The 144,179-nt window shown below is 45.1% G+C and overlaps 2 protein-coding genes and 1 long non-coding RNA gene across 8 annotated transcripts; 2 read left to right on the top strand and 1 right to left on the bottom strand.

Annotated features, from left to right (window-relative positions):
- Positions 1-3,373: 3,373 nt before the first annotated feature.
- On the top strand, positions 3,374-31,877 carry LOC146179460 (uncharacterized). Its single transcript, XM_084580201.1, has 19 exons — positions 3,374-3,456; positions 4,364-4,446; positions 6,136-6,281; positions 6,622-6,692; positions 7,310-7,483; positions 12,271-12,328; positions 17,917-18,073; positions 18,209-18,258; positions 18,591-18,823; positions 19,978-20,162; positions 20,438-20,669; positions 24,909-24,962; positions 26,029-26,165; positions 26,695-26,786; positions 27,341-27,441; positions 28,015-28,166; positions 30,432-30,542; positions 31,424-31,540; positions 31,620-31,877. Exons 1-19 carry the CDS (start codon positions 3,380-3,382, stop codon positions 31,829-31,831), a joined length of 2,442 nt encoding a protein of 813 aa, XP_084436327.1. The 5' UTR covers positions 3,374-3,379; the 3' UTR covers positions 31,832-31,877.
- Positions 31,878-71,495: 39,618 nt separating this feature from the next.
- On the bottom strand, positions 71,496-134,637 carry LOC146179459 (protein FAM135A). 6 transcript variants are annotated; one of them, XM_084579079.1, is made up of 22 exons: positions 134,269-134,637; positions 133,096-133,205; positions 131,370-131,464; positions 130,327-130,466; positions 124,990-125,060; positions 124,421-124,598; positions 122,620-122,648; positions 118,243-118,345; positions 116,715-116,874; positions 115,303-115,352; positions 112,423-112,494; positions 111,395-111,624; positions 107,315-107,487; positions 100,011-101,781; positions 96,329-96,388; positions 95,147-95,256; positions 94,504-94,595; positions 92,879-92,976; positions 91,439-91,590; positions 90,506-90,616; positions 84,453-84,569; positions 71,496-78,438 (listed from the first exon to the last, which is right to left on the bottom strand). In XM_084579079.1, exons 2-22 carry the CDS (start codon positions 133,170-133,172, stop codon positions 78,233-78,235), a joined length of 4,095 nt encoding a protein of 1,364 aa, XP_084435205.1. In that variant the 5' UTR covers positions 133,173-133,205; positions 134,269-134,637; the 3' UTR covers positions 71,496-78,232. The 6 variants fall into 6 exon arrangements, with proteins under 6 accessions (XP_084435205.1, XP_084435210.1, XP_084435206.1 ...); XM_084579084.1 differs by having other exon boundaries at positions 100,011-101,691; XM_084579080.1 differs by lacking the exon at positions 134,269-134,637 and adding an exon at positions 134,019-134,141.
- A 7,997-nt stretch (positions 134,638-142,634) lies between these two features.
- Positions 142,635-143,849, top strand: LOC146179458 (uncharacterized). Its single transcript, XR_014700928.1, has 2 exons — positions 142,635-142,872; positions 143,748-143,849. It is a non-coding gene; the product is annotated as an uncharacterized LOC146179458 (long non-coding RNA).
- The last annotated feature ends 330 nt before the right edge of the window (positions 143,850-144,179 follow it).

Below are 144,179 nucleotides of genomic sequence, written 5' to 3'. Positions count from 1 at the left end.
TCGCTCGGGAGAGGAGACATTTCTCCAATCTTCTGGAACCATCTGCGACGCCATGCGCGCGCTTATTTCACACACCGCTTACTCCACGGAAATGCTCGCCGATTTAGTGACACTGACAGCCGCTCGGATCTTGTTGTGGACCGCTGTAGGAGCCGCGCGAACCGCGGATCATCGATCATAACACTTCGCTCCATTCTGCACTTGGACTGCGCCCATGTATTAAGATACGCATATTGCGTTGACAAGATTGCCTAAAAATGAAGAGGTGCGAAGCTTATGAAAGCGAGTCGTTCGAGGAGAACACTGGGAACGAAATGATGGAAACTGCCGGTGCTCTCTACAATTCTCCGTGAAGCGCTTCAATCGCACTATGTGCTCTTAAGACTGATGATATCACGCGGACAAAGTCATCCTGCACTTTTTTGGATCAGTCTTTATAATAGATAGATTTTGTGTCCGAGCCACGCTAAATTTCAGGTTGATGACTCACAGCGAGATTTGGCCAACTGTAATCCATAACGAAACGCGCTGCATAATTGATCTTGGACTCATATAGCACAGCACAGATTTATTTAAATATGCAACTGTTTATTACGACCACATCATAAGTTCAAGCGCATTCGTGAAAAAGCGTAAAAACAAATTCCTTACATGTGAAGGTGGCCCAGCACTTTTCAACTTTCACAAAACTGGTCCGGTGGTTTTCCTTCTCTGTAGCAAGAACGGCCGGTTTGCTCCCTTCCTAATACCGTCAGTGCTATAAAATAGTTCTTAACGTAGATTGTTCTCGCAAAACCTGAGTAGCTGTTCCCTTCGCCTGTTGTCATTGTTGTTGTTGTTGACCAAATAACAGATGGTGCCTACCCACACAGAGGAAAATATCTATATTCTGTGTTAGATGCTCCACAGAAACTAATCATCAATTTCTTTTTAATAAAGGAGGGCTTGAGACCTGGGCATTCTAATTTATTATGCACGAAATGAAAAAGAAAAAACTACATGTGCAGTCCCTACCCAAGCTATGCTGCCCCATTGTACGTCGGTGGATTTAGTCGCAGTATTTAAGGAACGTTGCTAAGCATATGTTGTTCTTTTTTTGTCATTTGAGGATGAACTCTGATAAACACCCGTGTTGCATTTAAAATTGATTTTTTTTTTACAACATGCAGCGATGTCTGCGCCATGGCTAAATCTGCTCGGCAATAACATTGGTATAGCAAAATTAAAAAGAGGTCTCAGTCAAGTCGAGTACAACATTATGGAGGAAAGAAAATGTGAGGGTAGGGAAGGTGGTCTGCAGGAGCGTCCGAAATCAAGAAGATTCCGGGCTACACAGGCCAGGCCACGGATTGCGCCTGGATATCCGGTAGCTAATAGAGTAGTGTAAATCACACTATCATCGCCTTTAGTTGCTCGTTCACAATATTACAGTTTGAATTTAATAACGGGCACATGAGGTATAATGTCCCGCATAGACTCAGTCTGCGAGGCACACCGTATCCGTAGTGCCACCTGGGGATCTTCGACGTGCAATGACATCGCACAGCACACGGGCGCCTTTCGTGTTGTATATATTTATTTAGGACATCCTATGTAATGTTTTCATTCAGTTCAGCCCGTTCCTTTCCTCATTCGTTCACTCTCTACTTCTAGAGTGCATTAGTTTTGGTTTCGCTTCAAAGGACTGTTTTGTAACTCTAGCGCATATGTGCTTTTGATCTGGATGTGCCTGGGTCATGTGAGTGATGTCTATATGTTGATGAGTTTCTCGGAATAAACTTTTCTGCGTTCACCTTCAACTACGGTCCTCGACTACGTTTCTTCATGACCGTCTCAGGCCCCACACTAGAACTTCCGATAAGCTTTTATAGCGAGAGCCACACTATGCTAGTCAGAGCCGAGTTTCACTTGGTCAGTCGGCGCCAGAACTGCGCTTGCGCCGTTAGCATGACAACCAGCTGCAAAGCTGCGCGGGTGTTCCCCCGCTTTGCAGCGTCGGTCTTCATCGCTACGCTGACGCATGACGCCACACCCCACCTCCCAGAGTGCGCTGTTACCATGGCAACCAGCTATGCTGTTCGGCAAGTGTTTCGCAACTGCGCCTGGCAACGGAGCTTGACGTATGAAAAGGCATGAATCTATGAGCTCTGCTAGTGAGGTGCTACGTAGGTGAAGAACTGGACGGTGAGCTCGTGTACTACGCGTAGCATCTTCGCCAGCTGCGAGAAGCTGATTCGGACGCCCCCGAAATCGTTACTTGGCGTGAAGAAGCCCGTAAGCGTAAGAATGAAACTTGAAGGCCTTAGCGTGCATAGAAGATGCCTGAAGAGCGAGCAGAACGTCTCGCAAAACGATGACGTCAAGACGTGGAGCGACAGATACGTCGAGCCGATGCCGAACCCCTAAGGGAACAAGAATAATGTCGGGAAGGATCAAGAGGTGATGAAGGCGCGCCGGATGATCGATCACACACCGTTCGGCTGGCGGCGAGCCAGCTACCCATCTATCAAGCTGAGCTATCGCTACATATATTCTGGCCAGCTGAGCTAAGCCACCGCCATTTTTTCCCGCACTGCCCCATCTCGTCAAGATGTTAAGTAGTTAGCGCATCCGTATACCTCGTCATGATGAGAACAGTCAATCTGTGAAGAGTTAGACTATTCTGGTTTCTGCAGACACAGGCAACGAGCAACGAGGGCAGCTAGATTTGCCTCCAGTGTTTGTTTTTTTTTTTTTTTTTTTGCCTGCAGTTCCGCGTACCACTTGGATGGATGCCCGTCTCCTATGTGAAACCCGATGCTGATTCTAGCGCCGCCAATCATCTGATGCCAGGAAGAGAAAGGTCTCAGATGAAGATGAAGATGATGTATTGGACAAACTGTCGCCATATTGGGCGCATATTCGAGCAACAGGAAATTCAAAACAAATGATTTATTTTTAAGAATTAGAAACATCTGTCCTTGTGCTTCCGTATAGCGACACGCTTTATGTGTGTGCACATCTAGCCAAGCCAATCCGTAGTCTATGTGCAAGGCTGCAAGCTTTGGTTAGTGTATCGAAGAGGTCGTTTCGATCCCGAAACGGCAGTCTTCATACCGCGATCAACAGGAGAGCTGCTGAGGGTGGGACTAGCCACATAAGGTGAAGAGAAAAATGCCGAGCTAGCTGGTAAGTGAGGCGAAAGAGCATTCTGAGTTCCGTATGATACACATCTGCAGCATATCAGTTAGAGTGCATGAAGGCGTTATATTTTAGTAACCTCGAGAATTGTCTGCGTATGGTTTCCTTTCTACTACTACCTTTTTTTCTGCAGATTCTGGCGCGCGTCCGCCCTCTAAGGGGCTAAAGAAACGGCCTCCAGAGTTATACCGGCCCAAAAATGAGCAAAATCGAATCTGTTATCGAAATTGTGCTCGAAATAAGTCACTTCACTTTCACTACTGACCGCATTGACGGGTGAGTGCAAAATCTATTCTTTTTCAGTAAAGCTTCACATAGCTTTAGTCATCATAATCAAAATGAAACGCACGTTCCGAGCCACACGATGAATCGGCATAAATGGAAATCTACCTCAGTTGGAAAGGCATAGTTCTCTTTTTCAAAAATGTGATTTAGTCATCAGAATTGCGTTGCCTTTCGCTGTCCAAAGGAGACGCCAGTAGCAAACGAAGAGCACATAGTTATGATTTCGCCACACTATTCCATATCACACCTGTGGAAGTTATGAGTGAAACTTGGGATTCTTTACGTGCGCAAGGGAAATCAGGCTATCATTGGTACACGTTCTACTTAGGCATTATTGTTACCTGCAAGTCCAGCACCACTAGATATACCACGTATACATTAGAATGCAGCACTTTCGTAATGCTACACTGAGTAAAAAATAATGGCACAAGTGACTGACGACCGTGAAGGTTGAATCGCTTCAAGCGGAGGTAAGGTTCACAAACTCACCGACCTGGTCATATCCATCTTTTCAGCTATTCTGATATGAGGAAGGGGTTACGTACGCCTACAGCGTTGGTTGTATCCACGTACGTTACCGGGCATGAACTTTCTTTCCAGCTCCATTTATAAAACGATTGAGAAAGAAATAAAAACTATCTGAAAGGAGGCAACAATATACGCTGGCTTCCCCATAAGCTGAAAAGTAAGAATGGCCTGCCGCTCTCGTTATCGGCCTGTTCGTAGTGCTGCGTGTTGTAATACCGCCACTCGGAATATCCTTCACTTGTGCAAATATTTTTCAATTGCTCCATTATCGCCACTGTACTGAGTAGCACCTACCACCCAATAGACTGATATAGCTTGTTCGTTTTTGTTTTTTGAGTGAATAGACTGGCAACTTGAAAATTTTTTCTAGGTATTACAACATTCATCTATCACCACTGATAAGAAAGAAAGACCGGCGTTGCCTTCTGTGCGATGTCAACCTCATAGGAACGGGTATGTGCATTTTCTTCGCTGTGATCTGCAAGAAACTTCCTTGAGCATTTTTCACAAGGGACCACCCGTTTAGTTTTTCTTAATCTCAAGTAATCACGAGAAAAACTTGGTATCTTCGAGATCAGGAAGCCCCCCCCCCCCCCCCCCCCCCCCCCCCCATAATGGGAACCAAGGAAACTTCTCACATCTCGTGACGAAATTTACCTCTTTCTTAAACTGACCATGAAAGACTATTTGGTAAAACTATCAATTGCGCATGCGCAACAGGTACTCCGTAGTCCGCTCCGCAAAGGAAGACATTTAGTACAGCTTCATTAACACCGGACATTTCGGCCATCGAAAATGGCATTCATTCTTTCCTCCCTCAACTCAGCGCAGGCCGATGCGCAAAAAAAAAAAAAATGGCTGAGCTTCAACCCTGCTAAACCTAGCTAGTGGAAGGGAAAGCATCATTTTGCTTTGTTTTGCTTTGGTTAGGCTTAGGTTTAGAAACGGGCAGATATGGTTTTGCAGCGACAAAATTGGCAAGACAACGGAGTCGACGACACCGTCAGCTACAAGAGGAAACGCGTGATGATGTATCTGCCGTCACATGTCAAAGGCCAAGCGGTGGTACACCACCTGGTACCATGGTTAAGCTATATAGCCGCAATCTGACCTCTGGCTTTTTCAAGGTCAGGAGGCTTATTAGGTTGACCTTGGCCGATACATGACGTAGGCTTCAGCAATGAAAACGGGTCGCGACAGTGCCCCGCCATGCCCGTCTAGCCAGAGCCAGAGGGTGAGCGCACCCAGATAAACCAGTTGCCGTCAACTGAAAGGGAGCGCGCAAGGAGGTGTCGCCCTAAACAGCTGCGAGATGTCACCAGGAGCACGCTTGAATTGAAATATTGCCGCAGTTATCGTTTTAGGGACACTTTCTTATACGCAAAGACTTAAACGACGGATTACTTGCAATGGATTGAACCATTTTAATTGAATATAAACCGCCTGCCACGAGGCTGGAGGGTAGGAAAGAGGAAACAAGAAAGTCCTTTTCCCTACTTTTAGGGAGATGGAAGGAAAGGCCCGAATGTGTTCTTCGCGTAGAGCACACAGGGGATGGAGGTTATGGTGGTGGTAACGGTAGTGATGAAACGTTATTACCAGCGGATACAGAGGAGCGACCATATGGCCCCCTCCATCTTAAACGACAGGCATAGCTAATTTGGACGGATAATGTTGAGTGAAGAATCAAGCGTCTGCGAGAAATGTGTTTGACAAAAAAGCCAAACCATACTTTAACAGCTTTCATTGATTAATGAGCTAAGCCGGCCACCTTGGCTGAGTAATTTTTATATTTCTTTCACCGTGAACAAGTCTTCAAAAAGCTGATCAATGGCACAATTGCAAGCCGGACTTGGTTGAATTTTCTGGTCGTATCCTTCTCAGGCACCAGATTTTCCTTCGCTTTGTAAAATTCATAAATGTGAGCGTCGAAAGGGTTATATGGTTCTCGTAATGCACCTTACGACGACGTCATGTGAGCTGGCATGACTGGACTTTCTTCAGTAAATTACAAGTGATCGAAACGAGTTCAATCGTCATGGAGACATGCTTTAAGTCATCTGTACTTCTGTGTTTTTAGAAGCGCCAGCGGCGACTTAAAATGGCGCTGCTTTACTCAACTGCTCCGAATCAACTTTCCAGAGGACCGCGATAGATGCAGCTTTCCGGCCGGGACTCACAACGGCTCAGGAGTGAGCAAAACTTGCTGGCTTCGGCCGCACGATCGCAGAATTCCTTTCGGAGACACCTTCTCCTTCAAACTTCACCTCTTGAAACAACTGCACATGGTTCGTTTTCTCTTTCTTTACTGCTGTTAAATACCCAGTGTGCGTCATTTATTGTGTTGCACAAATCTAGGCCTATTAGAGTGTCTATGTCAATAACTATTTTAAAAAGGAGCATTATAAATCACACCTAGTGAAATGGTCAGCGATCGCGCCATAAGCACCCATACTCTAAAACTCATTCGACAAATCTGATCTGGAAAGGAATAAACGAATCGCTACGTCCACATTAATGAACTTCACTGCATCGCCAGCAATTACCCATTCCAAATTTAAGCCGTTTCACAATGTGATGCTTCCGAGCTTGCATTTGCTTTTAGCATATATTTTTTCTCTTTTTCAGCTGCGAGGAATATTTAAGAAGTTCACCTTTTGCTTCAAAGTGGAAGTGTTCCGATCGACGCAGGAATGCAGGTTGGAAGCTAGTCACTTTTTTTGTGTTCTGCGCTTCAATGAAAATTAGCTAGATGCTGCCAAAATACGCACACGTGCAGATCCTTCCCATATGGATGGCCCCATCCTTGCAGTTATCAGTTTAGACACTCGGATAATTTACAGCAAACACCAAAAGCTCCCAAATAGGCTGAACGTGTGTATATTTTTAATAAAGTGAACAAGAATCACTCAGCCAGTCAATCAAACAACGAAACGGCAAGCGAACCCTACTGAAAAACCAAACGTTATACGTGGCAATAACCTCATAAAATCTCATCTAATCGCATAGACTCTCATACGATGCACATCATTATCATAAAGTATCTTACATAATGTATGATAATATTCAAGAAACTACGAGACCTTATGCAATTATATGCGAACTGTATGTGACTCCTTACGTGAATTGAGTGAGATTGTGTGAGAAAATGTGAGGTTATTGTCTCATGCAATTTTTCAGTAGGGAATGCACAGACTAATCAAAATCAGTCAAAATGAAAGCAATGAAATGGTGAACAGTTCAGTTAGCAGTCATTTTATCGCAGCTACGATTGATGCAAAGGTCGGGTGGCCAATGGCATTCTCATCCATCGCAGGGGCAACTTTTACGACAATTTTCAGTGCGTCAGCACGAGAACGTTGGTGCTGAGCTTCGATCCAACCAGCGGCCTATTCCTTCACGTTCCCCTGGTGACGAGCTTCAGCCCCATGACCCTCCTCAACATCACCGTGTTCGCCGCGCTGGTGTACATCTGCCCGCCAACGGCTAGGTACGTTAAATAACCACGATGAAACTTGAGGGGTGTATGGAGGCGGTCATCCACCTCGATCCGCCAAAGCGTCATCGCTTGCTAACCAAATAGTGGTCCGTGCTTAAGGAAACAAATTGAAAGTAGAATGCGTATACATAGGTACTACTTATCGCTCATGCAGATAACACGACAGCCTTTTTACGACCGTTTTTTTTTTTTTTTCTTCACATCGTTTCTTCACCCTGGGCTGTTCTCTCGTCATTCTGTTTTCTTCCCTCTGGTGTTTCGTCGTCATCCTACTTTTTTTCTCTTTTTTGTGTGGTGCTGTTCTCAAGCGTTCTGTTTTTCTTGCCTCGACGGACGTTCGCACACGTAGAGGTTTGCGGCATTGCGCGACGGTTTGTCCCACGCACACCACGCCATTGGGAACATACATTCACTACGCCATGTACCAGTCAAGGTCAATCTGGTATGCAGCTTGACCTTCAATGACCCAAAGGTCAAAGTGTGGCTATATAAACGAACCATGGTACCACGTATGGTGTACCACAACTTGACCTTCACCTTTGCTTTTGACTTTTGGCGGCCGAGATTATGCTGTATCTGTCGTCCTTGCAGGTTCTTCTTGCAGTTGACGGCGCCCTCTACTCCATAGTCTTGACAGTTTATTCGCTGCAGAGCCACATCTGTCCATGTCTAAGCGTAAGCCTAACCAAAGAAAACTAAGCAAAACAACGCTTTCTCCTAGTCTGACTGCGTTTAGCAGGTTTGTCTTTCAGCCATTCTATTGACCCCTCAGGCCTACTGGTTAAATGGGCGAAGGTCAATGTACACCCTTCAACTGCGCTCACCATGTGCGCAATGCGCAAGTGCTGGGAAACGAGCGAACGTTCCTTAGTGATCCAGCGCTGTTTATATGCAGCCTTCAGGGAGAGCCCACCTTATTAGTGCAGCTAGGTCTAAGCGCTCCTTGTTAACAGAGGAACACCCGTGCATTTAGAACCGTAGATGACGGCTTAGAAAAATACGTCACCTGCGGGAGTTCCCTTAAGAAACACGCGATTAAGAGATAATTACCGCATAAATAAGTGCCGTAATCCATTTTTTACAGCAAGCCCTCCAGGTGCAGCACTGCTAGGACAACTTGTCCGTGCACCCTTACGAGAATGAACTTGATTAAATGCAAGAGACAAATGTCGGGGAAATAAATTTCATGTCGTCATAAGCACACATAGTTTTACGGTGATGGGGAATTTTATTAGGAGATTGGGAAGGGGAATGCGCGGGTGAGGTCAGTCCAGGCCTCCAGCGATTGCCGCTGCTGTCAGTACACCCCGCATCCTACGATTCCAAATGCAAACTTTGTGGGAAGGATCCTCTCATGCCCCACGTAGTGATGGGATATGCCGAAGCAGTTCACCTGACGACCCAAACGTAGTATCAACTATAGAAGGATGGAAGGTTGACCTGTCCAGCTCTGGACTCGAAGCCCAAAGGACCCTCGTAACACAAAGTGCATGTACCGTCTTTGCCAAAAGTAACCAGGCAGCATGTTTTGCTTCTCACTTGTATTATAAAGCCAATGAGAATTCCCACTTTGTCACAACTGGTTAAGAAGTGAGGACAGGTACTCACCTTTACATTTCAGAGATGTAGAGCTTCAGAAGTAGTATGAATCAACTACCACATGGCTGAAAAGTAGATCCTGCTGCCTGGTTACTTTTGGCAAAGACGGTACTATGGAGGACAAAAGATTTGGACCACATAAACTGAAACTAAAGCGCGTAACGTTCGTATGGGCGAGTAGTCTCGGATCAACTTGTCGATGCTAAAGTTGGACCTAAGTTTGTTGATGTGTGCTAGAGAAATAAGGTGATAGTTCGTTTACATTGTGATTCTAGCCCAAAATCACAGATGAGTGGTCCACAGACCTTTGTCCACTACTGTACATGTCATGTACTTCGTTTGCTGTCTGTAAGTGGCAAGATGAGCAAGCAAAAGATATCCTAGGTTGAGGATGTGAGATTTCTTGTCTATTTTGTCTCCCTTCATATATTTAAAAGAAACCTGTGTTTGCTACCCGATCATGACTGGTACCCCTTGTGGGTACGCGCTTTTCTCTTCTTAGGAAAATATCAGACTCCATGCGAGTCCATCTCACCCGCCAGTCATAAGGATCAAGCCCACGCAGATGAAAGGGGAGCCTTCGTAATTTTCAAGCGTCAGCTATATTCACGGCTGTACATAGCATACACTGCTACATATCCGCGCAGGTAGGGTTCTAGACTAACTGTGTTATTGACATCAGCCTAGAAGAAGAAGAGGGCGACGAAGAAGACGGCAGATTTGCGGTCAGCAGAGGCGCGTTCCGATGACACCGTGTCACTGAAGGTGAAGCGAAGTCACCGTGTCGTGAAGGCATCGTGTCTGCTGTCTCTCTGAACCAGTGAGTGGGAATCGGTCACTATTTAACTAGAGTAGCTCATTAGGCTAGGTCCTTTTCTTCCGGTATCTTCGCCCGGACAGCGTTCTTCACCCTGGTCGGCTAATCGTCCGGTGGAGTGGGCACCTTGGGATTGTTTCCTCAGAAACAGGGTTACTACTGTCCTGGTTACTTTTGTTCCGGTTGATGGTGGCGCTATTCGATTAAATAAGACTGAAGGTATCCAGGAGGAACTTCGCTCTATTACTCTATATTTCTTAGACATTTCGGAGGTGAAGTGATTTTGTAAGAGAGGCATCCTATGCATATCACCAAAGGTTGAGTGCCTGAGTCACCTTCTGTCGTGTGCAAGGTTTGGAAACTCAGCCGTGAGAATTCCCCCCCCCCCCTCCCCCGCACCTAGCTTGCGTAAAAGGCGTTGCCCATGGTGTTCCCATAAACTTCTCAAAGAAATCAATATTCAATATTTTCCTTTCACTATTTCAATAATCAATAGTTTGCTGTGACCATGTGATGTGACATGTGTGTGATGTGACGGTACTGACTTCACCCATCCCTCTCTTACCCACAACTTTTATATCCACTCACCCCTTTCCCCCAGTGCAGGGTAGCAAACCGGTTTCTTTTACCGGCTAACCTCCCTGCCTTTCCTCCTCATCTTCCTCCTCCTCCTTCCTTCCAATATTCAATATTTATTCAATATTTTCCTTTCTTCAATATTTTTGCGAGACGATGTTCACCTGTACATCTATGCGGACGATATTGCCTTCTTTTCTTCATCCACAGATATACCTTATATCAAACCTTACATAATTTCCTAATTGCTCTTGAATCCTGGCTAGATACCTTTTCCTTTAATCTAAATGTCAATAAATGCTTCATTCTAGTTCTTCCAGTCAATAAATCTGTTTCTATTTCCCTTTCATACCATCAAGAGCTTTTAGTTCAGGTTGCTACTCTTTAGTACTTGGGCGTTTTCTATGATTCTTCAATGAGTTAGAGATCTCATATTGAACACATTAAATGCAAAGGGGAGCGTGCCTTGGGTATACTGCGTCGCATCAGCCACAGGAGATATGGAGTGAGAAGAGCTGCCCTTCTTATGATCTATAAACTTTATGTGCACCCTATTCTGGAATTCGGGTGCGTCTTGTCTACAGACAGCACTGCTTACAAACTTCAACCACAATTCTCTTGACTGAACGGCAGGAATTGCGGCTTTGCCTGGGCCTTTCTAGTTTTGTGGCATTAAATGAATTGTACTCTGCGGCTTGGTTACTGGGTACATCACTTGGATTCCCGTTTCCAGCCACTTACTGTAGAGTCCATTCAAAAATTATGATTCTTTTCTACCGTGCTCACAAACAATTTTCATTACTTCTCATAATTTATTTTTTCGTACTCACTGGTCTCCCATCAAAGGTCGCAGGTTGTACATATGCAGTTGCTATTAACTCCGCTGTCAGTAGATCTGTGCTCTTTTTCAAAAGCCAGTTATCGTCTATCTAAGGTTAATATGGCTTATGATTGAATTTATCCCAACCATGCCAATTATTTGCCGGTGTTGACCTTGCTTTCCATTTTGAATGACCGCTTGCAATATTTTCATTCATATGTGTCAATTGCCACTGATGCTGCACAACGCGAGGAAAAAGCGGGGATTGGAATTTTTTCTGCTCAACTTGGTCAGACTTTTTCCCTCCGCCATCCCGATTATACCAGTGTATTTATTGCGGAAATTTTAGCTATTGTTTTAGTCATATAGAGAGGTTGTTTACATCAATGCATCATTGTTGTGGTGAAGGGCGCTCTCTAAGTTTTTACTTCTCTGACTTCTTCGACTTCATCTTTGCCGTCGTCTCATATCTGTCAAATTAGACTTGCATGAGTTTCTGACATCGCTTATAAGTGGAACTTTTAAAAATGTTCCACTATAAGTGGAACATTTTTAAAAGTTATTCTTATAACTGGAACCTATGTGAAACCAGATTAAGAGTGTATAAAACCCCTACATCATTTCATGCAGTTCCGGTAATGTAGCGCGCCCCAGCATGCGAGAATTTCGACTCCCTATTTCGTCAGAATCGTGCAGCGCCTATGGCAGACATGTGCGAAAATCGCTTGAATCATTTGTTCATATTAAATGAGTTGTTGAAGTGAATAACTTGCAGCATCTTAGACGACAGCCGAAAGCAAACAGTGAGAAGGCCAAGTTAGCTAGTGACAGTCGACAGTATGCCACAATGCCGGTTGATTCAGGAAGCAAGTTATGAGGACTTGGGAACGTCTTTGTGTTATCACGAACCCACTTTTGCGCCGTCATAATAATCTCTAATACTTCTCTCGTTCTTCCTTCACGAAGGTTCTCAACGCTGTGCAAGACACCGTGCAGGTTCGAGGACTCGCTGTCTGTGTACCAGGTAATTATGTTTACTTGCTCATGATAGACATTGTCGGGTAATGACGGTGCGCTGCGCAGCAGTTCATACGTCATAGTGGCGTTAACATGTTTCAGGGCGGGCGCGAACAAGTTCTCCTTCTAAAATACCCCACAGCTATTACTTTCGGCGCGACCGAATCCCGTATAATGTAGGCATCACAGATTGCGTATAACGCGGGGTTGCAGCATGTCTTGTTCTCAGAAAGCCCTTCTGCATCTTCTTCAAGTTTCAATGATAAGCCACTAAACTAATAAACTCCCGTATATGTCTATAAAGAGATCATTAAAATCCGCGTTGTTCTGGAGAGGAAGCGCTGTAAGCGATCACAGTAGCATTCAAGTCTAACCGAAGGTCGAGTGGAGAAAAAAGTTGCCCCGACATTAGCACTTTAAAATCCGTGATTGAACCGAAGGGGCTCGAGATTGATCCGCAAAAATTCAAAAATACGTCCCTCATAGCCATGTGCTGTTTCCAGATTCGGAATCAGAATTTATTCAGTGCAATGACTGAATAAACAGATTTTAGTAAATGCAGGAGGAGGTCCCAAAGCCAATGGCTGCACAGGGGACCTCCTTTTACAAGCATGCAAAACAAAAATGATTAAGTACAAACAACAGCGGGTGAAAACTGCAACTGCTATGTAATATAAATGTAGAACACAAAGAAATACAAGATGTCGTAACTATAAACAGAACATAAATTGGGAACATGTTATATGAATGTAAAACAGAGGAAAACAATTGAATGTGGAATAAGTAATTCTTATCAATGGAAATATATATATATATATATATATATATATATATATATATATATATATATATATATATATATATATATATATATATATATATATATATATATTGCGCGATAGCAGAAAAGTACGAAAACTACGCTGAAAAGCACGAGTGTTCGATGATTGCTTTATTCTGAATGGTAATGAATTCCACTCTGAGGCAGGCATAGCTAATTTGGACGGATAATGTTGAGTGAAGAATCAAGTGTCTGCGAGAAATGTGTTTGACAAAGTAGCCAAACCATACTTTAACAGCCTTCATTGATTAATGAGCTAAGCCGGCCACCTTGGCTGAGTAATTTTTATATTTCTTTCACCGTGAACAAGTCTTCAAAAAGCTGATCAATGGCACAATTGCAAGCCGGACTTGGTTGAATTTTCTGGTCGTGTCCTTCTCAGGCACCAGATTTTCCTTCGCTTTGTAAAATTCATAAATGTGAGCGTCGAAAGAGTTATATGAATTCCAAAATGAGGCAGAGAAATTAACTGTGAATTTGTCGTAATTGGTGCTGAGTTTTGGGAGTAAAAAATTATTTTGGCTTGAGAACCGAGTGAAACTACGTCGCGGGAACTGGGTAAATTATTGAAATGGGAAGTGATTCATTTATGAATTTGAATATGAGGATGCCAATAGAATAATAAAACATGGATGAGACTCCAAGGATGTTATGAGCTTGCGATAAGGGCGCAGCATTGCACAAATGGCTATTAGAAGTAATGATGCGAATGGCTTGATTTTTTATGTGTTGTAGCGGTGCTATACGTGTTCTGTATGTATTACCCCAAGAAGAAATACAATAGTTAATGTGACTATGGATGAAAGCATAGTAAAGTGAAATGCGCGTGTGTAAATTGAAGTAATTTCGCACCTTGATGAGAACCCTTATGCCGTATGCTGTTTTTTTTTTTTTTTTAAGGGAGGGTATAGGCCTGTTAAATTTTGAGTGACAATCAAGATCTATGCCAGGAAACGTCCCATGATCAGTGGCAAAGAGTATGTGAGAGTTAAGGGAAATATATAGAGATGCCAGGTTGCTAGGTTTGCTGCATCTGTACTCAATTTACGTGTTAATGAATCTATGCACGTGTCAGATGCTAGTATAGTAGTATCATCAGCGTATAATATACATTCAGAAGATTTACACGATGGCAGATCATTAATGTATATTAGAAAAAAGATGTGGTCCAAGGATGGAACCCTGGGGAACGCCAACATTAGTAGTCTTCTGTGTAGTGCGGGACCAGATACTCCAAGGGAATTTATTTATCAAAAAGTATGCTGTGATTAATTGAATCAAATGCCTTCGATAGATCAATGAATAATGCGCCAGCTAATTGACCATGCACAATCAATGGTATTTTTAATCTTATCTGCTAAAGAAATTAAGGCTAATTCAGTTAAAAATCCAGACCTGAAGCCGAACTGATTAGAAGATATGATGTTAAATTTGCTGAGGTAATTTGCCAGACGGACGACGAACAGGCTTTTGCTAAAAAAGGAAAGAATAGCGTTGGGACGAGAGTTACTTGTTAGGCGCCTGTCACCTTTTTTGAAGACGGGAATTTGTTTGGCTTTATTTTAGCGCGCTAGAGAAGATACACGTCTTGATGATTAAGTTGACGATGTAAGAAAACACATTGCAAATCAGATAAGATATTAGCTTGATATGAAGAGAATGGAAGTTGTCAAAGCCTGGGCTTGCATCTTTCTGAACCGGGAAACGAAAAAAAACTATGAGGTAGATGGGGGTACACGTGAATGGGGTAAGATGAGGCTGATCGATGACAAAAGAATCAATGAAAGCATTCGCAATGTCACGAGTATCACGACAAATATGCCTGCCTGCTTGGACTTCTTTTATTGAAGCCGTAGTAGGAGTTCTATTTAGGAATGAATTGATAACTTTCCATAGTTTTTTTAGAATCACTACCAGCTTGGCCTATTTCATATTCATAATATTTTTTTCTTGGAAGTTTTGAGTAGCCTGCCAAGTCCATTGCTGTAAGTTTTATATCGTGTCCGTAAATTAATATTAAATGGCTGCTCCTTAGTCTTATATACAGGTTATCCTTTTTTCGTAGACATTTCAAGAGACTGCCAGTTACACATGGGTTGTAAAGGTTGTCAGCAATATGTCACTGTTGTAGATGATGTATCAAGAACTTTAGCAAGTGTAGCAGTGAATGCTTCATAAGCAATGTCGGGGTCATCTATTAAAGTAATTGGTAGCCAATCTGTGTTAGCAATTGTTTCGTGAAATAGCGAGGAATTCAAGCGTTTCTTAGTAACCTGCACGAGACCATCAACGGGGATAGATGTTATTCGCACAAAAATAGGGTGGTGATCAGTTATTTCAACTTCGGCTACACCAGCAGCGGTGGAAGTAATTACGTTAGACAGCACATGATCAATAAGGGAACTGTTTCCGTTATTAGGGCATCTTGTAGGTACGTTTAAAAGGCATTCGAAGCCTTGACCATTATTACAGTTATTGTATTCATGATATGAAGGCATTGAAGCATCTAGAAGGTTTATGTTAATGTTACCCATAATAATGACATTTTTTTGTTCCAGAGATAGCTTATTTAAAATTTCTTCGAATGCCAAGCCGAACTCAGTAACGGACGAGGAAGGAGATCGATATAAGCAACCGATGATAATGTTTCTTGAATCTTGTGACACAAACGACTTATCAAGCTCAACCATACAGACTCGTAATTAGACGTGTTAATTGACAAGTCCGAGCGTCTGAGATAATGGAACTTAGATGATATGAAAATAGCAGCGCCACCATGGTTACTATCCCCTCGATGACAGTATTCGGCTGAGTAAGACCGAAAAGAATGCAAGTTTTGGTCGCTGGAGCTTAGCCATGTTTCATTGATACAGATAATCGAAAAATTGTGATGAATCGATGATAGGAAACTAGAAATGTCATCGGAATGTTTGCGAAGGCTACGCGCAGTAAAATGAATAAATGAACGGCACGGGATAGAAAGAAAAGCTTCAAGCTTAGAAAGTGAAAATTAAGTCGTCGTTGCAAAAAACAAAGACGATTACTTAGTATGAATGGGCAAGTTTATGAAAAATTTGAAAGATCAGATTCGCTAGAGATACGGAACACGTCACTGTCGTTGGTTTAGCGCGCTTTGATACGGCAATTGTCGGTCCACAGAAAATTCCTCCGCTTTTCTTTCTTGAGCTCTGGGCTTTTGCAAACAGCTTTTTATTATCTGGCGAGAGATGATCATTAACGAAAACTGGGTTCTTGTCTTCTTCTCGAAATCCAAGACTGCTAGTGTTCAGTCTGGCCTTTCGTGCCTTTCTCAAAACCTCGCTTTTGTATGATCGAGAGTAGAAACTAGCTACGATGTTTTGTTCGTTCAGTTTTGTTGGAACACGATGAACGGTCTCTAGATCAGTGGCCAACACAGGACATACAATTTAAAATCCGTACACACTACCATTCGTTTAAATACCAGAACGCTGGAGCTGAATGAAGGTTATCTTAGCTACAAGGAGCAGGTAGTTCACTCAAGTACCGCGAAATTAAAAGTTTTAGGTAAAAAAGAATAAATTTGGGAAATTTTGGCAGCGTACAAAGCAATGGAGTGTGAACTGCATTTTGTGCAGAAAGCAGGAGACGTTTGAACATGGGTATAGATTGTTAGGGTGGGATTTTCTTTTGGGATGTCCTGCAACGAACTTTTCACAAATATTTCGTTTAAATCACATGGAATTGGGTTCTTAGCTGTATAAAATGATGAAGGTTTCCGTACGATATAGCAATGCTATTTAGTTTTCATAGCGTGTGGAAACGCCGAATGGCTGTTCGCCATGTTGATCTCCTTATCAGACCTAACCGAGAGTATATTGGGAATTTTGCCCAACAGATAGCTGATATGTTTTTGATCGTATTGAAAATGTGATGAATTTGACCGTTTCATACTTAGGTGTATTGAATGTAACCGGCTCACGTTTGAAACATCGACTTAGTCTGTAATGTCTGTCAAATAAAGGCAACAAAGACAAAAAAGACATCGTGGCTTATGGGTAGCGCGTGTGATTCGGGATCTGAGATCCCCTGGTTCGGGTCCCCTCTCACAGGAATGATAAACTCAACCTTGTCATCATGAGATCTAAGAACGTCGCACAAATTAGCAACCGATAAAAGCCCGGTCATGTCACCTACCATATACCATCTGTCAGAGCCATACTAAATTGTTTTGCTCTCAACGCCGACGCCATGCCTTCAGCAGAACAAGGTCTTCATCGCGGCCGCGTAAACAAAATTCCCAATGGCCCACAATTGTTCACGTGCAAATCAACGCCACGGACCATGCCAAAGTGTAGTGCTGTAGATTAATGTATTCTACGTGAGGCGTACTGGTTATACACGGATGTTTCTATGCCTTTAGGCGTACATGATGGAGTTTGAATGTGCAGGTAGGATTCTCAAAAAAAAAAAAAAATTATTGCATTCGGATACAACTCCAAAAGCAAATTCTCTTCAAAGGAGATCCTCTGTCCAAAGGCGTTAGCCCGTCGCCGTCTAATCGTAGACAACCGCCTTGCACCCGTCACTGCTGTCGCCAGATTATGAACTAGCACGTGCAACGCAGCTGACCATGACACGGTGAGAGAGGGTGAGCGTCTTCTTGAGTGTTACCACACTACTGCAGTGCTCAGGAACCTCCAGTTTCACACCGCGCTACCGGTGGTACTTTTGTTCTAAGTTTTAGCTCCTTCACATGTCGTGCTTTTTTCTAGGAGCGTGGTAAAACCGACGAAGAGAATCGAGTCTTCTCGGCGAGGCTGGTGCACCGGGAGATGTGCTACCTCATGCTCACCACTCTGGGCAGCGTTCACCACATGACGCTCCAGACTTTTCGAGCACAGTTCCCGCGGGTCGACGCCACTTTCCTCAGTGAGTATACCGTCCTTCTTGCTGCAAGCCCTTGCCATCTTCACGATTGCTTAAATCTGAGAATCATGCGGCAGCCATGATGCAACCATCCAGTGGGTGACGTAAATTATATGACGCGCTGCTTTCTTCTTGCAGGCAAGATATGCCCTGAAGCTACTTTCGCGAAGATACAGTGTGTATCTCAAGTAAGCTTCTTTATGAAATATTCAACACAAAACCGTTTTGAGAAAGTCCGTCAGCAACGCAACACAGTCACGGATTCACGTTCTTTGTCTGTACAACAAGGGCATGTGTATTTCCTTAAGGAGTAGCAATATTGGAACAGCATATGAATTATGTGGCGCTGAGGCCGAATTCAGGGTGCTGTTCGCAAGTGTCTGAAACCTGAGCCTTATACCACCATAAAACGCAGCCTTGCGTGTGAAGTGGTGCGTGACCAGCTTTGTGCATCTAGCCCGAGGCTTTAACGAAAGCAGTGCCACACTGTCCTCGACTCTTCCTCGGCATCTGTCCACAGGCTGTGATGGGCGAGCAGGCGTTCGTGGACTTCGCGAGGGAGACTGCAGCCACTTTGTGCTGCCTGAACGCCCTCCTATGGGAGTCGCTGCTACGTCTGGTTGTCGGCAGGTCTAGGGTGAAGCAGTCCCTCTGCGCTGACTACTACCGCAGGAAGGCGGAGCGCTTTCAAGAGCTCTACTTCAGCTGTGCCAGGGACCGCTGCGCCAGTGTCCTATCCTCCCAAGGATGCCTGTGAGTGGAGACGTCCTACGTGGCTCGATCGTTGTTTTTTGTTTTTCTTTTTTTGCTCTTCAGCAGCCTTGCATTGCCATTTTTTCAGCAAGGGTGATAACGCACTGAAGATGAGGGCTAAGTTTGACTCATAATGAGGGTAAAGACAAAACAAGTCCTGCCAGATGGGACGGGAGGGAAAGAAACGATACTTGCAAGTGACGTAGACTTGGGAACCTATAGCATCATTCTCTATCCATAGTCGGCGCTCGCTTTGGATTTTCTGCTCGGGCTCGGATCCCTCGGTTAAGACTGGGGCACTCACTAAGGGCACTGACTGGTAGTCGCATCCCACGTGCGGAATTCGAAAAGGAATACAAAAACGGCAAACCTGAGTGACAAAGCGCTTTTCATGATGTACTCGCATGTGGATTTGTTGAACTTCTTGAGAGTGGCTTCGTTTCTATTACTTTTTTTGTTATAAAGATTCCTAAAATCGTAATTTACAAGAGGGTCATTGTTATTCCTGTCGCTGGTCATTACCCTTGTGATCTTTGGCGTGGTCAGGAGGTAGCCTATCATGGCAGGAGGATGCAATTCGAAGCGAAGGTATCCGGCAGTCTCATATGGAAATAGTATATTCCAATTAAACCACAAATTTCGCCGGGTGTGAAGTGAGCGGTTGAGAGAAGTTTTCACGGGAACGAGAAGACTGCAGCTAGTTCAGGAAATATCAGTTTAAGTTCACTGGGAAATGTTTTTGACCTGTAGCAGATACATCGGTCTATAAACAGGCATACCCCCGCGGTGGTGCAGTGATTAGGGCGCTCGACTACTACGCCCAAGAATGCGGGATCAAATCCCGACCGTAGCGGCCGCTTTTTGACGAAGGCGAAAAGCAAGGCGCCCGTGTGCTGTGCGATGTCAGTGCGCGTTAAAGATTTTAAAAGTCATGTGGTCAAAATTCCGGAGCCCTCCACTACGGCGTCTCTCATAGCTTTAATCGCTTTGGGACGCTAAACCCCATAAACCATCCAACCAACGAATAGGCAAGCTTGAATATTATTGTCGACGTCAGAAGACGGAGGAGTTAGGTTTGTGATGCTTGTGATGATTATAACTATATAATAAAGTGGGGCTTCTTACTGTGCTTCTCTTCTTCGGCCCGCGGAAAGGACTGGAGCGTACGGCGATCTGGCAAAGGCTATCCGAAAGTTCCACTTCTCGTCCGTGGTGCCTCCACTGGAGGTCTTCTGCCCCGAGATGGACGAGTGCCCATGCCGGCCCGTCGTCGTCTTTGAGGAGAACTACAACCGTTTCGGCGAGCTCTGCCCGCTTTGCGGACTCGTCCCACAGTACGGTGAGGAAGACTCATCAGGCGCCGGATCTTGGACACATGAGTACTACACGAGAGGTTTAATCTACTGCCTACTTACTGTCCAGTCAGGGATATAGAAAATCACACCCCGTGCTCGAGCACTTGTTTATCAAGACAGCTATCCAAGCCATACCTTCCAGCATGCTCAGTAAGGAACTGTTTTAACGCACAGCCCTTTCGGAACGTCTATTTATTTTATTTCTGGGAGAGAGTGCGTCAGTTTTATTGTGCAGCATTCCTTGTGCATTCACCCGCAGCAGGGTGCGTCTCGGAGGTGCACCTGGGCGCCCAGTCTAGTGTCATCGATTCTCCTGGAATCAGTCCAGCCGCGGCTATGGTGGCCCACCATCCACGAAGTGTGTCCACATCCGAGTCCCCTACGCGCTTCTATACGCCTATGCTTTTCTCCGACTCTCCAGTGATCGACCCCGCGTCGTCGCCTCCGGTCAGAACGATGCCAGTGGAGGATGACAAACTAGCCTACAAAAGGTTAGCAAGATGCCCGACGGCAGACAGTGTCTTCCGGTACGGCCTTCAGGGCCCCCTAACCTTCGCACAGCTGTTCCTCGCTTCGATTACATGCTCAGCGTGTTCGCAGCACAGTTTTCCGTAACACGTTAGAGTTAAGTAACTTATTACTGGTAATCAATTTCAATATTCTCTCATGTTGTAATTAGTAGATCACTTTTTCAGGCGGTAAGGCTGCGCATAATTCGGTTACTTTTTTCTGTGACTGATCACTCATAATTGGCTACTTTAAAAGAAGTTACCTATAAACAACGCCACCATTTAAGGAACCTTGGCTGTGTGGCAAACACTGATGCTACTGGGAAGTTTCCTTCACTATATAGCGCTGGAGAGGTAGCCATTGCACTTGCCGCCTCAGACCACACTTCTAAATATATCATCACCGACTCACGAGGGGCTTGCCGGAACGTCGCCCAAGGGTGGACCAGCCCCTTAGCCTATAGATTATTTCAAAATTGTTGTCGGGACACGGAGCCCCGCGCGCCGATATCTCGTCTGGGCTCCTAGCCACCAGGGTCTTGCAGGGAACGAGGCCGCTGACGCAGCCGCCCGCGCGCTTTCTCTCCGGGCGGTTTCCTCGGGACTGGAATCGGCTGAGGACATCGATTCCAATCCGGCCTACACATTCAAGGATATTGTAATTTTTTATCAAAACTCGCATCGTAAATACCCTAACACCTGCAAAGGGTTAGGAAAAGCGAACGAGAGGCTGCTCCTGCGCCTCTTCACTAGCACAATGCTGTGCCCGGCAGTACTTAAAGATTTTGACTCATAATTCACTGGACAGTGCCAGTACTGTGGGGAGGTGGCTGACACCTACCACATGGTATGGGCCTGCCAACAAAACCCATCCCTTCCCCCCATCCCTAACCCTTCCCGGGAGGACTGGGAGGCGACCCTGCTCGGCTGCTGCGACCTACAGGCCCAAAGGGCCTTAACGCGGCGTGCGCGGTCAACCGCCAATGGGGTCCCTGACTGGGGTCTCCACCCAGTATTATAAGGCCGAAGCCCTTAAGGCTCCGCGTCAAACCTCCCAATATGAAATAAACGTTTTCACCACCACCACTATATAGCGACAATGGACCGACGCTGGAAAAGCATCACACGAGATCATGTCTGGGCTCCGACCTGTTCACCGCTATCTCCTACTGCAGTTCGCGTCCCGGGAGACGTCATGAGATGTCATGTGCACGCGCTATAGGGGACACCGCGCTGTCAGATGGCGCCTAACTAAGGAGCAGATTTAGGTCAAGACGCGCCAAGCAAGGATTCTGCTTGAAAACAACTTTGGCACTATTGCTACTGTGTTTTCTATATGCCTGGCATACACGGCGTTAATACTTTTTAATATCTGTCTTCCTTGCAGCGCTTAAATATCAATAAATAATTGGTTCATAGGAAGGGAAAGGGGCAGTATCTGTCACACTTGTTTCTGTGGACACCTGAACCGCGCCGTACGAGAAGGTGGGAGTGAAAGAGGAAAGAAAGAAGAGCCGTAGTGGAGGGCTGCGGAGTAATTTGACCCCCTGGGGATCTTTAACGTGCGTTGACATCGCACATCACACGGACGCCTCTTCGTTTCGCCTCCGTCAAAACGCAGCCGCCGAGGTCGGGACCGAACCCGGGTGCTCCGGCTCAGTAGTCGGGCGTCTTACCACTGCACCACCCCGGCGGGGCGCAGCGCTTACATTGAAAGTGTGTTTAGTGTAGCAGCTCACTTTACTACCCAACGTGGGGAGACTGCGGCAAACAGTTTTCTTTCTCAGTAACAGTGTTTTACAGAAGCTCAAGCATTCCGCATAGTTCATTGTAATCTGAATAAATTTATTCTATGGCAATAGAAAGAAAAGTAAAGCAGTAGTCATCAATTACCCAGTAAAAAAAAAATACAGGAAACTTTCTGTTGGCACAAGTCAACCTGTGTGCGGTTTTTGACCGTGAACTTGTTGTAACAACAGGAATTCTGTAGTAAATCACAATTTTGTGTAGTTACAACAGAGAAGTACTAGAGAAAAAACTTGCGACCCGTCGCGATGATGTAGCGGTTACGGCGCTGCACTGCTGTACCCAAGGATACAGTATTGAATTCCGGCCGCGGCGACCGCTCTTTTGACGGAGGCGAAAAGCAAGGCGCCCGTGTGGTCTGTAATGCCGGTGCGCGTTAAAGATCCCGAGATGGTCGAAATTTCCGGAGCCCCCTCAAAGTACGTAATTGATCAATTACTTAATTTGTATAATTGAAAAATTAGAAAGATTGGTTCAAATTTTTCAAAATGCTCAGAATGAAAAGCCAGCGCTTGATTATGCTTCTTAGGAAAATTTATTGATTAATTGGCCAGTTAATGAACTGAAGTATTTAAAAAGATGAATATGCGTTCAAAGGTGTTAAAATGCTTCGGAATGGAAGGCCTGTGTTTGCCGATGGTAACTATCGGTGGTAACTAACTATCGGTGGTAACTATCGGTGGTGGTAACTAACTAAAAAAATTTAAGGGAAAGAAACATCATCTTGGTGCAATACCCTTAACGGCGGAGCATAAATGTCCCCATCATTTTTTTCTGCATTGTGTGCAACAGTGGTTTGCAAACGACCACTTTGTGGGTTTTCACGCTTTCACAAATTCAGCTGAGTAACACGCTCTCATCGAATTATTCCTCATTTTGCGCTCTCATTGCAGTCATAATACTATGCTTAAATGTACCCCGTTATCTCCTGCAAGATGGAAACGGTACCGGCAATTTCTACTTCGGCGTGTTAGTGGCAACGGCACTGTGCTTGACATATCTCCTCCCTTGCGATATGTTTTACGATTACTCAGAATATGAGGACCGAACACGATAGAACCGAAAATCTCATATAACTGTCCTCTTTATCCTAAGCTTGGTATCTGGCTGCTCTATTTTAAGCACATTCTAAATTATAGGTATGGATATGGTACCAGCCACTGGTGGTTCTCTTCAAAATGACACCGCATGCATTCGGCACGCTGCTGGCCTGGCTAATATAGTATGTTGGCATACCGTTAAATACCGCTTATTAACGCGAAAGCGTTACTTCGCTGTGTTCACAGATTTCTGTCCGCAGACCGCGCCCGCAAAATGGTGTCCGCAGCAGTTGTGAGTAATTGAGAAGTGGTTGAGATTAATGAGTGGTGTCCATCGATAGAGGCTGACATAATGTTGCTGCAGAAAACAATAATTAGGTCAATAAGTTAATTAGGTAATTAATTAGTTCACAGGAAAGGAAAGGCGCAGTATCTGCCAAGCTTGTTCTGTGGACACCTTAACTGCGCCGTTAGGGAAGGCAGGAAGGTGGGAGTGAAAGCTGAAAGATAAAAACGGGTGCCGTAGTGGATATGACGTCAAGGATGTGACATCACGCAACCGGAAGTAGAGTAGAGCCGAAAAAGGGCATAGAAAGGGATTGGCGCGCAATTTGAAAGCACCAAAGACTAAAATTGGCAAACAAGAAGTTAATTAAGTTACTAGCAGCAACCAGAAGCAACCAACAGCAGCATCCGTGCTTTCTCATTACTCCAATGTAGATTCTGCAGTGCTCTTTAATTTTTAGTGACTTGACTGTGCCTTGGGGTCGCCTTACATCGAAAGTGCCACTAAAAACTTCTCCAAGGAATTCAAAGGGGGGACCATGAACATCAGGCTTCATTTTATCACGTGACCAGGGCCGTCCACGTGTTAATGCGCCCGTTTTGTGCATGGTGGCCTAGGCTTTCGTAAACACTGCGTTTCTTAGGCATCAACAAAAGACAAAGAAGCACGGCGAAATTATAATCTTATTCGTTTGCCATGCCACCCCCAGTTGTAACCTGTGATCGAAGCCGATTGGTAATCCTATCAAAGGCTGTGCTAAGATATAGAAAATATGCAGAGGAATAAATGTAAAAAGATCCCGCAAGTGTCTTACCCCCTCTAGAAATCTAAGTGTTGCAACAAAGGGCATTATCAGTGGACAAACGCTTCCCACTTAGAAGTAAAAAAAAAAAAAAGATCTGCTTCTGAAACCTCGTCATGGTCATCGAGAAATGTGGAAGGGCAGAACATGTTTGCTTGGGGTTATTGTCACATAAAACTATAGCCGTGAGGATAATCGCGGTTTTGAAGAGAAAGGAGGAAACAAAATAAATTCCGTCTTCATCAGCCCATGCTTCATTCATGTTGCTGGGTGGCGTATTCTTTCAGGTATCGCCAGCTCAAGCTCCACCTCAACCTCTTTGGAAACACGAACTGGATCATGTAAGTCGAACTAGGAATTCGTGCAATACGATAAAATTATGCCACACTGGGACAACGCTCAGCATTCCATTGTATGCTTTATTTTGTGCTGATAGTTCGTGGAACAATACCTGATGAGACTGTCGCACTTCGAACTTTCATTACATGTAACTATATCTCAGCTTGAGGGGCGTCCTTTACATGCGGCCTTAGCAAAAGTGTCGAGCTCACACAGTTAGCTGCGGAGACGCGTAGCAAGAAATCTAAATCGTTTTGACGCTCAGAAGCTCTGCAGAGATCGATGAGGTGCTTGCTTTCCATTCAAAAGAACGGAGCCTCGGTATTCTGCCCCATGAATCCACAGTAATCTTTCAGGGCCAGGCACTTTTGGCCAAATGTTGTAATGCCCGCCAGTATTTTGCATGCATCACGGGCATTTTGCGTGTGACCACGATGCCTATACACTTTCATTCAAAATTATACTGCGTGCGCAGTTGAATATAGGACTTTCATGAACTAATCATTCGGAATCTCATTTGACAGGGTGGTTCGCCGACAAAAAGCGGCTTACAAATGTAGCCGTTTGCATATATCTATAAAGTCCGTAGAGTTCCCAACTCTCGTCGAATTTTTTTTTTTTTTTTTTGTCTTCCAGAGGAGACCATTTTGTGAGCTGTAAACCCTCTATAAATAACGCAGATATCACTACGTGAGAGAGTAGTCACGAATAACAGCAATTTTCTTCGTCACTATGAAAGATACCTGGAGCGCATATCTGCGTTGTGGTACTCTCTGGATTACTTCGTCATTCAAGCGCTAGTTAAGTGCCATTAAGTGCGGCACTGAGTCAGAGGAAGTAGTAAGTCGTGGAAATTCGCCGACACAAGTTAGGACGCGGACGACTGAAAACAGGAGTAATCGGAGACCACTGGAAGTCTTTCTATCTGTATCGCAGCAAACACAGCTTGACTGTTGTAGTCTTCGTGAAGATCACGTCCTGCAGGCAGTGTTAAAGCACGACTCCCAAAGCTGCAGCAGTACACGTGTAGACAAGCAATGAATGACCCATCAAAATCTGATGACCCAGGTCGGATCCAGAGTTCATCAGCCTGGCCGCGCGGTCACTGGTATTCCGCCAGCTTCAAGGCAGTTGTGAAGCTATTGGGGCAATCTACCGGAGCACGGAGCCCATCCACTTCATCGTGTTCGTCAACGGCCTGGGTGGTGCGTGGCTTGGCAGTTTATTTCTTGTGACGACGCACTCACTTCGCGAACTGTAGCTAATTGAAAGATCTCCTGCTCCCTTTCATGCTAGCACATCCATTATGGATAATACAGTTTCGAGTTGACGTATAACCTCTTTGAACTAGATTGTCACATTTTGTTTAAATATTATTTGAGAAAGGGTTGGATGGGGGGTCGAGACAGACCATAGTTGTCATAGAAGAAGCAGGGCAAACACCAGGCCGCCTCTGACTGAGTTTAATCCCCAGCTGTCCCCACGGCTATCAATATAGCAACATAGCGCCCAATCTCTCCCTCGCGCCCCAGACATCGCCTTCCTTCTCCTCGTTCTTTTTGCAGATTCCTGCGTGAATCTGCAACGGTTGTCTCTTTTCCAACATAAGTTATCATTACTAGAAGAAACACGCATAGGTTGTACTGAGGGCTGACGTCACGAGAAATAACGGGCAATCATCTGGTTACCTGTGCTTTCATATAGTACCTTTGTTTCATGTTTTTCTTTTGGCAGGTAAAAGCAGCGATTTTTTCTGGGCGAAGCGGTGGATGAAGCTGCTGATAGCCTCCCCCAAGCATATCCTCATATGGTCTGAGGCCAACGAGGTACGTAGGCCACTTCAGTACAATCGAAAGCTTGCGTGTCTTATATGGATGCACTAAATTACTGGATTTCAAACTGATGCCTTTATTTTTGAACATTCAACGACTCAGTTCTTGAAATCCTCCTGAATTATAATTGGGACCCTGGGGGCCCAGTTTGGTAGAGAAAGGTACATCGTGTTGAGTTTAGCCAGACCAAGGTGCTTCAGGCAGTTGCTTAGGCAAGAGAATTATTTTTATTGCCCCGTTCATTCTACATGATCAATATGAATATTAAGGCAAAAAGATCAGCGAAATGGATGGAAGCGTGCATCCAAATCTGATTTGACTGCAGGCATATAATGAATATAATTCTCATTCTATAAATGAAATGCGTTTCTTACCAGGCGGCTAGTGTTACTCAAAGAACGACTCTTTCATATTTAATTCGCTGGTATAATTAGCATAGAAGCAAAAGTGCCGACAACCTTACAAACAATGTTGAGCATTAGCGCGCAAAAAAGAATTTCGCTTTGATAAACATTTAACTAGTGCGTCTGTCTTTGCTATTCCCACAGCAAGAACAGACATTTGACGAGATTTCCGTCTGTGGCGCCAGGTTGGCCGTCGAGGTCGCCTCATATCTGGACAATATAGGCACTACCAACTTCAAACTGAGGTAGTGTCTCATTCATTCATTAATTCCATTCCTTCATTCATTTATTCAATATTTCCTTAGATACAGTGACATATAGTGAGGCGAAGAATGCAGGCGTTTTATTTAAGGGCATTATTTCAGGTCATTTTAATACATTTTCATGCAGTTGGCAAAACGTTTTCTTGTTGCCATTGGAATATTTTACAGACATTACGTGTAATATAGATCTAGTGATATTACATCATTTAGCTTGTTGTTCCCTATTGCCCTCTGTCAGCTGATCTCGTCCCTCTTCACAATATCTTGTGCGAAATCATTTCATGTGCTATTTGTTTTCTTTTGTTGATCACCCTATCCCTTCCATTACCGCCGAGCTATGTTCAGGTGTTGGACAAAAACATCACAGTTTCTGCTATAGGCACCCGTGTTTTCTTTATCCCCTTGTTATTATACGATAAAATTATTATCATTACCATCATTGATTCATTCTCTTTATCCTTCCCATATAGGAGGAATAACCAGTCGGAAGCATGTTCCTTACGCCCACGTCTGCAGCCATTGTCCCATTTTTCTCAGTGTGCATTTCCTTTTCAGCTTCGTAGGCTTCTCCCTTGGTTGTGTCTTGGTTCGAGCTGCGCTCACTTGCGCTCAGCTGAGACCATACATCAAGAACCTACATACTTTCTTCTCCCTCAACGGTCCTCACCTGGGCATCGTCTACGTCAAGAACAGGTTCCTCAGGTTCCGTGAGTGACGTATCCGAAAGAATTTTGTTAACTCTACACTTTAAAATCCGCAGGCAAACTAAAGCATTCGAGCAAAGCAGAGGACGTAAAAGGGACAAGTCGTAAACACCTCAGGTGACTTCTTAAGGGCTTGTCACACTTGCGCGACACGACAACGACACCGACGGTCGGCCAACTCGTCGGCCGACCAAGTTGTCACACTAGACCGACGACGACACCAACACGACCGAAAACCAAATGTCTTCCCAGTGTGACAGGCTTTGAGGCCGGGGACACCGAGAAAACCAGTCTGACCACTGTCGGTGGCCGAGTCTTCCCGAGATCGGCCGCCGAGCAAAAACTTTCTCGAAACGCAAAGCCGACTCAGTACACCACGTCGACGGCGAATACCTTTTAGCACTAATATACGTAAAAAAGTTGAATCAATGCATAATCCCTGACCAAAACGCGAGCGTGAGCCGCCGAAATACTCGGGGCCACCGAATGCGTGTGGAATATCAGCGGCAGCGTTTTCTTTTCGGGGCGAGTGAAGAAAGATTTGATGTTGGGAAAGGTTGAGGGTCGCCGGAGAAGGGGTAGGCAGCGAACGCGATGGTTAGATGGCATCCTCGAGGCACTGCAGATGAAGTTATGTGATGTTAGGAAGATAATGAGAGACCGGAAAGCGTGCCGTGACATGGTCCATAGGGTCACGAAGAGTCGGACACGACTGAACGACTAAACTGAGATTTGCGGCGCGCGTCGCGACCGTGAGCAATCTTTCCACGTTTCCGAACAGCACAGAATAGTGCAAAATGAACATAGTACGTCACTAAGAAATGATGAAAAGAAGCGATTATTTTCCTGAAGCAAGATGAGCTGCCAATCTCCTGCGCACTTCGATCGTTGCGTTTACAGTCATAACGTCTAGTCGCTGCGTCGCTACTTCGCAAGCCAATTTCAACGCTACGTTACGCATCACGCAATAAATGTTTGTTGCATAATTCAATGTGTTTCAAGAATTGTGTGCGCAAAAAAGCGCAGAACTTGCGCTTAAGCTTCACAACAAAACCAACAGCAGCTGCGGTCCCGCGGCCGGCCCTCTGAAATGCGCCTAAGGTTTTACGCACTAGACGGCATGATTTAAACTATCTGCAGTTTACTCTCAGCAAGCTGGACAGTCAGTTAAACGGTAAACGCTTTACTACTGCCTTCGCGACTTTCACACTGCAAAACAGCATATCAGCTAAAGCCATATCTCAACCTCTGAAAGCACCGATTAGGCCAAACTTTTGTGGTGCAGTGGTTAACGCGCAGCCAGCTATCGTACAGGAGGTCGTAAGTTAAGTCCCACGGGTAAAGATATTTTAATTTTTTTTTTCTGCTTTAAATATACTGTATCTTATTCGCCGTGGACAGCTTTTATTTTTCCAACACTGCCATTCTGATCCGGCAACCACAACCGTAAAATACTGTGCAGTATTCAGTCTCAGCCCATAATCATGACTGGTGAGGCGCTTGTTTTGGTATGGTCGAATTTATGAAATAGAATTAAAAATAAAGCGTCCCTAATTTTATGAGAATCAACCAAGTAAAATAAAAACGGGAGTAGTGTAGAAAGGAGAATCTCGCATGGCAGAAAACAAAATAAAAGAATTAAGAAAACGAATTGTATAATGGCACGAGAAGAGACATAGAACGGGAGGGCCTAGTCGGTGGGAAGGTTTTGCACGTTGTCTCGCTAGTGTGACATAGGAGTTGTGCGACCGTCGGCCGACAGCCGTCTTGCGAGCGACGCGGCGTCGACACCAACTGTCGGCCGACTGTTTCCGTCGGCGCAATGTGACATAGACGCAGACATCAGGAAGACGCTCTGTTGGCAGACCAAATCGGCGCTGTGTCACGCTAGTGTGACAGGCCCTTTGCAGCACTGCTGTCCCGGTACACCATCTCTCAAGTATGCTTGCTAACCTGTGTCCTCCAGTGGACAGCAACCGCAGCAACTGTTTGTATGCATGACGCGGCCGTCGAATATAGACTTTTAGTGCAAAATGAGTCTTGCACATGTTAAGAAGTTGCCTCACCACGTGGCCCTGCCAACGTGTTTAAACATTCGTTGTGCAGCAAGCCACGAGACTTCTAGTTTAGCAAACATATTTTAAGAATCTGTGCGTATCAGGATGGGAACCACTAAACTCCGACAGGAACGGTAAGAAGCATATTTTAACAGATATGTCTCTGCGGCGTATATGTTTATAGAAGATCCTTTTTTTTTTACAATTTCAGAGATTTCTGTCCTGTCCAAAATGAGCATGAAAGGATCCATGAAGGAGCTTACATTTCAAGACTCTACGGATATCAGGAGATGCTACCTGTACATCCTCAGTCAGGCTCCAGGTGACGTAAGCACGCGATTCGTAGTGGAGAGAAAATAGAACACTCGGTATGCTAATTTGAAACAACAGACAACGTAAGCGATGGTACAGTGCTACGAATACAAGTGGTATAGTTGTTGATGTTGTTGTAGCTGTAGGAACAAGAAAAAGAAAGTGCACAGGCCTGCTACAGGCACTGTAGCTGAGCCACCTCCGCTACCTCGTGCGGACAGAGAGAAAGTAGAGAAGAAAGAAAAAAAGGAGGGAGAGAAAGAGCGTTCCGCAACAGCTATCGTCCACCACCTAAGCGGTGGCGGGTGCAATGACGGCCTACAACAGATAAACTTCGGTGGCTGGCTAGCCCCCGCCGCAAGCGGCGTTGACCTACCCTCCCAGCCCCGTAGGGCCAGGATCTGCCACCCTTCACCACCTCTCCTCCTACAAGTGGTATTGCGAAGACATTTGAGAATTTTACTAACGCTATACTGTGCGGTGCCTTGAAGAAGCCTCCGACTTCTTGCTCGACAATAAGGCGCAAAAACTGGCCATTTATTTTCTACTGAGGATTTCTGTGCAGTTGGCTATCGCGATTGTGGAACTCATCGGCAGAAGAACAAACACAGACCATTCTTTTAAGCACGCATATCTGCCAATCGAGCACTTCATCGCACTCTTAAGTGGTAAACTACAAAATCCAGCGCCAATGCTTTAGTGTGACGGCGAAACTATATTTTCTTATTATCTTTGCTCTTTATTCGACCTGAAATTTTTAGTGTTTTAAGTATGACAATTACTGTCAGCAACTAATGCATTATGGGATACTTAAAACATTTTTCGCCCTTTTGCAATGCGCCGTCCGCAGCTCTACTTCATCTTTTTATTTTTCCTTGTCACTATCAACAGGTCTCGAGTATTTCAAGAACGTGCTGCTCGTAGGTTCTTCAGAGGACAAGCTCGTGCCGGTGCATTCTTCAAACATACAACATTGCCCCGAATCACTAGTCGACAATAGCGTCGTCGGTATGTCACCCGTTTCTGCGAACTTATTCGTATATCACACTTCTTGGATTTTTGTCTTAATCGTGATTCTCCCGCACAGGCAAGACGTACGACGAGATGATCAAGAACCTGCTGGGCCCGCTTCTGAAGCGCGAGGATGTGACGCTGAAGCGCTTAGACGTCTTCTACGACACTGGCCGACTGCGCTACCTGGAGCCGGTGTTCCTCAGTCTCTCGCACGTGTGCGCACTCATGTCGCGTAACCTCTTCGAGAAGTTTATGCTGCTCTCGGCCTCCGAGTGCTTCAAATGAACTACTCACACTACCCTGGTGGCGAAAAAAAGAATTTTTTTCTTGAGAAGCAGCAAACGACAGTAAAGAGAGTCCCTGTTCTCGGCCACTAAACCAGCTGACTCCTTTCAAGTCGCTGATGCGCAGCGTCCTGCATGGAAGAAACAGACAGCCCAAATCTATTTCCTCACTTCTCGCGTTCTACCTGAATAACAAAAAATATATCATTGATGATTCAGTCTTCCCTGCAGGGTTAATCGCGCAAACATCTCGCTGAGGAGTACGTGAAGGTTACATAAAATGAAGGGGTGAGCGAAAGGCAGCTACAAGTGTGAAACAGCATTAAAAATTAGTAGCGCTGAGCTTGCAGGATTAGCGCATTACTGAAAGCTAAGCTGATTGGCATTAGCGGCCAAGAGACTATCCTATTGGGGGTCTCGCAGATCCATTTAAGTTTGACGCACGTATACGCTCACGTGCATACTATTTCACTCGCTCTGCCTCTTCAGAGTATGTACGTGAGCGCATACGTCCGTCAAATTTAAATGGATCCGCGAGACGCCCAATTGGACAATCACCATCAAAACGCGAAGATGTCTGTCGTCTGCATTGGATGCTCGGCGCTTGCTGTGTTTTCGAGCATAATTCCGGATATTCCTGCAAGCTGGGATGCCTCTGGCTGCGTCACGAGGCGCAAAAAGTAAAGATCACTGCAGAATCTGCACTGCAGTAATGCGAAAGCACGCATGCTTTTTTTGTATGTTTTTCCCCTATTTGCTCTTTTTGAATTTGGGTTTTTTTTTGTAACTGTTTTGTTGCACGCCAATTACTTCCTATGCCCTTTTTGTTTCTACTTTCGGTTGCGTGACGTCACATCCTTTACGTCACTCTAATGGACTATATTAGTCTGATATATTCAAATTGAGCGTCAGTCCCTTACTATGCCCTTTTTGTCTCTACTTCCGGTTGCCCGACGTCACATCCTTGGCGTCACATTAATTCACTTCTTGTTTACCCATTTTAGTGTTTGGTACTTTCAAATTGCGTGCCAATACGTTAATATGTCCTTTTTTGGCTCTACGTCTGGTTGCGTGACGTCGCATTCTCTACGTCACATTAATTCATTTCTTGTTTACCCATTTTAGTCTCTGGTACTTTCAAATCGCGCGCCAATCCCTTCTTATGCCCTTTTTGGCTCGACTTCAGGTTGCATAACGTCATATCTTTGACGTCACCTTAATTGACTGATTTAATTAACTATTTAGTATTTGATACATCTTGGAGTCACCTTAATTGACTGACTTAACTATTTTAGTATTTGATAGATTCAAATGTGGCGCCAAGCCATTGGCTAATGAGACCATTTTCACCTTTACCTTTACATTTTTGCCTCTAATATATTACCTAACTAACTTATTGGTCGAATTTTTTTCGGACAGATTACGCCACCGTCTATCGATTGACCCCAGTCATTAACCTCTATCACTTCTCAATTACAAGTGCTGCGGACAGAAAACTGAGATAGCGAAGTAATGCTTTCGCGTTAAAAAATAAAACGGCACCTGTTTTCACATGTTTCTTGCGGTCGGATAAAGATGTGAGCGAAGGGCAGCGTGAGCGCGACAATTGCAGACCCTTCGGTGACGGATTGTCTTCGCGGCTAACGTGCGTTGCACTTCTGCACTGAAACTTGATCATCATCGTCATCATCATCAGCCTCCTGACTATACCCACTGCAGGGCGAAGGCCTCTCCCATATTTCTCCAATTAACCCGGTTCTGTGCTAGCTGCATCCACTTGACCTCTGCGAACTTCTAAACCTCATCCGCCCACCTAACTTTCTGCCGCCCCCCGCTACGCTTTCCTTCCCTTGGAATCCAGTTTGTTACCCTAAAGGTCCGTTCACACTTGCGACTGGCAGCGGTCGCGCGACCGTTTTGGTCGAAAAGCGACAGTCGCAACTGGTCGCATCGGTCGAAAAGCGACTGCCGCGGGCCGATCGGGCACTGCTCGAATTTCTAGTCGCGCGACTACTAGTCGCAAACCATTTCACCAATCAGCGAGGTCCCGGAGTACTCGATTGAGCACCTTCTCAATGCAATTAAAGAATACCCCTACCTTTTCAACAAATGGCACCAGGAATTCAAAGGCAGGGAGAAGGATATGGCCTGGGAGGAGATTGGAAAGATATTCGGACTATCCGGTAAGTACCATAAACTTTGGAAAAATGGGTTTTTTACGCAGGCGCAACATTTTATATTCACACCACGGTGATTGACACCGTCTATTCGTCGTCGGCGTTCTCAAACACGAGAGCGCGGCATGCGCACGGGCCAAACACGGGCTCGCCTGAAAAAACTGAAGTGTCTGGCAAGCGACTGCTACCGACGTTCGCTGTCATCGCCCTGCAGCTCTCATACTCCCAACTCGTTTTTCGAGAAGGCGACAGCCGCACGTGTGAACATCGGTAGCGGCGAGCTCCTCTCCTCTGGTCGCACGACTGGTAGTCGCGCGACCTCATCTAGTCGCAAATGTGAATAGACCTTTAGCGACCATCGATTATCCTCTCCGCACTACATGTCCTGCCCATGCCCATTTCTTCTTAATTCCCACGAGAATGTCGGCACCTAGAGTTAATTCTCTGACCCACTCTACACGCTTCCTACCTCTTAATGTTACCCCTACCATTTTTCGTTCCATAGCCCTCTGGGTTGTCCTCAATTTAAGTAGAGCCTCCTTGGTTAGCCTCTACGCTTCAGCCCCATAGGTGAATACAGGTAAGATGCAACTGTTGTAAACTTTCCTCTTGAGTGATACCGGTAAGCTGCTAGTCATAATCTGCGAGTGCTTGCCAAATGCGCTCCATCCCAGTCTTATTCTTCTTGCTATTTCCTTTTCATGGTCCGGATCTGCGGATACTACCTGTCCTAAGTAGACATATTCGCCTACTACTTCCAGTACATCGCTACTTAATGTAAACTGCTGTTCCTTCCCGAGGCTGCTGAACATTACCTTAGTCCTCTGCATATTGATTTTCAAGCCTACCTTTCTACTTTTCCTGTCTAGGTCATCAATCATTATTTGCAGTTCACACCCCGAGTTACTCAGCAAGGCAATGTCATCAGCAAATCGCAGATTACTGAGGTATTCTCTAAGCAAGCTGTTCTGAGCAATCTGTGAATAGTGCTGGGGAGATCGTATCTCCTTGCCTAACACCTTTCTTTATGGGAATTTTGCTAGTTTCTTTATGCAGAACTATGGTTACTGTGCAGCCACTATATATATATATATATACATATATATATATATATATATATATATATATATATATATATATATATATATATATATATATATATATATAGCACTTTCACGTAGGGCTCATCTACCCCCTTATTTCGCAATGCTTTCATCACCGCCGCAGTTTCAACTGAGTCAAATGCTTTTTCGTAATCAACGAATGCTATGCATAAGGGCTAGTTATATTCCGAGCATTTTTCTATCACCTGTTTGATGGTATGGATATGATGGATAGTAGAGTGCCGTTTCCGAGAACCTGCTTGATCCTTTGCTTGACTGCAGTCTAAGGTTGTCCTGATTCTATTAGCAAGTACCTTAGTAAATACCTTATACGTAACAGACAGTAGGCTGATTGGTCTGTAATTGTTAAGGTCCCTAGAGTCCCCTTTCTTATGAATGAGGATAATGCTTGCATTCTTCCATGGTTCCGGTACCGTTGATGACACCAGGCACTGCGTATACAGGGTAGCCAGTTTTTGTAGCACAGTATCCCCCCCCCCCCCCCCCCGTCCTTTAAAAAATCTGTAGTTATTTGGTCTTCTCCAGCTTATTTCCCCCTTTTCATAGTTTCTAATGCTTTCTTGACCTCGTCCTTCGTCACTGGTGGAACGTCTGACTGTTTTTCCCTACCGCCAATCTCATTACGGGCCTGACTACTTTGGCTGCTGTAGAGATCTATATAGAACGCCTCGGCTACTTTGTCTATCTTGTCCATATTTATGATGACGTTGCCCGCCTTGTCCCTTATCGCATACATCTGGTTTTTGCTTATGCCCAATTTCTTCTTTACCGCTTTAAGGCTTCCCCTGTTCTTTACAGCAGGCTCAATTTTCTCCATGTTATACTTCCTTATATCGGCCACCTTGCGCTTATTGATTAGCTTTGATATCTCGGCCAATTCGATCTGGTCTGTTGGATTGGAAGCTTTCATACTCTGCCGTTTCTTAATCAAATCTTTCGTCTCCTTAGACAGCTTACCGGTATCCTCTCTAACTATCCTACCGCCTACTTCTACCGTGCACTCCGTAATGATATCTCTGAAATTATTGTTCCTTACCTCTAGGGTAATGTCGCCATCCTCAATTAGAGCTGAATACCTATTCTGTAGCGAGATCCTGAACTCTTCTGCCCTCCCCCTCACCGCTAATTCGTTGATGGGTTTCTTTCTTAATAATCTGTTGCGTTCCTTCTTCAGATTTAGGCTAATTCAGTACAGTGCAGCGGTGGCGTAGCGGTAGAACATCCGCCTTGCATGCAAGAGGACCGGGGCTCAAATCCCGGTGCCGCGCAATTCTCCACCGGATAAAAAAAAAAAAAAAAATCCGCGTGTCGATGGAATTGCATATACAGGTTTGGGGTGCGACCTGATGCCGGTCGCACCCCAACCGGTGCGGTGAGGGGCGACGCACTCCCTCACCAGAACAGGAATTGACCACCCTGGTGCAGTAATTGGCCGCATCCTCCTATGATAAGCTCCATAAAACCCCGGCCCTCAGTCACCAGCGGCTGCAGAACAACTGACCACGGCGGCGGTCAGACCTATGACGCAGCAGGGGGTGCTAAGAAAGCCTGGCTCCGCTGGACAGGCCGCCATTGGAAACTGACCTTGGCAACGTTTAATGCTAGAACCCTAGCTAGTGAAGCTAGTTTAGCAGTGCCGTTAGAGTAACTAGAGGGCATGAAATGGGATGTCATAGGGCTTAGTGAGGTTAGGAGGCCGAATGAGGCATATACTGTACTGAAGGATGGGCATGTACTGTGTTATCGAGGTTTACCAGAGAGGCGACAACTAGGAGTAGGTTTCCTTGTCAATAAGTATATAGCGGGTAATATAGATGAACTCTATAGTATTAATGAGAGGGTTGCAGGCATCGTAATTAGGCTTAATAAGCGGTGTAAACTGAAAGTTGTACAGGCCTATGCACCTACATGTAGTTATGATGACCAGGCAGTTGAAAGCTTCTATGAAGATGAATATCTATTCTGTAGCGAAATCCTGAACTCATCTGCCCTCCCCCTCACCGCTAATTCCCTGATGGGTTTCTTTCTTACTAATCTGTTGCGTTCCTTCTTCAGATTTAGGCTAATTCGGGACCTTACCATCCTGTGGTCACTGCATCGCACTTTCTCGATTACCTCTACATCTTGCATAATGGCGGGGGTTGAACACAGTATGAAGTCAATTTCATTTTTAGCTTCCCCGTTAGGACTTTTCCATATCCATTTCCGGTTCTTTCGTTTGCTGAAGAAGGTACTCATGATTCTTAAGTTATTGCGCTCTGCGAACTCAACTAGTAACCCCCCCCCCCCCCCTGCAATTCCTAGAACCAATGCCATGGTCATCGACTGCCTGGTGTCCTGCCTGCTTTTTCAGTACCTTGGCATTGAAGCCGCCCATTAGTACAGTATATATATATAAACTTGAAGTAGGTGACCCACGGTGAACAAACAACACTTTAATCCGACGTTTCGGCCGGGGTCCGTCCTTTGTCAAGGAATGTTCCTTGACAAAGGCCGGACCCCGGCCGAAACGTCGGATTAAAGTGTTGTTTTTTTCACCGTGTGTCACCTACTTCAAGTTTATGACCTACCATATATATATATATATATATATATATATATATATATATATATATATATATATATATATATATATATATATATATAAATGCGAAGATGCAATGGAATATTACAAATGAGCAGATATAGCTTGATAAGGGCAAAAAACCTCTACTGGAAGCAAACTTCACTACGCGTATGCACGAAACCTGACAACTAGATATTTAAATATGCATATAAGTCTCCAATAAATCTATACAACTAAGCAACGTCACTGTATATAATGCGCCAAACAAGGAAAATAAATATGCTGCGCAATCACAGATAATAAACTTTACGCACGGAAAGACAGATGATTCGAGAAGCGTTGGTAAGAAAGTGAGGGATAACATTTTCGGACCGCGAGAACTGAACATACATACAAGATTCAGCAACAAGAACAAAGTTTAAAAAAATGACAACTATCAGAAAACAAATTTAAAGCAATACTAAGCAGATAAGTTATGATGAAGTATATAAATTTTTGTAGGAAAAATGTATTTCTGGAGCTTATCACTAAGTTACAAAATATTTATGTACTCTATCACAACGTTCGCACGCCTAGTTATTTTGAAAACACCGTTTATTCGAAAGCAAAAACAGCAAATTATCAGTCAGTCGTGAGTGGCATTTCGGGTTGTGAAGCTGTCAGTCTTTTTTTATATGATAAACAAAACAAGCAGTAATCAAAATTATTTTTCTATTAATAGGCCTCAGCGCCCTCTTCGGCGGGAATTTCATAACACGGGAGGCAGGCGGCGGAGACGCCTCATTTCGCAGTGTACCGGCTAGATGCGATTTAAAAAAAAAAAAAAATACGCCCCCTTGAAGGAGATTTTTAGTGTGGAAATCTTAGAAAAGGGGAAAAGACTGCTTCTAATGTATACAGCGTGGAACATGTCATACAAGATTTCTGTGGAAGCGAAGTGACTATCGATCACAGGTGAGCTACATCTCGAGATTAGTACACGATTTCTCGGCGATTACATTATAAACAGACTCGCATTGCTAGTGGGAAACTGTTTCTCCGTGCGATGCTGCCTAACGTTTTTTTACATGCTCGGTACGGGATTACCGCCTAACCATTACATGCTTTATTACATTTGGCTCGTGAGTAAAAAGGCGCGGTTCAGCCAGTTGCGATAGCTCGCGCTTGAGCACGCGCTGCAACATCGCCGATATCGTCCCCCAGAGCGGATTCCTAATAAATATTACGCACGAACACGCCGCGCAGGTGTTAAGACTGCTCTATTTTTGTCTGCATGTTTACATTTGTGCGCTTGTCTAAACGTACGTTTAGTGAAATTTATTTTTCAAGTGTGAAATATAGAATAACTGCTCTTAACGGCTAATTTCAATCCTCCGTAGCTCCGAATCCTCGTAGCTGCAAGCACTGCAATAATTTGTGTAAGAAAGCTCGTTTTGTCTGTGAACTTATCAGGCAAAGCCAGCAATCCAGTGATGATTCGCCGTCAGCTGCAGCCGAAAACACTCGGAAAAGCACAACGAAAAACACGAGAAGCGATAAACACCAGCGCCGGAGGCGCGCCTCTTGTCAATTTGTTTCTTGTTCTCGTGCTGTTAATTCGCAATGGGTCAAAACAAATCAGCTAAAATTTCATCCTGCTAATAGTCTGCTGCACTGTCAAATGCATTTTACAATGCTGGCAAAGCGCGCTGATTTCTAACGCGTGAAAAGCAGCGAGCAAGTCGTTTTTAGGTAGGGCATGCAACTTTTCGCTTGAGGAATCCAGCCTTCAAATAACTCTGAGACGCGACTGTGATTAAGTACTGCTAAGCGATACGAATTGAACTGACAACACAGCAATGGAGACACTTCATACTGTGGACCGCAGCTACCAACGCTTCGCGCCTCTGCTTCTCGTGCCACTTGCCCGGGAAGCGGTAAAATCTCACCGGCGGATCCCACGGTTCTTTGAGTTGCGCACACTATTGTGACAATGCACAACAAGACAGTAATAGTTTCCTGCTTTTCGCGAAGACGAGCGGACAGATATCATTGAGAACAGTTGAATAAAGACCTTTAGTTTAGCGCTACCGCTTACCGCGTGAGCGTACGCCGCACCTCCAATCAAAATGTTACGTGCTGACAAGCAAAGAGATGGCTCAACGTGGCGACAGGATGAACGATGATTTAATGTCTGGCCTAGCGCGAGGGCTCCTCTAGCGCCACTGCCGACCTTCGCAACAATATGGTCAATTGTTTCTGTGAAGTTAGCACATACTGCACATATGCGTCATCTTCATTGTTAAAACTCTTTTTGTAGCTGCGTGTTTGTTTATTTATTTATTTATTTATTTATACATACTGCAGCCCCTAGGAGTGGGGTTAAGAAGAATACATACTAAAATGCAAGGTACAAAACAAACTGACTACTGTACCATAACACACGCAGTGGATAAGTTATGGTACAGACAACGTAAAAGGCAAAAAAAAATAAACACTGTCCTCCGTGAGTGTGCAAATAAAAGTGAATGTATAAAAATGCTCGATATAGCTCACTTTTTTTTGCTTACAACAACTTGTGACTTCGCCAACTCGTGACACTGCTGTTTTAGACCTGTTTTTCACGACCCACCCTGCGCATTCGACAACAATGGTTACTGATAAAATAAGTGATCATTTTGCCATTCATGTTAATCTCTCCCTCGAAGTCGAGAAATGAGACCGTGCAAAGAAAAAAATATATGATTACAGACGGGCAGACGTTGAAAATATGACGACAATGCTGGTCGATTTCTCGTGTTTTTATCTCGATGGATTCGAGAATCGGTCGTTCAACGACAACTGGGTATTGCTTCGTGATAAACTTCTTGAATGTCAGAACGCATGTGTACCTGTGTTAGAAATAGCCCCTTGTCATCGTAACCCATGGTTCACGATAACAATTAGGCGCAGTATACGCAAAAAGAAACGCCTATACAGGCATGCAGCTGTCTCGGACTCGGAGCAGCGTTGGGAGGCTTATCATGCGCAGTCTCTTCTCGTGAAAAAACAGATAAAAGAAGCTAAAGATGCTTTTTTTAATACTGAAATTTCTAACATGATGCGGAAAGATCCGAAGAAATTTTGGAAGGTTGTAAAACCCAATTCGTCTAACGCTCTCCCGAGTTTAGATATAGATGGCATGCCAATCGACGAAACTCTTTTGGCGAATCAATTCAATGTGTATTTTAGTACTGTTTTTACTGACGAAGAGTCTTTTTCCGACACGGGCATTCTGGAATCTGTTGGTCACTCCATGAATGATATCACTGTTTCCTGTCATGGGGTAGAGTGTGCCATTGACCGTTTGCCTTCGAACTCTAGTCCCTGACCCGATGGAATTTCCTCAAAACTGTTAAAACTAACCAAACATATCTCCGGACCACTGCTGTGCAGGCTGTTCCAGTACTCCCTTGACACAGGCAAATTGCCTAAGGATTGGAAAATTGCTCATGTTATTCCTGTCTTTAAGTCTGGAAACAAAAATTCACTTCACAATTACAGGCCTATTTCGCTCACTTGCGTTTCATGTAAACTCCTTGAGCACATTATAGCATCTCAAATCATGCAGTACCTTGTAAATTCTAAGCTCATCTTCTCTAATCAGCACGGGTTTCAACGTGGACGTTCCTGCGAATCGCAGCTGTTTGAGTTGGTCACTGATCTTCACCATTCTGTTCATTCGACTCATCCCATTGATGCCATCTTTATTGATTTCGCTAAAGCCTTCGATCGCGTTCCTCACTTCCGCCTAATCCATAAACTTAATGCAATTAATTTATCCCCTGGGGTCATTGACTGGATCAAGGATTTTTTAACTGATCGCTCTCAATCTGTCATCATTAACAAAAATGCCTCTGCTCCTGTCTCCGTGAAATCGGGTGTACCTCAGGGTTCTGTCTTAGGACCGATTCTTTTTCTCATGTACATAAATGACCTACATTATAACATTGCCTCTAGTATTCGTTTGTTTGCAGACGATTGTGTCATTTACCGTCCCATTAAAAGCCCTCGTGACCACATTATCTTACAGGATGACTTAAACGTTATTTCTGACTGGTGTACAACGTGGCTAATGCAAGTAAATACTAAAAAAACTAAAGCTCAAACGTTTACTAAAAGGCGACGCGTTGTCCCTCATACCTACTTCATTGGTAACGATGCCATTGAACATGTATCATCCATTAAATACCTAGGAGTACATTTATCTTCTGACCTTACTTGGCATACTCACATTGAACACATCATCAACAAGGCCGCTAGAACATTAGGCTTTCTAAAACGCACTCTCTATCAAGCTAATGGAAAAACGAAACTCCGAGCCTATACAACACTTGTCAGGTCTCAGCTTGAATATGCATCCATCATTTGGCACCCTCATCAAGCTTACTTAGCAAACTCCATTGAATCTCTACAGAGTAAAGCAGCCAGGTTTATTGCCCACGATTATTCCTACCCAACTAACGTAAACAGTATCAAGCAACGATTTAATTTATTGCCCCTTGAGACTAGACGACGAAATGCCCGCCTATCTTTCATGCACAAACTATATCATGGTTCATCAGACTTTCGAAAAACGTTCCTTCGCCCTGCCCCCCACATATCTGCTCGAGTAGACCATCCATTCAAAATCAACCCCATACATGCGCGCACAAATCTGTTTAAATATTCACCACTGCTACTTGCTATTTCACAATGGAACAGTTTGCCAGCAGATGTCGCTACCCTACCTGACCATAGTTCATTCCTCAAGGCTTTGGAGGGAATTGAATATTAAACTGACTTAATAATATTTTGCACTGCTCATTACTTTTTTTCCTTGATGTGTAGTGCTGTGTTATTTCTTGTTCGTTTCAGCCTACTGCTTGGTATTAAGCGCGCGCATTCCTCGTTTCTTCAGAGCATGTAAAATTGCTTAGGTCATATAACTACTGCATAAAAAAAAGGAAAAATAGCGGCCTGAATGACTTGTTTTTTTTTTTCCTCATCTCTGATCCTTAAGCGCAATCGTTACTTATGTGCCTGTTATAACCAACTTTGTTCATGTGACTCCTCCCCCCCCCCCCCCCCTATGTAATGCCTGAAAGGGCCTTTAGGGTATATAAATAAATGCTGTTAGTGAAAGACATCACTGCAGTTTTAGTGAAATTTATTTTCATTTTCCAGGTACTACACCAGGCACAGAAACTAGTAAATGAGGCAATTAGTTGCAAATGATCATCTTGTGTATTAATTACCTGATATAAAACAGAGTCGTCCTCATATAGGCGTATTCGTGACATGGTATGGCGAGGTACATCATTAATGTGTATAAGGAATAATAAAGGGCCGAGCACCGGGCCTAGAGGAACGCCGGATAATACATCTACAGAACAGGAATTAGTCGAATTGTAAGAAACGAAGCCACCCTGATCTAGCTTCAAAAAGTAGGGCACTGCCTCGAGTTATCAAAGAAAGCTTCCTTCCTGATCTGCCTTCTGCACTTTCGGTATAGTTCCACACTCTCTTTCTTTTGCTTTGAATGTATCCAATTTTTACCTTCTGTGCTGTTGCTTAACGCTCTTTATTTCTTCGTCCTTTTGACCAGCATACTTACTGGTTAGTTTCCTAGTTCTTTTCCTCCATTGTGAGTTAATGCTTTTTAGGTATAGGTATTTAAATACTTTAGCTGTCCATACTTTAGCTCAAGATAGCGAAAATAATTCCAGTGTTCAAAAAAGGCGATCCTGCTATGCCAAATAATTATCGAGCAATTGCCATTCTTCCTTTTTTTTGACAAAATTTTAGACAAATTATTTGAAATAAGGCTGCCAGGATATATTGAAAAATATAACATATTGACTGATACTCAACACGGTTTTCGACGCGGACTATCTACAGATACTGTTATAGCTTCTCTCATATATTATATCAGGCTTGCTATCGATAAAGGAAAGTTTTCAGGTACAGTTTTCATTGATTTTAGCAAAGCCTTTGATTCCATCGATCACTCCATCTTGTTTCAGAAACTTCAGTTGTACGGCATATCAGGACCTCCACTAATGCTTTTGAAGAGCTTTCTTCGTGACCGAGAACACATAGTCTGTATCAATAACCATGTATCTAATAAATCTCTCACTAACATTGGGGTTCCACAAGGTTCTATTCTAGGCCCTGTATTGTTATTACTCTACGTTAACGATTTACCATCCTGTTTTAGGCATTGTAATAGTATATTATACTCAGATGACTCTACTATGATAACATCGCACCATGACATTTACCAGCTCATATCTAACCTTCAAAATGACATTAATTCTCTTGAGCATTGGTGCCATATTAACCGCCTTACTGTGAATGTTACTAAGACTTGCTTTCAGATTTTTCATCCCCCTCAGAAGCTATTGCCCGTCTCACCACTACTATACTTCAATTCCACTGCCATCGCGTCGCAAGACCGAATTTTGGTTCTTGGTGTTGATATTGACGCTCACCTAAAGTTCTATTATCATATAGCGGAAACTTGCAAGAAAATTTCATTTGGATTACGCCCACTAATCAAAAGCCCGATCCTTCTTCCCAATCCACACGTTACTATCACTTTAATACGCTTTCATCCATAGTCACTTAAACTACGGCATTTTATCCTGGGTTAACGTCTATCATGTTCATCTTTGGCCATTAATAAACTGCACAAGCAAGCCATACGCATCATAACCTCCTCCCCTCGAATGTCACCGTCGCACATTTTATTCCTGAATTTAAATGTTCTACCCCTCTCGGCTCTTTATATTTATAATATCGGTATTCTATTATTTAAGATTCTTCACCATCGGTTCCCATTTAGCATTTTTCCTCCCGGCATGATCAAAAGCAACAGCGTTACACGGTTCACTCTACATAATAATTTTCTACTACCAAAGGTCAGTACTAGCTACGGGAATCAAGGCCTTCAATTTTCGTCCATATCATTCTGAAATTCTTTGAATTTCGAAACTAAGAAAACTAATACAGTTTCTTCGTTCAACTTGAAATTTAAAAACTTTCTTTTTAATTTGTGATTTCTTTATTTACCTTTTGTGTCGCGGAATTCATAAGTGTTTTTTTACTTTTTTCTGTATTCTGTTTTTGTATCTAAATCTGTTGGCAGTGCACCCTTTACTATGCATTTCGTTATTTATTTTCAGTGTTCTTTCATAAATTTTCTTATATAATATTATTCTTATGTCGCTTATCAAAATCTATTACCATGGGAGGTCCCACCTGCGGTCTTGTACCATGGGACCTCTCGCTGTGTATTCTTGTGCCTTGTTTTTTGATGCAAAAATAAACTTTCAACTTCAACTTCAATCTGTTACTGTCCAATTTCCTCGGGCGTTCCTCATATAATATTTTGCTCTGAGCTTCCCGTACTTCGAAAGACGCCCAGCCCATATACCTCTGTACCGCCTTATTTGTGGTTTTCCCGTGGGCACCCAGTGCTAATCGTCCGACGGCTCTCTGATTTATTTCTAATGTCGACTGTACCTCTGAATTTAGGCACAAAACCGCATTTCCGAAAGTCAGTCCGGGCGCCAAAATTCCTTTCCAAATACCCCTGAAAACCTCATACCTGTTGTATCCCACAATGTCCTATGCTTCATTATCCCGGCATTTCAACGCCCTTTTACCTAAAGTGATTGCTTATGATTTTCAATGTATGCCAACACTTCGTTTACCCATACCCCCAGATATTTATATTCTGCTACTCTGGGTATTTCATGACCTTGTATTTTTAGACCCTGATCAGTTGAGCCGTTGAAAATCATCAGACCCGATTTAACTGCGCTAAAACTGAAGCGTAGAGCGCCTCCTTCATCTCCGCAATACTTAACTAGAGTTTGCAATTCTTCCTGACTCTCTGCTAGCAGCACAGTATCGTTTGCATACATTAAAGCGGGGAGGCGCTACTCTACCGCCATTCCGCCTAATCTATATGACAGGTTAAAACCTAAGTTACTTTCTTGTATCCTTCATTCCAGATTTATCATATAAAGCATGAACAGCAGCGGTAATAGAGGACAACCTTGCTTTAATCCTTTGCATTCCTTGACAGCTTCCGTACTTCTTATTCCTTCCCACGTAATTTGTACTTTGTTATCCCGGTATATTTCCTGCAGGAACTCTGTTATCTCATAAACGGTACCTTCTTTTAATATGTTCCACAGGATTTCCCTGTTTACGTTGTCGTACGCCCCGTTTACGTCCAGGAAGGCCAAATACAAAGGTCTATTTTCCACTCTAGATATTTCGATGCATTGGGTAAGCACGAACAGGCTATCATCTAAGAGCCTAACATTTCTAAAGCCGTTCTAAAGTTCTCCGAGTATCTTGTTACTTTCAACCCATGCTTGCACCTTTAATTTCACCGCCTGCATGGCTAACCTGTATGTTATGGTAATCGGTCGGTAGGAATTTATGTGCACCCTTTCTCCTTTTCCTTTGTAAATCAAATTCATTTTACCCTGCCACCAGCTGTCCGGAATTCGCTTATTCGTTATGACTGTTTCCGAGATAGATAGATGTATTTATTGAAAAGAAAAGGCAGAGACGTTGGCCGGAATAATTCAAATCTGGCCTGCTACTCTGCACTGGGGAAGGGGGAGGAGAGATGAAAGAAGGTCATGATGGGTGACGATGTGGGAGAATGCATATGAAATACATATACAGACACAGTAGCTTGTTTTACAAGCGCGAATCAAGTCTGCTGGCGCACAAAAAACGGCAAAGAGCACGCACTGCCTGGACACACTTCCCCTTCTCCTGCCAAGCGCCCAGCATCAGTTCTTCCGACAGAGGCCTCTTGTCTAAACGCTTCAAGGAAGCCGCTAGCACACTTCTTTCGCGCGAATACGCTGGGCACACCGATAATATATGGTCCACAGTCTCTGGGATGCCACAAGTTGAACATTCCGGCGAGTCCATCTGTCCAATTAAATGTAAGTACTTGTGCGTGAAAGCCACGTTTAAACGAAGTCTATGTAGTAAGCATGCCTGATGACGCGGAATATCACGCGGAACATAAAAGTTTAATGTTTGATCGAGCCTTCTTAAACGAATGTGTCGGGCGTCTGGCTGGGCCCAGTAAGCTGCTGTAGCATTATTCATACAACTCGTAAGAAGGCACGTCGTGTCACGTCTTGAAAAAGGCACAGCTGTTTGGACGCCATTGATGAGTGCGCTGTTTCCAAAGCACTCCTTGGACCAAGTTCATTAATCAGCTTGATCGGAATTCCATCTATACCTGTAGATGTGTTTTCGGAATTTTTTTTCTGCCTTTTCCCAGATTAGATTGGTCAGTTCTAAGCTGCTTTGTATTCTGCTATCTTGAGTTGCTTCGTGATTTTGCGGAGATTACACTATCGTCGCTCTTAAATGGCTCGGCTATAACTTATGTAATGTATTTCACTGCGTTGTCTCCCTTTAAAAACATTTCCCTCGTTATCTTGAATCCGGTCCTGCTTTCTTTGATTCTTTTTACCTATAGCCAGCTTATATGGTTCCAGAATTTTCTTGGTCCGCTTCTAGTGGCATCGTGTATATCAGCCATCCAGCGATCCGTGGACTGCTTTATTTTACTTTGAACGAGGGCCTGTACATCAAGTTTCTTTTGTCGATATGATTACCATTTTTGGTCTATTTCTTCCTGAGATAGATGTGCTTTCTTCGCCTCTCAGTTTTCCCCTGAAGCTGCCCGTCGTTGTTCAATGGCCTCCCTGATTTCCTTATTCCACCAGCTTCATGGCTTCCTCTTTCCATTCCAATGGTTTGCTACTTTAACCTCCTTAATTTTTCTCCTTATGAGTAGTTCTACCTGGTCACAATCCCAGTCTTCCATGCGGCTTTTCTCTATTGCTTTCTCTATGTCTGCTGCTATCTGCGCTATTTGATCTAGGGATGGGTCGCTCCGGAGTGAGCCGGATCTTCGGAGCCGCTCCTTTCAAAAGAGCAGGTGGACCATTTTGCTCCGCAGTCGGAGCCGTCGGATCCGGAGCGGTCGGATCTTTCGAAGAGCTGGTTGCTGGTTCTCTCGTTCAGTGAACCTTTCCGCCACAGGCGAGTGCGACTTCTGCACCATCTATTAGCGAGGCGAGAAAGCAACCTCCTGTCCTTTCTTGCAAGATTCACATGATGTCCTCGCCCTCGGCTGTCTTTTGAGCGGAGTGCGCCGTTTTTTTGGAGAGCGAGTGAGGTGGTTCTTTTGCTTTTGTGCTAGGGATGGAGATCTGCTAGATGGCTTGAACGGCGGTTCTTTTGAAAAGCCGGTCCTCCCTCGTTCAGTGAGCCTTGTCTGTAGGAGCCGGGTGAGATTTTTCAAAACGCAAAGCGAAAAATCACCTATACCGCCCCTCTTGTCATGTCACAACCAACAAATTGCCTTCGGATCTTCCCGCAAGTACTGCGGGCGCACTGCTGCTAGTGGCCGCACTTTTTTTTTTTTTTGTCTTGCAGTTCTGTGGTTTCGTTCCATGCCGACGAGTGTGGACCGGTACTCGTACTCATCCGCTGTATAAAGTGGTCCGCGGCAATCCATTTGGATTTGTATGTGTAAAATAGTGTGATACCCGATGCCACTGAAGGGGGGAGTAAAGAAGCCTTAATAGGCAAAGAATGGCGCCGTTCATTGCCATGCTGCTGTGCGAACGATGTCTCACAACACTCATCGGTCGTGCATTGTTCGCTGGTGCAACACCATTTGAAGACGAAGTCTTTCGTGTCTCATAAGACAATCGAACGTGCAGTTTACACTTCGGATGAAATAGCGCGTAGGACGAGGACGAAGATAGAAGGGGATACAGAGAGCACTGACTACAACTATTATACATCTCATCGGAAGAGAAGTCAAAGAAGCCAGTGGGAGGTAAGAAGAGGGAAGTAATGACCATATGCCCGTCGTACAACTGCCGTTCGCGTCAAACACAAAGGAGCATCGCGCCTGAAGAAACACGACTGTTGCCGTTCTGCCATCCAATGCCTCCTTACTGACGACGCGCGAACAAGGCGAGGCGCCGAGAAGCCAGCGTGCCGAAGCACACTGAGAAAAAAAAGAAAAAGAAAATGCGAGCTAGCGTTTGTCCTCTAGGGATTTTTGTCGGGACAAATATAACAGACAGTTATTATTTTCGGAGAAATAATAATACTATAAAACGCATCAAAAGAAAATGGGGCCCACGTGTGGTATCCGAATGTTCCGCGTTCTTTCGTAGCACCTTCCTCGGATGTCTCAACAGGCAGAAGCCGCAACTGCAATCACAACCGCAGGCAGAAACTGATACTAAATGCCACCGCTTGCTGTGTCACGTGAGGGCCAAAATTTATTTTACTTTGTATTACAATATATATATATATATATATATATATATATATATATATATATATATATATATATATATATATATATATATATATATATATATATATATACTATATTACTATATTACTATACTATATTACTAAAGTAAACAAGCCAACAGTCGGCGAGGCCAAGGAAAGCGTTGGGGATGGTACTTTTATGTCTTTTTTTTAATGTTTGCTTAGATAATCACAGAAATTAGTAATGTAATCTGTTTAGGGGAAAGCTAATTAAACACAAAGTAGAAGAAAAAACAACGTGCCGATGGTGGGAACCGAACCCACGACCTCCGAATAACGCGTCCGGTGCTCTTCCAACTGAGCTACATCGGTCGCTGTCCCCCCTGCTACTTTCTCAGGTATTAATGTTGTCTGTATGCTAACCTTGAGAGTGTTCACCAGCGCCACCCTCAACCATAGCAGCGGACGTGGAACGTCCTTTGTTACCGCCAGCGTCACGTAGAACGTGATCAAGACCGAGGGCGAAAGCTGTGCTAGAACCCTCTTACGCTACCTAAGGCTTCAAGACTGCCAGAACCGAGACCCCCGTAAGCTACAAGCAGATCAATTAAGGGGAAATGAGGGTGCTCGTTATAATACATGAAGGAAAGAAGCCAAGAGTCGGCGAGGCCAAGGAAAGCGTTGGGGATGGTACTTTTATGTCTTTTTTTTAATGTTACTATATATATATATATATATATATATATATATATATATATATATATATATATATATATATATATATATATATATATATATATATATATAAGATGAGGTAGGGGCGCCCAAACGAGAACAACGGTTTATTTCCGACGTTTCGGCCTTGACGAAGGCCGGGCCCCGGCCGAAACGTCGGAAATAAACCGTTGTTTTTGTTTGTGCGCCCCTACCTAATCTTATACATATTTCTGGATCATGGAAGACTTTTACGAAACATTATATATATATATATATATATATATATATATATATATATATATATATATATATATATATATATATATATATATATATATATATATATATATATATATATATATATATATATATAAAGATCCGGCCCCTCCTGAGTGACCCATTAAGTTAGCCAGTGAGGCGGCTCACTTTAGTGAACGGAGCCGCTCCGATCTGCTCACTAAAGTGAGCCGTCTTGCCTATCTCTAATTTCATCGTCGTTTAATTTTGCGTTTACTTTTTGTCTAAGTTCCATTTCTCTTTTCATTAAGGGCCCCATCTGCAGACAAATACGTTTATGATCACTTCCCACACTACACTCCCCTTCTTCGTCTGTTTCCATTTTTGTGACCTTGCTATAAATTCCCTGCGACATTAGACAGTAGTCAATGGTCGTCTGCCTATTGCGGAATTCCCACGTGATTTGACCCTCGCATTTTGTTCCTCTATGTACAATAACTAGGTCGTGTCGCTCACAGAAATCTAGCATTAGCTTCCCGTAACAATCCGCGTATTCATCCAGATCGTCGATGTGGCCTCATGTCCCCCAGTAGAATAATATCGACCCCGTCTTCAAATGGCTTATATCGTCACTGAGACATTCAACGAGACCCTTGTTTTCGTGCCTGCATTGGTGTCCTGTTCCTAAATAAACTACCCCTAGCCATGCCCTTAAGCCGGCAATTTTTCCTGATACCCAGATATGTGATTTGCAAGATTATTTTATTCTTTGCCAATTTGTTCCTTGGTGTATCAACATACCTACTCTCCCTCCTTTTTTTTTTTTCGTTCTCGTTCTGCTGCACCCTTTCCAGACGTAGCCTCGGATCTTCTAGATCCCTATGATGGGTCTCGCATAGAGCTTACACACCTATTTTGTCATCCTTCAACTGCAGTTCTATCTCTAGCCATTTCGCTATTTTTCTACCTCCTTGCATGTTTATGTAGCTGATCCTAGTGTTAAATCTCTTTTTTGTACTTTTCTTTCTCGACCTCCATCTTGCCACTTTTTTGGGCTCAGTCTCCGTTATTACGCTTTCTTCTTCACTTCCAGTGCCCCTGTGCACGGCGCCCTCGCGGACCCCCTAAAAAAGCTACAGCCTTGCCTGCCAGGCGCCAGCCGATCTCTCCTCCCACCCTTCTGTTAAAATGGATGCCATCTCGCTGAAAAGCACTGCCAAAACCTGCTTCATGCACCTCCCTGTTTACCTCAACCACTTCGAAACGCTTCTTCAGGCTTAACTTTCTTATGTCCTGATTAACTGTCACCACGTCCTTTTCAAGCTTTCCGTTCGTTCCTAGCACCTCCGGTACTGTGCATACAACTATCTGTGCTTGCTGTGTTATCGCCTTGATATCGTAAACTCATCGCCTTGATATCGCAAACTCACTTAGCTAAACTTTCCACCACTCCTGCAGCGTCACCATTTAGGACATCGTTCAGCCCCGCCCATATTGCACTCCTCGAAAATTTTCAACAGCCTATTTTTACTCTCTTTTAGCACTGCGTTCATTGTCATTCCTGGGAAGGTTCCACCTAACACTCGCTTATCACCCTTTACACGTTCCATATCTTGCCTGCACCTGCGCATGTTGGAATCCCCGACGATAAGCCCCTGGCCATTCTCTCTCTCCCAACTGTTGGCTCCTGCTTTCGGTTATTTGTGTCCTTCTCTCTTGAATTTTCATTCTTCCTGACTTCATTTTTTTCCTGGCTTATTAGTAGCTACTTCTAAATAACTCTGTTGGTTCGACTCCGCTTGACCTACTTTGCTTATGCCTTCCATGCCAGTGCTAGTCCCAGCCAATGCATGGCCCGCACTGGAATGTTGATCCGTCCTGGTTTCTTCCAAGGAGAATATCGCGATTTTTTCTTTTTTTTTTTTTTTCATTTGAGGAAGCTGTCCCAGCAGTTTCTGATTTTCTGCCCTTAAAAAACCAAATGCATTTTCAAAGGCTTCCGCACGAGACATTCACCGCACTTTTCTAGTTCAAATCGATCTAGGCGCGCTCAGCACGCAACACCGGCACTAAAAGTCACTGCCTTCCGCTTCCTCTACCGAGTCCAAACGCGTTTCCTTGAGATCTCACACTGAGTACACTTTACATCCTTTTGATTGCACATCTTAAGCATATATCAACCGAACTCTTTCTACTACGAATTCTCAAAATATACAGACTGCGAAGGAAAGACACGAGAACGACTATCAAACACGCGTTAAAATATATTCTGCGAATGCCAATAGCCTAGAAAAAAGAATAATTATCTAACAAAATACTTAAAGAATGAACGTCGAAAGAAACCTAGCTGCCGGCACGAAAACCAGGACAAAGAGCTAAAATCTATTCTTTAGGCTGCACCTAACATAACTAGCTGAAAACGAAATAAAGTTAATGAAAGAAAGAACTCATCTATTTGGTGCTTTCGGATGCTCCCGCTGTCGCCAGTCCGTCCGTTCCCGGTAGCCACGTGCAATCGGAGAAGCGATGGAACACACACATCCGCACCACACGGCTGTCAACGCACACTGCTGGCTCCCGGCAATTTCGCCTCGCGCCGCTCTGGCGCTGCTGTCGCGCCTCGAATAGAGTGGCACGATGTAGTGCGCCGCTAAAAATTACAGGTGGTAAGCGTTTACTCTTTCACCGTCTCGGATGTTCAAATGCGGTTATTTTGACGACTGGCTGTTTTATAAAGTAATGCATTTTGCACTGCCGGACTTGAATAAGTTTATGAGGTGCATAACATTCAGTTGCGTCTATTGCTATAGATCAACAACCATGTCTACGTTTCAGTCAGCCGTATATCGAAAATTATTTGTATCGCAATGGCCCATCGCAAATCGTAGAAAAGACACTGCAAAAAAACGATGCGTAAATCAAACTTTGAACGTGTCGAACGCTGGTGCACACGACATTTTATTCCAAAACGATCTTCATCAAGACTTTAAAGCTGATTTTGGATGCACGCCTAGGAGGCACCTTTTAATCAAGGTTGGCGCCAGCTACAGTTATGCTGCCGTACCAATCATTCGATTTTTCTGGCTGACTTAGCCAACGCAAATAAATTCGCAAGCGCATCATCCCAAACTGCTCTAACAGTCTGTTCATCAGCTTTGGGTGTTCCGCGCAATCAACCACTGGAATCGGAACGGTTTGTTCGATAAAGCATTTAACGGATTTTACTGGACTCTTCAAATGGCAGATGTCGTTTTGTTCCGATAAATTTTTACACGCAGTCAAACAATATCGGGACAGCCGCTGACTTGAGAGTGTTTGCCCTCGAACTGGCGCTGGAATCAGATAGGCGACGTAACAGTCATTCTGCGTCTTTTATAGTGTGCACGCAAATGAATTAAATAATAAAAACATTATGGAAGCAGTGCGATATTTACATGTACGATCGCACAATTTTTCTATTGATGCCAAACAAGCGACAACAAGTGTCAGGCGGTCAAATTTAGCTTCACCTAAATTTGGCTTAACCTCAGACGAGTACTTACGGGGACAATAGGGTGTGCACATCGCCTCGCGATGCGTAATTAGTTATACAGGGAAGGAAAAGCTACATTCGGGATGAACTTTTGTATTGCGCAAGCACCTTGCTTCCTCACGACCGCTTTCACAAGACGATGCCGCTACACCTTCCAGCTCACGAGAGCAGTTTCTTTGCGACTTGTCCAGCTGCCAATCATATACTTAAAACGGCTTAATTTTCATGAGAACCCAAATTTTTATATTATTACGAATCTCAAAAACCTCGCGAAAAACTGTTCCTGTGTATAATTATTAAAAAAAAAACAGCTTCAGAGGACCTGTTATCTCTGTTCGCGAAATGTACTATCGATAAGCCCACTTGCCAAATTCCAGCGCGGCCGACTCACGGGGAGTTTTTTTTTTTTTTTTTTTTTTGCGACCAAAATGATTGTTACAAACTGCATTTCACTTCGTATACTCTGTCGCGAGATGACATGCCATCCGTCGCTCTCCATTGTATTATTTCCCGAGAAGGAGAGAGGGAATGTAATCTGTGTGAATCAAGCCTCGGCGGTTACCACCAGCTTTCAAGATCGAGTGTAAAGTGGAGTGATCGAAACGGTGCAATGGTGCATTCCTTTGACAAATACCAGGCTCGACCTTCTCCGCATGTTCTTGGTGCGACTATGAACACAGAAAGGCAGATCCTCAACAACAGATATTATTGTGTGACACTACGCGAATGATACTAAAGTCGAGTGTCACTCACTGAAAGTTGCACCAAATTTTCCCGAGTGACTACAACATAGCAAGCGCAGTTGTACATATATTTAGCTTATAAGCCCTCACGTACGCTGAAAAGTCAAAATTTACATTAAAAAAACACAGCGCGCTACTCCCGATGCCAGGCAATGCGATGCTTCGACCTGATTCAACGTTGAAGAAGGCAAACCAAACTCTGTTGCGCAAAATGCTAAATTGGGAAGGTGGGTGAAGCGGCGTGAGATAGTCATTCCATACAGAAGTGGGTAACTGCGTTAGACGAATACAAAAATATTTTGTAAAATACAGAGGAGGGGCGCGGTTCTCTTTTCACACGCTACGCAGTTGGTGCGATATTTGATAAAGAGGCTACTTATTCCAAGTGCTTAAACTAATGCCTGCCATTCCATTACGTTAATCTGGAGACGCCGTGCTCGCTTGTTGTTTTGGCTGTAGGAGGAAGGAAAAGAAAATGCGCGGGCCTGCTACTGGCTCTGTAGCTGAGCCACCTCCGTTGCCTCGTGCAGACAGAAGAGATTGATTGATTGATTGATTGACTGATTTATAGAAGGGAAAGGCGCGGTAACAGTTTCACTTGTTTTCCGTGGACACCTGAACCGCGCCGTAAGGGAAGGGAGGAAGGTGGGATGTAAAGTGGAAAGAGAGAAAGAGGAGCCGTAGTGGAGGGCTACGGAGTAATTTCGAACACCTGGGGATCTTTAAAAGTGCGCTGACATCGCACGTTAAAGATCTCCAGGTGGTCGAAATTACTCCGTAGCCCTCCACTACGGCTCTTCTTTCTGAAGAAAGAAAAGGAAGAGGGAGGGAAAGACGCGCGCCGCAGCAACAGCCGTCGTCCACATCCGAAACGGTGGCGGGTGCAATGACGGCCTACAACAGATAAAAATTCTATGGCAGGCTAGCCCCCGCCACAAGCGGCGGTGACCTACCTGTCCCAGCCCCATCTTGGGAGTACCAGGACCCTATTGAGGGACTTGGAGAGTCCTACGGAACAGCGCGCGATGTTTGAATCGCTATTTCAAACTCTTTCAACATTTCTTCCTGCGGACAGCCATAAATCGTCCAGATGAGCTTGTACTTAATGTATTCAACGAAGCGTGGTGCTTTGCATTCGTTCTTCCAGTAAGGGAATAAAGGCTGCTACCGAGGAGCGCTATTAACAAGCGGAGAAAAACAGTACACATGCGAATCAAATCTTGTGCTTCGTAAGGCCTCTTTAGGAACAGCTTATTTTTTACGAACCTTATTTACGAACACCTGCTTACATTTTGCAGCTTGTGCTTATTAATACATAACAACGTTTATCTTAAATCGCCAGTAATCTGTAATATATCTCTTTAATAGGTGTTCTTTATGTGCCCTTATCATCGCTTATAGAAATTACAAATACAGTGTGCGAGCAAAACACATTTATTTATTACCGTACTAATTTAAAGCACTGAGGTATTTGCCGGCAAATAGAGAAAAAAAAAAGAACGTATACGCGACTCAAGCATTTATTCTCTGTTCGTGATTAACAAATACATATATAGCGGACATTTGTTTACGTGCCGCTGACCAAAGGATGAACCAGCTGTTTAGATTTAAAAAAAATGTCAAGTACAGCTAGGGCAATACTTCAGATAAAATATGAAAAATTAAACCTGTCACATACGTATACGAGAGAATACGTTCATAGTGGGCACTTGAGAGTGGACGCTTTACTGGCATGACGGGCACTAAATGCGCATGCAATTAATAGAAGGCCGAATTCAAATGCGGACACTAATGCGTGTTTATTCTTCGAGTGTTTAGTATGAAATGTGAGTAATCGACTGGATATACTCGCCAACTACTGCTTGCCGGACTATAATCGGGCTACTTGCCGCGGGTACACTTTGCAGAACTAATTAGGCTACAATTGTTAACAAGGTTGATATTACGCGTAGAATACTTCCAAGGGAATTAAATTATTTTCCTTTTGAGAACTCTTGTCGTGGTTCGCTTACTTCGCAAAGAGCGAAGCCTCAGAAAAACATGAAAATTCATTACTTCAAGTGTCAGCTTTCTGGTGCTCTAAGAAATAGATAAAACTTTTGAACCTCCACATTTCAGATGAAAGTTGCAAAATCTGAAGTGCAAAGGCGTCCAAAAGGATCTTACACCCGAGCCAAATTTTTGGGTAAATTGCGACTATAGCTTCGACCTATGGCGCAGTTTTTGTTCGTGGCGAAAAACCGTGCCGGCCTCACAACCTCTCTTTCACTGAAGGATCATGTAGCGAAAGCGAATTAGGTGTACGCTATAGCCTCTGCGTCCTCTATTTTCCGTCTTAAGTTATATCGCGCATCTCTGGATATTTAAAGCTACCCGTTACAGCAATGTTCAACTTATGGAAAGAAAAGAAAATGGTTTGTTTTATATTAGTGCACAGTTTTACAAAGTTGTTGACTTAAATTTCGACGCTTATATCTTTATACACGTTTTAATTCAGAATTTTTGTGTACTGCTTTCTTCTTAATTCCCATGCATTCATTTGGTTCCTAAGCTCGATTGTTTTCCCCTTTTTTTTTTATTGCCTTTCATATGTCTCCATTTTTCTTCGTCTTTAGCTGCCTGCTTTCTTCTCCGTCGTACGCTTGCCGTGCCGTACGACAATTCCAAACCTTTGTTCACATTCGCGGTCGCTCTTTTCACGGCGCTGTGTGCTTTCCACCAACCCCTCTCTCCCTCCTTGATAGGCGACACGTTTCTTTTCTTTTGTTCTGTGCATCCTTTACTTCCCACTTCTTCCACCTTTCCTGACCCACTGTGTTCAGTTATTTAGTAGCCGTTTACCTGGTGTAGTGTCGTTCGTTTTTCATGTCTCTACCACTATGCGGGGTAGTCCACATTTAATTCATTCGAACTGAATGCCGACTTTTCTTGTGGCTTCAGGTGACGTACTGTAGTCGGCATAGTTTGCGCGTGAAACAACGGGATATCTTCTTCTGGACTTCATAAAATCAGCCAACCTTTTTCCATTCATTTAATCATTTATTCATCCTTCATCTCATACCCTACTGATGCCCAGAGGCAATAAATATCGATTTCAAAAAAAAAAAAAAAAGAATGAAATATACCATTTTGGACTGTTTTGATAATGGGGTTACTGTGGTAAGCTTTAGTCAGCGCTCGAATGCACATGTTGCATGTTTGACTTCTTCATACATCCTGTCTCTACACTGCCCTCTTTTCAAAACGAGCACATTTCTGGACGTCCATTAGGTGCTTTAGGAATGCTAAAGCAAGCTGTACGGCGAGTGAAGCGTGGTGTGCGAGTCTGAATTTGTACGCCCTCTCCAAGCTGTTTTCTTCGGAGCCCAGCTCCTGTCATGTTGCTTTCGCGAGGTGTTGCCGTTGGCTAAAAGGGAAAATAAATTAGGTTATTGCTAACAGCACTGGTAAAATTAAGGGGTAACATTAAGAGAAAGGAAGCGTGCAGAGTGGGTCAGAGAAATAACTCAAGCTACCGACATTCTAGTGGAAATTAAGAAGAAGAAATGGGCATAGGCAGGACATGTAGTGCGAAGAGAGGATAACCGATGGTCGCTTAGGGTAACAAACTGGATTCCAAGAGAAGGAAAGCGTAGCAGGGAGCGGCAGAAAGTTAGGTGGGTGGATGAGGTTAAGAAGTTCGCGGGGGTCAACTGGATGCAGCGAGCACAGAACCGGGTTAAGTGGAGCAATATGGGAGAGGCCTTCGCCCTGATGACGATGATGATGATAACAGCACTGAACCCCGTTAACCAGCATATTTATAAAATCTTGTCGCGAACAGCTCGAGAACAGCGAACAGCGAACATATGTGGGCACCGGGACGCGTAGGTGCACTGGAGCAGACGACGCTCTCTGCGAGTTATAACGGCGATTGTTGCTGAAAGATGCCTCTTAATGCAACCTAAAGGTAAAATACACTCACTGAGGCAGGAAATGAGGCAGGAAATGATTATGGGGAAGGTAACTGCTTAGTCTAACTGTTGTCACACCGATTGTGACTTAAAGGTGTCTGTGAACGCAACGTAGGAGCACTCGAGCAGACGACGCTTTGGCGCGTGGATGGAAGGATGGATGGACGGACGGACGGACGGACGGACGGACGGACGGACGGGTGGACGGGTGGATGGATAGATGGATGGATGGGTGGATGGGTGGATGGGTGGATGGATGGATGGATGGATGGATGGATGGATGGGTGGGTGGGTGGGTGGATGGATGGATGGATGGATGGATGGATGGATGGATGGATGGATGGATGGATGGATGGATGGATGGATGGATGGATGGATGGAAGGATGGATGGATGGATGGATGGATGGATGGATGGATGGATGGATGGATGGATGGATGGATGGATGGATGGATGGATGGATGGATGGGTGGGTGGGTGGGTGGGTGGGTGGGTGGATGGATGGATGGATGGATGGATGGATGGATGGATGGATGGACGGACGGACGGACGGACGGACGGACGGACGGGTGGGTGGGTGGGTGGATGGATGGATGGATGGATGGATGGATGGATGGATGGATGGATGGATGGATGGATGGATGGATGGATGGATGGATGGATGGATGGATGGATGGATGGATGGATGGATGGATGGACGGACGGACGGGCGGGCGGACGGACGGACGGACGGACGGACGGACGGATGGATGGATGGATGGAATATAAGAGCGTCCCCTTTGAAACGGGGTGGTAGCAGTAGCTATCACGCTCATTTTTCTCCATATATCTTAATTATTGATTTAGAATGGTTAACAAAACCATCATTCTATTCATTAAATTTTGTTCCTACATTACTAACATTATGTCACTTCTCTGCTTTTAAGCCACCAATCTTCAAGCCGTTTTTTGCTAGTTTCCACCGCCGGTTTATTCACCCGGCCACTGTTATCTCTAAACCCCAGAGCTTCAGGAACAGTGATTGCGCCTGCATCAACTTCCGGATGGATACCATTGCATTCGAGTATAATATGGTCAATTGTTTCACTGGAGTTTCCACATACAGCACATGCGTCATCTCCATAGTTAAATTTCTTTTTGTAGCTGCGTGTTCTAAGGCACCCTGATCTAGCTTCAAAAAGTAGGGCACTGCCTCTTGAGTTATCATAGAAATCTTCCTTCCTGATCTGCATTTTCCACTTTCGGTATAATTCCACACTCTGTTTCTTTTCCATCGAATTTATCCAATTTTTACCTTCTGTGTTTTTCACCTGTTGCTTAATGCTCTTTATTTCTCCGTCCTTGTTACTAGCATACTTACTAGTTAGTTTCCTAGTTCTTTTCCTCCATTGTGAGTCAATGCTTTTTAGGTACAGGTATCAGATGACTTTGGTCATCTGAGGAAAAGAGAGGAGTCGCTGGAGAAAGGTTTGATGTTTGGAAAGGTTGAGGGTCGCCGGAGAAGGGGTAGGCAGCGAACGCGATGGTTAGATGGCATCCTCGAGGCACTGCAGATGAAGTTATGCGATGTTAGGAAGATAGTGAGAGACCGGAAAGCGTGGCGTAACATGGTCCATAGGGTCACGAAGAGTCGGACCCGACTGAACGACTGAACTGATTTAAATACTTTAGCTGCCCATCTGTTACTGTCAAATTTCCCCAGGCGTTCCTCATATAATATTTTACTCTGAGCTTCCCGTACTTCGAAAGATGCCCAGCCCATATTTCCCTGTACCGCCTCATTTGTAGTTTTGCCGTGGGCACCTAGTGCTAATCGTCCAACGAATCTCTGATTTGTTTCTAATGTCGACTGTACCTCTGATTTTAGGCACAAAACCGCATTTCCGAAAGTAAGTCCGGGCACCATAATTCCTTTCCAAATACCCCTCAAAACCTCATACCTATTGTATCCCCACAATGCCTTATGCTTCATTATCCCGGCATTCCTTCGCCCTTTTGCCTTAAGTGATTGCTCATGCTTTCCAATGTATGCCAATCCTTCGTTTACCCATACCCCCAAATATTTATATTCTGCTACCCTAGGTATTTCAAGGCCTTGTATTTTAAGACCCTGATCAGTTGAGCCTTTGAAAATCATCAGACCCGACTTAACTGCGCTGAAACTGAAGCCTAGAGCGTCCCCTTCGTCTCCGCAATACTTAACTAGAGTTTGCAATTCTTCCAGACTCTCAGCTAGCAGCACAATATCGTCTGCATACATCAAACCGCAATCAAGCAAAGGATCAAGCAGGGTTTCGGAAACGGTACTCTACTATCGATCATATCCATACCATCAATCAGGTGATAGAAAAATGCTCGGAATATAACCAGCCCTTATACATAGCATTCATTGATTACGAAAAAGCATTTGACTCAGTTGAAACCTCGGCGGTGATGCAGGCATTGCGAAATCAGGGGGTAGACGAGCCATACGTGAAAGTGCTGGAAGATATATATAGCGGCTGCACAGCTACCATAGTTCTGCATAAAGAAAGTAACAAAATTCCCATAAAGAGAGGTGTTAGGCAAGGAGACACAATCTCCCCAGTACTATTCACAGCTTGTTTAGAGGAAGTATTCAGAGACTTGGAATGGGAGCAGTTAGGGATAAGGGTAGATGGAGAATACCTCAGTAATCTGCGATTTGCTGATGACATTGCCTTGCTAAGCAACTCGGGGGATGAACTGCAAATAATGATTGATGACCTAGACAGGAAAAGTAGAAAGGTAGGCTTGAAAATCAATATGCAGAAGACTAAGGTAATGTTCAACAGCCTCGGGAAGGAACAGCAGTTTACATTAGGTAGAGAAATACTGGAAGTAGTAGGCGAATATGTCTACTTAGGACAGGTAGTAACCGCAGACCCGGATCACGAAAAGGAAATAACAAGAAGAATACGATTGGGATGGAGCGCATTTGGCAAGCACTCGCAGATTATGACTAGCAGCTTACCGGTATCGCTCAAGAGGAAAGTATACAACAGTTGCATCTTGCCTGTACCCACCTATGGGGCTGAAACGTGGAGGCTAACCAAGAGAGTTCTACTTAAATTGAGGACAACCCAGAGGGCTATGGAACGAAAAATGGTAGGGGTAACATTAAGAGATAGAAAGCGTGCAGAGTGGGTCAGAGAAATAACTCAAGTTACCGACATTCTAGTAGAAATTAAGAAGAAGAAATGGACATGGGCAGGACATGTAGTGCGAAGAGAGGATAACCGATGGTCGCTGAGGGTAACAAACTGGATTCCAAGGGAAGGAAAGCGTAGCAGGGGGCGGCAGAAAGTTAGGTGGGCGGATGAGATTAAGAAGTTCGCAGGGGTCAAGTGGATGCAGCTAGCACAGAACCGGGTTAAGTGGAGAAATATGGGAGTGGCCTTCGCCCTGCAGTGGGTATAATCAGGCTGCTGATGATGATGATGATGATGATGATGATGACATCAAACCGGGGAGGCGCTGCTCTACCGCCTTTCCACCTAATCTATATGACAGGTTAAAACCTAGGTTACTGTCTTGTATCCTCCGTTCCAGGTTTATCATATAAAGCATGAACAGCACCGGTGATAGAGGACAGCCTTGTCTTAATCCTTCGCATGCCCGTTGACAGCTTCCGTACTTCTTATCCCTTCCCATGTAATTTCTACTTTTTTATCCCGGTATATTTCCTGTAGGAACTCTGTTATCTCATAACCGATACCTTCTTCTTTTAATATGTTCCACAGGAGTTCCCTGCTTACGTTGTCGTACGCCCCGTTTATGTCCAGGAAGGCCAAATACAAAGGTCTATTTTCCACTCTAGATATTTCGATGCATTGGGTAAGCACGAACAGGCTATCATCTAAGCGCCTACCATTTCTAAAGCCGTTCTGAAGTTCTCCGAGTATCTTGTTACTTTCTACCCATGCTTGCACCTTTAATTTCACCGCCTGCATGGCTAAACTGTACATAACAGATGTTATGGTAATCGGCCTGTAGGATTTTATGTGCATCCTGTCTCCTTTCCCTTTATAAATCAAATTTATTTTACTCTGCCGCCAGCTGTCCGGAATTTGCTTATTCCTTATGACTGTTTCCAGAGCTTTTAACAACGTTTCCTTACTTTTTGGACCGACTTCATTAATCAGCTTGATCGAAATTCCATCTATTCCTCTAGATGTGTTTTTAGGAATATTTTTTTCTGCCTTTTTCCAGTTTAGATTGGTCAGTTCTAAGCTGCTTTGTATTCTGCTACCTTCTGTTGCTTCCTGATTTGCGGAGATTACCCTATCGTCGCTCTTAAATGACTCGGCTATAACTGATGTAATGTAGTTCACTGCGTTATCTCCCTTTAAACAATTTCCCTCGTTATCTTGAATCCGATCCTGCTTTCTTTGATTCGCGATTCGTGATTTTCGTGGATGGATGGATGGATGGAATGGAATATAGGAGCGTCCCCTTTGAAACGGGGTGGTAGCAGTAGCTATCATGCTCATTTTTCTCCATATATCTTAATTATTGATTTAAAATGGTTAACTAAACCATCATTCTATTTATTAAATTTTGCTCCTACATTACTAACATTATGTCACTTCTCTGCTTTTAAGCCACCAATCTTCCAGCCGTTTTTTGCTAGTTTCCACCGCCGGTTTATTCACCCGGCCACTGTTATCTCTAAAACCCAGAGCTTCAGTTCTAGGCACTATAGCTTCAGGAACAGTGATTGCGCCTGCATCAACTTCCTCTGAGCAGGCGCCACCTGGCGACAAATAGTGTGTATATTGTCTAAAACTATAGTGAACTAGAATACTTTCTAGTGGCGCGAACGGAAGGAAAATGGGCGCCTCTTGCCACGGCCGGTCTCGAGGGAGAGAGCGCTTCTCTTCTCTTACGGCCTCTCCAATGGGGTCTGTTTCCACCGCCCGCCGCGCCTCGGTGGGGTCGCCACCGCCCCACTGCTGCTCCTCCGCTACAGCCGTTCACGCGCAAGGGAAACGCGCGCTCGCTTTTAGCTTCGTCCGCGTCAGTTGCAACCGGCAGGTCCTGACATTTCACCCCTTATGGTTTATACAAAGTCCGTCATCATCAACGAACATTCATCGTGCACGAGGAATAAAATACAGTCAACAATCCGCTCACGCGCGCGCTCCTTCGTCAGTGCGGCCGTGCACGGTCGAATGAAGCTTCGGGTACACTTCAACATTTTTTACCCCTAAGTTTTGTACAAAAATAAATTTACCAGTCTATGCAATCTGCCTTTGAATGTTTTAAGCAGGTGTAGCGCGACCTGACGTGAGTGCAGACGCGGAGCGAACAGTGAGCAGGTCGCGCCCCTTGCGGTGGCGGAGAGCGTAACTTAAGGAGAAAAGTTCCCATTGTTCCCGCGGCGATTGAGAAGGCCGTAAGAAAGAGCGCGTGCTCTCTCCCTCGAGACCGGCCGTGCACTGACCGCCGCTGGTGGCGCTGCAGTTACGTTTACTAGGACCTCGTACCCCTCCGCAAAGGGAAGAAGGCTTGGCGCGCCGTGCAGTCTGCACATTCTTGCGATTTTGCCCTCGAACTTTCAGTTCTGCCTTCCATCACAGCAACTAAGACATCTCAGCTCTTCAAAAGCACCATGCGATGTTCGAAATGGCCAGGAAAAAGACCAACTCGCACTGTTTTGCTATAGTGAACTAGTTTTGCTCCGAGATGCCGAAGCGCGGCTATCCGGATGCTCCAGTCACCTTTGTTTGCTGTGGAAACGAAGCTTGTGAAAGCAGGAAAAGCCTCTCACAGAAACATTGGCAGTGTGTGAGCATCATTTCAAGCCGCATCTCATCCTGCTGCGTGACTACGCACATATATGATCAATGGCAGAAGTGAGGATATACCGCGTGAAATCCATCACTGGCACCTGATGCGGTGCCTATACACTCTTGCCGGGTTATCCGGCATATATTACCGTCAAACCCGTGTAGCCAAGGCTGGATGTGGGCAATATTGATGTTGCAGAGAGTTGTGCTTAGTGCAGATTCTTGCTATTAAGCCTGGGGCACCAAACGATAGCCGACATATTTTGTACCGCGTGTCCAAGCTAACTTCAGCCAAGTGTTAAAAATAAACCATTTGAGATAGGCCAGAGAAACCACTTGCTGACAGCCACCTGGCGCACCAGGTCTGAACAAAAAAGGAAGACTTCGGGGAAGAAAGCTTCGACTGTTTGCGTGTTCTCGAATACTACCACTGGCTCAATAAAGCAGACAGCTGAGATTAAATTAAATTCAATTCCGCGTAGTCATGGTATGTCCTTGGATCTCTAGCTGGCAGATTTATTTAATCATTTATTCATTCTTCATATCATACCCTACTGATGTCCCAAGACAATAAATATCGATAAAAAAAAACGGTGCAGGCAATTTTTCATTTTGCAATTCTAATTTACTAAGTATTGCTTTCAAATAAATGTGATTTGCAAAGTTGGGGAGGACCTTCTGAAACCCCCCTTTCATTTATTCCCGATAAAGAAAACCTCACGTGCATAGTTTTTCCCACCTCTATAGAAAGCCCGGGAAATAAAAAAAAAAATCACGTGACTGACACATTCATGCGCTACGATATTGTGGTGCTCCCAACCGTACATGGTTTGAGTGACAGAAATTAGCTGCGGCCGTGACTCAACAGCCCAGTCTCAGCGCTATACAGGCTGATAATTTCTGTATTTCGCGGGCTTTCTTTAGAGCTTGGAAAAACGATGAGGCTTTCTTTATCGGAAATAAATGGAATGGAGGTTTTAGAAGGCGCTCTCAAATTCTGCAAACCCAGTTATTGTCTAGAGGCGATATTTAGTCAATTAGAAAAAATAATTACTAATTACTTAACTTCGAAATTAAAAATTTGCCTGGGGTGAGCCAGTTGGCTGGCAGCTGTATACAATCGTGGTCTCTCTATCCTACCTCAAATCCTACCTCAAACTAACTGTGATAAAAGCTTTAATCTTTTTTTTTTTTTTTGAAAAGAAAAAGATAAGTCATACGTAATAAACTTGGCTAATTTTACTAATTTTAAGGACGCAGTGGCCTTTTGTACCCTTCAAGTGATACCAGTTTGTGGCTGACCTTGAGAATGTGTTTACAACCTAGCTGCTTCAGCCTAAATTCAAGCAGACAGCTTGTACTCAGTATATGCTACTGGTCAAGCAAACCTGCTAACTTGGGTGCTCTGACCACTGTCAAATTGGTGCAGCTGAAATCACTGCTTAACTACCCGCATGCACTTTTTCACAAGATGCATTATTGACCAGCGCAATGTCAAGATTCAAAGCACCTGAAGATGAGCAGATGGATGCTCTTAGGACTGTTTGTGTAGTCAATAATTTAATAATTTCACAAAACAACTCATTGTTGATGGCTTTTGTCCCATGCACTCAAATAAAATAAAATAGCAGTGGAGAAGCCTTGTGAAATACCTAAACAAAACTGCTCTGCCCTCCTCATGTATGTATTTTTGGCATATATGTTATGCATATGAGATGATGAAAAAATTTTAGCACCTGGCTTACAGCGATGATTTATAACAGATATTGTTGCTGTGAACAGAGAATAATGGTGACGCCACAGAATATAGCTGGATGATTCGTTTCAAAGCGTAGGATTTGTTTTTTCATGACCCCTTTGTCAATATATATATATAGAATTCAGGCTGTTATATATATATATATATATAACAGCCTGAATTCTGCTCCTCACTTTGCCAGTTGGAAAATTTCCTAACGCCAAGCAGATATCAAGCTAAAATGAGCATTCCTGGTTATCAGTGGATACCGAATAGCGCAGTATAATATAATCATCACTATTGGCTAAAGGAAAGTTACTGCGGCGTGGTTGGAGAGATGCGAGAACCCATGCCTGCGCACGATGCCTGGCCGCTCTGCTAACAGTCTGCTGCTGACAGTTGAGTTGGCTCTGTAATAAAGTGGGCTCTGCAGGGCTCAGAAAAATTCCCGTCCCGTACAAATGAATGTGCCGTAACGATTTACAGTGCGCGATAACTCGTCCCGCATGAGCTGTAGCAGACACCAGCGAAATAAGATCGCTTTCACCCTAGTACAACGGCGAAAACCCGAATAATGCCGAATGAAACGCTTTCTATCATGAGTGGAGGTCCACATACGTCGGCAGAGGGAAAAAATCACCCCTTTTACTGAATAGGCGCACAAAAGCATCGGTACTATGTCGCACTATTGCAAGAAAGCATTGAAAAGTCGACTAGTAGATGTTGCAGTGGCGCCGTCTGGCGGTGTCAATGAAAATCGGCGTGCCCGAGCGACGGCCGGTCTCGAGGGGGAGAGCGTTTCTCTTCTCTTACGGCCTCTCCAATGGGGTCTGTTTCCACCGCCCGCCGCGCCTCGGTGGGGTCGCCACTGCCCCACTGCTGCTCCTCCGCTACAGCCGTTCACGCGCAAGGGAATTAACGCGCGCTTGCTTTTAGCTTCGCCCGCGTCAGTTGCAACCGGCAGGTCCGGACATTTCGCCCCTAATGGTTTATACAAAGTCCATCATCAACACTGAACGTTTATCGTGTATGAGGAATAAAATGCAGACAAAATCCGCTCACGCGCGCGCTCCTTCGTCAGTGCGGCCGTGCACGGTCGAATGAAGCTTCGGGTACACTTTTACAGGGTACATTTTTTACCCCTAAGTTTCTACAAAAATAAATTTACCAGGCTATGCAATCTGCCTTTGAATGTTTTAAGCAGGTGTAGCGCGACCTGACGTGAGTGCATGGTGAACTGTTTGGTGGAGATTCTGTCAACCGCTACCGTTTTCGTTTAGATCAGAAGAGGCACCGGCAAAAATTCATGGCGCGTCTCAGATTCAGAGTAAATAACAAAAATTTACTCATATAGTACAAATTTTACTTGTCTAGTGGAGTGGGCTGTTCTAGCTTCGTTCAAAACATATCAGTCGGTTGAAAGACCGAAGATGTATATATGTAGTCTCGCGACTACTTTTAATCAAGGAAATGGGCATAAACAGTTAAGCAGAATCGAAAATAGCGGCAAACAATAAAAAGATTGTCCTTCAAAGTTACACATTGCACTATATATTCATCAATTCATCAAAATGCGACTTGCGTCTAGAAAATTCAGGTTCAAAAATCTTCCTGCACGTGCACATAAGGAGTTGGCCTCTCGGTCTTCTCTGTCACTTTCCTAGTATAATTCTTTGAGAAGAAGAATTCTGAGAAATTTTTGAAATCAAATAAGCGGACCTAATAACATAGCTGTCAATTCCTTTCGGGCAACTCAGTGTTGAGTTCTGAAATGCTGACTGAATCAGGATCTTAAGTACTTCGAGAACAGTTGTGTGTAGTAGGTGCACGGCAGCTTTTTCGAAAAAAAAAAAAAAAAGTTTGTCCAATAGGGCAACAAGCTCTGGTTTCGAATAATGCAGTCCACTAGGATATTGTCCTCGTAGAAGAGCGTACTACATGGGGCTGCTTCTTTCGCTAGTTTCAAGAAGAATAGCGAAAGCGTCACACCCGAAGTTGATTAACTAAACGATATATCCAGCGACGTAAGGTGAACCGGAATATGTGACAGTGGGAAATGGGATGGTAGGAGATGCCATCACCTTCAGTGCCTTGATTTTGCTCTCAGATGAAACGTCCGTCTTGACAATGTAGCCACGTAGTCATGTGCCGCTAGCTGTTACGGCCCTCGCATCTAGCATATGTCATTCCCTTCTGCACATTAACCTTACTTTCCCGAAGAGAGCCCCAATGGGTCGCTATATAAGGCTTGAAATGAGTCTTCAGTGAGAGTGTCCTTCTTAACGCCTTAGAAGTTTCTTGCATACTTTCGATATAGCAGGTGAACTCATTTGTAAGCAACTGCATCGAGTATCACCTTCATCATTTATTGGCCTTTTTTTACCACTTCGAGCACAAGTGGTGTCATGAATATAAAACCATTTTTTTTGTTTTCATAATAAGCATAATATCATGTAAAAATTTCATTAAAACAATGTTTATTTGCGAAATTAAAGTAATGTTTATAACACCACACATTGCCTAGTATATGAATTGTAATAACATTTAGAACTCAACCCTACAACGTTTACTTTGACTGTTATACTAATACTTTATATCATGCAAGCATTTTGCAATTTAAATTACATTTTTATGAAATTATTTTCATCTTCGGTGCTACATGAATGGTTTCGCATCTAGCGCTGAAAGACGGTTTTGCTGTTGAAGACGAGTTGCTGTCATGTTAGCCTTGAAGAAGCTTCGATGTGATCACTGCTCATGCTTGTCGAACGTTTGCTGAACGACAGTGTTTTTTATATATGTTCACGTGTGGTACGCGACGACATGCCGCTGCAGCATCTACGTTCTGTGCTCTTTAATTTCGGGGCTGCACTCACCACGAAACTCGCCAGCGACAGCGCGAAACCAGGCAAAAGCCACCCGCCGCCGCTGAAGCAGACGTGGAGCGAACGGTGAGCAGGTCGCGCCCCTTGCGGTGGCGGAGAGCGTAACTCAAGGAGAAAAGTTCCCATTGTTCCCGCGGCGATTGAGAAGGCCGTAAGAAAGAGCGCGCGCTATCTCCCTCGAGATCGGCCGTGCCCGAGCGTCGTCGTTCGCGCCACTAGAAAAAACAAATAAGCATGGAGGGAGCGCACGCAGACTCCGCAAGCCAACCTCCTCTGACACACCGCTTCCTTCTCTCTCTTGCGCGCGATGATTCTTGGGAATTTAGCCAACATAGTTGCCAGACTCAAAAGCAGCAGGGTCCATGGTATTTTTTAGTGACTTTAGATGTTCCCGCGGAAAGCCTACCGGAGTGGTCTGCCGAAAGTTGCGCGTCTCGTCGTAACACATAACTTACTTTGTTTACAATTGTTGCACTGTACTCCGTGTTTATAGGCACACTAGTGAGAACTGCAGGTGGCCTTTTCGTCTTTGGTTTCGTCAGGGAGATTACGAATTCGACATAACATTGCATGCCTGGGGAACTGCAGCTTCAGCGTAACAATGTGTATTTGAGGACTGCATTTCCTAAATGAATCAAAAGATTTTCGTCTCGAACAATACATGCACCTGCCCTGACAAACACCTGAGTGCGCATAACAGGATACTCACCGTTGGAGCGACAGCCACGAGATGTATATCCGTGTAGTTCATGCATCCCGGCCCACAGCATTTCATATGGCAGTACTTTTTGTTGGGCTAGTTGGTTTGATTCCATGCTTGCGGGACTCAGCGCAACAAAGACAGAGCACGAGATCACAGCGGACGACAGGACGAAGCGATGATCAGAGCTTCGTGCCCTCGTCCTTCTTGTTCTCGCGTGCTTCGTCTTTGAGCGCCGAGCTATAGCCGAACCCCGCAAGCATTTCATATGGCGCAGCTGAGGGACCCAGCCATACTTCGCGAATTACACGGGTGCACTGCGCGGCGGCGGCACGCGGCAGTTTCCACGGGATCAGCCCGTCTAAAAGTCCAAAGTTCCATCCACAGCCTGCTCGCAGCGCGCGCCTTAGGTTTCTAGTGCAGGCGACGCGTAGCGAAGGCCACGCGAAGGCATTCCTTCAGAGTGAAGCGTGCGTGCGAAACTGCAACCGAAACCAGATACTGCTTGCCGTATCACGTGGCGGTTAATTTCCCATGATTCTTTCCATTACATTTTTTTATGACTAGGCTTCACTTTTCCGCCGCGGCGCTCCCTCCTAGTTTTTTTCTTCCTCCATGCGAATAAGAATGCATTTAAAGCCCACTGATGTTTCTTTGGTGGCACAATGGATGAACATCACTCATCTATGCACCGATGCCACTTAAACGTCTGTTCGGCTCCTGTGTTGTAATTTTTTTTCTGAATATTTTTTTGCAATTGCTTTCACCACAATTATATACTGCCTTCAGTGAGTGTATTTTACCTTTAGGTTGCGTTCAGAGACACTTTCAGCAACAATCGGCATGACAACAGTTACACTAAGCATTTACATTCCCCATTATCATTTCCTGCGTCATTGAGTGTATGTTACCTTTAGGTTCCGTTCAGAGACATCTTTCAGCAACAATCGCTGTTTACAATGAGTTATGTTACCTTTAATTTGCGTTCCGAGATACATTTCAGCAACAACCGCCGTTTCACTCGCTGAGAGCATCGTCTGCTCCAGCGAGCCTACGGGATATGGTTTGGCAATACGCCTAACATACCAGTTGCTGATGGCGCCCTCTGCGCTGCGGCGCCTCTGTCATCGCAAAAGCGGCACCCCGCTCCCATGCATTTCGCGGCGCGGTCGACGGTCGACACACTGCCCAATCTTCTAGAGCAGAGCTTTATACTTTCGCCTCCCATACATTTTAGTCTCTTATCCCGTGGAAAACGAAAACATCTGGCTCCTTTTCTTCTTCTTCTTCTTTTTTTTTTTTTTTTTGTTGTTGCTGAGCCAGCACACAATGTAACACAACAGCCAGGCATGCTAGTTTTCCGACTGACCACGGTACAATCGCCCAGCACCCAGCGCACGGCACAACCGCTTCGGACACTCCGCAGCAACGGCACGAAGCGCCTTGCCAACATGGCGAGCGCGGAGAAAGCGGCGGCGCGGGGCATACCTAAGGGTGTTACCACCCTGTTCGGCAGCGCTCGTATCGAAGCACCCTAACCTCGAAACTTCGTTGGGAGCCCTATACGTTCGGATACATGTGCGAAGTCTGCGACCACCTGTTGTGCGCTACGGTTTAAACGCGGTGAGCGGTCCCATGAATCCCACACTCCCATGATTCGCGCAAACGCTCGCCACTCGGTACTGCAGCATTGGATGAAACCCTTTAATTTGTGGTCCCGATGAATAGAAAATTGTGATTTTCATTCACAATATAGCCCTCCCTTCGTGGAACCGCACTCGGGTTGCACAACCTTCAGCCTTTGTCATTTTCCAAAGCCTTTGTCATGCTTTCCTGAAAATGTTGGAACCAGACATTCTCAGCAATAACAGCTCCTTTCGCTCCTGGAAAAACATCAGTACTGTAGCGAAAACAAGCCACTCAGTGTAGTTTGGTTAGGAATGATCCATAGAATCTATTTTTGGTAATAACAAAAGTTGGGCAGAGGTAGCCTGGAGGGAACTCGAGGGAAATAAAAAAAAATGGCTTCAGTGGTTAATTGCTTGCAAAGTACAGCTGCTCGACAACATGCTTTCGTCAGGAGATGCCACCGTTTTAGGCAAACGAGAAAAGATAGACAGAGCCCTTGGCACGGCTTTGCAGTAAACATCCATTTAATGAATAGCAACAAGTGCACGCACAGTGATTACACATATAATTCCGCGGAGACAGCCATGCACATAAAACGGCCTGACATCTTTCCAGTGAGCACGCAGTGCAGGCCAGCAGCCCAAAGTTATTACCAGCCACAAAGTGATGCATCTTTGTACGTGAAAAAGACTAGGTGACGCTTTGTTGTGATAATGGGAAGCAAGCCACGACTTCGCAGATTGTTCTCTGAACACCTCGGTAGTACCGGTGGGTGAGGTCAGTAAAAGGAAAACAAAATGAACTGGCACATGAAACTTTGGTTCAAACATGCCCTGCCCATGCATACACACACACACGCACACACATGCGATACATCGGAGTGTTGTTTAACCAGCACGTGGTACACAACCATTCCGGAGCTCGAAACTTTAGTACAAAAGTTGACGTCAAGCTTGGGTCTCCTTGTGGAGAGACTGCTTTGATGGCATGTATTCCCACCACACAAGAATAGAATAATGTAATGGTTTACGAAACAGCAGCATGTCATTAGTGGAATGAAGAATTCACAAAAGTGTCTTTTTTTTTTGCTCTCTACATCCCATTAAACGTTGCGTACATCATTATTGCACCACGCCTTGATAGAACCTTGACAGAGTGTAGAGCGCCATCTGCATGACATGGCTGCAGCTGTTGCGATGCTGACACTGACTTCTATGCAATAGGTGGCGCCGTGGATTTTCTACACTAAAGGTGCCACCACATGCGTTGTCCCTTCTGTGTGTTGTACTGAAGGTGGGCAAAGAAATCTTGGCTGTACAACAATTTTCGGCCGGCACGTGCAAAGCCACTCTACCGCCCCACCCCTCCAAGAAAAAAAAGTCTTCTGAAAGTAGCTGCCACTGTTAATGCTTATAATGTATACAAGCTTGTACTTTCAACTAGCATCGGTAAAGCATTAGTCGGGGAATTCACAACCAGGTTGAATGTTTCGACATTACTTTTTACATGGCAGATAGACAGAAGATGGCTCACAAAAACATGTGATACGGGCATAGCTGGAGGGAGTAAGAAGTGTACAAATTTGAATGTGAGTTGACTAAAACTACAAAATATCGTCAAGTAGGATACAGTTCACAATTACCTGTTCTGTAGTAAAGCAACGTGAAAAGATTTTACGTAATCAGTTGCAAAAAGTTCTATGAGGCTGCAATAGAAACAAAAAGCAGCTATACTTGCCTAACACTCCTAAATGCTGGCACAGATTCCACAATATATATGCTGTATCTCGCTCTAAGAGAAAGAACCATGAATCCCCAAGTATTAGGGAGCCAAGCAATTCCTTGCCAGCACCAAAGAATGCTCCTTCAATGAGAACAATACTGTCACGAGGCTAAAAAGGCCACACTACGGCCATTTGAGAATAAGATATACAGGGAGTAAAGGAATATTAATGACCTCAAGAATAATCTATACATTGGCATGCGGAATAAAAACAAAATATATAAAAATACCTTGTAGCTCACAATTGAAGAAATTACTGCAAAGCAACTAGAATAAATATATGTATATTTGGCAACTCAATAAGAAAATGAAAACAAGGCATGCTTAGAAAAACATATTCAGAGGACAAAAGAAAAAAAAAATGAAAACAATAAAACAAGCAACAAAAGTTACATAACAAACAAAAGCGCCAACAACAAAAATCTACGCATGACCTGGCACAAATGTGAACAATAGCCAAGAGTTCTGTACAAGATTCCTCACTGATGCCGTTTGTTACAGGGCTTAACAAAAAGTGACGAAATCAGGTCGAAAAAACAATACATGGGACAAACAACCGCAGACAAATATGCTGTACACACTGCCAAACTATAAAACACATTTGGAAGTGTCATAAAGCAACTTAAATTGAAAGCAATATATACATGGAATACAGGTCTGCATGTGAATTCAGTGCACGAGATGTTTCTTGATACTGTTCAAAACGCTCAGAAAATGTGCCACAAGACAAAAACTTCAGAACGCACATGTCAGCTCTCCGTGCTTCCTAATCTATAGGTTGGCACACCAAGGAATAGCACTATCAGTAGCAGTGGAATGTTACTTGCCCTAAACTAAGCTTCTTTTAGCACCCGTGAAAGCCTGCAGTGAGGAAAACACTAAAAACACTCATGAATCTGTCAACGCTAAAAATTGACATGTGTGTCAAAAAAAAAAAAAAAATACAGGAGAACTTTCCGGTGACATTACAATACATAATGCACTTTTATTTTGTGAACACTTATCTCAATCCAAACTCTTGCAAGTTATTAAGCTAGGCTTAAAATTCTTTAACAATCTCTGAGGTGTCACGGTTTGGCAAATAATCTTAAATTAACAAAACTGCTTGATGCTCAAGACTGCTGACCACATAAAACATGATGTGTATAGCCAACAGGATTACATGTGCATGGTAATCAATACAACACATATCATACTGGGTAAACAAGCATTAAAAACCAAAGTAAAACAAACAAATATAATTGATTACAGTAGAATTCAAGCATGTCAGACATTGCTTGAGGTCACACAGCAAAACTGCATCTCTCTTTTACAAATACGAGATGGGCCTGCCTCAAATATGCTGCACCCAAATATATTCCTGCACCACACATGGCAAAAAGACCATAGGTGGTGTTCATATCTGACTAACAACAGCGAAAATATGACAACAAGAAATAAATAGTTACAGGTCTGTGCAGGATGCATTGTACGTTGCCAATGGTAAAAAAAAACAATACAACAATGACAAAAACAACACACGACTGCCAAAAATGCATAAAAACAAGTGCTTCAATAGGGTAAACACTGTAGCAGACATGAAAGGCTTGCAGCAGTCAACAAAAGCCAATTTATAGTCCGCCGGCTTTCACACGAAGCAACGCTTCTCTCGGAACACAGTTTGTGGAAATGAGCAAGGAGACCTTAAAAACTGCGCAATTCGCAATACAAAACAAAGCGGGAAAATCTCAGGTTGTGGAGAAGCAGCATGGGATTGCTTGTACAGGTCTGAGATTCGGCCTACAAGAGACTGCAATGCTTAGGTGTGCACCGCTGTGCTCGCGATGAGAGTATTACTTATGCAAATCCCTAGTTGCCACGCTTTTCGTCACGTTAAACCAAAGGCAGATAACATAGTTCTTCTGAGGGCTCTGTGGCCAGGTCAAGCAATGATAGATGGATACAAACCACAGAGTGTAGCCAAGGCAGTATGGAGTATAGACTGTACCTAATCAGTGATCAGAGTGTCTCAAATGGAACTTTGAAATGGACTTTGCACAAAGTTTGGACAGATTAAAAGCAATGAATGTACAGACTGGTATTTGCAGCTTTTTAAGTCCTGGTGGATTATTGACAGGTCAACTAAAGTGACGGCAGCTTGTGTGACTTGTTGCTAAAAGGTGTCCAAGGCCGTCATCATTTTCTGTCATCAAGGCTCACAATGAAATAAAACAGCGCAAGGAACGGGATGAAACATGAAGGAAAGGAAACAAAGACACAGGCGCTTTTGGTTTGGCTTTTCCATGGCCCGAAACATGATTAATTTTTCTCTTGGATGAAAGCGCGTCATCAAACAACTAGAGAAGCAGAATTTCGAGCACTGCGTGCTTATAAAGAAAACGGTGAGTAGAAACGAGTCTAATTAATTTGGTTTGGTTTGTGGGGTTTAATGTCCCAAAGCAACTCAGGCTATGAGAGACGCCGTAGTGGAGGACTCCGGGAATTTCGACTATGCATTATGTAAATACATAAGTACACGAGCTTCACCCAAGACTGTGCACTTCACACTTTGGTCTTTAACAATATTCTCGACGAAACTGATAAAATTGACCTCAAGCCAGGCGAGCCATTCGTGCGCCTGCTTTGACAAATAGAATTTGCAAGTAAAGAGTGTACCACATGACTATTGCCTTCATAATTGTGATGGTCGATCCAAACAGTGAATATATTCATGTTGCACAGCATACTTTATATTTTTTTTTTACATTGTTTGCTTGCACATCAGCCTGACTCAAAAGTCATGCCGGTTCGATCCACAGGTGCTCCTGAATCACACAGCGAGTATGAGGGAGAAAAAAAAGAAAAGAACCTATAATGGGCTCTATCATTCATATCTATCTCCAGGTTGGTTCTCACGTTCTTGATGAAGTTGTCAGGATCAAATGAGAGGAACAGAGGTTCACACTGGCTTCTGGCGCCCGCTTACAACATATCATGCGAGAATGTCCCAAAGTTATGATGCAACAGAGGAGATTTTAATATATTTAAACCTCCATGTAGAGAATTCCTCGATAATATGAAGTTTTTAAGTTCCCCAACGCTGCCCCCATTGAAATTCGTGCATTTGAAAACTCCATGTAACGAACATGCTGCGGTGGTTGACTTTCAAATAACGAACTGGTGGCGCCGACTACCTCCTCGCTAGTGCCGAATTACCGGAAATTTTTCAAAACCCCATAAAATTTCAGGGCGATAAAACACGAACTGACGTGAGAGGAACATCTACACCAACGAGCGACCGCAGTTGATATAGTTTGCTATGTTTAGCGACGACGACGCATCTACGGGGCAAATGCAGCGGTTTTCCTTGCTTTCGCTTTTGGAATGTGGCACTACAGTCGAACCTCCTTATAACAAAGTACGGGGTGCGAAAATTTGTTTGTTATATCCAATATTCGCTATAAAAGTGCCCACTCAAATTCCTGTAAATAAGTTTGATAATAAAACGAGACAAAATGTACACTAATATGGACAACACAAAGGTGCGAAAATGCACAATTTCTTAATTAAAAGCTTGGTATAAGCATGAAATCTCGCTTTTCGTTTCGTGTTGGAGAGCAAAAATGAATACTAAGAACGGATGTTGCCTCCACACACAATCTGTGCGACACAGGCAACGGACTCTGGGATGGTCGGCTGGTTGGTTTGTGGGGTTTAACGTCCCAAAGCAACTCAGGCTATGAGAGACGCCGTAGTGGAGGACTCTGGAAATTTCAACCACAGTGTAACGCACGCGCACAGGTCGGTCGCAGTGACAGAGCACGGCAGGGGCTCACTCCATGACGAGGCAATGGTGATTACATGCCAGTCACATGCCTGTTAGCCTTTGCATGGCCGGGCTCTAGCAGCGGACTCTAGCCTTACTACCAATTCCTAATCTGATTTTCCTTCTGTATTGTCCTTTTGAGCCTTCACACAAAACTGGATATAACGAAAACCTAAATGTAACAAAAAATTGTGGACATTTAACAGTTTTGTTGCAATCAGGTTTAACTGTACATGGAACTCTATCGAAGCCATGCTGAGGCTCGCCTACAACAATGTAGCGGCCGGGAAAACGAAGCAACCAGGAAAACTGCAACTGGGTATGCAACAGCAGGGTTCTACTGTAGTCCATTGTGTCCTAAAGCTTTTTTTCTTTTTTCATGGTTTTCAGCCACATCCAAGCTGTACACATAAAACAACTAGCTGAAATGAGGTAGGTGCTTGAAAGTTGAAAGAATGAAGGAAACCAGATTCGAGACCGAGACTGCAAGTCAGGTTCGAAAACTGACCTTTACAGCCGGCTCCAAATGGCTGCAGTGGATGCAAGGTAATGAACAATGTCCATGAGAACTCGGATTGAAACGAGCCTTGAGCACAGTGTACCGTGAGCATAATAAGGAACTCCAAAAACTGTCAGACATGGCCTGCTTTCCTGGTTTGCAGTATATTTAGGTTACATCAAGTGAAATTTCGAGTTGCTTGCTCGTCCTGTCAACAGATGGTCACAGTGTACATAGAACAGCGCAAAAACAGTGCCCCACATTGAAACCGTCCGTCCCGTCTGACTGGTTAGGTTAGGTACAGTCTTCAGTAAAAGCACTGCTCTGCTGATGGAGGTAGGTGTACCCGTAACCCTCCTGGCTTTTTTTTTAAAAAGCATGGCAACCATTGTGCTGTGTGACGAGTTTAGCACAACATAATATTTTATGATGCTGCCTGCCAACTTTGTCTGAAATAAAAGAGATTCGTCCATTTCCATGGCAACGCCCAACTAACGACATATAGGCAGTCTAAAAGAAGTGCTGCAGTGTTTTCCACTGTTAAGCAAAGTACCTGCAGTTTTCTCGAGTCACACTTCCCAGCAGACATAGTGCCCCCTCCCAACAAAAGATGGCAGTACAGTTTTGTTCATTTCCACAAAAACTATACATGACTGGTTGAAGGTACCTTTGGACGGGGATGTATTCAAGATCAGTCAGGACCAGAGATTCTCAAATTTGCTTCCAAGAAAATATCCAGAGGGACCCCAGGAGGTACACCTTGGGTTCTCCAAACACTAATGCCCATACATGCCTTAAATCCTGCTTTTGTTTATCTTTCTTTTTCTCCTTGGGGGGAGGGGGGTTTCTACGCTCTTCTTTTTTCTAGCATCTATGCTAGGTATGAGGGACTAAAACCAAGACATGCAGCAGGGTTCCTCACAATCAATCAAAAATTTTGGACGAGGCTAAAAAGACTGAGAACCCCTGGTACGGGCCAACCAAGTAGGTGGTACCAAAGCTACAATCAACACCCCCGGCAAACATAAGTGCAAGGTATTTCACAAAAGAAAACTCGAACCTCTATCCACAACGGAACCCACAATCGGAGCAGCTACCACAGGTCAGCTACCATGGGTCAGCACGGACTCTAAAAAAAGGAAGGGGAGGAAGAATGTTCACGCAAAATACTTGAGTCCAGTGACAACCATGAACTTCTCGATGAACAGTTCGGAGTCGAGCACGGCAATGTGGGCGGCGCGACCGATGAGTGAGTTGGCTGAGCTGGGCAGGGCATGGTGCACGTCGTACCGCACGAGGCTGATGTCCGGCTTGTTGGCCAGGGGCCGCAACAGGTGGTTCACCATCTCCCGGTACGCGGCTCCTGGGGACAAATAGCACCGAGTTGGCGATGCACCTGACTATTGCGACGATCACGAATAGAAAATGGTTTGGTTGGTTTTCCTATGTCTTCCATATTAACAACATTGCATACAAGAGACCTGGTTACAAGAGACACTCGGTTACTAAGGGCAAACTTTTTCAGGACCCTGGAGTAAATTCTTCACTATCTAGAAGAGACACAACCCAGGTGTGCTCATGCAATGCATCTGGAACGTACCAACTCGTACATGATGCACTTCAGATTCCGTTAGCTAAATTCTGTTCCATATCAGTGTCCTTTTTGTTGTGTATGTCAGGAACTGAGGAGTGCTTCCCCACGATTGGAAAGTCAAAACAGCGTCGCATTACTGTTACCTACGAAGCAAATCAAAATGCATGAATGACATCCAGCATTTTTAACTCCTCACTGTTAAAATTTGATCACAAGATGAAAGCTTACAATCCTGATGCCTTTCTCTTTGTGAATCATCTGAGGGTGATGAGCATGTTAGAGTGCCTCAAATGTATTACAGCAGCAGGAAGGCTTGCAAAGTGAAGTGCTTTACCTCCATAATTTGGAAAGGAATACACTTTGCACTCACAAAAATACATGCTAGTATGAACAACTTCTTTAAGCTTTCCTGAGCAATTTACTGTTAATGCGTGTGAATGCATTTATATGCTGATGTGCAGTAAACTGATCAACACAGTGCTTTTAGAATTTTTGGTTACAAGAAACCTTGCTTACAAGAGACATGTTTTTCGGGTCCCTTGAGTGTCTCTTGTAACGAAGTTTTATCTATTTTTGTTCAGGGGAGAAGGGGTGGGGTGAGAGACCGATCTTTCCAAGAATATGTCCAAAGAAATCGAAGCATCAGAAACTGCGCCATGTGGGATGGTGCAAGGGAACCACTAGACGAGATATGCTGTGGCCAAGGATGATTATGTGAAAAAATACAAAGTAGGCCCCTAACTGCATATAAATTCAAGATACTGTAGCGAAACAAAACACGAGGATGCAAGAAAAGAAAGGAACACCATGAGGTTGTTGTGCTGCAGTATTTTGGAGCTATGAACTAACAAGCCCAAACGCCACCCTATTGCATATATATATATATGCTCAGGAAAGACTGTAACTTTAAAAAACAGACTCAAAGCAGAAACACAATATTTGCAGGAACACACTCTCTGTCCCAGCGGACATCACTTGCTGCAAAATGCTTTTAATTATGAGTGTAACTAATAAAAATTCACTATTGAACATTTTAATTATTGTAGTTGGGCGGTTACTTTCAGTGGGCAGTTTTATGCCATGAACGAGACGATGCTAAATCAGTTTTTGAAACAAAGAAAAACTAGTTTTTCTAGAGTCATGCAGCTCGACGAAATCAGATGCTTTTTTTCACATGCAACCGAAACTGAGCGCACATGGAGCGCTAGAAGTACGGCAGAAGCTCAACGTCAGCTGGCGATGCTTGGCAATGAATGCAGCGTGCAACTTGAAGCGCATGTGCTAGTTTCGCTGACTGGGGAGCATCGGCATTTTGCTTAGACCACGGCCGGCGTTACCATCTGCTTCATCACCTGAACTAAGGAAATGGATAGTGATCGTCAGCTGTAACAACGTCGCTTTGGAAACAGTGATAAGCTCTGGCCTGGAGCTCTGCCCGTCCGGTTACCTTCGGAAGGAACCTTCTTTATCTTTTTTAAATTCGTCACTAGCACTGTGACAGAAATAACGCCAAGCTTCTGTGACAGCATGTAGATGGTTGTTTATTGCTAAACGGTGCCAGTATATTGACATGCACTGCATTAGTGTCGAGCTTCTATTTCTTTTACGCAGTGTTGACTTGATAACTAAGATAAACGAGAATCTCTTGATAAGTTGAAAAGATCGCTAAAAACATCGGTATTTTCACTCTACGCTGCTTTCCACAAGCTAGCTCGATAAGGTTGCTGTGTGCTGGATAACACACGTCTTGTTTTTTACGAATTGTTAGGCCTCGACGGCCGATGTTACGTGTGCACTTTCTAGTTGCCTGTATAACAATCAGGAATAAACCGAATTGGTTAACTTTAATGACTCAGTTCGTAGCAGCTCCACTTGCATACCCCACGAAAGTAATACTACTTGGGATGACAGGAAATGATTTATACATGACCTGTTTAAACTCACTGCCGTCCATTGCGCTGCACAGAAGAATGCAGTATTTAAAAAAGTTCAATGCAGAAATGAGAATTTCTCCAGGAATCTCCTCAGCTAATATCCTGATATGCGGCTTCAGGTCTCCGACGTTCGCTGGCGCTGCCTCGAAAACTTCGTTCTTAGCATATTTCCAGAGGGTATCCAGCAGTGACAAATCGGGCAACCTTGGAGGCCAGGGTCCCCTCCTGGTTAATGACTTGTTAATCATTAGTTTAACGACTAGTTAATTATAAGTTAGTACTGGTTAGTGACTAGTTAACCATTAGTACTGGCTAGTGAATTAGCCTGATTCGGTAATTAACTATTAACTAAGTCAACCCAGACTCATTTTCGGTAGTACCACACTAACCTGTTGATTATTTAAGCGATTACAGTAAAAGCTCGTTAATTCAAACTCGAAGGGGCCGAAAAAATTGTTGGAATTAAGCGGAGTTCGAATTAACAGTTGGGCACTGGAATGAGCGTCATCGTGGCCCACCGTGCTGGCCGAGCCCACATGCTGATTCATTACCATGAGTAAAGAGGGCTAGGCGCTACTGCACGCTTACGGAGGGTGATTCCGATAATTTTTGCAATCGAGCCGCAACGGCGAATGAACGGGACTAATCGGTCAGTCATGCGCCGCAAACAAGAACCGGAATGCATTCGTGTGAGTAGAGAGCCTCAAAATATGTTTATTTACACGGAAAAATAATCGGTAATGTGCATTTGCTTGCGTTTCTTGTGCCACGACTCCACAAGCATCGACTGCAGCTTGCCCAAAAGTTCCAGCGCAGGATCCGAATTCTCATCAGCGGAGAAGTATCGTGCAGCGAGATCGAGCGCCGACGCTACTTCACATGCACTAGGGGGTGGCACCGGATCGTCGCCTTCGTCGGACTCTTCATCGCTTTCAGCCATGTTCGCTACCTGTGAGCCCTGTGGAGCACATACAGCCGCATTATATCCTCATCACTCAAGGGCCCAGACGTCTCGACACCGTTGTCAACGTCAACGTAGGCTTCAAAGGTGACACCCTCTGACAAAGCCGCGTGGCCACGGTCGAGCACGACGGAGTCATCATCAGACGAAGCCTCCGCTACCTCCGCGCTGCATGCTTCTGGGGCATCACCAAAGCCACACTTGTGGAAACGATTTTTGATAGTTTCCGGCTTGACTGTATTCCACGATGATGCCAGCATGTGGACAGCTCCAAGCAAATCGATGTCGTACGACTTGCCACTGTCCAAACAAAGAAGTCTCTCTAGGAGGTGGCACCTGTATAGCGTTTTTAAGTTCTGAATAACTCCAAGATCCATAGGCTGGAGCACAGAAGTCGTGCTTTTAGGCAAAAATGCCAAGTGGATTGCTGTCAGTCCACTCACGTCACAATGAGCTGTACAGTTGTCCACGAACATGAGAACCTTCCTGTTCTGTGCAGCGAATTTCCTGTTTAGCTTGCGCAGCCAGTCGGTGAAAATTTCCCGTGTCATCCACGACTTTTTGTTTGCGGTGTAATCAACAGGAAGCGTCTTGATGCCTTTAAAACAGCGAGGCTTCTCTGCATTGCCGATCACCAGCAAGCGGCACCGTTCCGTGCCCGTCGCATTTGAGCACATCATGACGGTGATTCTTTCTTTGCTTCTCTTTCCGCCAGCACAAGTGTCGCCTTTGTAAGTGACGGTCTTGTTGGGGGACAATTTGAAATACAGTGCTGTCTCATCAGCATTAAATACATCGCTGAGCGCATAATCAGCGAGGAGTTCCTTCAGTTCACTGGAGACCCACTGTTCACACGTTTCCTTGTCGACTTCAGCTGACTCCCCACAAACGTGTCGCCTTGAAACGCGACAGCCAGCCTTCCGACGTGCCGAACTCGCTGATGCCCATTTGGCTGGCAAAGACTGCAGCCTTCGCAGCAATTATGGGCCTGCTTAACGGAATGTTCCGGCTGCGAACTTCTTTTATCCATGCCATTACGGCGCTCTCCACTTCGGGATGGGCCGACGTCCGTAGCCTTCTGCGAGAAGGCTCCATAACGTCTTTACGAAAGGCAGCACTGATCGATTCCTTGTTCCTGAGATACGTTGACAGCGTGCTCTTCTTGATGTCATACTTTTTGGCTATACCCGTTTTGGATAGGACACCACGTTCCACCTCACTCAAGATCTCCATTTTCGTCTTGAGGTCCTTTGCCGTGTATTTACCGCGGTTTGCCATGGCTGTCACAATCGATGAGTCGTCGCTGGCAAAGCAGTGAGGCAACAAAAACGGTAAAACTTGTACCACTGCGGTACGAACAAACGCACGACACAGAGAACTGTGTTGTCCACACAACGTGACCGCAGGACAAAAAGAAAAAAGGCTTGTCAAAAGCGCACCCAGCAACCGCAGTGCAGCGAAAACCTGCAATGGCTTGCGCCGGACCGTTTGTGTGATGGAGCCTGGTGGCACCCGGCAGCGAAAACCTGCTACGGCATGCACCGGCATGCTCGCTGTGACTGTGAAGTGCGCACCTCGTTTTGCGCGCGCGGGTAGATTTGAAAGATTTTGTTTTTTGCATCTTTAGTAATCTTTCTGCCCATTGTACACTGTATGAGCCGACTTCTGTCTGCAAGGAGCTGTGTGAGCCACGGGCTCCTAGTTCGAATTAACCGTTGTGGATACTGGCACGTTCAAATTATCAGGAGTTTTCTCCTATTGAAATACATAGGGCCATGCTGGGACCCGAGCGTCAGTTCGAATTAACAAAGTTTGAATTAACGAGGTTTTACTGTATTTGCCTAAGTACAATTGATCTCGTTTGAAATTCGTGGCCTGTGACGTCGCATCTCGATCGACCAACTGAAAAGCGGGAAAGGCGGGACATTTTTGTCAACACATTTCTGCTGACAACGATGAGCCATTAAAGGCTTCAGCCTTAAAACTGTGGCATCGGGGCTCTCTGAACCGATGTCCTCTCGGCTGACGATGTATCTTTTTCTTGTGTCGAGAGACGGAGCTGACGATAATGCCGGATGCGGCCTAAGCCCAAGCGCCTAGGCTTCCTAGCCAGCGAAATAAGCACACACGTCTCGAATTGGGCACTGGATTCATTACAACACGTTACCAGTGGACGTTGCGCTTGAACCATACTTCTGGTGCTCTTCATGCGCTCAGTTTCGGTTGCGTGCAGAAAAAACCGTCTGATTTCATCGAGCTGTAGAGCTCTAGAAAATGAGTTTTTCTTCATTTCAAAAACAGAAAAGGCATCGTCTGGGTTCACAGCACCGAAATGCCCATTGGAACTGCCAAACTATGATGATTAAAAAGTTAAGTAGTAATTTTTGTTAACTACCTCACAATTAGAGGTGTTTTGCAACAAGTTACGTCTGTTGGGGCAGAGTATGTGTTCCTGCAAATAGTATTGTTTTTCTGTTTTGAGTCCACTATTTTTTAAAATTACTTAGCCTTCCCTTATCTCTCTCTCTCACACACACACACACACACACACACACACACACACACACACACACACACACACACACACAGCTTTCATTTTTTTTTTTATTATCTCAGCATATCGCAAAACCAAAATAATTGAAAAGCTGCCAATTTCACGTCTACCCAGTTCACCTTAATGGGAGTCTACCATAGTTGCGAATTTAACAGACATGATCTGTTATTTGGTAGTCGATGGTTCGACAAAATCGTGCCTAGCGATGAGGAAAACCAGCAACTCAAGGACTAAAGCATACACTCTATACAGAAACAACAATATTATAACTACTACTACTCTTGCTTTCTTCTTTTGCAAATTTTAATATTTTGAACTGTCGCACCGGCCCTACCTATTGGTGTTGTGTCCTTGGCTGCTGCCTTGCAAAGCTCGATCCTCGCCGAGTGAATGGGGACGTAGCGATCTTGCAGCGACCCAAAGAGCAGGATGTGCTTGAAGAATTCCAACCCTGCAATTTCAGAGAGGGTGGGAAAGCCGGAGTTGGGCTTAAATTAGTAGTGGCTTCGATGTGGCTCTTAAGGGGGAAAAGGGTTTTTATCAACCCAAAATCACGAAAAAAAAAAAAAGCAATTTTTGGAAAATGACGTTTTGGAAACCTAAAGGCCATCTTCTACATACCAATTGATTTATTCATTCCCTGGGTAATTCATTCTGCTTTATACGGTACTAACGAGCTGAATAAACTTCATATCTATTAATTTTTTTCTCGTTTTCTAAAAAAGCATGAATTCTGACGGTCTGGTAGTTTACAAGAAGAATACCTTCGCATCTAAAGACGATTAAGGAGTAATTTTTATTGAAGCATGCTATGTGATTAAAATACACAATGTTGGGAACAGATTTCCTGTTTTATGCTTGCTAATGTTTTTTGTGCAGTCTAATTTATATGGCTCACCAACCACTTTTCACTACATCAAACTTCAAAAAGCCATAAAATAACTAATATTGCCTTAACCAAAACAGTAGTTCCTATGTTGTATTCCTCATACAGTGCAGTCCACTTATAACGATATTGTTATGGTAAAATAAAGGGGGTGTTTATTTACAGTGCTGTTGCAGCAGGAGAAGGTGAAGCCTACTAGCCCCCAGAAACCAACGCTTTCTTCCTCTTCTTCTGACACCATCACAATCCTTCATCGTCGTCAGCAGCGTGACATTTCCCCCTTACTCAGCCGAAGCCCTCTGGGCGTGTTCGTCAGTCGTGCGAGGCTGACACGGCTGCAAGCGGGCAACATGACATAGTTCAGTTTTGGCAGACCGACGACCCGATGCTGTCAGGCGGGCTATTGCATAAGTTAAATCACTGATGCGTTTGACAACCACATATGGGCCGTCATAGTGGGCCAAGGGTTTTTGATGTAGGCCGCGGCGCCGAATCGGACGCCACAGCCAGACTAAATCGCCTATAAAGTATGCGACACGCCGGTGACTGGCATCGTATCATACTTTAGAACGTTCTTGTGAAGCACCAGATCGTAAGCAGGCGATTCTCCGAGCTTCTTCAGCGAGACAGAGGGTCTAAGCCAGGCAGGGATCTTCACGGCTTGAGAAGGGCAGGATAGTATCCAGGGAGTAGCGTGGCGGTCTGGCATACAGCAGGAAGAATGGACTGTACCCAGTCGTCTCATGCGTGGCGGTATTAAACGCATACGTGGTGAAGGGTAGTATGGTGTCCCAGTTCTTATGCCCTGCATCCACATACATGGCTAGCATGTTTATCAGCGTTCTGTTGACGCGGTCAGTCAAGCCATTTGTCTGGGGATGGTATGGCGCCAAATGTCGGGACGCTACGGCATATAAACGCATGAGCTCTTCAACAACATAAGCAGTGAATTGTCGACCCTGTTCAGTGATGACAATCCGTGGCAGCCCGTGTTGTAGAATGACTGAGTGCAGCAGGAAAAGCAACACCTGATGCACCGTAGCAGATGGAGGAGCGGCGGTTTCACAGTAATGCGCGAGATAGTCCACGCAGATTACAATCCAGCGATTTCCATCCAGACTTTGGAAACGGACCTATGAAGTCAATGCCTACTTGATCAAACGGAGCTGTTGGGGTCTTCACAGGGTGCAGCAAGCCAGATGGAGTTGTAGTGGGATGTTTGTGGCGTTGGCATTGCTTGCAACTGGCAACGTATTGTTCAATCGTCGAGCGCATTCTGGGCAAGTAAAATCTGTCTTGAGCACGGAGGAGTGTTCGAACCGATCTCAAATACCCAGCATGTCCACGAAGTTGTTTCGGTAAAATAAGAAAGGGGGTGTTTATTTACAGTGCTGTTGCAGCGGGAGAAGGTGAAACCTACTAGCCCCCAGAAACCAACGCTTCTTCCTCTTCTGACACCATCACAATCCTTCATCGTCGTCAGTAGCATGACAATATATTGCTTATAAGGATCAAATTCTTGGGCTTTATCAGTTTCCCCATTGCCCCCACGTAAAAAATAAACCCAATACAACGATAGACCATCTCCGGTATATTGGATACAACCATAGTTTTATTGCCGCCCGGTAATGTTTACCTTAAAAATTTGTCTCCCCCCCCCAATGTTTGATAAAAAACAAAATACAGTAAAACCTCGTTGATACGTTTTTTTTTAAATGCGAGAAAAAAACGTATTATCCGGGAAAACGTATGATCCAAACTCACCTTGATTTCCGAAAATCAAGACTCGAGAACGATGTGCAAGGGCATTTTTTATTTCCATTCTCACTGCTTAAAGTAGTCGACCAGCGTTCGCTGATGAAGGGTGCGACTATTAGCCAGGTAGAGCTGCTTCTCTAGCTCACGCATGTTCTTGTCTGCCACGCTGTTCTCTTTGTCGCGGAAATAACTCCGCAGCGCATCAAGTCCGGCGGCGGCCTGGGCGAAAGTAGTCTGGATGTCCTCCTCGTTTTCTTGTTCGCTATCAGACGCTTCACCGCCTCGTACCTCGGCCACAATTTCAGCGACGCTTTGCGGCTCGCAGGTCGGCACGTTGTCGTCGACAGCAACAAAATCTGCAAATAAGCCATCGGCACCGGTTGACCGAAACTCTTGCTCGTCGATCTCTGCACTGTCGTCGCTGGGCTCCTGGGTCTCCTCGGCCCCTGGCACGCGCCGAAAACCGCACTTGTGAAAGCAGTTACGCACAGTTTCGCTCGTAACGCTTTCCCACGAACTGATCAAGTAGTGCATTGCGTCTAGCAACGACAACTTCCCCGGGTCCTGCTGTCGTGAAACACGAGCCAGGAATCGTCGCACAATGCACTTTCTATACAAGTGTTTCACGTTTTTTATAATCCCGGCGTCTAAAGGCTGCAGATGACTCGTTGTGTTGCTCGGAAGAAAAATGACGCGGACGTTTCGAAGAAAAGAAGTGTCCTTCGGGTGGGCCGCGCAATTTTCTAGAAACAGCAGCCCGTTCCTTCCTCTCGATCCGAGTCGTCCGTCGAGGTACCGAAGGAACACTTCAAAAATGCTGCACGTCATCCACGCCTTCGTGTTATTTTTATAAACACAAGGCAAGTGTGCGATATTGCGCAAACAGCGCGGGTTCTTGGCTTTCCCAATCACCCAAGGCTTGAGCATATCGCTCCCATCTTCATTGCAACATAAAAGGACCGTCACGCGGTCTTTGCTTATTTTGCCGCCGTGACAATCGTTGCCTTTCAGGCACAGCGTTTTGTTCGGTTGTACCTTGAAGAACAGTCCCAGTTCATCAGCGTTGTACACGTCTCGTGGATCGTGTGCATTCAAAATTCCGGGCAGCAATGAAATCCAGTTTTCGATGTCAGCTGGATTCACACTTGCCGCTTCGCCGTTCACTTGGCGATACGCGATGGCATGCCGAGCACGAAAGCGGCTAATCCAGCCATTCGAGGCGGTAAAGTCATCAATCTCAAGCACGTCTGCAATTTCCAATGCTTTCTCGCGAAGAATACTTCCGTCAAAGTTGACACCGGACGCCCTCGCTTGTTTGAACCACTTCAGAAGTGCTTCTTCCAGCTCCCCATGCCTGGCTCCACGGGCCTGTTTTGTCCCTGCGCCGAACACCAACGCGTTGCCTTCAATCTCCTTCCGCTTCGACACGATCGTGTTGACAGTTGATGCTGGCAGTCCGAGGTCATTTGCAATGTCGATACGCTTCTTTTTCGGATTTGCGTCGACGACTGCCAAGATGTTCAACTTCTCCTTCAAGGACAACGGCTTACGCTTACGAGACGCCATGGCAGCCAGCAAACGACGCAGGAAGGTGCAAATGAGAATCGGTAGCTAATCTATTCGTCCGACCGCAGGGTGGTGGGAACTGATGATGATAGTAGCAATAGTAGTGTCTGGAAGCTTTAAAAGTAGGCAATCATCAAAATAAACCCGCGTCGGCCAAAACAAAGCTGCATAGTCAAACCTGCGGTAGATTAAGAGATAAAAATTTTGACAGGCTTGTGCGTCCCGATTACGCAACCAGAGCTTGTGGCGCTGTTTACCGGCTATAAAAGCAACCAGAGTGGTGCTCGCTTGACTGGCGGAAACCAAGCGATATCGCGAGCGCTTTCTGTTTGCTGCATACAGTGAACGTACTAAGCCTTCGCAAGCCAAGCGTCGATGAAGCCGCTCCCTCCCCCGTTTTTTCGCTCTCCTAGTTAGACCCAATGTTTTGACGTCGGTGCGTTTTAGTGCGCGCGGCTGTCTGCTGCACCGTGGTCTGCTGTGTGGGCTGCTGGGTGCTGTGCGCGCGGCGGACCCCGCGCGACGCCGACTCGCGTATTCGCGCGGTAGTAGATATCACCGCACGTTATCACGTGGTCTAACACGTAGGGGCCGACCCGCTCCCATTTATTTTTTATGGCTAGGCTTCACGGATATTGCCGCACGCTCCCTCCTCCATGGTGGGGCAGCGCCGTTGACATGCGACCGCGCCGAGCGGAGCACTGCGGAGAAACCGCCACGGCGGCGATTTACGCCTTGCCAAATCGTTTTCTTCTTTTCGTCGCAAAACGTATTGTTTCGCTAAAGTCTGAACGTATTTACCGGGAAACCGTGCAATCCAGGAACGTATAAACCGGGAAACAAATACATGGAACTCTATGGGGCATTTTTTCGTGCTCTCGATTTTGATCGTATGAACCGGGAACGTATCAACGAGGTTCTACTGTACTAAAAATGAATGATGCGAGAACTCGACATATGCTGCGAAAACGATCCGGCGTGAAGAAACCTGCGAGGGCCATTACGTGCAGTTAAGAAATGTGCGCTATCATCATTACAATTGCTGCCTGTCACCGCAGCAATTAGCATAACAGGTGCGGCTGCATCGTTATCGCCATCGCCAATTGTGCATCCGTGGAAGATGGCGCCAACCACAATGACAGTGCAACAGCTCCGAGATGAAACAGCAGATCCAGTGGGATTTCTGGCAGGCTTTCAAGGTTTGAAGTCTCGCGAAAAAATAAGGGAATCAGCCCTCTAAGATTTTAACCATCATCAAAGCTGGAGATGTCCTGCACTTCATCCAATCACTAATCAGTTTCGTGCACACGAAAAGGACTGCCACCAGTGTGTGCGCTACTGGAAGCGATGCTCAAAGCGATTGTCAAGCTGCAGCTGCTGTTCCAAGCGAGCGCAAATTTTAGATTTTTTAAAAAGTATGTTTAATTTATTTTATGGCTAATGATGTATCCTATAATAAAGTGTTCAGTGCTCTTTATGATTATTACCGTTGCTCGTCACTCATCGCTGTGAAATAGACAAGACTATGTGCATGAGAAAATATGAGACTGTGTGCTTTTTTTTTCTTCGCCGTGACAGATAAACAATGATCAATTATAACGACTGAATTTTCCCGTTTTCTCAATATCGTTATAAGTGGACTGCACTGTACTGTGTGCTATCTAGCCATAAGTAAACAGTTTTCTGATTAGTGGTGTTTTTCTTATTGTTTCTGCAAGTAAAGGAGTGAAAATGCTGAATATTTTGAAAACTAATAAATATAGGAATCTGCAGGCCCAAAGGAAGCTGTTGAAGCAATGAGCTGATTATTCCCTCTGGCCCTCTGTCCATTTTCTAACATAACTAGAGTAGCGGCCTAGGCTAGTTGATAAAACATAATGAGGACAGCACGTCAGAGAAATAAGAGAAGAGAACAAAGAACAGAGGTCAAATGCCGTAAATCGAATCGCAATAACTGTAACTACAAAGAGTCTGAAATTTCTAACATTCACACATTGCTAGCGACAAGGCCTTTCATGGCCAAGAGTAGCAAACAAGGGGAGATGTTTAGCCCTAGGGAACAATATGATAAAATGCGATATACTTTTGAAGTGGCAATGGTGAGGCTGAAATAGCTGCTCATTTCACGTGCCAGTGAGTAAGGAATCGGAGAGAGGCAAACGGGAGAGGGCACCAACCGGGCTTCTGGCTGAGCTTGTAAAGAAACGACTGGCGGACATCAGCTGTATCCTTCATGGAGAGCTGCAGGAGAGAGCCAGATTTCTTCCACTTCTGCATGAACCACATACCTGCCAAGGAAAAAGAGGGAGAGCACGCAGTCACACTGATGGCCATCAGTTTGCGTACATGTGGAAATTGACAGCAGCTAGCAAATGATGCAACATCCCTCACTGCATCCCTCATGCATAAAATGTTTTCGAGGTAATCTTGGCAGTCGCAGGTTATTTCACAGGCAACTGCTGTAAATACAAAGGTCCTTTGGCCAGCTTTCCAGAGAAAGCTATGGTGCCAGCATAATGGCCATAACAGTGACAAAAGCCCTTATTTCTGCATCAGCGCCGAGAGGAATATAGCAAAGCCGCCAATAAACAGAAAGACTGTCTCTGAAAAAATCCCCAACAGCACATTAATGTAGCATCCTTCAGCCGTGTCTAAAAGCTCCAGTGGCTGCTTTAAGCACATAACTGGGCTGTCTCTTTTTTTCCCCTTCCCAAACATGCCCTGGGGAGTTTTCTTTCGGTGAAGACGAACGCAACAGTCTGTAACATAAAACAGAATCCGCTTCCTATTGTGGTGGCAGACATGATATGTTCCTTGCGATATGTCAATGTAGGATGCTATTCATCCCCATGTTTTCAACCTGTACAGACAACTCCGACACATTTTGCAATGTCGGCCACAAAGCAATATCCCCGCCGCCTACTGCGAATCTTTGGTCTAAACTGTGGGCTCGCACACCAGGGCAAAAGCAAAGAAAAAAAAAAAAAAAAGCAACACCTTTAGCAACACACACTTCCTCGTGCGAGAGCATCAGAAATGCATTACGGGTCAAGAGAAAAGGACTTGGGTTCTCCCTACTGGCAAAGCCGGGCTGGGCCAACTATACTAACCCATGTTGACGAGGCCGCTGTTGTTGAACAGCGTGCCCAAGTGGGGCCCCGAGAGCGAGAGGAAAGTGCACAGCTGGCTGAGGTAAGGCTTCATCTCGGGACGAGTGAGGGCGCTGCGGATGATGATGTTTCCCAAGGAGTGGCCAATGAAACTGCACACATCAAGGAATGATACCTGTATCTTGCATGCAAATACCACAGAAATCTGTGTACAATATGAGGTTTTTTTCCCCTGATTTTACCGCGTCAGGTTTTCACCTTGTCCGGCAAACAAATTTGTGCCTGAATTCGAAGTTCCGGCCTCGTTTTTAACAAGTGCTATCGGCATCAGGCATACCGCGAGAGGAGATACTACCTAGTGGTGGCGGCGGCTGACAGTTCAAGGATTTCGGTTTCATCACACTGACCCTGCGGTCCTCGCAATCACGGTGCCCGCGACACATTTTACCGGAAGGAGGTTGATTGCACCTTGCACGATGTGGGAATGGCGAAAGGATCATTCGGAGTACTGCACAGGTCTCTCACAGGCCTCTCCAGCAATGCTGGCTGCGCCCTAGAGCAGAATCACGGACATTTGATCAGTATTCCCAAGGTGGGCATTGGTCGCGCTTTCGAGAAATGCGGGATGCCGAACGCGGAGAGGTATCGAAGAAAAGTTTCTACAGAAATGTGTCTCCAGCGAGGGGCTCTCGGCAAACGATACACACACTGAACGACGATCCCAAAAAGCCTGAACCTGAGAACGCTTCCTGAGCGCGGTGCTAGACATGAACAAGCGCGAACACAGCACATCATGACCGGCAGCTCGTGTGTTGCCGTCCTGTGTCCGCGCTAGAAGCGACCTACAGTCTTTAGAACAACTGGAGGACCATGTGGCTTCTGTGACTGCCAGGGCAAATGTGAGCTGTTGTTCTCCTTGCGGTGCATGAAATTCTCTGATCAAGCCTGTCGGCTCGAGAAGGAGAGCGAACCAGCACCGGCACACGAAGGTTTGTCGCACTATTCGGTGCATTGTGTAGGGTGGTATTGGACGCAGAGTGCACGTAATTTGCAGGGCAACTGCGAAATGCGGTGCAAACACGTAGATACTTTTGCTGATCTTCCTTCGCTCGCGTTACACGCGGATGAAAACATTTCATCATGTTTGCGAACCTGAAATTATGCCTTGTATTACATGTGGGTCCGTATTTACGAGAGCTCTTACAGTAGTTCCTTTCACAGACTCAATAAAGCACAAAGTTATGAACGAAAAACATTTTTGTCAAAGAAACCTGTCTTTTGCATACTGCCCACACTGGAAAGGAGTAAAGATAGTGTGAGAACGGGAAAATCATCATAATTCAGCGCAACGTGCAATGACCAATGTTCAAAACATAAACGTCCACAAGCATGCGAGGCACTTGTGAGGCACTACACTATGTGCAAGATTATTGCACTTGCCTGATTTTGGCTGGCTTCAAAGCAAATACTTCTATGTGATAGCTAATCTCGGAAACCAGGCGATCCGTCATCGTTTCGAAATCCTCAAATGTTTCTCCCTGTAACAAAGAAGACAGGTTTGTAGGCAATCAATAAAATTTTGCAAGCAAGCAATTCAGTACCAGATCAATAATGTTTATATTCATCACTCATCATTATTATTCATTATTAATCATTAAGTCATTCTGTCTTTGGAGGAACAAAGTCTATGTAACTAATTATTATGGAGACTTGTATAAGTTAGCTGCTTTCATTGCTTTATGAAATGGGCAAGTTTACTGCCACATTCAAAGTTTCCCAGCTCACTGTACAGCTAAACCTGGATATAACGAAGCTCCATGAAAAAAATTCCCTGATATTACGAAGTTTCTCAATTTCTTGACGCCGTAACCACAGTAGTGCATGTGTTTGAGAACTCAAAGGCAGCTATGCAAACTATTCGTTAGCCAGTGCCGAGTTACTTGTAATTGGGCAGAGCCATATTAAAGTTTGATGACCATGGAGCAAGAAACGAGGAGACAAGAGGAACATCCGTGGTCATAACGAGTGACCGCAGTTAGCATGTGCTGCGTTTGAGCATCACCAGGGCACCTACATGGCAAACATAGCAGTTTTAACAGCCTTCCCTTTTGGAAAGACTCATCATCATGTGGTACTACAACAACAGTTCACTCTCAAAAGCAGAGAAAAATAACAGGATATAATAAAAAAGACAAGAAACGAACACTGAGCGACTGGCAGCACCGAGCAGTTGCTCGCGTAACTACAGCGATGACAGCTGTCACACATCCACTAGAATGCAAAAAGGCGACAATGATATCAGCATATATGCCAAGCCACAAAAGACTGTGGTGCATGTGGAGTCAAATACCGCACTTCGTTGTGCATAACCTGCACCATAAATTCGAAAAACAAAAAGTGTTTACAAAGTGGGAGTAAGAGTTATCTGAATTTTTGTTTTTCTGCAGGTGGGGAGTGGTGGTGGAGCGGGGGGGTGAGCTCTACACGGCAACACGCAGCGACACGTGTCAAGACGACGGGGAGCCAACAACTGGCATAGGCGAATCCGCATCCATAGCCTGTTTACAAGGGCACACTGACCATGCTTACAGAACGCTTCGTTAAAAGCGCTGCTCCAGTGTCGGGCTATGATTTTGTGCAGTTTCGTGCAGTGCATGTGGCGTCATACTTGAGGAGGCCTCACCGCACAAACAGCAAAAGAATATATGTCTACTGCTTTCTCATAGGTAATTTAGGAAATCTGACTTTCATAATGTAGTCTGGCTTGTTTAAAACAATGCAGGCTTCGAGGTGCTATTTCTGAAAGACACCATTTCCGGTGTTCCAAACAAAGGCCAACCTTAATGTGGATGCACAAACCATGGCAAAATGACAACCAAACTTAATTATGTGGCCAAAGCTTTCCAATTTTAACTGTAATTAACCACTGGCTACAAGCAAAAACATTTTAGATGAACCTGTAATAGCACAAAACAGTGTTGACTACATCTCAAGCTCTTACTAGTATTAATATTACTACAAACGATAGCCACTGGCTGGGGCAAAATGACATCCAGAGCAATCACCTGGTTCCTTTCAGACATGAGAAACTCGAAGTTGACCATAGGCAGACCCAACTCCAGGTATGTACGTACTAGCCTCAAATCGGCACTGTTTCCTGAAGAGAGACAAAGAAAAAAAAAGGACGTACAATTACAACACACAAGCAACTCAGGCAATTATGCAAGGATTGCATTAAATTACACAATCTGTAACTAACTACAGCATGCATACACAGTAAAATCTCGAACGCCCGGTGGGGTCAGCTTGGTATATGCATGAATCGCCTTGCGACGTCATCATGACCTGTCGTGACTGTACATCGCGCGCCCCTTGTCGAACACAACCAGCATTTCATTGAATGCATGTTCTATAGTTCGTCTAGTATAGGAAAGGAAAGGTGCAGTATCTGTCACTCGCGGAATCCCGCTATCATTCTCACTGTAGACAAGGGGAATTATGAAGAGCGCAAATACGGGGCGTGGCGCAGTAGTAAAACGTTGGGCTGGGGATCCAAAGGATGGAGGTTCAATTCCCCGGCGGAAGACAAGGTTTATTAATTTATTTTTAACTCTTGCTCTCGAAACGCGAACACATTTGCCGACACGGCTGCTAACGACAGTATTAGGTATTAAAAGCTTTCGCCTTAATACTCTCATCAGAACTCACCATCCAAGCCATGCACACATATCACAAGGTGCAGCCCCTCAGGACTGAATGCTCGCAGGTCACTGTCACACTGAAAGTATGGCACTGCCGATGCCATCGCAGGGAAGTCACTGCAATGGAACAAGTCACACAGGTCACAAATTCCGCTGAGCCGCACATAATGAACTTAAGTCAACAGCTGTTTCATCAAGAAACAATTTGGAATCCAGCATCGCCCTGGAGTATAAGCAGCTAAATATAAAGCAAGGTGGGGCCAAATATCCTAACTGCTGCTTGTTTATTGTTCCCATGATGGTTCTGAAGCAGTAATGCAATACAACAGGGACAAACTAATTCTCTTACAAGACTGAAGTGCAGTGCTAGAAGCATCAGGTTACAACAGAAACTTAAAAAGCACTAGTACAAGAATGACCATTCTACCTAGCTAGCTGAAAACAACTGCAGCCTGGGAAAAGCTTCAAAAGACTATCGGCACTGCTACACGGTGAAACTAAAGTGGTCGGTTATGTGACTGCTCCCAAAGTAGCACTTTGACCCTGTGCTACATCATCATCATCATCAGCCTGACTATACCTAAAGCAGGGCGAAGGCCCCTCCCATTATTCTCCAATTAACCCGGTTCTGTGCTAGCTGCATCCACTTGACCCCTGCGAACTTTTTAACCTCATCCGCCCACCTAACTTTCTGCCGCCCCCTGCTACGCTTTCCTTCCCTTGGAATCCAGTTTGTTACCCTAAGCGACCATTGGTTATCCTCTCTTCGCACTACATGTCCTGCCCATGCCCATTTCTTCTTCTTAATTTCCACTAGAATGTCGGTAACGAGTTATTTCTCTGACCCACTCTGCATGCTTCCTCTCTTAATGTTACCCCTACCATTTTTCGTTCCATAGCCCTCCGCGCTGTCCTACACTTAAGTACTACACTACACTGTGCTACACTGCAGCAGAAATAGTCCTCAATTCTCCTCAGTGAGAGAAAAAAAAAAAAAAAATGCCTACAACAACAGTGCTGGCTGTGCCTACTCCAAGCATACAGCTCCCATTTTTCCAAACCCAAAAAGCATTAAATGAGAGAGTAACCGGGCTCAGCTCTCTGCTAATTCACCCAAAAAATTTATCACCCAAAACCGCTTTTGAGCACAGACTCGAAAAGCAGCATTCGATGAGGAAAGAATACCAACCTGTACCAGAGCCAGGGCATGTTTAGATGTGTGCGAAATTCCTCTTTAGCCTTCACAAAGCTGCAAAAAAACAAAACAAAACAAAACAAAAATAAATAATAAATAGATTAGCAGGATGAGTGTAGAAGTGTTTATGCCACTGCATAAAACCCAATGTAAAGTTCACTACGACAGGTGTACAACTGAATATAATAGTAGTCTGAGTACCAATTAAAATGGCACTGGCCAAAGCCTACTAAGCAGTTTTCCCTGCTAACACAGCCTAATGATAGCTTTCTGAAATGCAAGAAAAGAATGTTATGAAGGATCGTTAAAGGGATAAGACACCGAATTTATCTCAGTGTACTTCTGCTTTGGAATTTCGCTTTAAGACATTAGTAAACAATGGATATCAGTGTGAAGTTCATCTACACTCAGTGAATGATTAAAAACTGAGTTTATTCTGCTCCGCAATATCAGTTTTGGTTTCAAGTTGCTGAAAAATGGCTGCGACATCGTCACGAGTAGAAGATAACAAGAAGTGACCGGAAGATAGCTGCCATTTCGCCTTCCGGAGTAGCTTAAGCTTAAGAGTTTCTGTGAATTAAAACTACAAAACTGCGAGTATACTGAAGCCTTTGTATGCTTTACGTGATTTCATATTGGAACCTTTGTTCGGCAACCTAAGATCTAAACTGAAACTACAGAATAAAAATAATCAATTACAAATTATTTATTGAGTGCTGGAAAATTCCATGCGGCAATCCATGCTTACTTATGCCATGTACACAGTTCCAAAACAAAATCGCACTAGGAAAAATTTTGTGTCTCAACCCTATTAGGACTGCTTACATGCTCTGAAAGCGAAAGCACGAGATGCGTTAAAAAAGTAGATCGAGGTCAATTAAGGCAGATCAGTAGTATATACTAGTACACACGTTCGTTAGCTCCCTAATGAAACAATGCGACCATTTGACTGTCTTGATCACATCCTAACAATTTTTCGTGGGGCCACTTTTTATGTAATGCCATCGATGCCGCAATGTTCTCTTGCTTATAAGGCATACATGGCTTTCGCCTTAACAAATAACCCGGTTATTAAATACAAATATGTGGTCCCTGTTGGCAATCAGCCATACAGTAGGGATAGTTGATGAAGAAGTGATTAGAAAATCACAGGCTGACACTGCAAATAACCCATGTGAACACCACAAAGAAACAATCCTGCATAGCTGATTTTCACGAACTCAACACAGCATTTGACTGCATGCGAGAGTGTTGGCTACATGCTCTCTACCTTTCCTTTCAAGGTTTGCAGTAAATGCAGCAAGCCTTGCAACGGCAAACAATGCTACAGCTACATTCCACTACTATGAGTATTCAAACACCCTTCAGTTAGCCACAAACTGTAATGCAAAAATTTCTTACCATTACAATTTCCTGAACAGGTGTTTGCTTCAATGAAGTTTTTGCAACCAGAAGTTGAACTGTAAAATTTAATCGCAGACCGACACAAGGTTGCCTATTTGTTTAATCTGGCCCCCTCATGATGCCTACAAAATTTATTACCACCTCGATTCACTGAAGCATCTTCTAGAAACTGAAAATCACTGAAATTATTTGTCTCTCAATGTTTGCGAGAAACCCAGGCTAGAATTCAGCAAATGGGATATCTGTGCATTTAGTTACCCTTCCTGAAGCTTTCAAATGTCAAAGCAAGTGTCCAGTGTAACCTTAAACCCCGCCATTTTAAAAGCTACACTTAAAGTTATTATTAAAGCAGCCAACAAGTGCAAGCAACAAGCTGCCTGCATAAGCATAGGTAATTTGCGACCACCGTATATTGCAGAATTTAAGTCAATTACAATATGTAAACGACACGCAATATGAATTTGTGCAAGTGAAGCCAATTTCCATACCAAGCTAAAAAATTACTTTTTTTTGGCATAATAAGTTCTATGTATATTGCCAAAAATGAGCAACGGCATGTGGTGCGTACTACTGCAGCTTGACCGGAAATGCCTCATACATAAAAATTGAGTATTCTACATATAGGTTGACACTTCAATTTCAAACTGCTGTTTCTGTAACAAAAGGATGACTTGTAGGCAGCAGCTCATAGCAGCAGCCCCCCAACTCTGGTTTCTCAAGATAGGGCATCACACTTGTTTCCTAATTTGGCGACTGATGGCAAGAGTGTGTTAGTCTACAAAGCTCATGCACACAGTGATGAAAGACATTTACTTTCATCCATATATTATGTATAAAATATAAAAAGCTATTAGACATTCTTTTGAATCCCAAAATTAGTCATTCCCAGGTATATCAAGCATCTGCTAACCAATGCTGCACTGTAGAGCCATATGAGGTAAAATGTGGAGTGCTTCTAAGGGTAGCCTTCAGCTTCAAGTGCCAATTTTCCAAACAATATTGCTGTCACGCATTAAAAAGCCAGCATTTAGCAAGCAATGAAGCCAACCTTATTGCTTGAAACATGGCAGGAGTCCTCAACTGGGTTGTTTCATTCATTTTCTGGCCTAAATTATTGCTGAAAACAACTGTACCTCAGCTTTACTGCTATGTATAATGCCCTGCCGACATGACTAATACCCACATTACATGCGAGTTTTCAACGGCAGTTCATTTGGTGGTCTGTTGATCTGAATGGCAGTTAGCAACGCAGCACGGCAGCGCGAACTGCAGATGAGACCTCAACAGCAGTTAAGTTCAACTGAGGTCGGGTCACAGTTAAATCGGTCAACTGCCAAGACTTATCAGTGGCAATTCCAACCCCTGTGTGTTCTCAAATCACATGGAAGGTTGTTGTCCTAACTATTATAAGTACCAGCCTGCAACTTTAACTAAGCAAATGAGTGTTAACACTCAAACACGCAAAGCAGCAACAAAAAAAAAAAAAAAGAAAAAGAGAGGACTAAGCTGCAAAGACAGACGTGTCTTTGGCTCTGTGCTGGGTTCAATCGTGGCGCACTCAAAGCAGAAAATGAGCAGAGTATGCAATTCAATAATATAATGAGCGAAAATATCGTTTAAGCTTATTTATAATGAAAAAAAAAAAAAAAAAACACTTTTTTTTGGACAAATTGCTCGCTTGCACAAGGCGGGTCACATAATTTAGAGATTGAATCGAGTTTCCCGAGAAGTTACATTTACCTGTAGCATATTGTAGTTGTGTTCAACATCACTCAAGAAGCTTTACTATCATTCAATTGATCGGCAGTTGAAACTGCCCATGTAACATATGTATAAGCTTTGTATGGCAGGAAGTATAGCTAATTCCAAAGCAGGCTAGGTTCAGGATGCCTATAACTTCTAGGCCAGAGATAAGAGTATCTATTGCCATTTTTTAAGCATCAAACTATCTAGTAACCTTTCTCGAACCTGATACATCCAAGATCAACTGTAACATCCAAGGCAAAGCGACAAGTGTAGTAACACGACAGACACAAATGAAGCTAACCAGACGTGCTAGCTAGCATGCCCTGCATACAATCCTTTCATCCATTTTCTTTTTGCTCTATTTAAAATGCCTCAAAAATCAATTCCCCAGCTTGTACAAATCAGAGCTTCAGCCACAGAAAATGACAACTAGAGTATTGCCAATATAAATAAGCACGTTCCAAGCAAACTGTGAAGCAGTTCTAACTACAACATAACGACAACACTACCTGAACAATGCACATACCTCACAACATCGGCACTGACTGCAGACGCCCTCCGCACGCAGACACAGTCTTCATCTTCACCCTCGACACTTTCATCCTTGCAACTCTGCACTGCTTCCTGCCAGAGGTCCTGTGATGACTCGACGACACTGTCCAGGGCTGCATTGTACTCGTCCTTCGGGTCGGTCAGCATTTCTATTAAGGTGCACTTAGTTTCGAGGTACGACCTGCACTCTTCAAACCGCCGCCTCGCCTCCCCGTCGAGTGGACACACTTCTTTCTCGACGCCATTCTGAATCATGTTGGGGTCTTCAGGGGGCTCCTCGTCGTTTCCATTCTCCTGAACAACAGGAACAGAGTGTAAAGTCTGGTCACTCGCGAACTCCGCAGGTGGCTTCGGGAAAAACGTCGTTCCTTCACAAGCCATCATAGGAGCGTTCACGGGCTCTCCCTTTTTCTCCGTTGAAGACACGACGCCGTTTGAGACAACCTCCTCAACGTGAGAAGCAGATGAAGGTTGCTTGTCCACAGAGACGGAACCATTCGGTTTGCTGCTTTCCTTGAGCAGTGACGAAGTGCAAGGATGAGTACCTTGAGTCACTGCCATAACGTCTTTGGGAGAATCCCTGAACTGTGGTGGTGGAAGTGGTGGTAGCGACGTTCCGCTGTCTTGCGGGGACATGGCTGCCTTTTCAGGCATTGGCGCAATCGTAACAACGTCAGACGACGTGTCGGCACTTTCGTAACCAGATGTCGATTTGCTGGAGCCACCGGTTCCCGGACAGAGAAACACTTCATCCAATGAATCTCTCCTTGAGTCTGGTATACCAAGAGATTCTCTTCTCGAGTCTGGCAAGCATAGCGACTCCCGCCTAGAGTCACCGACTCCTAGTGACTCCCGCCTAAAGTCAGGAACACCCGCCGCCTCTCCGCTTTTCGAGTCGCGAGCTTTCATTGGTCCAGAGGGGAGGTAAGCGTCGTAACTCACTTGGCACGACATGGATGGTGCTGACCGCCTCTGGTGCTTAGTGACTGCGAGGCTATGAGCCCCAGTTTTTCGAAGATGTGGTCTCACACATGAACAAGACTCCGAAACTGCCTTGCGAGCAAATGTGGGTTCACTGACGAAAAGAGCGTCAAAGTTGCTATGAAGACTGTCACTCACAACGCGTGTCCGCGGAGGCGGTGGAGCAGGTGGCACTCGCTGTGGCATAGTTCGGACCGGTCCTAACTGGGTTGTCAGATCAGGCATAGACTCACTGTTGAGAAGATGAGACTGCGATGGCGTTGTGGTGCTCCGTGGAAGAGAGAGATTTGCTGATGTGGTGACTACGACAGAACTCTGAGAGTGCTTCATTTGTGAGCTGCTGGCAGATGCGCCTCCGTTGGAGTCACTGGCACGACTGCGCAGCGCGTCGAGCCTCTTGAAGGCGAGCAGGGTCACAGATGAGTTGTTCAAGTGCGGTCGCTTTAGCTGGCGAAGCAGGCTGGCAGTGCGTGCTTTTAACTTCACCTTTGCACGTGAAGAAGATGCATTTCCTTTGCAGGCACGGGTCGTGCTGTCACGATCTTGTGCGTCAGCGGAAGAAGTGGAAGAGGTTGAAGTGGGAGAACCCAAGTCGGCATCGGCGGACAGCGTAGGCGAGCCATGCCGCAGCGGCGCAGACTTCTGGCCCAGCAGCTTGGAAGAAGCAGTCTTCTCTGCGAGGTTCACATTGCCCACAACAGAAGCTGAGGGACGGCGCGTATCTTCAAACTGAAGCGAGATGTCACTGAGGTTCAGGCAGGACTCTGCGATGAATGCACAAAAATTCAATCTTTCCATTCCCTGACAACCTGCATGACAATTACTGTGAAATCTTGTTGATACAGTCGAACCCGGATATATCGAACTAGAAGGGGATCGCGAAATAGTTCGATATATCGATAATTCGATATACAGAAATCGGCTTGTGACGGCACTTAAGATGCGAAATAACGATACCGTATTTGTCGCGTAATCAACCCCCTCGCATAATGAACCCACCCTCCACTTTTTCACCCGAGAATTTAAAAAAAAAAAAATAGGCCAGCTCGCTCGCATGCAAGCGACTGAACAATCTCAGCGACGGAGCGAAAAATTGCAAACTTGTTGAAACTGAGTCTCTCTCACCGCTCGAGCAACTGCGGCAGCTCAAAACAAGGTTTCTGTGTCGCCGCGGCAGAAATAATCGCGAGCGTTTTCGCTTGCATGTCGATGGCGCCAGTCACTCCGTTTCGGTGGTCTCCTCCACAGTTCATTTCTTGGCGGCATGCCAAGATGCTGCGCAGCGATAACGTCCGGGCGCGTTTATCTTTTGATAGCTCCTGCGATGGCGGGGAGCGAACTTGGCAGAGTGCCCGTGATGGCTTGATTGCACAAGCCACGCCGCGCTTGGGGCATGCGTCATGATCGCAGCAACTGACCGCGTGCTTTCGTTGATTCATACATGCAGAATAAACGACTCCTGCAAAAAAAAAACTGCCGCCGCTTAACGTCCGAACATCATCATCATCATCAGCCTGATTATACCCACTGCAGGGCGAAGGCCTCTCCCATATTTCTCCACTTAACCCGGTTCTGTGCTAGCTGCATCCACTTGACCCCTGCGAACTTCTTAATCTCATCCGCCCACCTAACTTTCTGCCTCCCCCTGCTACGCTTTCCTTCCCTTGGAATCCAGTTTGTTACCCTCAGCGACCATCGGTTATCCTCTCTTCGCACTACATGTCCTGCCCATGTCCATTTCTTCTTCTTAATTTCCACTAGAATGTCATTAACTTGAGTTATTTCTCTGACCCACTCTGCACGCTTTCTATCTCTTAATGCACGCTTTCTATCTCTTTCTGCCGCTTCTTAACGTCCGAACAGCAAAACGATAAAAAAAGATGACTCTAAAGAAAAAAAAAAAAAAAGCCAGAACTGCCGCTTCTTAACGTCCGCAGGCGCCATAGCCACGTCAGCCGCCGTAGAGGGTTGCAATACACGCTGGAGAAAGCGTCCAACGTCTGTCTGAAAACGGGCTTAGCTGGCTTGGCGCATGTGTAGCGGGTGCTGAAGGAGAGAGATAGCTCGGCAAAAGAATGAGCACACCCACGCACATGGCTTGCAAACGTCATTTGTTGGCACGCGGGAAAAGATACCTGCAGATGCGCGCGCCTTGGGGAATGGGCGCGGCGTTGCCAAGACCAGCCGTCGCCGAACTGTTCCTTCTCATTCCTTCCGCGCATGGCTTGAAAACGTCACGCGGCAAACGGCCAAGGGAGATGCGATCGTCTTTGGGGAAGGCACACTTTCCAGTGCGTGGTGCGGAGTTCGATATATCGAACGACCCGTGAAATTAAGTTCGATATATGACGCGGCTTTCCTATACTTTTACATGGGATTTTCAAGGGGATATTCCGTGAGTTCGATATAACCAAAATTCTATATATCCGGGTTCGATATAACTGGGTTCGACTGTATAGGTCATCCTACTTATTATGTTTTCTTTTTTTTCCTTCCTGGCCAACATCCTATGGGGGTACTGCAGTGGCTAATATCTCTATGTAGATTTGAATAATATGATTGCAAAAATCTAAGAAACACTCACATGGTTTCGAATTTTCCTATTTTGCTTCAAGGAGTAGCAAAAAAAAAAAAAAATTGGGATTGCGGTAACACTATTTGGTGTGCGATGGTGTAGTGAATCCATTCGCATAATGACACCCCCAATCAACCCCCTCGTCTACTTTTGTTCATTATCAGCAACGCCTTATCCTGGTTTGGGGTCGGCGGCCTTGATCAGCTTCCTCTATCCAGGGAGATTGTGATAATCCAGTGTTGTGGCCGCTAGTCCGATGGTGGCCAGGTCGCGTATCACACTTTTGTTGTTGAAAGTTTATTTTTTATATTCGTAGCGCATCCCCTCAATCTTCCAACATTGTGGTTTCAGCCCACACCACTGACCTTGGCAGCATTCAAGATGCTGGACACCGATAATGTCTGGAAATGTTTACCTTTCAACAAGACTTTATGCGGGGGTGACACCCTCAGTGAAGTTAGCAAAGAACCAAGTTTTAGAGCACTTTGTGGCTTTATCACGAGTGCACAGCTAAACAACGAAACTGCAACTGGTTTCTATGAGCTTCAGGAAAGTCTAATTCTGAACACTGAGCAACAAAAAGCCTTGCGGAAAGTGAGAGATTATTTCAAAGTCCTGTAATAAAAGTAAGTGAAGTGTCAAGCATGCTGCATTCGTGACCTTCTGAAGTCCGTTTTGGATAATACGATTTTTGACAATACAATTTAATTAGGTGTGTGCAATTATTTGAAATTTTGAATACAAACTCGACCTTGTCGTTATTCGATTCGTGTTTCTATTTCTGTTCAAAAAAGTTATATTCGAAATTTCTGAATACTCAAAAATGACAACACGCCGCAGTTTTCCCGCATTGGGCTCTTCACCACAATGCTTGATCGCATGGACTATGCAGTGAAGCATCCTCAAAACTGCGACGGGGCCATTTTGTGAAGAGGGCCTTCTCGACAGTGCGCACAAGGCTGAGCACTTGATGAAACTAGGAAAAACGCCATTCTCTCTTCAGTTTCATCTCAGATGCGGACAACCGTCACGCAGGTGTTCTTCAGATAAAATTACTGTGGCACAAGTGGTTTTTGACAGTTCTTTCAAGCCCATTTGCTTTAACCTTTCAGTTAATTCCGTCTTTTTTTTTTTTTTGTCACTTGAAGGCCAAATTAATGAGACTTTACTGTCTTCAGCAGCCATTCAGCAGTTTCCCTGGTTTCATGGAGATCCTGTACAAAATTTCTACTGGATTTTTTAGTATGGTATACACTTCTATGCAATTCGTTTAATTTCATTTGCATATACCATAAGAATTCTGAAATAATCAAGATGAACAGATGATATTTTTGAATTTTGCTTCTTTTTTTTTTTTCACTAATACATATTCAATATCCCTCCCCTAGTACTTGTATCCGATTCGCATTTGCAAATTTCGATATTCTCGCACCCCCCAGTTTTAATTTTCAATGCCCATGAGAACTGTATCAACAAGATTCCACTGCGCTTTGTTAGGCAAGCGAGAGTGATATGTAAAGTGTTTGTTTACTGAAAATCAAAATAAACAGTCTAATTAAACATACAGATCCCTGCCCTGCCCTGCCCTGTCAGTCGTTTCTTCACTTGTAACTCGGGCCAGAACGATCTGCAACGACCAAAACAGGGAGTCCGAGCTTAAGAAGGTACGGCACGAGCTTTGCAAGAATGGATATCCCACGCATTTTATTTCGAGCATTGAGAACACTGTTTCGCAACCAAGGATAGCCACTCCCAAGACTTTTTCGGCCAGCGCAAGGATCCCTTATATGCGTGGTGTTAGTGAAGCTCTTTCCCGCGTATTTTCAAAATATGACTTGCGCATTGGACACGTGCCGACCTGCAAGCTTCGCGATATGCTTGTTAATGTTAAGGACCCCCTGCCTTCTGTTCAATTCTCTGGTGTGGTTTATAAGATACCCTGTGGTGAATGCAGTGAAGTTTATATCAGTGAAACTGGGAAATTCACACGAAGATTGAAAGAACACCAGCATGACGTCCGGAACAATAAGATTGCTTCAAGTGCACTGGCAGAACACGCGCACAAGACGGGGCACAAATTGCCTGGGATGATGCTACAATCTTAGCTAAAGAAAAGAATCTGACAACGCGGCTGCTGCTTGAGTCGACTTTCATCCAGACGACAACCGGAATCATGAATCGCACAACAGGAAACATGCCATTGATCTATTCACAATCATTATGTCACCAGCTTCGCCTTTAAATTTCCATTCCCTCGCCTTGTCCGCCTCATTGTGATCAAGGAACCCGTAGGGGTTCCGAAACGTCTTCTTTTTTCATGTTGACTTGGTCAGTGACTGAAACTCTTTTTACTCAACTACCATGCCTGACCAGACGAACCTTCGTCGAACCCTTGACTACTAGATATCTTAGACATATCACAGTCTTTATATGTCACTTGTTGGTGATGACATGGCCCTAAACATGCTCTCTGGCAATTAAATGGCTATTTATTAAACATGTCATTGTTTTACAAAAAAAGAAGCCTCCAAAATACCTTGCATCCTCCTTTTATTTTTATTGTCTCTGTGCAATTTTCTTTTTTAGTATTAAGATTTTTTGCTTACATGTTGTAAAAGTACCTCTTAGCATGAATGCAGCATGGCTACAAATACAACTCAGTTTGATTTCACATGAAAGCCAATGTCTTGCATAACATGGCGTCATCTTCCGCTCTTTCCGTCATTTCAGAGGCAACAGACTTTCAAGGCACACTGCACCACACTGTGAACATTCGGCTGTTTCTTTCTCTCCCTACTTCACAGTGCAATTTTACTTTCTTTTACTTTCTCATCTTCTTACCATGTTTGTAGCCAGTTTTACCCCTTTATTTTTTTTCTATGCACCATGTGCTTTGTTGCATGGCTCTGAAGTCTGTGTATAGTAGTTCAATTCTTCTCAGAGCCGCTGAGCCTGGTGGTAAAGCCATCAAAAAAAAAAAGAGAAAAGAAACATAGCATTCAAATTCTCTTTTTTTTTTTGAAGAAGAAGAAGAATTTGCCTAGTAATCCTACATTGCGTGCGTGCAGCAATATCATTCAATGAGAAGTATGTCACCGTGGCCAGAAGCACTTCTTATTAAAAATGTGTTATTAAAATGTTTATTAAAAACTATAGAGGAAAAAATGTGCAGTCATCTATCGAAGATGAACTGGGACTTTACTATCATAGCGGGATTCTACTACTAGATAGAAACGTAGCAACTGTTTATTTTTTGCTGTACGGTGACCTCACATTATTTCAAACTCCCTTAATTTGAACTTCCAACTTTAAACTGACACCTCAGTTCCATCGATATAAGGTGTTTGAACAGCACTCAGAAATTCAAACAAATTTGCAACTGCAGGCCATTTTCAAGTTTCAATCAAGCAAAGACTGCTCACCCTTCAACGATTTATACTTCTCAACAGTTACTTTTTCTCCATGCTGCTGCTCCTTTTGCAACTTTTGTTTTGTACCAAATTCCAGCGCTTCCTGCCCAATGGGCTTCCGTGTCGAGTCAAACAGCTCATTGCCACTTTAGTCATCAAAGACCACTTAGCACGCTGGCAAAGCGACAACGAACTGACGCTAACCGAATTATTTTTTGATGCTCAAGACCGGCAGAAAAGTGCACAAGGCTGCCCTACGCCCCAAGAAAAGTACCTCCGAATCGCCTCCCCCGTTGTTTGGCACACACTCACGTGATCCGCATCCCGCAGGCGTTGTGCGGAAGTCCTGATAGTGCTCCTCGTAGATGACGGGCAGGTTGTTGCTGTCCCCATCCAGCTCGGCGCACTCCACTTCCAGCGGGGGAAGCAGGGCAAGGTAGTCCGAACGCCTCAGGGCCTCTGTCACCTCGTAGAAGAGCTGCGTGCTGCATACGCATCCACCAAGTCACTTCGTGGTGCCTTCATTTCGGCCCACGGCATGCAACAGCGAAAGTGCGCATACGGTAGACGCTCGGTGATACGAATCTCACGAGGCCGCAAGAAAGTTTGCATCATCTGAAAATTCGTATCGTCAAAACGGATAGAAATCTGCATGCAGAAACACAGGAAAGGCCTTCACGCAGAACTGTTTTTTTCTGGGGGAGGGGGGGGGGGGGGGGGCGGCGCGTGACATCACCAATGTGCAGGCCAAGTGCCGCCACAAACTGCTCCCTGCGCGCACAGCAAGACTGGCAATCGCGAAGTGAATGGTGTGTGAGTCGTGTGGCACTGCAAATTGCTCCCGGTGCGTGGCAACTGGCAATCGGGATGTCGCGATGTTGCACAGAGCGATGGGAGATAGCAACAAAGGCAATCTCCACAGCCGCGAGCCTCAACTGCTGCTTGCGCACGCAGGAAAACAGGCGACCACGATGGCGGCAGTGTCCATGCCACACGCCACTGCGTCAAAATGCTTGCGGTGCAGTCAGCGCAAATCATGATCGCAAAGTCAACATTGTGATGGCCGCACCGCACCAGAAACTGCACCCCGTGCATCATGTGTGACTAGGGATCGTGAAGATAACGATGTGCAGGAGGTGCCTAGTGGTCAAGGCTGTGGTCGTGGCTTGTGCATTTGTATCATCCGTAGTAGTTCAGGAGAATGCTCGGAACATGCGAAATTCTGCACACTGTATACAATACACCTTGGATGGAAAATTTTACGAATTTTTATAATCTCGAAATTCGTATCGCCAGGGTTCACATCACCGAGATTAAGCTGTATTTATGCCAGTTATGCGAACACTAATATTATACAGTAGAATCTCGGTGATACGAAATTCAAAAGGAGACGAAAATTTTCGTATCACCCGAAATTTCGTATCACCAAAAAACGACCAAAATCCATTTTCAAGCCTTCCAACAGGTACGAAATATTTATTTTCGTTGAAAGAAATCGCGTATATCCTTCTGCACCTTCTTTTCCGCGAGATCTGATAAGAGTTTTGAAAACTGAAAAATTGGGCCGCTGTCTTCTCCCGCACAGACTCGGAAGTCACGGCGCGGCGCAGAACATCGATGGCGTGCATCGTTTCTGCTGTCGTCGGCGGTGGGTCATCAACGCTTTGGTCGTCGTCATCTTCGTCACTGCATGAAATGCCAGACTGTGATGACGCTTGCTCCGCAATATCTTCAACCGTGCAGAGACTACAGGTGGCGAGGTTGTCGTCCGCGGTGACGAAATCGTCGACGCAACAGTCGACGTCAAGTTGATTCCAGACATCGATGGGAATCGGGTCTGGCACTTGTGAGGCAGTAGCCACAGTGGATTTGAAAACCCCACACTTCACGAAACAATTGGCGATGGTCGTAGGGACGACGCGATCCCAGGCGATTGCAAGAAAATGCACAGCATCCAGAAGAGTGATCTGGAGATTCGCGTCCTTCCTTTCAATCTTCGCGAGGAGGCGGTGCACCAACAAAGCTTTGAAATGGTGCTTAACATTCCTTATCATCCCAGCATCCAGTGGTTGCAAATGACTTGTTGTGTTCGGGGGCAGGAACGCCACCTTAACACTCTGTAGTGCCATTTGTTTTGGATGGGCGGTGCACTGGTCCAGCAGCAAAACTATTTTTCTGTTGTGGCAAGACATCTTGCGGTCGAGGTACGTGACGAATTCCATAAACAAAGAAGACGCCATCCATGCTTTTTTGTTCACCTTGTAGACGCAGGGCAATCGACCGGCTGCCTTAAAGCATCGGGGCTTTTGATATTTGCCAATGACTGTCAGCGGCATCTTTTCCGATCCGTCTGCGTTGCAACAAAACAAAACTGTGATACGTTGTTTGCTCTTTTGTCCGCCCTGGCAGGCATCGCCTTTAAAGCACACACTTTTTTCGGGCTGGAGATTGTAAAACAGCCCTGCTTCATCTACATTAAAAACATCACGTGCCTCATATCCTGCTATGTAAGACGGCAGTGTGGTTGTCATCCAGTCTTCCACGGCGGAGGTGTCGACTTTTTTTCCTTCGCCACAAACGGACTTGTAGGAAAGATTATGACGCACCTTCAACCGGTAAATCCATCCACCGGAGGCCTGAAAGTCATCAATTCCAAGTGTGAGTGCGATGTCTGCTGCCTTCTCACGAAGCACTTTTCCGTCGATGTTGACGCCGGCCGCCGTGACCTCTCTGAACCACGTTAGAAGAACCTCTTCCAACTTCACATGGTGGGCAGTTTTGGCTTCTTTAGAATTCATCGCGAAATGCTGCACATTCTGCATAATTTGGTCGCGCTGACCAACGATCGTTGACAACGTTGACAACGGCAGGCCTAGCTCCTTGGCCATGTCAGTGCGCCTTTTCTTGGGCTCTTTGTCCGCCTTATTTAAAATTTCCAATTTGTCTTTAAAGGTCAGCGCCTTTCTCTTCCGTGACATTGCAGTATGATGTACCTTTTCACGTTGCCGAGATGATCACAAAACGACGCGCTATCAACGCGGTGTCAGCCTCAACAAACAAGAAAACGAAGCAACGTGTTGCCGCTGCAGCGGAGACTCCGGAAAGCGGAAAAGCGTGGCCTGCGGGGCGGCGGAGAAATGTGGAGAGGGCCGCAAGGCCGTGCGCACAACTAAAAAAACAAAATGCGGGGGGAGGGGAGAGAAAGAGAGAAAGCGGGAGGGGGGGCAAGATATCGCCGCCTTCCTTCGCCAACTTCGCTGCTGCCGCAGGTTGCCAAGCCGGTTTTTTCCCGCTGTAATTTTTTTTGTTCTTTCGCGCGAGTATGCGTGATCCGTGCTATCAGTGCTGTGCCGCTGCGCACGCTTTTCTCGCTGTGCGTGTGTGCGTGGGCCTCGACCGGTCGTGATACCAAGTTCAGATCACCCGTAGCGAAAAGAAAAAGTGTTAGGAACATCCAATGTTTTACCCACTGAACGCAATGCAATTCGGCCGGGGAATTTTATGAATTCGTATCACACCGAATTTCGTATCAGCCGAGTTCGTACCAGCCGAGTTCGTATCATTGAGATTCTACTGTACATCTTTTTGAGACTAAACTGTTACAGAAAGAACACAGAACACATAAAATTACTTTTAGAAAGAAAATAAATTTTGTTGGAGAAAAACGCTCGTCTTGAGTCGCACTTTTCCCTATTCTGCCCATCCTTTGCATTAACTGCACTATTAATTGTAAAAACAAAAGTTGGATGGAGCCATCCAGAGTGTCACTTCGAATAGTAAATCCGCGAGTTTCTAAAGCATTTTTAATAGATAACCGCCTCGCATTCCCTAAATTTCTCCTCTCTACACCACGAAAAAAAAATCAGTTCCTCAAAATACCAATAAGGCCTATTTTAAAACACCGAAACACAGGAAACAGGAAAGACACTCAGTTTTGACCAAACTCTGATGTTGCAAATACAATCAGAAAACCTATCTTAAAAGCCCGACCGGCTAAACTGGTGACTAAATGGCAGCTCACATCATAAGCGTGAACAGACCAAAACTAAGCTCACAATTTAGTTGTCCTGCAAACATGAGAAATCGGCAGGCGTTATAGCCTGCGACCTCAAATATTTTGGGTTGCCCATAGAGAACGCCCTGACTGAGGCATGAAAAGGAAAAATTTGAAATCTATTGAAGCTGTCAATGAAATCCACAATGAAATGAAGCTCAATTTCAGGGAAATCTACAAGGGTCAAGATAAAATTCTGGATTTGCCTTAACACTAAAATCTACTGCACTGCAAAAACATTCCTTTTACTACACTGCTTTGTCTTTCCATGCCCAACTTCGCCACTGGGCTCGCAAACTGCAGTAATAACCCACACAGCATGAAAGAGGGCACGCCACCTGGCATCGTTGGCCGAGAGAACAGCGATGCGGGGCCGCTCGATGATGAAGTATGCCTCTGCGAAGCGCTTGACTCGTTGCAGGTGGCGCTGGCGGGCCAACTGCTGGCGCACCTTTTCCTGACCGGCCACCACCTCGAGGAACTGCTTCCAGAGCACAATCAGCGAGCCACACAACTGGGCCACATCACTGTTGGCCACGGCCAGGAAGTCCTCCTCATTCTCTGCCCGCTGCACGAAGTGTCACAGTGTTCCCATCAATTAGCGCAAAAGAACAATAGCACAAGAGGAATGAAGAGACAGTAGGCACCTCATCCCATTTGCCTTCCCGTTCCTTGCCCCTCCTTTTGAGTGCAGCTACTTTTCTATAAAAATGTACCGCAACACAGGGAAAGTGAGAAGTTGCCAGTGAATTACCACAAGCAGATGCAAAAATACATTGCTCTCGAGTTGGTGACTGAGCCACTGTGTCAGTATGCAGTAAAGCTGAGGTATTGTACATCACATTTCATGTCACGGCCAACTTTCCACTCACATGTCCCTATTCCCATTTCCATGTCCCTTTTCCTGTCCCCATATCCCTAAGCCTGTAAACTTATACTAGAGCGGAGGAGTGGCCAAGTTCCAATGTTCAGTCATCTATCACATAGAGCACCTCCTCATGTTACCTGCTCAGCATTGCAACTAAGAAGAACCTTTCTTGAACGATTGAAAGTGCTCATATGACAAGGGTATAACATTCTGCAAGATGTATCGAGTTTTAAATGCAATTGACTTTCAAAGAAAACTGATACTGACATAAAGAGGGTGGTTGTTTATCAATACTGATGGTATACCTTACCATATATGTTTGTTTTCTGCAAACTAAATGAACATACATCTTATAAGGCATTGAATGACCTTGACGCCCAAAAGATCAGCTCTGCACACCGGTTAACGGTGGCACGTCCCAAGTTAACCGCATTCACTAACCGACCAATAAGACTACAGAATGTTGACCAGGAGGGGAGGTAAAAGAAAAGCCGTTACCGTGATGTGAGCAAAGATTTTGTCCCACTGTGGAAGGGAGACGTTCTTGCATTTAATGTGTTGAAAGCAGTCCTAGTAGAACCACAGGGAGGAGGTCAGAGAGGTAAAAGAAATGGATAGGAGGACAAAGAGAAAGATCACAAAAAAGGATGTGAGAGCCAACAACATAGAAGAAGCCACAATCACCAGTGCAAACCCACCACATCCACTTTCTGGAAATCTTTTTTTAGAGACAAGAGCAATAGAGACACAGTAGAATCTTGATGATGGTTACAGTCAAACCCGAATATAACGAACTCGGATAGAGCGAATTACGTTTTATATTGAACACTTGAATTTCCGCTAGCATTATGCATATAAAATGTATTTTTCATATCGAACTACACATCGCATATAGCGAACTCAGCGCACGCGATCGGTCGCCAAACGCCCGCCAATGGGCGGGCCTTTGTGCCGGCTCCGAGTACTCTCCGGGCAGCCCACGCCGCCGGGCCGTAATACTAGCGCATGCCGTTGTCAGATGGGAGGGGGACTGGCGACGGCTCCGTTCCCCAAGGTCTCACACAGCGCATAAGTCGTCACGCGCCCGCTAGGGTGCTTCTGCGCCGATTCCACATTGCCTCCAGGCGGCCTCGGCCCGTGCCGCGCTTCCGTAAAACATCCGGTGCTACATCCTGTAAGATGACGATGAAGCAGCAGCGTGCCCTACCGCTTTCCGACAAGCTGGAGATAATTCGCCACGTTGGCCACGGCGAAAAAAAGTCTGACCAACGTTGCCACGCATTTCAAAATTCCGCGGAGCACCATTTTGAAAAACCAGTCGGCCATCAGAGGCAATGCACAGGAATGACCAAATGGCGACGGCTTTCGCCACCGCAAGCTGGCTTATGACCAAGTAGAGAAAGCGCTGTACCAATGGTTCTTGGACGTTCACGCGCGAAATCTGCCTGTCTTTGGCCCCATGATGCAACAGAAGGCAAAAGATTTTGCCTTCGTCCTGGACGTCGAGGGGTTTACGGCGGGCAGTTGTTGGCTCCAACGATTTAAAGACCGCTACTCCATCACAGGAAAGGTGGTTGCAGGTGAAAGCCAAGCAGTGGACGCTGAGAGTGCTGAGAAGTGGGTGCAAGACGTGTGGCGTGCTGTCACGGAGAGATACGAACCGTGCAATATTTTTAACACCGACGAGACTGCCTTGTTTTGGCAACTGCTGCCGAGCAGAACCTTAGCGGTAAAAAATGAGAAGTGCCATGGCGGTAAATTGAATAAGGCCCGAGTCACCGTTCTTCTCACGACAAACATGGACAGTTCATCAAAGCTGCGGCCGCTTGTCATAGGCAAGTTCAAGTCACCTATGTGCCTGCGAGGATGCACTTCACTCCCAGTCACATACAACTCAAATTCTAAGGCCTGGACGTTATTCGAAGCGTGGCTGCGTGGCTGGGACGAGGAACTTGCGACGAGGAACTCCTCCTCGACAACTGTTCTGCGCACCACTGCAGCGTCACGCTGAAGAACATCGAGCTTTGTTTCCTGCCACCGAACGCAGCAGCGGTTTTGCAGCCCCTTGATCAGGGGATCATCTGCGCTTTCAAGCTGGGCTACAGGAAACGCGTTATGAGCAGCTGTTGGCGAAATTGCGGGTTAACGACGAGCTCAAGATTAATTTGCTGGTAGCAATAGAAATGATTAACCGTGCCTGGCAAGACGTGAAGCAATCCACAATCCGCAACTGCTTCCACCATGCTGGTCTATGTCGAGAGAATGCAGAAGCTGCTAGTGAAGCGCGCACTGTGCAAGATGACAGCGATGTTGCCACGCTGTGGGGAGAACTCGTTGATGTTCCGGACACTGTGCCCGAAGAAGTTGCTCTAGAGGATTTTCTCACTGTTGACGACAACGTAGCCGTGACAGCGAGCCCGTTGGACTCTGAAATTGTTGCCGACATGCTGGCATCTGGTGCGAACGAGGAGACCGAGGAGCCGCTGCCGGAAGACGATCGCCCTCGCCCGACATTGCGCGAAGCCCTCGCTGCTACCGATCTGCTGCGCCGATACTGCTCCGGAATACAGGGAAGCGGACTGAAGTTTGTGGAAATGATGTCGCGTGTAGAAAGTGCGATTCTCGCTGATGGAGTTAAACGCAGTGTTCAGGCGAAGGTCACTGCCTACTGCAAATAAGTGAGCATTTATCTGCAATAAATTTCTTTTGTAGATTCATGGTGAGCGGCACGGTTTTTCCTTAGTTAGTGCGTTTTCGCTGCGCTGTTCTGGACATCGTGTATAACGAATTTGGTACTGAAGTTCGTTATAAATGGGTTCGGTTATAGCGAACACTAAATACACTATATAGCGAACAAATCGCGTTAAATTACGCAGTTCGTTATAACCGGGTTTGACTGTAATATGAATTTTGGGATGACACGGATTCACGAAGTATGGCGTCACTGGCAACACCCAGTGATCCGTTCGTGATGCCATTTCGCTTCAAAACAAAATATTTCCACACGACAGCAGTGAACGATCGCAAAAGTATTTTTTGTTTTGTGACCACCCGAAGACGACTGAACTATGTTACAGAGCTTTCAAACAGTAGCTAAGAAAGGTAAAAACTCACATTAGAACTAACGGACAAGCATAAAAGGCGCACAAAATTGTGTTGACAATTGTCGCATTCAAAAACACACTGTGCTCCGTTAACCAGGATTGACGGTTATTTTATAAACGTGCGCCGACAAGGACTGATGGAAGAATAAATTACCAGAAGGCACACAGCAAGAACCTGCCCTCGGCACAAAAAAAATGTGTCTGACAGATCTGCAGACGACCGACGACAGATCCAGCACAAGAAAAGTTCTGGTAGATACAAAGAGATGCTTACTTTCGCCATACTGCTGAGCCCCTCCAGACAGGAAGAAATGTGCAGCGAATCTAGAAAGAGAAATGAAATACTCTGTATCAAAACAAACAATACAAATATTCGCCTTTCAGTTCAGCGAGTTGAGACACTAACCTTCTAGGCTTCTCATGCGTCAAAGGATTTGCCAAGGCACACGTTTTATGCCTTTCGTGACTTTTGCTCCGATTTTGCTAACACTGGAATTCATTCATACGTTTACCGATGCATGGGGCCCTGACGCAGTCTCTACTATTATGTGAAAACGTAAAGGTCCCACGTCGCAGAAAAGCCGCCGCTGCCACCGGTAGTGTTGTCATGAACAAAAAAATAACTTTAATGGCATAGAATTGATTATATTGCGCTTATAACATCTGGACATGATTCACGTTATTATGACATCTAAGAATATGAAGTAAATTAAATGCACTAAAAAAAAAAAAGAAAGAAAGCGTTGCTTTAGCCTTGCGAAGAACGGATATATGCATACATACAGGAGATAAATTTACCACTTGTTTCCGTGTTTCTTTCATAAGTATGAAAGTGGCCCAATTAAAGTTTTTGGTGCAACTCTGTAAGAGGAGACAAGATAAGACGACAATATCTGAAGTACAGCGCGTGAAGAAATTGACTACCGAGATGGCGCAGTGGTCTAACTCAATGGCCGGCAGAGCAGATCTCTGTTTCGGCCTGGATTCGAAATCTACTGGCAGCGAGCTTTTCTCGAGTGGTTGCACAAAGAAGGCTTCGCAGCAACCTCAAGCCAAATCCAAGAGCGCGGGTAGTAACGCCTCTGCATTAGAAATGTGACTGGTTGACAGGGTCGTAATGTGACAACCACATGACTGCCAAAACGAACCAGAACATGAGCAGGCTGTGTCACACGTGATGTGGAGACCTTAAGAATGATTCGAGCCTGTGCATAACTGCACTTTTGCTAATCACCTTCACTGAGCTAGTGCAGTAGTTCAAAGCTCAGAAAGGTGTCAGTAAGATTAGCAGTCTTATCTTATTGATTTCAGGTTTCTGCAAAGAAGTGAAAAGTGTAAGCTGCTTTCTTTTCATTAAACATTCTGTCGTTTTGGGGCATTTGACATTTCTTTCTGTCATAACCAAATTGCTATATTAGTTATAAAAGCGATATTTCCACAATGCATTAATATTGCTATAAAGGGGTTAAGCTGTAATTATAGAGGACCACAGGCAGCTGTCACATCATACGCTTGAGGAGGAGAGTAAGTGTTTCTCTAATTCTTTACTCTATGCAATGAAAGAAGTTACTCAAAGTACAATCAATCAACTGAACAAGCAAGTCTCAACTAAACGAGCGAGGGAGAGAGTATTAACCAAAGAACTGAACGAGCGAGAGAGGGAGTAGGTGGGTGACCCACACTCACCTAGCTGCAGCTGTTCCCAGGGCGGCAAAAGACGCATAAATTCCAGAAGGCGGCGCTGCAGGCTCCCATAGGCAGTCAGGAGCAGAGAGCAGAGCTCCCAGTGAACCAGACAGGCACGTTGGAGGCGTGCCACGAGACGCCCACCGCTAGTTGCACCCGCCTGCAGACATCACAAGTTCCCATCACCCACAAACAATGCCAACAGCCCTTCCACAGTCAGGTATGCCTCTTGTGTGAAGAATCAAACCTGTACGCTCCTGCAATACGCTAGTATTAAAGAGAACAATAAAAACACAGCAAGGCATCCTAGACGTGCACCCCTTTCCAGAGTTTCTTCAAGCCTCTCGCCGTCTTTCATGGCTTCAGCCACAAAGAAAGGTGACATTCCTTGCCCAGATGAAAATACAACGGCACCAATAAACTGCTACCACGCTGAAGAGAGCACAGCCAAGAAAAGCATGCCAGTGAAAAACTAAGATGTGTAAGGGTACGTTCAATCTCAGGTCGGTGTTCCAATCGAACGTTCAACTAGCACGTCAGTCTCTTGCGTCTTTGTAGCACGCGCCTTTCGACGTACGCTTGTCGTCTTTGTCACCATCGACAGTCACCGAGCGTTGGTATGACACTACAATTATCCCCGGGAGAAAAAGGAGGCATCCTGCCAACTCATGGCGTCAACACAACAGGCGGGTCATAACAGGGCTAGAGGCGGTCAACGTGCACCGTTTTAAGCCTGCGACGACGCATATCCGGTGTCGGTGCAAGCGGTTCTATAACGCAGTTCACCGGAGAGGTCTGGCAAATAACCCGATATGGACCATGGTATTTGGAAACAAGTTTGGTAGAGAGGCCGGAGGGGGTGGCAGGAACCCAAAGCCACCCGAGGGAGTCCGTGCTGTATGAAATAGCTGGACAAGTCGGTGACAAAGGAACTACTGGTGACCTTAGTTCTGGGTTGTAAATGATCGGGCCAACTGGAGACATTCTTCTGCATATGCTGCCGCTTGAGAGACTGTGGTCGGTTCGGAGGTGTCAGGGCGATAAGGGAGTGCCATGTCCATAGTTGAGGTGAATTCACGGCCGTATAGAAGGAAAAAGGGGGAAACTGGTCGTGCTTTGTATGGCAGTATTATAAGCATACGTGACGAATGGGAATGGAATATTAATGTATGACAGGCATGGGTAGTATTGCTTGAATAGTATCAAATAAAAGACTTGTACAACTTCAAATATTAAGTGATAATGAGAAAAGGCAGCCTGCACTGCATGCAAATGGAATGGCCACTTTCGGGTCTCAGATATCCATGATTGACTGCAGCTTCAAATGCTCCGTTGTCTTCCCAGTCAAAGACAGTGCTCACAGCAAATTCCCAAATATAGCGAGAAATCTGTACATTAAACTATGAGCACCACTCTCCTGTTCTCTCTGGACACAACACTGAGTGGTACAAGAACAATGATTAAACAAGCAAAGCACATTACATATAGGCGCCCCCACATTCGATAAAGCAGGTGGGTCAATACTCACCTGGGCCCCAAAGAACACACTTTCCAAGCTCGACGACATTGACCTGCGAGAGGAAAGCCTTGGGCTGCCCGTGAACCACTGTGATCTTCCTGTCCTGGCAAAACTGCGTTGCAAGAAAAGGCACAACGCAATTCAACTTCAGTACCTTGAAGCGATTGCCATGAAATGCTGCACACCTCCTGCAAGTACAGTCAAACCCGAATATAATGAACTCGGATAGAGCGAATTATGTTTTATATCGAACACTCGAATTTCTGCTAGCATTATGCATATAAAATGTATTTTTTATAACGAACTACACATCGGATATAGTGAACTCAGCGCGCGCGATCGGTCGCCAAACGCCCGCCAACGGGCGGGCCTTTGTGCCGGCCGGGCAGTTCTCTCCGGGCAGCCCACGCTGCCGGGCCGCAATACTTCTAGCGCATGCCGTTGTCAGATGGGAGGGGGATTGGCGACGGCTCCGTTCCCCAAGGTCTCACACAGCGCACACGTCATCACGCGCCCGCTAGGGTGCTTCTGCTGCTTCTGCGCCGATGCCACGCTTCCGTAAAACGCAGGAGGGGCTCTCTACAGCAGCTTCCACGAGGGACCCTCCTGTACGCATGCGCGGCCGTCGCCCGGAGTAGCATGAGTAGCTTTTAAAATCCGCGCCATCGGCCAGCCTCTCTTTGCAGCACTCCTATTCGGCAGCTGCCTACCATGTGATCAAAGACGTTCGAGCAGCTCCGGACCTATTGCGCTTCGAGAAAGAAGCAACACCGGCCAGAACTGGTTTCAAGTTTGGGCGAAGGGAAGGCAGCCTCCGAACAACGAACGCGTCAGTGGCGAACTTTCCCACATCTTCGCTGGGCTACAGGAAACGCGTCGTTGAGCGGCTGTTGGTGAAATTGCGGGTTAACGACGAGCTCAAGATTAATTTGCTGGCCGCAATAGAAATGATTAACCGTGCCTGGCAAGACGTGACGCAATCCACAATCCGTAACTGCTTCCACCATGCTGGACTATGTCGAGAGGATGCAGAAGCTGCTAGTGAAGCGCGCACTGTGCAAGATGACAGCGATGTTGCCACGCTGTGGGAAGAACTCGCTGATGTTCCGGACGCTGTGCCCGAAGAAGTTGCCCTGGAGGATTTTCTCACTGTTGACGACAACGTAGCCGTGACAGCAAGCCCGTTGGACTCGGAAATTGTTGCCGACATGCTGGCATCTGGTGCAAACGAGGAGACCGAGGAGCCGCCGCCGGAGGACGATCGCCCTCGCCCGACGTTGCACGAAGCCCTCGCTGCTACCGATCTGCTGCGCCGATATTGCTCCGGAATACAGGGAAGCGGACTGGAGTTTGTGAAAATGATGTCGCGTGTGGAAAGTGCGATTCTCGCTGATGGAGTTAAATGCAGTGTTCAGGCGAAGATCACTGCCTACTGCAAATAAGTGAGCATTTATCTGCAATAAATTTCTTTTGTAGATTCATGGTGAGCGGCACGGTTTTTCTTTAGTTAGTGCGTCTTCGCTGCGCTGTCTGGACATCGTGTATAACGAATTTGGTACTGAAGTTCGTTATAAACGGGTTTGGTTATAGCGAAATACTTTATATAGCGAACAAATTGCGTTGAATTACGCAGTTCGTTATAACCGGGTTTGACTGTATACAGTCATTTATGTATTCTGGCAAATGCTATGCGAAAGTCTTGCCTTGGTTGATACTGTCACTCTATGACATGGAACGTTGTTGCCTAGCCCATTACTTTTGTGTTTCTGGACCCTAATCTAGCTGATGAATATGGACCTGAGCGGTTATGGAAACTGTGTGCGATGTCAGTTAACAAAATGAGCTGATTCAGACTAACATAGACTAACAAACAAAAACCCTGCCTTTTCAAAGCAGTGAGAAGCCGCTTTCCTGAAGAAACTGTGCTGACCAACTCAAGTAGTCAGAATTGTCATTTTTCTACGAAGAAACATGAACACATTCTTTTTGAGCAGCAGAAGCAGCCCTGCCTTGCTTCCAATCAGCGGGCACGCTTCACTAATGACAAGTGATCGACGCAACTTGACTACAGTAAAATCTCTAATTTAGCCCCTTTAATTTCTGAATTAGGAGATCCCGAACTAGCAGCATGGTCCGTGTCGATGCCCATGCGAGTCCATGGCATCACGTGTTCGTTAACTTTGATACGCGCAACAAACACTCTGGTTAATTTGGACAAGCAATCGCACTGAGGTACAATGCGTGCAGCCAACGATCATCAAAACACACCTCCATGGGCCCCAATTATTGCATGGAACAGCGTGCACTTCGGGCAGACTATGTATGGCAGGCATGACAAAAATCGAAAGTTCCTGACTTCCAAATACACCTCAGTCGCATAGTTTAGGCTTTGCTTTCCTTAACTTAGTCTTTCTTAGCGTCTGTGATCAGGCGTGCACGTTGGCCAGTCGCACCTTTTCAGACGCTGCTTGGCGCGTCACTTTTTTTTTTATTTAAGTAAAACCTCGTTACAAGAGACACTCAAGGGACCCAAAAAAGATGTCTCTTGTAAGCAAGGTCTCTTGAAACCAAAGATTCTCACTGTGTTGATATGTTTACTGCACATCAGCATATAAATGCATTCACACGCATCAACAGGAAATTGTTCAGAAAAGCTTAAAGTTATTCATATTAGTCACTAGTGTGTATTTTTTGTGAGTGCAGAGTGTATTCCTTCCCAAATTCTGGAGGTAAAGCACTTCACTTTGCAAGCCTTCCTGTTGTTCTAATACCTTTCAAGCACCCTTACATGCTTGTCACTCAGGTGCTGACACTTTTTCTCTGAAATGTCCTTATAGTCATCCGCTATGGCACATGCGCCATTTATTTGCGTGAGAATTGCACAGCCTGTAAGCTCTTCGGGAGCACACAAGATTCACATCTGCAGATACAAATTCCTCAAAAGATTCTGGTACCTCAGCAGTCACTTGGATGCTCGCCCAAGCTTCATCTTCAAGGAAGCTTTCCAAAGTATTCATATATGGGCCCTCTTACATCATGTCACCACATTTAAAGCCTACTTGTCTGAAATGGTTTTTCACAACTTCACTTCTCAGGCCATTCCAGACACCTGAAATCACCTGAACAGCAAACTTTGCATAAATTACTGTTGTACAGTCTTGCTGCTTATCGAGCAACAGCCTTTCTACCAACCTTGTTTTGTATAGCAACTTGACAGAGTGCATAATGCCTTTGTCTATTGGTTGAAGACAGGGTATGGAGTTTGGAGGGAAAAAATAACTTTGGTGCTACAAGATGCATTGTCCGCAAAGAGAAAGACATCAGGATTCTGAGCTTCCATCTCGTGATCTAATTTTAACAGCGAGGAGTTAAAAATGCTGGATGTCATTCATGCATTTTGATTTGCTTGGTAGGTGAAAGTAATGCAATGCCAGTGGCTAAAACACTGGGGTTATCTTGACTTTCTATTCATGGGAAAGCACTACTTCCAGTTCCTGACATATACAACAAAAAGGATGTTGATATGGAACAGAATTTAGCTAAGGGAATCTGAAATGCATCATGTACGAGTTGGCACGCTTCAGCTACAGTACATGAGCACACCCGGGTTGTGTCTCTTCTAAATAGTGAAGAATTTACTCAAGGACCTGCAAAAGCTGTCCTTAGTAACCGAGTGTCTCTTGTAACCATGTCTCTTGTATGCAATGTTGTTAACATGGCAGACATAGGAAAACCAACTAAACCATTTTCAAGTGTCCCTTATAACTGAGTGTCTCTTGTAACAGTGTCTCTAGTAACAAAAATTTAACTATTATTTTGGAATGGCGTAGTGCTGTTCTAACGCTCACGCATGCCTGCATCAACACGTTGCCTCCAGCACGCTGAAAATGTGTGCTCAAGATGCGCAGTTTTCCCTCGCACTGCGTGCTGCATCGTTCAGACTCTGTGATGAAGCATTCTCGAAATGCGATGGGACTGTTTTGTGAAGTGGTATCACTGCTATTGTGTAGCACTGCGGAAAGGGTAGCAGAGACTTTTACAATTTTGGAGCACTTCGTTAACATACCCGACAGAGTGCGCAAAGTAAAGCACATGACGAAATCGACAAAAACCATCATTCGTACTTGGGTTTCATTGGATAAAATTACCGTGTTGAAAGTGGTTTTTGGCAAAATTTTCAGGCCGATTCAATCATTTGAAAACTTTTCGTTACTTCCAGCATCTTTTCAATTTCTCGAAGGCAGAAATTCACACAAGCTTACAGTGCCAAAAATTACACAAGAACGCAGCACCAAAAAAATTTGCTTCAGGTGGAAGCTGTTGAACATGCATGGGCAGTAAAGACAGACGCCAGTGCCGCGATTAGGTTTAGCTACAGGCGCTTACCCTGGATGAGATGGTGTCAAGACAGGGCCCTTCCTGGAGAGTAATGGAAGTGGACAGAAGAGAGAGAGAGAGAGAGAGATAGAAAGGGTTACACCAGAAAATGCCATTCAAGCTGTCCCAGTGCAAGAGCTTAGTCACAGAAGCCTTGTTGTTAAAACCGTCACAGACACATACACACACAGGATGCCACACAAGTTGGAGAGCACTAATATCCGAGCCAGAGTTATTCATGCATCACAAATGCTGCTACATGCCAAACATCTCTGTTTTACCAATACCATTATATTTTTTTATAGCCAGAACCTTAGGCTTATACTGCTGTCACACGGGCACAGCTGAACTCCTTTTAACTCCTTTCAACCAAGGTAGTCTTTATCTCAATGGAGATACGCGCCGTGTCACACGGCAGTCCTTTAGGAAAAGAAGTTTAAGGAAGTTCCTAGCGTAAGGAGTTCTGATCATCTCCCTCGAGCAAGTAAAGGGAGTACTCTGGTTCCCTGTGAGCTTCATTGCAGGTGTTAAAAAAACGCATATGCATTAATTTTGAGTTTATAACTAATTTTAATACTGTAGCACAACGCAAAGCATGAAAAAAAGTAAATATGCAAATATCCAAGCATGCACGAAAGAATTTCGCAAGCACATTGTGGCCAGTAGAACAGACAAACCCGATATGCTAGTAAAAGTAACAGCGCATTCCTTTCACATGAATGAAGATACATTTATAATTTAAAGTCAATTCAAACTGTTGAAAAGAAAGCAGCTAAAAATTATTTTACATGTTTTTAACTTAATTATTTTATATGCATACACAAAACGAACAGCGCCTAATGGGACCCCGACGGTGTCTCGGAGAAGCTGGTTCTTAGCCGTGTGACACGGCAACAACTCCTTTAGGGCTGAACTCCCTCCGTGGTCCTTTATGGAAAAGACGTTCGAGGGAGTTGGGACTTGCCCGTGTGACAGAAGTATTACTGTTATCAGTTATCAATGACAGTGATTATGTGTGAAAGCAACATCGTTGGTTGGCTTTTAGCGTTTAACGTCCCAAAGCACCTCAGCCTATGAGACGCCATAGTGGAGGACTCCGGGAAATTCGACCACCGGAGTCCTCCACTATGGAGTCTCTCACAGCGTCTCTCATAATAGAGCTGTTCAAGGGCTCAAAACATTGTTGACAATTTTCAAATGCAACCTAAAAATTTCGTGAATAATGCCGTTGCATTTCTTTGCTATGCTGGCACACAAAGAAAAAGCCCTCGAGAATGCCTGCTGGCCAAACCGCACCAACCTTAAGCGTCACTAAAATTCTCCCTACTGGACATTGAAACCCAAGAAATATCTTATATGATCAAGACGGATGGCACAGGCTTAATGTCATCAAGGTACCCATGAGCTAACAACAATCGCACTAATGCAAAGCTTCACATTGATTCTGACCACCTGAGGCTCTGTCCCCAAAGCCAAGGTCTGACACTGCATCCTTACACATGACCGGCGCCAATAAATAATGCACTGGACAGCTAGTGGAATATATTTCATGCTTACGCTGCAAGGATACAAGTCGGACAATACTAATACGCACCAAACGCCACAACGTCAAAAAGAACCTCTCCACAATTATAACACATGCAAGTTAAGTCGGCAGCATAAAAGCAAAGAATGCCGCATGCAGCAGCACTCGAAAACAATCACCAATACGCTCGGATCAAATGCACAGGAGCGCAACCCAATTTCCCAAAGCAAGAGACAAGACTGGGCGCCTCAAGCAAATGCTGTACGCACACCACACTGGGACCACCTGCCTGAGGTAAGGTTGGCACAGGGAGAGCAGCGAACCATGTATCGTAACCGAGACTGCCGACAGGTGGAAGTAGTCGAACAGGACAGGGATGTGATGGTGCAGTCCTCGGCTGGGATCCAAGTGCAGAGTTAGAAGCCGGGAGCTCACACACTGGATTGTCTTGTGGTGGTCGGGGCTGCAGGGACAGAATGACAAAAAAGGTCTTTTGAGGGTGCTGTTGGAAGAAAATGAAGCAGTGGAAGTAGATCACTTGGTTGCTTAGGAAGGCGCTGGAAAATAAAGACGCCATTTTAATCTAGACAAAAATGCTTTGGGCGAGGAGATCATGGAAATATTTCTGTAAGAGCGGCGTTTTAAAACTAGAACACCTGCAGAGACTTTCAGAATCAAGAACGCTTTCGTACAATTAAACAATTCTGTAAGCAAGACACGAGTTTCCTGCAACTCCATTAAGGAACAGAAATAACAAGGATACCATTTACTTCTATGGCCAAGTGGCATCAGAAAAGTAAAGTTATGAATTCCACTAGACACACACAAAAGAGAAAAGAGAAAGCAGTACTTGCCCAAAGTTTTGATCAGTGAACCAAAGTTCAACAGATAGCTGGAAGTCTGTTTTTGCCAGTACGTCCCGAACCTGCATGAGGCAAAAACAACAGAGCATAAAAAGTTAATATTATGCACAGTCACAAGGCCAGCTGCCAACCAAAGCAGAGTAAAAAAAAAAGCTGTACACACAAAGCTACAAATTACAAATTTACCTCAATAAAGAAGGGTCCCTTCCTGAAATGCTCTTATCTGAGAAGCAAACTACCCAGGCATGACTGTACGCTGAAACTACCGTAAAAGCCCGCATATAATACGAGGCATAGACGCGGCGGGCACTTGCTTTACACTTTTGCGTTCAATGGCACACAGCGCCAGGCGTCAAATAGTGCCATGCACTATGCACCTTCATATGCCAGTAGTGTTCGTTCCACTCCGTGTGCTGACACGCTTGATCAGAGAATATCATGCACTATATAAGGACAATAGCAACTCATATTCGCACCAGCAAACTCGGAAGCAACATGGTTCCCCCGCCGCTGTAAACCAGTCCGTCACTTCTAGCTCGGATGCAAAACGGCAGCGAAAGAACTGTTGGTGCCGCGCTCGTGCATGTTCATGTTGCCTGCAGAGCGCAGCGTGTGCGATTCAGAAGTGGTTTTGAATTCGGTGTTTAACAATCATCATCGCCTGGTGTATTGCCTGCCAAAAGTCCCTTGCTCGACATCTTTCCACAGAAACTTTTCTTCGGCCCCTCTACAAACACGTACAAAGCGGCTAATTTTACATTTCTCGAAATCGCGACCACGGGAAAGCTAGTCAAATGTCCGTAACTTGTCTGTAGGACGTGGCCAGCACGGCTAGAGAGGCCCGTGAGAGGTCCATGCAAAATGAGGAGTGCTGCTTTCGCCATTCCTACATCGTGGGTGGTGCGACTGACCTGCTTCCAGTCGTGTGTGCGTCATGAGCACCAAGATCATGCTGTGGCCGTGAAGAACACAGGGTCAGAGTGGGGGAACCGAAACCATTGAAGCAGTTACCCAACGCCATCGCTAGATGATGCCCCCCCCTCTCGCTACAAGCCTGATGCCGAGAGCGCTGATTAATAACAATACCAGAACTGTGAACTTAGGATGAAATCTGTTCCAATCCGCATATAATATGGACCGGAACTTTGACATGATAAAGCTGGGGAAAAAATACCCCCTATTATATGCGGCTTTTCATGATATTTCTTGTGTGTGCACTAAACACGTGACTGCCACGTTCCTGCAATCTGCAATCACTGCTGCTCCACATGGAAGCCCCTCCTTCTCTGCCTTCTCATAAGCTCCACTAGTTAAAAAAGCTCTCCTGCACTTGCAGCAGACAAACTTTTGCATGCTCCCAAGAGGGCGCCACATATTCAGAAAAAAAAATAATGTGGATTACAGGAACAGTGTCGCTCAACAAGCATACGCTAAACTGCTAAGCAGCCTCCACCTGCATGGCCCAAAAGCGTCCAAATGAGATTTCAAAGAAATGACCCCAAGACGTGCTCAGTTTTATTGTGAAAGCTATATTACTCTAGGTTTCGAGCCTTCAGCGCAGCGCGGCGGTAGCCACGTACGTCTTACCCACGTGATGCTGTGACATCACACCCCACGTGACACAAAAGCGAGAGATGGGCTGCCAACTCAAACAGTCGGCGTGGCGCGGTCGGAGCAGCGGCTCAGTTGGCAGGAGCTGCCAACTTGGGTCTCTCGTTTCACATGGGACGGTTATGTCAGAATCAGCCTGCTAAGGCCCTGGCATTCACATTACCCCTATAGGCCACCAAGGCACGTTCATACGGCTTGGTTAAAGCGGGGCTTTATATGTGGGCTGAGGAAGAAGAAAAACAAGAACACTTGGTCACCCGCAGCTAATGCTTTCGCTCAATACCGTATTTACTCGCATAATGATCGCACTTTTTTTTTTAAAACACTGACGCAAATTTCGGGGTGCGATCATTACACGGGGTAAATTTTCTACAAGAAATTTTTGAGCACCGAAAACGCAAACAAGTTGCAGGTCAGACGTCTTAGAACATATATCTCGATTACAACCAAAAATAAAAGCTGAGTAAGGCTTACCTTCGCAATAAACATGCACATTAAGCATCACATGGAGTGCACAATGCCCATTTATTTTTTTTCGTCAGTACTCTAATCAAAGTCTGAATCCTCGCCATCATCGCTTTCACTGCTGCCCGACTCATCGGAAACGGCAGTGTCGTCGCTGGGAGCATCTTCACAATCCCACAGGAAGTCATCTTCCGTTCCATCCAAAGCGTTAGATATGCCTGTCTTCTTAAAACTCTTAGCCACTACCTCGTCAGGGATACTGCTCCACGCTTCTGTGATCCACGAGCACAGCATCTCCACGGATGGCCTTCTAATCTTTCCGCTTGGCGTCAAATCATGCTGGCCCATCGCCATCCACTCAGCATAAAGTCATCGAATGTTGTCCTTGAACGGTTTGTTCAAAGACACGTCGAGAGGCTGCAGCAGCGAAGTCAGGCCGCCAGGAATGACTGCAATGTCCGTGCGCAGCTCTTTCAGCTTGGCACGCACGCTGTCCACAAGGTGACCCCTAAAACTGTCCAAAACCAGAAGCGAGGGAAGCAGAAATGCTCCTGGTCTTCTTCCCCAAACAGTCTTGATCCAGTCGACCATCAGGTCTGCAGTCATCCACCCTTTCATCTGTGCACGTATATGGATGCCACGGGGAAAGTTTCCCTTCGGAATAGTCTTCCGTTTGAAGATCACGTATGGTGGCAGCTTCCGCCCGTCGGCCGTCACAGCAAGCATGACTGTGCATCGCTGTTTTTCTGCACCCTTCTCGTTCACAGTTGTATTCCGGGGCATGTTGAACGTCAGTGGAGTTTGATCGGCGTTTCCAATTTGCGACATGAGGTAACCGCATTTTTCGCGAAGCCTAGTGACGAAGTGATGGATGTCTATCACTTTGCTTTCATACGCGGCTGGGAGCCGCTGGCACAACGACGTCCGCCGCCTCAGGGAAAGTCCATTCCGTCGCATAAAGCGAGTCGTCCAACCGGAGCTAGCGCGGAAATCCTTTGCGGCGATTCCCAGCTTCCTGGCAGTTGTGCGCGCCTGCGTCTGTATCATTTCTAATGACACTGCACAACCATCCTTGCGCAGGTCCCTCACGTATTCTAGGACCGCCTCCTCAACACGAGGGAACTTGCCCGTTTTTGGGTCCACGGAAAGCCCGCCGTGTCTTGTTCGTAGCCATCAGCTTCTCGCGCTGCTTCTTCCAATAGCGTATCCTCATTTCGTCCACGCCGAAAAGCCTACCAGCAGCGCGGTTGCCATGCTCCAGTGCATAGTCGACAGCCTTGAGCTTGAACGCGGCGGTGTAACTGGCATACCGGCCCATGGTGAAATGGCGTAAACTCGCACAAAAACACAAAGCACGCTACGACGCTGCCGAATTGCAAAATGGCAAACGCCGCAAAGCGTGGAATCATGGGAACTCCAACGTTACTAGACTAGGTTGGGAACTCGTCAGAATGCATTTGCTGCGGGATGACTGCAGATCAACCACCAGGCGGCTCTATGTTCGGGGTGCGATCATTACGCGGGGAATTTAAAAAAATGGAATTTTGACCTCAAAATTCAGGGGTGCAATCATTACGCGAGTGCGATCATTATGCGAGTAAATACGGTATTTGGTTCAGTAGCGTTGAACTCTTGTAATTTTTTGTTTTGTTTTTGTTTCTGTAGTGGTTAATGTTCCAAAGCGACTCGGGCTATGAGAGACTCCGTAGTCGAGGACTCCGGAAATTTCGACCACCTGAGGTTCTTTAACGTGCACAGACCTCGCACAGCACACGAGCACCTAGCTTTTCGCCTCCACCGAAAAGCGGCCACCGCGGCCAGGATTCGATCCCGTATCCTTGGGCACAGTAGTCGAGCGCCCTAACCACTACACTGCTTGTATCATGCCTATATGTTTTGTACATTACTTTGTCATCCAAGCAATGTCAAGTGAATGTTTCAGTCACCCCTTCAAGCTGAGCAGGTTTTATCCCTGAAAACGTTTCAGGATGTCATTCTCATAAATTGAACCGAATATAAATGAAAACAAGATTGTAGTGGCAGCCGTATGTAGCATACCATATTATGTGCACCAAAGTCAAGCATCACAAAGAAGCCACCTCTGACTAAGGCAAGTGCTTTACATTTGCATGAGCCTGTTTCACGTCTATGTCTGTGAAAGTCAGGCTAAAGTTTGAGGACATTAGCCAAGAGAGAACTAGGGTAGACCTAAACCTTCTTCCTTTTGGGCCGCATGTATTCGACACTAGTCACAAAGCCAAATAATTTCCTGCTTCAGGTCCCAAAATACCATATGTAACAAATTATCTTGTTTGCTACAGCTGCTGCACGTAGCAACTCTACGCAAATAAACTTCATTACAAGAGTCACTTAAGGGACCCGAAAAAGATGTCTCTTGTAACCAAAAATTCTTACCAACTTGTATACGCTGCAGTTTAGATTTCCTTAACTAAAATCTGTTCCATATCAGTGTCTTTTTTTGTTGCAATATGGCAGGAATCGAGGAGGAGTGCCTCCTCTTTACTGGGAAGTCAAAATTTCCCTGTTGTTTCAGTCACACAGGAATATGATGACAGTGACTGAAACAACAAGGACATTTTGACTTCCCAGTCAAGAGGAGGCACTCCTTCTCAGTTCCTGATATATATTGAAACAAAAAAGGACAATGATATGGAACAGAATATAGATAAGGAAATCAAAACTGCCGCACATATGATTTGGTATGAGTCAGCTGCATTGCATGAGCATACCTAGGTTAATTATGTCACTTATAAAGAGTGAAAAAGTTACTTTAGGGACCTGCAAAAGTTGCCCTTAGTAACAGAGTGTCTCTTGTAACCATGTCTCTTGTAAGCAATGTTGTTAACTTGGCAAACATAGGGAAACCAACCAAACCATTTTCAAGTGTCTCTTATAACCAAGTGTCTTTTGTAACAGTGTCTCTTTAACGAGATTTTACTGTAGCATTATCCACAACCCACAAGCAAATTCCACATTACCGTGACAAGACACTTGTTGATGACAAATGCAGACAAGTAATTTTTAACCATCTCCAACAAGACCATGATAGCAAGAGAGAAAGACTACTAAACATTACATATTAGGGCTCTATGTGTACTATTGAACCAAGAGGACAAGAGTCAACTGGTCGACCACATGTTCGCACAGAGATGACTCAAGCAGGAGGAAGCAAGCCAGTGCATCCCGAGAACAAAGAAAATGTGATCACAACCCAAAGGTGAACCAACATACCCTGTGTGCATCGACAAGAGCATGGACTTTGAATACAACAGTATCATCCAGGTGGACTTCTTCATTCTTGTAGAGTATCTGGAAAGTCTTGCTTACAGCCGCGCCGTTCACGATGCAGGCAGGAAAAACTATGGGTAGCGCTGCAAGAAAGAAGGAGCACAACAGCAATGCCGTGAGAAAAATTGGCCGTTTAAAACAGCTTGCCTGTCTATTAGTCCAACTTTGCGAATTAATAGTGTTTAGTGAAGTTTCCACTTTGAAGCCAATTAAAATGTGTGTAAGTGCTCCCACTAACCTGCTGCACCAAATTTGCAAACTTAATTGAATTTTAAATTAAGCTGAGTTAAATTCTGAAGTTTACCATCCAGAAGCGATGCATGGGCTAAGAGGGACACCGTAGCAGAGTGCTCAGGATTAATATAGAACGCCGGGGTTCTTTCTAGTATGTTAACATTGTGCAGCTCCATCAAAACATGGCTACCACAATTGGAATGGAACTCACAACCCTAATTAACAATCAAACAGCCACTGAGCCAACACAGTGGTCAATTGCAATTAATCCCTAAGTGGACTGGGATGAACCAGTCTCATGATAAAGCCGATTAATTTCTGGCACCTGATAAGCCCAGTTCTATATGCATTTCATGGCACCCTTGTGTCCGGTTTGCAGCGAGTAGGGTTTGTCTAATAAAAATCTTTTTTGAGCCGACAGATAGCAGTAAGGACACCAAAAAACATTTTGGCTCAAGTTTCGCTTAAAAAAAAAAAATAAATAAATAAAAAGATTCTCTGCGAGGACAAATAAAAACCATGGTGAATGACAGAATTTCTACTTAAGGAAGGTGTCAGATCTTCCTTTCCCAAAAACATGCCAAAATCTGCACAACTTGGAAAATTAAATATTTAGTTTTTACGATTTCACATGCCCTGTGCGAGCACGCACTAATACTGATGTAATGAGTGATACAGGACATCAAAATTTCATGTTAAATGCAAACCTGAAACAGTTCTAAAAAAAGACAAAGAAAAAACTTGGCCCTTACCATAACCTTGAATCACTGTGTTTCTAGGAAGGTGAACTTCAACTTTGGCTGGCAACCTCTGTGGCACCTTGAGAGACATTCGAATTTGGTAGTACCTGTAGGATGAACAAAAAACAAAATATTCAAAATGACTTAATTTTATTCTGTTACCAAATCTGACGGCCTTAACTGAATACTCGGCCAGGAATGAACCTGCCCAAGGTCTGAAGACTGCCATATCTTCAAGGAAAAAGAAGCCCTGCCGACATTAGAAAAGGCAGGACAACCGCCCTAATAATATCAAAACCATATTTAAAATGTCACAAAATTCAAACTGCATACTAGGATTCTTCCTATGTATGAGCTTATACTATCATCACAAAACTCAGGTCTCCAGCAAAAGGATTTAAAACCCCATGTGAACAAAAAACCAATCCCAATCACTCTTTTCAACTTCCAGCCACTTTGCAAAAAGGGTGCAATCTTCCTACAAGACTTATGAGATGAACAATCATGCAGGGCCTTCCTTATCAGGCAAAGAAAAGACAACAGCTCTATCAAGGCGTTTAACAAGAACAGTTTGATCAACGAAGAGTGCTCCATATTATACAAGTCGCGATGATATACTGACCTCTGGGTTTTAGAAAGCAAGAAATAATGGCTGCACTTCATGACACAGCTGAAATTCTAGCAATGTTCAGGAGTTTGCCCAATAACATGCTACATTTGGCAATGAGTTCTTTTTTTTTTTTTTCGGCCAAATTCAGAGTTACTCTTATCACTGGCAAATTTTTCCACGCTAGTGATGAGCACAGTTCAAATGCTTAAAATGCAGCATGTGCTTTGACAGTTGTAGGGAGTGATCACATTGTATTTCATCCTAGGTTTCTCGAATGATTCGTCAAACTGAAAAAAAGGAACACACGCTTCCATAGTCCCTCAAGTACCCATTTTGAGTTTGTTGTAACTCTGCAATGATCATAGCAGTGTGTGCACAATCTGTGCATATACCTATATGAAATTAACAACTTCTTGATGTTTAAAAAAAATCAAATTGGTCCTTGACGCCAGAATAGACCTTTTGTACAGAAAAAGAGATAGAAATGGTTAGCCAGATGTAGAGAGGCTAAATGTCATTCAGATACAAGTAATTTTCAACATGCTGCCAAGCAAGTACTGTTCCACGTGAAGTCCTAGTACTATGACAAGCACATAAAACTTTCCACCACTGCTTATCACTAAAGCTTATCAGTGCTCTAAGCTATAAAAAAGTTTTCCTGAGCCTAATTTCCACCACCTAAATAAGGACAGCATGCTGAATCTAAAAACGCGTTCTGTAAACAAAACTAGAAAGATGGTGAACAATGTAACCATTCACAGAGGTTACACTGCACCATCTGGACAACCCAGCCAACTGTGCTAGCCCACAAACCTAACTGAACAGAAGCCAAGAATGATGACTGAATTACATACACCTTTCTATGCAATCACACTAGTCCTTCGAAACAGCACAAGCATTTTCCCATCACATGATAAAACTGTTTTTATTAACCTCAACTAGAAAGTGGCAGATTATATTCAATTCCGCATACAACTTTAAAACACATGAATAAACTGGTGCAATGTGACACGTGTTGGTATATGAAAGAAACATTAATGCCACATGGCACCATCAAAGAACATATATTGCCAGCTCACAAGCTACAATTGTTGGACATCAATCAGGCGAGCAAAAGAGACAGCTCACCCTCGCTGGAAAAGGTCGACATTGCTGAACTTGTAGAGCTCGATGAAAAACTCTAGTGATGCCTGGAGCTCAGCCATGCCTCGTATCTTCACAGCATTGGGGCTCAATCCCTGTGTACACAAAATCCACAAATGGTCAGTGCAACACGGCCCCAGACGGCATCAATTAAAGCGTCCGCCAGAACAGTACAAAGCTGAACTCGCTGCCTTTTTTCACTTCGCTTCTATCACGCGAACATATGTCGAAAGCTTCCAACAAAGCACAGGCATAGTGCAACACGCGCCTGGCGTTATCCACTCTCATCAAAGCCACATGCTTCCGAGTGCTTTTGACGTGAATCATGCATCCGAGCACGAACTACGAGCTAATGGAAATACACTGAAACTGTTAGCATCAGTAAGCAATGGTCTCGTACAAGCCTTATGCAGTGGTACAGCCTTTGTTAGAACTATATAGCCCAACAGGTTTGCTTCAAAGCCCTGTAAAAAGGCTGCCAGATGAACTTCGTGAAGGGTGATGATATTTCTCGTCCCTCGCGAACGACGGAGAAGTGCAACGAGCACAGTTACAGGGACTTGGGCTGCCTATTCTTACAATGACTGTACACATAGTGAGTACATAAATGAGGAAAAAGCAACTAAGAAAAAATATCGGACACGGAAAGCAGATCTAGGCAGGGCCATCATATTAGCGCAAGAGCGAAGCGTGTCAGGAGCTCAAAATAGTTCTTTTAATCAATGAAGAGCTAAACTTGCCCCAGGCATTTCATTCCCCACCCGAGTCCTGCTAAATTTAAGCACGGCTGCTAATGGAAACAAGCCAAACATATGAGACACACACAACAAAACTCAGGGCAATACGTTGTTTTGCGAGGTGAAGGCGCGCACTTTTACTACCATTCCGCTCTTTCTCAAGCTACTTACATATCCGGTGACAGATGTTACGCAATCGCGACACTTATGAAACAGGTGCCAGCGAGTGCACCGCACAGCATCTGACAGCGCAATATACAGCTCGGTACAAAAACGCTATCGGAAAAGTGACATATCTCAGCAAAGATAAGCGTTTGCAGCTGATAGATGAAACTAAAGAGAAGTACCAAGCAGCTGCGCGAAATCACCGACGCACGCCGACATGAGCCGACGGCGACAAAACTCGCAACTGTGGACTTACTGATAAAGGTTTCAGTAAACAGCAGCCATCTAAACTTCTTGTAGTGGCACATTGCAGCGCTTGTTGTTCGCAGTCTTGGCACGAAGAGCAGTCAGAAAAGAATTAAGCCTAAGCCAGGAGCTTGCAACAGTAACCGGCGCCGAAACAGACATGGCAGAGATACGTTGTAGCGCGTACAGCGCTTAAAACACACAGCCAAAAAGTACCGATCACTTGCTGCACCAATGAGGCGATTAAAAGAAACTACGCAAGAACGCAGCACCGTTTCTGTGAGAGCCAAACATCTAGCGCAGCTCCAATGGCACCGCACGAAGCGGCCATTTTCAAACAGAAATCCAAGACAGCTGATTTGGTAGGGGCTAGACAACTTGATCAGCTGGGGCGATAAAGGAACATGGCGGCTTAATACACGTAGTACACAAGAGACCCGATTTTCAAATTTCTCGCGTAGTTTCGGTTACGCTTTCCACCAAAAGTATTTGGAAGATGGCTTGTTAGTATCTGGTTTCGAGATAATTATTGAGGCTGCTTCAGTCTCTCTTCATGATACCGCTAACCCTTTCTACAACGCGTTTCACATGTGGAAGAAAGCGGGATGCAACTCCAAATAAACCGGTTAAAAATGCGAAATAAATGTTTTACATGGTTTGGCATGGTTTTCCTTGGCGGTTGAGCCGTTGAGCATTGATAGGGCGGCGCAGACTTTGGCACATGGTATTTATAGTTGACGATTTTCGGTGTCGAAGACACTATATTCTTTATTGTCTATTTTCTTGATGGGCACCTACAATCCACAGTTACTAACATACAATTGGTGGTGTATGCCGTCGATTTGAATGCCTATCGTGAACCAGTAAATGCATCATGCTGAAAATGGGAAGAGAAATGGTAAACGCTGTACAACAATTAAATGGTTTCGTAACTTTAATTGATGCGAAATCATGTTATACTTATGTTGCCACTTCCTGATCACACATTCTGTACACGCCACGCATGAGCCAAGTTATGCTTTCGCCATAATAAAAACATAGCTGCTGGTTTAACTGGAGGGAAGCGAAAGTTTCATGTGCATGGCTACGCTCATCAATTGCCAAGCTTGGACTAAAGAAATTGTTGAAGAATATGCGGAATGGGCAGGGCTGAAATGCTCACCAAGCAAATCGGAACTTCTGGTAATTGGAGGAACAAAAAAACGCAATATCAACGCTGAAGACATTTTGGTGGAATTAAACGGCACACCGATAACCAGAGTGGACAAAATCAGGGTCTTGGGACTGATAGTCCAAGACAATGGAAAGAACACAGAAATAATAAATCGACTTAAGCCAACAATTAACATGACAACCAGGTTGATAAGGCGAATAGCCAACAAAAGACGCGGGGTCAAAGAGAAAGATTTGTGCTGAATTGTTCAGGCTTTTAAGCAGATTAGTGTACACCGTCCCCTACCTCAAGCTAGGGGTGGCAGAAAAGAACAAAATTGAAACGATCATAAGGCAGGCATATAAAGCAGCACTGGGGCTACCCCACTGCACCCCTACGGGAGTCTAGAATAACACCATGGAACTATGCGAGGCACATATAATAGCACAGCTAAAGAGGCTCGCCACCACATCCACGGGATGGAAAATCCTGGGTAAATTAGGACTACAAGATAGAATCCCGGAAAGAAATGCACAAGTAAAACTGCCGACTGAAGTAAGGAACGCACTTACTATTAAACCGCTACTAAAAAACATGCACCCTGCTTTTCATGAAGGCAGGAGAAAAGCAAGAGCAAAGGCCCTTGAGGCCAAGTTAGAAGGCTCTAACTACACTGTTTGTGTAGCTGCGGCGGAATACAAAGGAGGACTCTTTCGCTACCCTAGCAAAAAAGACCAATAGGGAGCGTTATCGGTTTTATAAGAATCGGTATTGGTTCTGTAGGTATTCTATGTGTTGTATCTGCATTTCTATGGAACTTATACAGAAACTCATAAATCTTATAGACTGATACATATTTGTCCTATAGGCAATAGTATTGGTTTCATAGGTTTATCTGTGGGTTGTATAAGAAAAGTATCAGACCAGTGCAGAAGCCCATACATCTTATAGGCTGATACATGCTTGTCTTATAGACCACTACATATTGGTTCATGTGTCTGATACGTCAGTATGCCTTTGTTTATGAGTCTTACATGCAGGATCAGCCAGTTGGAGATTTTAGGTCTTTTTTATTGTTTCCTTTTCCATCTCTTAAACATCCCCAAAACTCACGCATTCATCCCGTTTATTGAGTGTTGCCGTACGTACAATATTAGCCGCAATAACAATTGAGAACGCCGCGACACAAAATATTCTTACTTAACTCTACGCGCGGAACAAACTACGTACGGTTGGAGCTGCAAGACGCGCAACGCTGTTGCTACTGGATCACTGAATGAAGATGGGAAAACGCACTGTTCTGTCGGGGCCCAGCTGAGTCACAATCACCTACATGTGCAGAGCAGGGCAGTGAAATGGATTGAGAGGCGCGCGTCCAAGCAACTGCAACCGCCGCCGAAGCGAGAGGAGTCGACATCGGGCACGCGACGAGTACGGATCGGGCTGCCGACGCGGTAGCGTGATGCCGGCGGTGTTCGCAGCGGAGAGGTAGGTTTCCTTCTCTCACTCCCGCTCCCGCGCAAGCGTTCCCGTGCTGGCCTCTCTCATCCTCCTTTCCACCTCTCCTCTGGGCGCGCATGCGCAGCTCCGTAGAGGCATTGGCGCTGGTGCGATCGCTGGCGGCTGATCGGGCTGGCGGCAGCTCGGTCGGTGCCCTGTGTTTATGCCGTTTTTTCGGGGTGCTTCTCGAGGATATCAACGTTCCAGCGCACGTTCAGCTTTTGATCAGGTGCGTGTGCATCACTTACAACTTCGGGCTGACGTTTATACTTTGTCAGTGTATGATGTGGCTTTGCGTTGCAGAATGCCGTTGCCTGCGCGCCAACAAAGGAATTTGAATCGCGCGGTGTGATATAACGCAACGCCGAGTTTGAAAGTTGTCGGCACGATTTCTTGAAAGTATTGATGGAACTTTTTAGCGTTAATCTGTTTTCGAATGTCGTGCGCACTGTGTTCAAGTGGCAGAACCTGTGGTGAGGCGCAAGGCGGAATGTTGGTTCAGCAGCTACCTCGGCGTTCAGTAATGGCGGCGCCTCTCCTAACTGCCTCCGCCTCCGCATGAATACGCGCGCAATCGCGGTTGCCGGTATATGTGTGGGCCGATTTTTTGAAGTCGTGGTGTTGTCGCGCTCTTGAAATCGCTTATTTTTCAAGCTGTAACGCAATTTTTTTATTTCTTTCAGGTGCCGTAGTATTGGAGAGACTACATCATCGGGCCGAAGTCGGCAATCTTGGAATCGAGGGCTACCTGGATGAATGTTTGGATTATGTCCCAGTATGCGTTGCCGCTGTAATTGTGGATTAAAATGTGTATACATGTACCTGCTGCGTAACTCATCCCTAGAAAATGGAACATAGCTGCCCTCTCCCTTCAGTTATCCGGATAGGTAAACACCCGCAGCTACTCGATGAGACCAATATTCCATAGGGCCACAAAACCAATAGGAAGCCTACTGGTTTTGTAGGTCTATCAGATTATTGACAGCTATGGGTGTACTAGCATTACAAACCTATCTGTTTTATCAGATGCCATAGGACCGATAAAACCATAACCTATAGGACCAGTAAACAATTGACCTATAAAACCAATACTCCAGCAGACCTGTAAAACCTATAGGCTAGAATACCCATAAGACCAATACTCTGGCAGACCTATAAAACCAATATCAATAATCTGATAGGCTATTAGTTTTCTATTGGATTTTTTTGCTAGGGTATCGTGGGCGTGAACGACTCGGGTAAAACATTAATGGCAGGTTCAATAAAAACAAACTACTCAAGGACAGCGGAGGAGGCGGCTATCGCAATGGCGATGGTCAGCACCAAAGCGGTTACATTATAGCGACTCTTTTGAGCGGTGGGAGGTTATACTGGCCAGCCGGGCGCGTATTTGGGTTTGCTCGGTACGGTGGCTCCGCAAGGGACAAAGCAACAGAAGAGACGAAGAAAACGGGCTGTTCCGACTAGCATCTACCGCCCCCAGGAGCCGAGCAGCCTAGCGATTAGCGGCGCATGCTTTTTCAATGGGCGTCACGTTGGACGCGGCAGTAGCTCTTGAGAGCCTATTATACTATTACTACTACTACTACTACTACTACTACTACTGCTACTACTAAATAATAATAATAATAATAATACACAGTAATATTTCTCTGCTAATTATTATTATTATCATTAGTAGTATAGAGGAAGACTCGTTTCACGAAGTTGGCACTGAATTGTCTAGTTAATGGCCGAATTAACTGGCTAAATATTATCTTCACTGTTTTAATTAATAATGATAATAATAATAATTGTTTCACAGGAAGGGAAAGACGCAGTATCTGTCACACTTGTGTCTGTGGACACCTGAACTACTCCGTAGGCCTCCGCTACGGCTCCTCTTTCTCTCTTCCTCCATCCCTTGGTGTCCACAGACACAAGTCACATTTGTGTCTGTGGACACCTGAACTACTCCGAAGCCCTCCGCTACGGCTCCTCTTTCTCTCTTCCTCCATCCCTTGGTGTCCACAGACACAAGTGTGACAGATACTGCGCCTTTCTCTTCCTGTGAACCAATTAATATTATTATCATTAATAATTAAAACAGAATATCTTTAGCCAGTGAATTTGGCCGTTACCTACAGACAATTCAGTGCCAACTTAGTGCAACGGGTCTTCCTCCATACTACTACTACTACTACTACTACTACTACTACTACTACTAATAATAATAATAATAATAATAGTAGTAGTAGTAGTAGTAGTAGTAGTAGTAGTAGTAGTAGTAGTATAGGCTTTCTCAAGCTAGTGCCGCGTCCAACATGACGCCCATTGAAAAAGCATGAGCCGCTAATCGCTAGGCTGCTCGGCTCCTGGGGGCGGTAGATGCTAGTCGGAACAGCCCGCTTTCTTCGTCTCTTCTGTCGTTTTGTCCCTTACGGAGCCACCGTACCGAGCAAACCCAAATACGCCAGCCGGGCTATGAGTGGGTTCGGGCTACTGAGTGGGTTCAAAAGGTCGCCGAGAGTAACGGACTTGAGGCCATCTAAGTGTAACGCCCACAAATCGCTCATTGCTGACAATAAATGTTTTCCAATCAAATGTTGTTGTTGTGGCTGTAGGAAGAAGGAAAAGAAAATTCACGGGCCCTCTACTGGCTCTGTAGCCGAGCCAACTCCGCTGATATAAGATAATTGGTTCACAGGAAGGGAAAGGCGCAGTAACTGTCACACTTGCTATGTGGACACCCGAACCGCGCCGTAAGGGAAGGGAGGAAGGTGGGAATGAAAGTGTAAAGAGAGAAAGAGGAGCCGTAGTGGAGGGCTACGGCGTAATTTCGACCACCTGGGGATCTTTAACGTGCGCTGACATCGTATTGATTTATAGGAAGGGAAAGGCGCGGTAACTGTCTCAACTGTTTTCTGTGGAGACCTCAACCGTGCCGTAAGGGAAGGGAGGAAGGTGGGAATGAAGGTGGAAAGAGAGAAAGGAGCCGTAGAGGAGGGCTGCGGAGTAATTTCGACCACCTGGGGATCTTTAACGTGCGCTGGTACAGGTGGCGCTTGCAGCGGGGGGCTAGCCTAGCACCGAATTTTTATCTGTTGTAGGCCATCATTGCACACGCCACCGCTGGTGGTGGACGACGACTATTGTTGCGGCGCGCGTCTTTCGCTTTTCCTTTTCTTTCTTCTCTATATTATCTTCTATCTGCACGAGACAGCGGAGGTGGCTCAGCTACAGAGCCAGTAGCAGACCCATGCATTTTTTCCTTCTTCCTACAGCCACAACAGCCGCAACAACAACGCTGACATCGACCAGCTAACGGACGCCTCTTCGTTTCGCCGCCTCCATCGAAACGCAGCCGCCGAGGTCGGGTTCGAACCCGGGTACTCCGGCACAGTAGTCGGGCATCTTACCACTGCACCACCCCGGCGGGGCAACTCCGCTGCCTCGTGCTGACAGAAGAGAAAATATGTCGGTGAATGGCGCGTGCTTTCCTCTCTCCTAATCCGCTTCGAGCTGCCTCGAAGCGAATAGACGTTTCTCGGCGCTCCCGGTGCTCGCGCTAGTATTCGATCTTCTTTCTCTTCCAGAGAGCTTTCCCGGGCCTTCCAGAGCTTCTGGGCGGCCTCGGAGCCTCCCGTTTTCACCTGCAGGAGTTCCGGCGGCCTCCGCGGGCGGACCGCGAGGTCCGCTAGCGGTTTTTGGCCGCTTTTTCGACCTGCAGACTTTGCCGGCGGCACACCGACATCACCGCCACGGTTGCGCCAGCCCTGCAGCGGGCTGTCAGCGGGCCCAGTTCCAACAGGTGGGCGCTACCTTATCGGAACCGCGGACGCGACCGCTTGTCGGGGGCGGCCTCTGCGGGTCGCTCCCCGTTTTTCGGACGCTTCCTGCGGTCTGCGGACTTTGATTCTGTGAGCCTCGCCTACCACTAGCGAGGCCTAACACCAGCCGCGCCCTGTGGTGGCCGGGTAAGCGGTCCCCCGCGGCCGCGGGCATGGAGGGATCCGCCTCGCCTCCTGCGGGCTCGTACTCGGGACCGACTTCGCGTGCGGAGACGCCGCGGCGCGATTCCCCGGACGACACTTTGGTCGCGGAGCCTTCGAGTGCCTACAGAACACCATCGACCAGGTCACCGATCGGGGAGCATGGCGAGGCTGCATCGCTTCAGGCCGCGCAGAATTTGCACTCCGGAACTTCGGCTGCGGTCGCCTGCGGCCTCGAGGTTCCCGGTTCCGGCGTGGAGTCCCAGGCCCCAACTGACACTCCTGCGGCGGGTTCGGTCCCGCACGAGATCTTGAACCTCGGCTTCGCGGAAATGATGCCGTTTGCCGAGGTCACAAAACATCATGAGACAAGCTTGGTCAACTTCCTCAACGCACCTGACCACAAAATCGGTGTTCAGGCGCGTATTTAACCTCTTCGGGAAAATGATCGACTGCTGCGCTCACTACCAGGCGCTGGCCTCTGATGTCCGAAGCCGCACGGACATCCTGCGATCCATGTGGTATGCTGAGAAACGCGACTCAGCTGCGGCCAGGGCTCGAGCGGAATCGGCGGAGGCTCGCCTCAGGGCTGCACCGCCTCCCCAAGCAACCACCGACGTCCGTTGTACGTCCGAGATAGAGCCGAACGTCTTTTGCCGAAATTGTACGTCCGCCGGACATACGTACAACCTCCGGTTTCGGACATCCGTATTCGTACGTCCGTCGGAGGTACAGACTACGTCCGTTTTTGTATATCCGCATGAGAGACGAGGTGTATGTCCGATGTACGTACCGACTACGTCCGTTTTTGTATATCCGCATGAGAGACGAGGTGTACGTCCGATGTACGTACGGACGAGTATGTTTCCAGGACATATATTTCCTCGCTGACAAAATTCTGTTTCAACATTCACACTTGTCTTCAATGCTCGAGATGTGTCCTGCCTAGTCAAAAAAAAACAACATTAGGGCCAATTGGGACCTGCAAATGGTCACATCTGGACCCAATATTGGACACCACCTCTCCAATGGATTAGTCCAGTTGGATTAACCAAATGGTTCTGCAAATACCAATTGGGCATTCCAAATAGTTTTAATTGCGTGTAAAATTTCATTCGGATTTTCCAAATGGTACTCAAAATTCCAATAGGAAATCCAATTAGGTTTGCAACTTCCATTCGGCCCCTGAGATAGCGAATTGTATTATATACCAAATGATTAGCTGGTTGGCCTAAAAAACTCTGGCACATACACAGTATGGGGCGATTGTCATTAATTTCTCAGCTTTCATGCTGCAATTCGTTGTATCCGTTGGTAGCGGCGGTCATGACCTTCAATTGTTACTCTAGTTGAGCCTGAACGTATGTACTACATGTACCACCTGCGCGGCTTCGCCATCCACGATGGTCCACGACCACGTCTTGGCGAACGAAAGCGCCGGATTACCTTGCACTGTGGGTCTTTACAAAAATATATATTTTTTTGTGCTGTTTGAAATCCCCGCCAGTACCCGCCGGCCGGCGGCCGTGCTGTTTGGTTGAAGGTTGCGTATTCCATCGCAGTGTGTGTGTGTTGGAGGGGAGGAGGGGGGATGGTAGATTTCGCTTGAATATCCTTACAAGAAAGGGTTCCTATTTAAAGAAATTAACAATATTCAGTAAAAATATAGTGTTAACTTATTACGGCCAATTCATTTCTGCGCATGAATGTTTCTGCCGTAGTTTCGTACCACGTGTTTCTGTTTCTGTGCCGCCATTGCCGGCTGTCGTCCTGCCGCCGCGGCTCGCGGCAGCAGTTTTTTTTTTTCGTTCTGTGCGGGTGCACGCAACTATGCTCGAATGCCTTCACCCATCGTTGTGCGCTGCAAGGATAACGATTGCGCAGTTGTGCCAGTTCCTAGTGTGAAAGGATTACCCCCTTGGAGCAACAGTGGTTCACGACGACAACACATCAGGACGGACGACTCCGGCGAAAGCGACCGCGTTTGAAAGTGAGTACTGCGGTCGAGCTTCGTGAAAATCTGCGCAGCGAAAATTGTCTGAATATGTAACAGCGCAGTGAACCTACTCACACATTTCAACGCGATAGCATTAAGGAGCTAGTTACACCGAAAACCAGGAGTAATCGGCGCGGTGGCGTCCGTGTATGTCGATTGAGTTGGCTCTCCCTCTCCTCTACGCAAACTAGGAAATTGCTGGAGGTGCTATCGCGTTCCACTCTTGCAATCTTGCGAGGCTTATAACCAACCTCCTTGTTTTCGTCAACCAAGGCGCTGGGTAAACAGTCGGTCTTCAAAGATTTATTTTTTAATATGCTTGCCTTCTTAAGTGGCATGCTCTGCATTTTTCAATGCAAGTTGCAGGTTGCGAGGGCACAGTCTGCGCTGCAGTGCATTACAGTGATAAAATGCATAACTGCTCCTGTACAATGCGATAAGCGATAATCGCCCAAGCTCGCGAGCTTGAAAGTTGTGCACCACTACAAAAAAAAAAAATCATGTCAGATAGCGAGTGGCCTTTTCTGTGCTTGAAATTATTGAAGCGCGTTATCAGCTTATTTTAATTTAGGTATGGCCTGTATGATACTGCCTTATGAACTGTTTAGCTTTATCCTTGAAGCATTGCAGATGAATTTATGTGATATTCGAAAGATAGCGGGTGCGATATAACTGGCGTGAACTAAGGGAAAGGAGGGCAGAACCTCGCTGATATTTGAGACTGCTTGTAACAAGTGCTGTAGGGCAGGTACAATATGAGAAATACTCAATTTTCTTGTTATTATCCTCCAGAAAACCTCGGGTCAAGGATTATGCTGTGCATGAGCTAGACTATTTACTAACCTGTTTTTTTTTTTCTCTTTTTGCAGAAAGCTGGTTGCTTCCACTTCATCACGGAAGATGGATGTGCGCTTCAAGTTTTACGTCATATTGAGGAATTAGACATTTTACAATAAAATATGCCTGTTGTACTTTAAGCTGCTTTTCTATTTTATTGCCTCGTGGGAGCGAAAAAAGCATGCATGCAGCATATATGCGAATATGCGAGAAAGATCCGGGAACGGACGTCCGAAATGGACGTCCATTGGCCAGACAAACATGTCCATTTGGACGCCCATCGGACGGCCGACGGACGTCCACTGGCTGTTCGCGGACGTCCATCGGCCATCCGGAACATCCGAAACGGATGGCCATTGGCCGTCCGATGGATGTCGGTGGTTGCTTGGGCAGGCCATCAACCTACCTTTGCGGAAATCCTACAGGGCTCCGCGGCCAACGGTGGCGCCCCGGTCACAACCCAA

Source organism: Amblyomma maculatum, chromosome 9, assembly GCF_055883805.1.
Source record: "Amblyomma maculatum isolate TAMU_Amacu chromosome 9, ASM5588380v1, whole genome shotgun sequence".
NCBI classification, from domain to species: domain Eukaryota; kingdom Metazoa; phylum Arthropoda; class Arachnida; order Ixodida; family Ixodidae; genus Amblyomma; species Amblyomma maculatum.
The sequence above is the reverse complement of the archived record's forward strand: the minus strand, read 5'-3'. Positions and strand labels throughout refer to the sequence as shown.

What these genes read in the sequence shown, in the direction of transcription:
- LOC146179460 (XM_084580201.1), top strand. Translation starts at nt 3,380, where the DNA reads ATGAGCAAAATCGAATCTGTTATCGAAATTGTGCTCGAAATAAGTCAC. An exon ending in ATCTGCCCGCCAACGGCTAG is followed by an intron (nt 7,484 to 12,270) that starts GTACGTTAAATA and finishes TCCTTCACGAAG; the next exon opens with GTTCTCAACGCTGTGCAAGA. An exon ending in GTTCGTCAACGGCCTGGGTG is followed by an intron (nt 26,166 to 26,694) that starts GTGCGTGGCTTG and finishes TTCTTTTGGCAG; the next exon opens with GTAAAAGCAGCGATTTTTTC.
- LOC146179459 (XM_084579079.1), bottom strand. Translation starts at nt 133,172, where the DNA reads ATGGCTGAGCTCCAGGCATCACTAGAGTTTTTCATCGAGCTCTACAAG. An exon ending in TTGAAGCCAGCCAAAATCAG is followed by an intron (nt 91,591 to 92,878) that starts GCAAGTGCAATA and finishes TGATGTGTGCAG; the next exon opens with TTTCATTGGCCACTCCTTGG. An exon ending in CAGCGGCCTCGTCAACATGG is followed by an intron (nt 90,617 to 91,438) that starts GTTAGTATAGTT and finishes TTTCCTTGGCAG; the next exon opens with GTATGTGGTTCATGCAGAAG.